General features: G+C 54.9%; 1 protein-coding gene across 1 annotated transcript; it reads right to left on the bottom strand.

The window, feature by feature from the left end:
* Nucleotides 1–1,230: 1,230 nt before the first annotated feature.
* Nucleotides 1,231–103,754, bottom strand: RXRA (retinoid X receptor alpha). The gene is made up of 10 exons (XM_063408923.1): nt 103,350–103,754; nt 34,591–34,856; nt 29,759–29,909; nt 28,851–29,030; nt 18,548–18,717; nt 13,733–13,862; nt 10,510–10,642; nt 8,319–8,410; nt 6,708–6,813; nt 1,231–3,665 (listed from the first exon to the last, which is right to left on the bottom strand). The coding sequence occupies exons 1-10, from the start codon at nt 103,375–103,377 to the stop codon at nt 3,518–3,520; spliced, it is 1,404 nt and encodes a 467-aa protein (XP_063264993.1). The 5' UTR covers nt 103,378–103,754; the 3' UTR covers nt 1,231–3,517.
* Between the last annotated feature and the right edge of the window lie 18,142 nt (nt 103,755–121,896).

Here is a 121,896-nt window from a genome sequence, read left to right as displayed (position 1 = left end):
TTGGGATCAGCCCTGGTGTGGGATCAGCAGCTAAGCCCGGCTTTGGGATCAGCCTCGGTGTGGGATCAGCAGCCCCCAGCCCGGCTTTGGGCTCAGCCCTGGTTTGGGATCAGCCCTGGTTTGGGATCAGCAGCCCCCAGCCCAGCTTTGGGCTCAGCCCTGGTTTGGGCTCAGCCCTGGTTTGGGCTCAGCCCTGGTTTGGGATCAGCAGCCCCCAGCCCGGCTTTGGGCTCAGCCCTGGTTTGGGATCAGTCCTGGTTTGGGATCAGCCCTGGTTTGGGATCAGCAGCCCCCAGCCCGGCTTTGGGCTCAGCCCTGGTTTGGGATCAGCAGCCCCCAGCCCGGCTTTGGGATGCAGAGCCCAGCCCAAGGCTCTCCCTGCACCCTGCAGGGGTCAGCAAGGCCCAGGTTTGTCACATCCCCCTGTCCCTAACTGTCCCCAAAGCCGCTCCTGGGCAGCCCCAGCGCCAAGGGAAGCTCGGCGTGGCCACGGGGAGGGGTGTGGGAGGTGCTGGGGTGGGTGGGACACGCAGTGAGGGGGGTGGAAGGCTGATGTTTGTGCTATCTTTAGAAAATTAAAGATTGTCCCACCAACGGAAAGGAATTAAAACAATCACCACAAGCAGAGCAGATCTTTGCAGGAGCACTGAGAGCTGGTTAAATCCACGTCCAACCTCTCCAGGGAATAATGTGCCTTTAGTTTTCCTTCAGCCAGGCTCACCTCTCCACACTCAGCTTATCATGATGAGGACAACAACAACAACAAAAAGCCCAAAGCGAAAAGAATACAAAGGAAAGACTCAAACTCATGCAAAGCTCCTTGCTTTAAGGCTGTTCCCAACACACAAAAGCTTCTCCTTCCCACGGGAAGGGCTGGGCTGGGATTTGGGGGCTCAGGGAATCCCAGCTGAAATGGGAATTCCCCAGGACAAGGCTCAGCCTTTCCCAAAATCCCCTCAAGCACGGGCATGGATTGAGGCTGTGCTGCTCCAGCAGGGAAACTGAGGCACGGGGATGATCCTGGGGCCTGCAGAGCCTCCCCCTTGGTGCTGTAAGGTCAGATCCTAATGGAGATGGAAATGGGAATGGGAATGGGAATGGGAATGGGGATGGGATGGGATGGGGTGGGATGGGATGGGATGGGATGGGATGGGATGGGATGGGATGGGATGGGATGGGATGGGATGGGATGGGATGGGATGGGATGGGATGGGATGGGATGGGATGGGATGGGATGAAGACTGGATGGGATGGGATGGGATGAAATGGGACAGGATGGGAGAGGTTTGGAATGGGAAGGGGACAGATGGGGAAAAAAGGGGATGGAAGATGGTGGAACATGACAGAATGGAAAGGGATGGGATGAAATGAGATGGGACGGGATGGGATGGGATGGGGTGGGATGGGGTGAGGAGGTTTGGGATGGCCTGGGACAGGGAGGGATGGGATGGGAGCACCCACTGTGCCACCCTGCAGCCACCACAGCACCCAAGAGCCCCCTCCCAGCCATCCACTGGGAGAAAAGTGGCTCCACCCACCAGAGACCAGCGGGTTTATCCTAGTGCAACATCCAAAGCTTTTCCTCTGTGTCCCAGGCTCCTTTCTGCCGGGAGAGCCGGGCTGGGGCTGGGTGGGCTCGGGGCTCTGCCCCTCCCTGCACCCCTGGGGCTGTGCCAGCCTCCCGCTGGCAGGGAACAGCCTGCTCGCGTTTCCTGGCACCCTTGCCAGATTTCATTTTCCCCTGCCTCGTTTTCTTGGCAAATTCTTGCAGGGTGAAGCTGTTTAATAATATTTTCAGCGGCTTGCAGGCTGCTGGGGAAACCGAGCCAAGGCGCTCTGCCTGCCTCTGCCGATTCGCCACTTCGGGCCAGCCCCAAGGGAGGCTCCACCCAAAATCCTCAGTGGGGTTTGATTTTGGGGCTGCAGGGGTGGGGCTGGGGTCTCCAGCTGCCAGGGATGAGGACAGACGGGTGGCAATGCTGTCCCCTCCAAAACAGAGGTGGGAGGGGGGTGGTGGGTGCTGCTCCATCCCCCTGCAGGAACAAGGGAGGGGTTTGCAACCAGCTGCAAACCGTGGGGAGCAAGAAGAGGATGGTTGGGACCTTTCCCTTTGCTTTTTAAAGCACAGGCACACCTCGATCTCAGCTCCCAGCACAGCCCAGTGTCCATCCTGCCCGGGGGGAGAACCCTTCCCAACACCCTCATCATTCCCTGTGCTTTGTTTTTCCTCCAATCCGTGTTTTTGGTGGGGTGCTGGACACACCCGATGAGGTGAAGGGGGATCACTCCCTGCTGACCCCTGGCCACACTCCTGGGGCAATCCCATCCCGTGGGAACATTCCTGGGACCTGCCCCCAATCCCCAAATTCCTGTCCAGCTCCCCGCTGTCACACCAAGACTCAAGGGAAGGGTTGTGCAAAAGCCAAGGTGCTTTTGGTGCTCTCGGAACCCCGGAGAGGACAGGGACGGAGCTGCCACATCCCCCACGGGGAGATCCAGGGGAGGGGGAGCCCTGCTCTTGCTTCACCACTAATTAACAGCTGCAATTAAGCAGCCCGGCCGAGCACTCCCACTAATTGTTGCCTTGCCGTGTTTTGCAGGGCTGAAACAACGGGAGCAGCCTCGTGGGTGAGCCGAAACCCCGGAGCGGGGTCACGGCGGGGCAGCACTGGGAGACACTGGGATGCACTGGGATGCTGTGCTGGGATACACTGAGATGCTGTGCTGAGGGCAGGGGGCCCAGCAAGCCCCCAGGAGCTGGGGAAGGGCCACGGGGAGTCCCTGGCAGCCTTAAAGCAAGCACTGCAGCTGGCTCACGTCCCCACGGGCACCTCTGGGGTGGGCAGCGGTGCCCAAAGGGAATTTCCTGTGCCACTCACGAGGGGGGATTCAGCTCAATCCCAAATCCTCTGCTCTGAAGGGGAAGGAGAAGGCTCTGTGCAGCCACGGGTGACTCACTCACAGGGCACGGCCTCTCCCTCAGCAAAGTAACTACCGAGACTACTAAGAATAGTTAGAAACCAAAAATAGAATTTTTTTTTCCTTTTTTCTTTTTTTTTTTTCTTTTTTTTTTTTGTCTTCTCTTTTTCAAAAAACTCCATCCTCTGAAAATAGCCCGGCTGCAATCCGGCAGAGTCCAACCACTCCCCTGGGCTCGTCCAAACCCCGCTGCCCCAGGGGCTGGCACCGTCCTCGTCCCCAGGGCAGGGCTGGGGGGTGACGCCAGCTCATCCCAAAACCTCATGGCACGGCGGGGACAGGGGTTGGCAAAGCTCTCTCTGCGCTCCCACTTCTCTACAAGTAGCACAGGGAACCAGCGGGCAGCTCTGGAGATGCAGCAGTGACAGCGAACGCACAGGGGGGCAGGCGGCGAGGAGGAGGCCGGGCAGGGCTGCCCCGGGTCTGACGGTGCCTCCGGCGCTGGGGGCAGCGGGGAGGGTCGGGCTGGGGCCGGGGAAGCGGAGGAAGGGCCCCCGAGGGAGCCCGGCCGGGAGAGGGACTGACCCGGCAGAGCTCCCTAAGTCATTTGGTGCGGCGCTTCCAGCATCTCCATCAGGAAGGTGTCGATGGGCGTGTCGCCTATTAGCTTGAAGAAGAAGAGGTGCTCCAGGCATTTCAGGCCGATGGACCGCAGGGCGGGGAGGCGCAGCAGGAGCTTGGCGAACCTGGAGAGGACATGGCAGGGTCAGACAATGCCCAGCTGCAGCCCTGCTCCTGCCCCGGGCCCCTGGGGTTGGGGTCAGACACAGCATCTTGCTACCAAATTGTGAGGATAATCCTAACCCTAATCCTATCCCTATCCCTAACTCTAATCCTCTCCCCAACCCTAACTCTCTCACCCTAACCCTAACCTCTAACTCTGACCCTCACCCTAACCCCTAACTCAAAAACCTAACCTTAATCCTATCCCCATCCCTAAACCCAACACTAACCTGCACCCCAACCCTAACCCTCACTCTAACCCTAACCTCTGACTCTAAACCTAACCCTAACTCAAAAAACTAACCCTAATCCTATCCCTACTCCTCACCCTAACCCTAATCCTATCTCTATCGCTATCCCTAACCCTAACTCTAACCCTAACCCTCTCCCTAACACCTTAACCCTAACCTCTAACTCTAAACCTAACCCTAACCCTTAAACTTAAACCTAGAAATAACCCCAACCCTAAACTCAAACAAAAACCTAAATCCAAGCAAACCCAAAACCTAACCCTAACACTACCCCAAACCTAAACCTAACCATAGCCCTAACCAACCCTAACCCTAACCCTAACACTAACCCTAACCTCTAACTCTAACCCTAACCCTTAAACTTAAACCTAGAAATAACCCTAACCCTAAACTCAAACAAAAACCTAAATCCAAGCAAACCCAGCTCCTGCAAGAGAGCTTTGGAGCACCCCAGGTGTCACCTCCTCACTCTGTGAGTGCTCCCAGCTCAGGGAAAAAGCCCTTTCATGGCCACAGCAGGGTTATCTGCTTTTCCTGCTGCAAAATCAGGGCTTGAACAGCAGCAAAGGGCCAGGGAGAATGGGACCTTGCAGAAAACACACACATGCACAGGCACACAGATACTCTACATGCAGGCACAGCTCACTCTCCCTAGTTTTTTTTAGTTTTCTTTTTTTTCTGCTGAGCTGGCGAGAACAGTGGGAGCAGAGCCAGGAAAAACAAATCAGTCCTACCATCCCATTCAGGAAGTTTCACTTTAAACCAAACCAGATGATGGCTCCAGCCCTGGGATATGTTTAACTGTGAGATAACCAGCCCAGAGCACAGCGTGCCAGGGCTGGGAGGGGAGAGGAGAGCCCTGATTCCTGATTCCCTGCGGCTGCTGGGTGTCACGTAGGCACCCAGCCCTGCCTGTGCAGCAGCAGGGGCTGCAGGGGGGCAGCAGGGCTGGATTTCTCCTCTCTCTGCAGAAAAATTCCCTCTTGGTGTTCACAGGGTGCTCCCAGGCTGCTGCTGGATGAGGATTTGGAGGAAGCCCCGCAGTGAAAAGTTGGGAATTGCAGAAATCCCACTGGGCAGGGAGCAGGGAGCAGGGGAAGGCTCCAGTGGTGGCTGGAGCAGGGCTTTGCTCAGCCACAGGAGGAACTGTTCACAGCCCCAGGCCAGGAGGATGTCCAGAGTTTTGGACAACTTCAGGGAGCTCCTGTGCAACCTTGGCCCCCCAGTCCAGGGTTCCCCCTCGTGAGACACCTGGGATGGTGCCAGCACTGCCCTGCACCACTGAGGGATGCAGGAAGGGCAGCAGGGCCCAGGCACAGCTCCCAGGACATCCCTGCAGAACCCCTCAGGTCACCAAGGATGGGTGTGAGCATCACACAAGAAAGTTCCCAGCCCAAGGTCACTCAAAGCCAGTGAGAGAATAAAATTCCAGAGCCCCTGGTGCAGCTTCTGGACTGGAAACACTCCCTCAAACCCCACTGAGCATCGAGGCAGAGCCCTGGGGAGCTGGTGTGGGCTGGTGGCTCAGTGTCTGTGCTGTCAGGCACGGTGGTTTGGGGGGGTTTGGGGAGCAGGGCTGTCCCTGTGCCACCCCCTGTGTGTGCCAGGGCTGCAGGTCCTGCACGATGTGCAAAGCAGGAGCTCACCCCAGCACGGGAATCATCCAGGAGAGCTGCTGGCCGTGGTTCCCAAGGCAGCTCTGCCAGTGCCAGGAGCAGCTCTTTGCAACACCACAACAGCCAAAGTTTTGCTCCAGAAATGCAATTCAGTAAAGCTTTCTGGGAGAAGAGGCAGCTTGAGTGCACACAAACCCCCTGGGAGAGAGGAGAGGTGCCAGCCCTGCTCTGTGCCCTGCGCTCATCCCTCAAACAAACCAAACACACCCCATGGCACCCTCATCCTCACTGCCTGCCTCAAACCAACCAGGAACATCCCAGAAATCCCTCCACAACACACCTTTCTTCATCTGCCAGCACTCTGGGACCCAGAGTGGGGGAAAAAACAAACCAAACATCACTTCTGAGGGCACGCTCTGCCCGCTGCGCGCACTGCTGTGAAAGCATCCTTTTTATTTAACCATCCACACAAGGCCAGGAATGCAGGTGAGGTGCAAATCCCAGTTGCCTGGGCTGTTTTTCCTCAGCATTCATGCCCCAGTAGCAGCTTCCAGTGCTTTGCTTGGTTTCTCAAGAAGCTGTCAGGAACTTAACTGGCAGTTGCCAGCTCCAGGCTGTAACTGGGAAAATGCGCCCACTCAGCTGCGCAGCAGTCCAGGAACACATTCCTAATTCCCCCTCCCATTCCCAGCTGGATTGGGGGAGGCAGGGAGGGAAGAAAAAGAGCATCAATTGAGGCTTTCACTTCCCAGCAATGATGCTCATCTGCCACTGAAAATTAACTCCATGTGAGTCCTATTTTTGCTGCGGTTTCGCTCGCCGCGGTTTCCAAAAGGGAAATGATACCCCCCCCTTCCCACGTGTGCTCATCCCGCTGCTGGGGCTGTGGGAGCTGGGGCTCCTCAGGTCTGCCCACCTTGCTGGGCTTCCTGAGAGGGAATAAAGAGCTCTGTGCACTGCACAGGGGAGGATTTTTAGGGATACTCACGGCTGGAGCGGGTGGGAAGGAGCGGTTCATCCGCAGGGACAGAGAGCCCAGGGCAGAAGGGACACCCAAGGACACCCTGGGAGCTGCAGCACCCATTGCAGGGGGTTTGCAGGGTGGGAGGTTGCAGGAGGAGGGGCACAGGGAGCTCACCTGCCAGGCTGGTCGGGGTATTTGTGTTTGCAGTAAGCCTCTAGTGACGCGTACACCTTCTCCCGCAGCGCCTCCACCTCCGCCGGGTTCGAGAGGCCCTTGGAGTCTAAAAGGCACCACAAAAACCATCAGCCAAGCACCCCCAGGCCCCCCAGGCAGGCAGGAACCCCTCTGTGCACTCCCTCCATCTCTTCCAGCCCCACCCAAGTGTGGATGCAGGCTCTGAGCTCCAGGGATTTGGGGAGCACTCAAAAGGTTTACCCTGAGACTACGGATTTTTTCCTCGCACCCCAACCCCAAATGTTTTGGCTCACTGCAGTGGTCCCAGCCCCTCATTTAAAAGGGTTTAATTCCCCCTCCAGCACCGTGGTGGGGCTGAAGGAGAAGCCCCTGCTCTGGCAGAGCCCAGGAGCTGTTTTTAGCAGGGTGAAAGGGACAGTGCAGAAATCGATATCCCCAAGCACATGTGCCACGGGAAGCTCTCCAGATTCCCCTTCTCTGACCATATACGGCTAATCCCAAATTACAGACAATAAATTACTGCTGATTACAAGGAGGGGGGGGACTAAAAAAAAAAAAAACACCCAAAAAACTGGTCAAGAAGAAAAACAAACCCAAGAAACTGTAATAAACCCTGCTAGAACAGCCTGGCCTGGCTGTGGTGGGAAAATCCAGCAAGGAGCTGTGCTTGGGCACAGGCTGTGCTCCAGGAGGGCAGGGAAGGGCTGGGGAGGTTTATCCTTGGCTACTTTTGCTCTGGGCTGATCCACTCCAAATCCAGAGGTTCTCTCCAGGTATGTGCAGCCTGGCTCCTGCTGCACAGGGATTTTCTCCCTGGAATCCTGGAGAAAATCCCTGGCATTGAACCTTCCCCTTTCCTTGGGCAGCTGAGGCTGAGGGGGAAAAGGGAGCAAGCAGCATGACCCTCCCAGAGTCTGTGAGACTGTGGTCAAAACCTGAAGGTTCTGTGTATTTTACGAGCACATTTCATGTCTTTCAGCCTCTCCAGGTCTGCAAAGGGCTTTTCCAGAAATGCAGGTAATAAAAGCCCTTGGATGACGAGGCTGGGAAGCAGAGACAATAATCTCCATGCTCTGGTATTGCTCTAATCCATGTTTTTCTCTTCAACAACACCTAAATTCCACTTTGTTCCAAGTCAGGGACAACTCCCTCAAGCACCTGAACTTTCTTTTCACGGCCACTCTGAAAGGGGGAGAGCTGACAGGGCAAGGGGGAAGGGCTGTAAAGTGAAAAAAAGTAGGCTTAGATTGGATTTTGGGGAAAAATTCTTCCCTGTGAGGGTGGGGAGGCCCTGAACAGGGTGCCCAGAGAAGCTGTGACTGCCCCTGGATTTCTGGAAGTGTCCAAGGCAGGTTGGACAGGGATTGGAGCACCCTGGACAGTGGAAGGTGTCCCTGCTCATGGCAGGAGGTTTGGAACAAGATGAGCTTTAAGATCCTTTCCAAACCAAACCAACTTTCACCTCTGCCTCCATTCCTGACCTATCCTCAGCATCTGGGTGCCCTCTGCTATTTATAAAGAGGCTTTTTGGGGAGGAAAAGGACCTAAAAGGACAGGAGAGCAGCCAGGAGAGCAGAGCCAGGCTCGTACCGGGGTTGAAGAGGACAATGGCTCGCAGGCAGCCCAGCTCTGTCTTGTCCATCAGCATGTCCCGCATTTTGGACACCAGCTCTGTCAGTACTCTGCAGAAGGACAGAGAAAACACAGAGTCAGCACGAAGAACAGAGAGGGAATGAAAAGCCCCAGGTGTCAGAGCCTGAGCAAGAAGCTCCGGTCACGTTTAATGAAGTTGGGGATGGTGCTGGCCTGTGCCAGCTGAGGATGTGGCCTCATTTTCCTCCTCCATCAAAAATAGCTCATTAGGAACATCAATAGTTCCTGTGAGATACAACAGGGACCATAAAAACCGCCTTCATCCATTCACCGAGCGGCTCTGGCACCTGAGAAAGCTGCCTAAAAATAAAAAGTAACAATAAAAACCCACCCCAACAGGTATCTAAAAGTAATTTCCTCTGCTGGTAATTTTTATTGCTCCCTTTGCTCTTACTGCAGGTGTCGGTCTTGAAATATTTTCCACTGATTGCCCAGTTTTTCATGTTAGATCCTGCAGGAAAGTCGTGATCTTGCACTTATGACCTCACAGGAACAAATGATGTCACCCAGCCCCGAAGAACAATTTCCTCACAGAGCGGAGCAGCAAAGGTGATTTGGTTCCAACTCAAGATGAGTCTCAGGGAGAGAAATCAGCGTTTCAGCAGCGTCTGGAGCACGCTGTGGGTCAAACACCCTGCTTTAAAACACTTTCCCAAAGCCTGAGATTAAAGAGCCCTGGGGACACGCCCGTGCAACCTGCTGAGCATCGCCAGGGCCCTTCCACCACGCAAATCAAATCGCGCCTTGGGCCAATTAAAGATGAAAAGGAGCACAGGAGTGGCCTCCTCCTAACATCAGAAGGCATCTGGACCCCATGAGAGGGGCTTTGATTCACTCTGGGCAGCCTCCTCCCTGCTCGGGGTGTTTTTGGCAGCTCCCAGAGGAGGGAATGATGTGATTCCATGGGATGGAGTCCCTCACACTGGGCTCCTCTGAGGAACGGGGGCAGTCTGGAGTGGGGGCAAGCCCAGGGATGTGCAGGCAGGGTGGTGTGAGGTTGTCCTGGGTTGAAAAATGTAACCAAAAATGTGTATTCTATTTTCATCTGTTGAAGTCGGTTGGGAGATTTTGTTCTTTATCTCTTGTAACTCTAGGGGTGGAAAGGGGGTGGATGCCCCCTGTTAATGGACACCTGATAACACCAGATAAGGCAGGGCCTCCTTATCTCTTCCTCCTCTGAGGGACATCCCCTGTGAATGGGCCACTGAAGGCTCTCACAGGACTGATAACATCACCTCATTCCACTGTGAGATGCTCCACCCAGCGGGAGCAGCCAAAGCCTTTCCACGGGATAAAACAGCAATCCCAAACACCAAGGGAGCCGTTCCCACTGGATTCCCAGAGCATGACTGGACCCTTTCTTGAGGATCTTGAAGTAACGGAGCCACAATTGTCACTCCAGGAGGATTTACTTCGGGCTGCTTCCAACAACCTGACCAACAGGATGTCAGGTTTGCATTCTGACTCTGTCAGCGGTCCTTCGTACTATCGCATCTGTCTTATTTTATTTTTATTTTATTTTTATTTTTATTTTTATTGTATTTTTATTTTTATTTTTATTTTTATTTTTACTTTTATTTTAATTTAATTTTTATTTTATTTTTATGTTATTTTTATTTTATTTTTATTGTATTTTTATTTTTATTTTATTTTTATTGTATTTTTATTTTTATTTTATTTTTATTTTATTTTTATTTTATTTTTATTTAATTTTAATTTTAATTTTATTTTTATTTTTTATTTTTATTTTTATTTTTATTTTTATTTTTATTTTTATTTTTATTGTATTTTTATTTTTATTTTATTTTTATTGTATTTTTATTTTTATTTTATTTTTATTTTTATTTTATTTTATTTTTATTTTTATTGTACTTTTATTTTTATTTTATTTTTATTTTTATTTTTATTTTATTTTTATTTTATTTTATTTTTTTATTTTAATTTTATTTTTATTTAATTTTTATTTTTATTTTATTTTTATTTTATTTTATTTTATTTTTATTTTTATTTTTTTTAATTTTTTTAAAATTTTTATTTTATTTTTACCTTTCCTGCCGTTCGCTCTCTCTCTATTAAACTGTATTTCTGACCTGCAGCCCCACTGTCTCTGCCTCCAGCCCCAGCCCACCTGTCGAAGATGGCGCCCACGCCGGCGCTGTGGGCGCTGTTGCGGTGCACGTGCAGCCCCGTGGCCAGCAGGATCCCGTCCTTCACGGCGATGGAGCGGTGCGAGAAGGACGCGATCAGCAGCTCGTTCCACCCTGGGGACGGAAAACACACGAGGTCACAGCCTCGGGGGAGTTTGGGGATGGGTGGTGGCAGAGGAGGGGAGCGTCTCCCCCGCTGGATAATGGAGCCAGCTTCTTCTTGGATGTCAGGGCAGGAAAAAGCCATGGAGAACGCAACTCACTAAAAATAAAGCTAATAAAGGCAGCAGTTTCCTCTATAAACCGTGCAGACATTGAGCAAACAGCTGTGCCTGGAGCTCCCCGTGGGTGTGGAGCCCTGAGCTCCCCTCAGCCCCTGTCTCCCAACACTTCCAGCCCTACCAGCTCCTCAAGCTCCTCCTCGGGCCACAAAAGTTCATTCACCTGCCAGAGGGACCATGGAATCTCTGGCTTTCTTTGTGGGTTTGCTGCTCCTGCCATGAAAATACTGGGAGGGGTTGGGTCTGTTCCCTGCACGGTTCCTGTCTGTGACTGCCTCCACGGCTGCTTGGAAAACAGATTTTGGTCTTATTAGCTTTGGGATATAGGAAGGACATCCACAAGCCCAGACCTACAGGGAGGGGGAGATGTGCCCTCCATGTCTTCCAGCTCCCCTTCCCAATCTAACACCTTTTCAATTCCTAAATCCGTCACAGGCTGAGCTCAAGAATTCCTGAAATAAAGCCCCAACGAGAGGAAATGCTGCCAAGCTTGAAGGGTGGAAATCTGGGTGACTTCCAGCCAGGAGCAGCATCTTCAGTAAGACAAGATGGGGTCTTCTGCAACACCCCTGGCCTGAACATGTTCTGGAGTTCCGAAACCTCAGGATATTTGGATTTAGGGATTTTTTTCCCAGGCTGGAAAAGCATCACAACAATATCCTTCACCTCTCCTGCCACAAGAACACCTCTCACTGCCTGGAATAAACACCTGGAATAAACACTTTATTATAAAAATAAAGGCCCATGTGTGCTGTATTTACCTTCTGCTGCAGCCCTGGGCTGTGCCATCAGAAATGTTGACGAGGAATAAAGTTCACTCTTTCCTAAGTGGCCACAGGATGTTTCCACCCCAGCCACGGGAACATTTCTTTGGCTATTTACTGGGTGAGGCCTGGCACTTCCACAGGGATTGCAACACTGAGAAACCCAAGGAGGATGGAGGAGAAGGAGCCTGTTCCCGGGAGGAAGAGGAGCTCCCAGATCCATGGGAATTTGTCCCACAGCAGCTCCAACCAGCAGAAACCAGAGCTGGCTCTCCACACCCAGTCCAAGCTGGGCTTATTCCAGTGAAGGAGCGTTGGCTTCATCAGCATCTTTCACCTGGATTATTCCCACGTAGAGCTGGGATGTTTCAGCTGAAATGGGGAAGATTTTCCCACCTTGGCTTTCACCAGAACATCCCCAAAGAGCCGCCAAGACAGAGGCAAGCAGGAAAAATTCACTATACCCACAGGCAGCAAACTGGAATTGGAGACCAACCAAGCCTGCCTGAGAGTTCTGCACTTCAGCCCGAGCTCTGGGGTGGCAGAGCAGAACTCTGGGACCCCTGTGACTCCTTTGTCACAAACAGGGTGCTCCAGGGATGCTCTGGCTCCTCTGGGATAGGGAAGGCACTTTGGCAGAGCAGTGGCAAATCCAGCTGCCTGCCAAGTTTCCCCACCAGCCCCACCAAACCAGCTGCAGCTGCAGGGATGTAACACTCAGCACCCTTTGCCAGGCTGAGAAAACATCAGGTTATTCCTGTTTCAGCCAGGAAACAAGAAAACCGGTGGAAAACAGGCTTAAAAAGTGAGATTTCCTTCCCTCCCAAACAGCTCAGAGAGGGAGTATTTTTAAATGATTCAGGATTTGAGGGAAGCTGCTGCCAGCCCGTCCAGCACTGCTCCTCCAGAGCTGTGTGCTCCACTTGTTTTGCCTCCCAGGATGCCTGACTGAGGCTCTTAGCTGGATTTTAATGCTTCAATATTTCATGGGCAGCTGTTCTCAGTCACTCAATAATACATCCAGCCGCTGGTTAGAAGACTGGGGAAGGTTATCTGAGGCCCTGGCTTGGATGCTTGGAGCAGGGAGCTCCAGGGAGCTGCTCCAGGTGTTCAGCAGTCCCAGGGCTGGAGCCACCAAGAAATTTGGGATGTGATGGGGTTGCAGTCCCTCTCCTGCTGCCCATGAGTGTGGGGTGAGTCACAAACAGAGAACACAGGTCTGGAATTCTCCAGTTCCAGGTTTAATCAGCTGCCTGCTAAAGAGAGGGGAAAACCTGAGGCTGCCATGGTGGGTTTGGGTTTCACTTCCCAAAAGGAAAAGGCAGAGCTTTGTCTGAATCCAGCTCTTTGCAGAAAGCCCTCAAAGATCCCTACACAGAGGCTTCCCTGCTCATCACTCTCACAAGAGGCTCTAGAAATCCTCTTCAAATCCACATTTTGGATGTTCCAAAGGGCCCAGAGCCAGCTCTGGCAAAATCCATGAACTCCTTCCCCCAGGGGCTGCAGGAGCCATCCTGGAAGGGTGCAGGAGCTGGACAAAAGTGAATTTGGGGGAAATAAAAGGAACTTTAAAGTCCCTGGCTTACAAAGAGCTTCAAGCCTCCAACACATCCTCCCTGAGCTCTGCTCCTGATTTCTTGCCCTCCCTGAGCTTTGTAGAGCAGCAGGAGCTTGAATTCACTCAACAGGGGGAGACCCTTCCTACAGCCAACTGCTTCCCACCTCCCAAATCCTGCTCCTGCAGCCCCCCTGCTGCACAAGGAAATTTAAAATAAGCCCTGAGAGTTCTATTTTCATCTTGGTGGGTGGGAGAAGAAGTGAGATGTACTTTCCTCTCCTTTCTGGTTTTAATTATGATCAAACATTTCAGTTTGATGGCATTTCACGGGGGCCTGAGCCTGCCTGCTCTTTCAAGCCCCAGTTTGGGAGGAAGGCAGAGTTTAACTCCTTTGGTTTAAGTCACCCAGCACCCATCTCTGAGTTTCTCACAGATCAGAAATGAAGCTGGGCCATTTTTCAACTGATTGGCCACATTTTGGACCCAACTCAGCAACACATCCCATGGAAGGCTTTTAAAATCCGAACGATCAGAGTCTGTCAGGAACCAGTTAAAGATTTTTCAAGCTGCCAGGACCCACGTGGGGACAGATGTCACTCACCTGCTCTGAGCAAGATGACCTGGTCATCCAGGGGCAGCTCGGAGAAGTGGGGGATCCTCTTGGCCCACTCCACCAGGGTGAAGAGCTGCTTGTCTGCTGCCTGGCAGATGTTTGTCACCGGGTCATTGGGCTGCCAAAAAAAAACCAAAAAGGAAGGAAAATAAGAGCTGGAAAAGCTTGGAAAAGGCAGAGTGAGGAGCAGAGAGGCTGTTCAGCCTGCCTGCCATGCCTGAGGTGGATGTTATCACTCACAGGCAGAGGAAGGGATCTGGCTGCTCCACCACAAGGGCTGTAATAGTTTTTTAGCAAGCCCCAAAATGGGAACTGGGAGTGCTGAGACTCCATATCCATCACCCTGACTGATGAATCCAAGCAGCTCCAGCCTGGGGAAGGGCAGACTCCAGCATCTCCCAGCTCGATAAACCAGCACCAGAGGGGGCATTACAGAAAAAAAAAAAAGAAAGAGAAAACCCTTTCCTTTGAAATATTATCCAGTAACAGAAACCATCTGCTCCTAAGGAGGACAGTCAGCCTAAACACACCAAATCCCTGTTTAAAGGAACTGCTCACAGCTCAAGTGGATTTGTGATTAGGAACTGGAAGAGCCTGTTTAACCCTGGTCCAAGAGTGTCTGTGGGGTTTACCTCTGTGGACAGGGATGTATGAGCCCTTCCCTTCTCCCACTGTAATCCCTGCTGATATCCAGCAGCCTGGACTGTACAATCAGCTTCTTTCCATGTCCTTAAAAGAGCAGTTTCCAAACTGGAGGAGAAGTGTTTACCTCCCCCCTGGCTTGCAGGGGGCAGGGCTGTGGAGTCAGAGGAAGAGCAGACACGGATGTCAGTGTACACTGACATTTAGGGATTAGCACCCTTGTCTCCCACACAGAATGGGTTAGGAGGGACCTCAAAATCATCTGCCATGGGCAGGGACACCTTCCACCATCCCAGGTTGCTCCAAGCTCCACTCAGCCTGGCCTTGGGCAATTCCAGGGATGGAGCAGCCACAGCTTCTCTGGGCACCCTGTGCCAGGGCCTGCCCACACTCCCAGGGAGGAATTTTTCCCTGGTATCTGCTCTAACCCCACTCTCTTTTAGTTGGAATCCATTCCCCTCTGTCTGTGTGTGTCAGTGAACCCTGAACCCCCTCTCAGGCTGGGCAGCACCGCGCTGCCAAGCCACCCTCAGAGCCGTGCCCACACCCCTGCCCAGGCCCTGGCAGCAGCCCCAAAGCTCTGTGCCTCAGTGGCCAACATCTCCCATCCTCCAGGCTTAAAATAGCCGGGATTTGGCACGCTCAGGGCACCTGCCCTGGAGGTATTTCCACCTGTCGCGTGCAGAGATGGATGGGCACAGGCTGGCACCGCTTCAGGGATGTGCCCCCTGCTCCCACCCCCTCCACAGCTCCCCCAGGGGTGCAAGGGCACTCCCAGGGAGCTGGAGCTCCTCCCTGAGGAAGGGGATGTGAGCAGGGACTGGGCTTTTCCTGGGAGGAGGAGATCGGATGGGATTTCCTCTGGATAAGGGGAAAAGCCAGGAGTGCGTGTGAGGAGTGGCTCTGCAGGGCTCAGTGCTTCACTGGAAGCACAGGGAACGCTGATATTCAGATGCAGGAAGGGGGAGAAGGGGCACCAGAGGCCCTGAACATCCCCAGCCTCAGGTTATCCCAGATTGCTCAGCCAGGTGGAGAATCCTGGCACCCCAGCGAGGTGGGATGGGGATCATGACTTAGAGGAGACCCCCTGCCCCAGCAACAAGTGCCTGCAGAGCCCCAGAAAAGGGGGAATTTAGATCAATTCGATGTTTTTGCCAAAGATTTCATCCAGCTGGCTCCTGGGCAGGCTGTCACCATGTGCAGGGCTCCAGGTGCCCCAGCCCTGGCTGTCCCTCCATGGGCAGCACAAGCTGTCCCCAGCCTCTGGTGCTCCAAAGCCTCCTCCTCATCCTCAGATGGCAATTCCTGGAACCTCCACGGCTCTTCCCGGCAGAACCTGATCACTGGAGAGTGAGAAGCAGCTGGAAGTGTCCAGAGGGCCCTGCCTGGCTCCAGGAGGGGAATGGCAGTGCTGGAAACCCTCCCTGTGCAGGGCAATCAAATCCCCTCCTGCAGTAAATAGCAAGGGCACGGTGCCGGGGTGTGACAGAGCCAAAGGGCACCTGATCTTCCTGGAAAACTGGAGCTTGGAGGAATCTTCCAGAAAATGAGGACTTGAAACCAGACCTTCCAAGGCCAGCTAAGACCTAGTGGGGAGGACAGCTCTCAGTTACAGGCTTTGCCTTTCCGTGGCCAGGAGCCCGGCCCAGGCCCTGCTTACAGGGCAGGAGCACAAATTCCCAAATTCCCAGAGCAAAGCCACCCCTGGGACAGGGACATGGCAGAAGGTGACAGCCACAGACACGAGAGCCTGGAGTGACAGGACAAGGGGGAACGGATTCCAGCCAAAAGAGAGTGGGGTTAGAGCAGACACCAGGGAAAAAGTCCTCTCTGTGAGGGTGGGAGACCCTGGCACAGGGTGCCCAGAGAAGCTGTGGCTGCTCCATCCCTGGAATTGCCCAAGGCCAGGCTGGATGGGGCTTGGAGCAACCTGGGATGGTGGAAGATGTCCCTGCCCATGGAAGGAGATGATTTTAAAGTCCTTTCTAACCCATTCTATGTGAGAGACAAAGGTGCTAATCCCTAAATCACCCTGCCAGCCCCACCCCAGCCTGGCACAGCCAGCAGAGGATGTCCCTGCAGGTCACCAGCAGCTGAGCAGCAGAGACACAAATCAAAGCACCCAACACACCCAACAGCAAACAGCTCGTGTTCCCCCGTGTTTATCAGGGCTGGATTTGCCTTTCCATCACCTGGGCTCTGGGGGAGGGCAGCAGCTCCTGTCTCCCCTCTCCTCATCCTTTGGTGGCCTCGTCACCAGGAGCTGCTGATCTCATCCATCTGCTAAACCTGCTACAAATGTCACCTCGGCGGCTCGACAATAATAGGGCATTTCAACAAGCCTCCTGCTTCTATTTAGATGCAACACACATCCTTGTTCACAGTAATGCGTGTTGAATTATGCAGGAACCGGCTTTCAATTTGCTACAAGAGGCTGAGGAGACGCGGTGCCAGACGAAGCCATTTATTTCAGCTCGCTCTCTGGGGTTTGTTTTCGAGTCAGCACAACGCTGGCTCCAGCTCCCCTGAAGGATTTTTAATCCTGAGAGCAGTCAGAGCCTCTCTGAGCCCCTCACTAACTCCTGGAAAAAAAAAAAAAACCTTTAAAGCTTCGTGGTGATGGGATCCTCCTCTAAAATGCAGGTGAGGCTTTATACCTGATTCTGGACCTGATTCTGGACCTGATTCTGGACCTAATTCTTTCCCTGATTCTAAATCTGGTTCTGGACCTGACTCTATATCTGATCCTGGACCTGATTCTAGACCTGATCTTGGACCTGATTCTGCAGAGTTTCACTGAGGGATTGGCTCTGTCAATACCACAAAGCTTGAATGTCCAGAAGCCACCTAAGAAATCCCAAGAAAATCTATCTTTGCAAAAAGAGCATCCCAAAAACCCAGTTAGACCTCTCCTGACTCCCAGATCCCTCACAGAATTCTGCTGGAAGTGACCCCAAGGATGTTCTATTTCCAACCCCCCCACCATGGGAAGGGATTTCTGACTCAAACCCTCCAAGCCTCACATAAAGAGAGGGATGAAAGTGTTGCTGTAACAGAAAACAAACACTGCAGAGTCCTTGCACTTGCTTGGAATAGCTGCATTTCATCGGCTCAGCCTCGCAGCAGGAATTGCACAGGGATATTTCAGTGCTCGAGCCTGCTCTCTTGGCTCAGCCTGCCCAAATGTTGGCACAGTTCAGCCTCTGAGTCCCTCAAAGGAGTTTGTGGCAACCAGGAGATGCTCCCCAGTGCAGCCTCAGCTGCTGTTTTTCAGAGGAATTCCTCTATTCCCCCTGCTTTCACAGGAAAAAGGAGTTTATAGGAGTGGGGACTGCACCCTGAACACTGCCTGGGCTGCAGAGGGTCTGTCCTAGAAATGGAATTTCAGAGGAGGGTTTGGCTCTCACATTAGGAGGCTGCTGCTTTGCAGGGAGATTCCCTCACTCTCCACAGAATCCCAGGCTGGTTTGGGTTGGAAGGGACCTCCAGACCCTCTCATTCCATGGCAGGGACACCTCCACCAGCCTGCTTTTTTTTTTTTTTTTAATTACTGCATTTACATTTTTAATATTCCCAGTAAAGAACTGTTATTCCTATTCCTATTAAAATATTCCCATATTTTTGCCTGAAAGCTCCTAATTGCAAAATTATAATAACTTGAAGGGAGGATGGGGTTTTACACTCTCCATCCCAAGCGAAACTCCGGTTTTCCCTGACACACACTTGGTCTTACTTGGTCTTTCCCTGGCAGACACTGCATTTACATTTTTGATATTCCTAGCAAAGATCTGTTATTCTTATTCCTATTAAAATATTCCCATCTTTTTTCCAGAAATCTCCTAATTGCAAAATTACAATAACTTGAAGGGAGGATGGGGTTTTACACTCTCCATCCCAAGCAAAACTCCGGTTTTCCCAGACAGACACTTGGTCTTTCTTGGTCTTTCCCTGGCAGACACTGCATTTCCATTTTTAATATTCCTAGTAAAGATCTGTTATTCCTATTCCTATTAAAATACTCCCATATTTTTGCTTGAAAGCTAATTGTAAAATTATAATAACTTGAAGGGAGAGATGGGGTTCTACACTCTCCATCCCAAGCGAAACTCCATTTTTCCCTGACAGATCCCTGTTTTTCCAAACCCAAGGCAGGCTCCTCACCGAGCTGGGTGTCAGGCCCATGTTGGCCTCGATGTAGGTCTCTGTCTTTGGCTCCACGGCCAGCTCAGCCTCCAGGATCTTCTCCACGGGCATGTCCTCGTTGGCGCTGCTCGTGGACTCCACCTCGTTCTCGTTGCGGTCCTTGCCCCGCTGCCTCTCCTCCTGCACGGCTGCGAGGGACAGGCAGGGACGGGGGCAGCGTTGTGGACACGGCACAAAAAGCAAAACAGACTCGGTTAGCACGGCTGGTTTGACAACTGAGACACCACAGCAGGAGCAAACAGGGCTTTGAAGATTACAGAAGATGGGATTAAAACCTGCTTACGAGAGGAGAAGAGATTCAAGCAAAACTTCTGCAAGCAGAAGGTGTGTGAGTTGTCTGTATGGTCTTTAACCTGATTATTGTAGTGGGAAATTATCAACCTTGGTTAATATATGGTATATAAGATGTTAGAAAATCTGAGTAAAATTGAATTCTGATCGCTGAATCAGTCCTCCTGTCTCTCTATCAATTGTCAGTATAGCATCAGTGTCACCACACGGGTGACAAAAACCCCAAATTACCCTGCAGCAACATCACCCCCTCTGTGTCTGCTCCCAGTGTGGCCAGACTGGGATATCCCAGGGAATGTGGGGTTTGGGGAAGGCAGGGAGCAGCTCCAGGCTGGGATATCCCAGGGAATGGGAGGTTTGGGGAAGGCAGGGAGCAGCTCCAGGCTGGGATATCCCAGGGAATGGGAGGTTTGGGGAAGGCAGGGAGCAGCTCCAGGCTGGGATATCCCAGGGAATGGGAGGTTTGGGCAGCTCCAGGCTGGGATATCCCAGGGAATGGGAGGTTTGGGCAGCTCCAGGCTGGGATATCCCAGGGAATGGGAGGTGTGAGCAGCTCCAGGCTGGGATATCCCAGGGAATGGGAGGTTTGGGGAAGGCAGGGAGCAGCTCCAGGCTGGGATATCCCAGGGAATGGGAGGTTTGGGCAGCTCCAGGCTGGGATATCCCAGGGAATGGGAGGTTTGGGCAGCTCCAGGCTGGGATATCCCAGGGAATGGGAGGTTTGAGCAGCTCCAGGCTGGGATATCCCAGGGAATGGGAGGTGTGAGCAGCTCCAGGCTGGAAGATCAGCTCTGTGTGTGCTCCCCAGGAGCAGTGGAACAGCCCCCAGTGCAGGGCTCTATCCAGCAGTCTGGAAGCCCGGGGTTTGCCCCAGAGGGACATCTCACATCCTCTGCACAGGACTTTTTATGGAATCCCAGAACAGTTTGGGCTGGGGCTCTGAGGGTCTCAAGTCTCAGGTGGGGGAGGCACAAAGCTTGTTGGACAGGAGCTCCATGCAAACCTCCATCCTGCCTGAGGCTGGGGCAAGCCCCAGACAGACAGGAGAGACCTGTCCCAAATCCTGTGGGGTGGGAATGTGGGAATGATCTCTCCAGCAGCCTGTCACATGCTGCTGAGTTATATCTGAGCAGCTCAGAGATGAAAAACACTCACTAGATGCTAATAACATTATTATTATTATTATTATTATTATTATTATTATTATTATTATTATTATTAACCTCCCCTGGAAACTGGCACACACTTTTCCTACACCTTGGAAAGCAGTTCTTTGCAGTTTCAATGGGAACTCTCTCTTTCTCCATCACCTTGTCACAGACCCCAAATCCCACACTTTTCCACACACCACTGTTTCCCACAGCACATTTCAGCCCACTCTGCCTGAGAACAGCCCAAGCATCTCTGGCCACAAAACACAACTCTCTGAACTCACCCAGCTCTCTGCTGAGGCACTCCAATAATGTAAAACCTGGTATTTATTGACAATTACCCCAGCACTCCCTCCCTGCTGCATTTGAAGCTGGTTATGGGATGTTCAGGCAGAGCAGCAGGGGCACAGGAATTGTTTGGAGGAAACCAGAGCTGCCTGTAACACAACGAGGCTTTTCAGACCATCAGTGGGACCAGCTCTATGCCAAGCACAAAACCAAACCCTACAACACGAAACTCCAGGAGAATAAAATAAAACAAACCCCAGGAAACTGAGCCACGGGCTGAAGGATCTCTCTGGCTGTTGATCCCATTAACCCACTCCTGGAGCTGATTCCCAGGGCTCCCCCTCCCTTCCCTCAGCGCTGCTGTTTGCTGCACGTCAACACAGCTCAGGCTCCTCCACGTGAAAGCTGTTATGCAAAAAGGCAAGAGGTTCCTTTCTGCAAACTGCTCTGAAGTCACACAGGCTGCAGAGGCTCCCCAGCCCCACCAGCACAGCCAGGTGAACTCACATTTGTGTTGTGGCTTTTGTCCAAGCCTGCTTTAGTTTCACCCCTCCAACCCCACTCCTGCTTCTCCAGTCATCAGAGAGAGGGAAGATTTTGCTTAATGCCAACCCGTCCTCAGCAGCACAGATGCACCAAGATTCCTCTGGGCACACTGGAGGAGATGAAACACCTACTAAATAACACAAAATCCTGAGAGAAAGGCAAACCCTCCACAAAGGGGGTCTTATAAAAAGACTTAAATGCCGAAGTGTTGGTGGAGATTTGCAGCACTCTCAAGGATGAAGGTGCAAAGTTGGGATCACTGGGGTCACTCCACCATGGGGTTAACCCCAAAAACACATCCTCGTGCTGGACACTGGGATTTGTGGCAAAGCACTGCAGAGGTCTGGGCAGACAGGGGCTACTTGAAGCCTTCAATCTGCAAATCTCAACCTCATCAGTGCCACATTCCTGGCCTGAAGAGTCAGACACACTTGAGGGGGTGTAAGAGAGGATCTTACAGGGCACCTTGGCTGTGATGAGGCTGAACCCAGCTGACACAAACAACACAAGAGACAGATGGGCAGACATCAGACACGTAAGGAGTTCTTGCTATTGATCCCAGCTCGGAGCTGCTGCAGCAGAGACTCGGTGCTGCAGCTCCCTGCAGAGCTGCTCAGGGCACAGCTGACTCATCCCAGCTCAGCCCCACGCACAGCCGGCCTGGCTGGCTGACACCCCGGGCACAGCAGATGGCACAGGCCCACCCAGCAGCCAAAGATAAACCCAGCCCTCACCAGGAGCTGTTATCTGCTCTGCTACACCCGCGCTGCCGAGCCCAGCAGCCTCCTCCAACTGCAGGATGAGTGTGGGATCACTTTGGTATCGCCTGCATCCATCCCTCATCCATCCATGGATCCATGAATCCATCCATCATCCATCCATGAATCCATCCATCCATCCATCCCTCCATCCATCCATCCATCCATCCATCCATCCATCCACCCATCCATCCATCCATCCATCCCTCATCCATCCATCCATCCATCCCTCATCCATCCATCCATCCATCCATCCATCCATCCATCCATCCCTCATCCATCCATCCATCCATCCATCCATCCATCCATCCATCCATCCATCCATCCCTCATCCATCCATCCATCCATCCATCCATCCATCCATCCATCCATCCATCATCCATCCATCCATCCATCCATCCATGGATCCATCGATCCATCCATCCATCCCTCCATCCATCCATGGATCCATGGATCCATGGATCCATGGATCCATGGATCCATCCATCCATCCATCCCTCCATCCATCCACCCATCCATCCATCCATCCATCCATCCATCCATCCATCCATCCATCCATCCATCCATCCATCCATCCATCCATCCATCCCTCATCCATCCATCCATCCATCCCTCCATCCATCCATCCCTCATCCATCCATCCATGGATCCATCCCTCATCCATCACCTTGTTCTTCTCAGCTTCCCAACAAGGCTGATTTTCCTGAGGGTTTTGATCGGCAGTTTGGGTCTATCCACCCCAAATGCAGGAGCTGAGGCAGGAATTTGGCCAGAAACCCTCTCCTGCAAGGCAGAGCTCTCCCAAGCCATGGCCACCCCTGTTTCCAGAGCTGAGCTTCCCAGCCCTCTCTTTCGTGCTGATGGCTGTGCCAAAGCTTTTGTTTTCCTTCAAGGAGCCTCGGATGGCTGAGAGCTTTCCCAGGCTGGTTTTCTAAACATAAGGGAAGCATTTGAATCTTGCAATCCACTTGAGGAGAAAAAAAAGATGCAGTTGGAGAGCTCAGAGAGGCAGCCCCACCTCCTCCAGCTATGTCTGAGCCGAGCCAAGGACAGAAGCCTGTGTTTTCCATGGCACCTGATGAAGAGCCTCTCCTGTTATTCTGCCTGATTTGGTCTGTACTTGCCTCAGGCCAGTTGCTGTCATGTTTCACCTTGAGCTTCTCCAGCCCATCTGCACTTCCCCAGGCCATGGCACAGCAAGACATGGAGCCCCTTGTGTCCAAGGCACTCCTTGGTGACCTCTCGTGCCTTTAAAATCCAAAATGTCTCGTCCTGTGGGTTGCAGATGAGCCTCAGCTACCCAAGCCTGAGGGCTGATGTGCCAAAATGCCAGATCCATCCTCTGCAGGTGTCCACATCACGCTGGACACCTTGGCTCTGCTCGTGGGGCAGCATCTGATGGCTAAAAAAGCAGATTTGAGGCCATTGCAAAGTGCCACCCAACCCAGCTCTGGTGCCCACAGCAACCCCTGTGGGCAGCCACGTTCGTGGGCACTGCATTTCCGTGCCACAGGAATGCCAGTGGAGGGAGGGGGAGGCCCAAAGGACAGGATTTTCCACAGGGAAAATCTCAGAAATGGTGTTTGTGAGAGGGCAGGAGCAGCACGGGTTTGTTTATTTGCTGGCAGAGACCTGGAGGCTCCAGCAGCTCCAGTGACACCCACCCAGTGTCAATACAGAGCTTTTTGGGACTTAAACCCATCCCTGCAGGAGCAACAGGGCGGGGTTGTTACTTTCCACAGGGAAAGGATAATTCACTCCCCCCAAAAAATGGGATTTTCTCAGGGAAACAGACCCAGTGTCCCGAGAGCACAGGGGGAAGGCACCAAAGCTCAGCCCAGAGAGCCCCAAACCTGCTCAGGTTTAGTTTTCCCCCAGGTGAGTGGCTGGTTATTTATGAGGTGCAGGGTGGGGGTTCTTGGGATTTCTGTTTCTCCCACACTGGAATTTACTGGGCTCTGCTGCCTTTCATGGAGCCACGTCTTTGCTGTGTATCATCAGCATCTTGAAGCGTTTATGCCCCAGGTACCTGTTCATATCCAAAATGCCAAGACAGCTGAGAAAACAAATTCAGACAGTGTTTCTTCTGCTTTGTTTTCGTGTGTCACCTATTCTTTTTTTTTCCTTTTCAGAGGTGCAGCCTTATGCTACTGTAAACAACCTCAAAAGCTGCGACACATGAAATAAATGTTGGTTTGTTTTTTTTTCCTCCAACATGTTCAACTGAACGCCGTAATTTTTTTAAGGGATGCAAAATACCATCGTGATAATTAAAAAGTGTAACTTCAGAGTGTTAGAAAGTGGGTTGAAACCTTTGCATGCAGTTAGTTCACAAGAGGAACAGCTCTGGAAAACAGCAACAAAAAATCTCTAGCTCACTTCACTCTCTGGACACTGAGGTATAAACAAACAACAACAAAAGGAGAGAAAACCATAAGCCAAACCCATTTTCTCAACCTAAGAGCATCCTTAAAAACAAAACAAGAAAAAAAAAAAACCCAAACCCAGTATCATTTAACCAGCTGGTTTAAAGAGCAGCACTTTAAAAGGATGTAAGAAACAAGCTCATTAAGCTGGAAGACATTTTCCATTCCAAAATTACTCCTAAAAATAACTGTGCTCTTGAACTCTGCTCCTTCCCCAGGCTGTGGCCACTTGCCTGCTTTCACATTCACTTGGAGGGCGGGCTGCAAACCTGAATTCCTGCTCTTTCTCCCCAGATTCCTCGTGCTCCTGAGGGATGGTCCAGGAGCTGGGATGGCCCAAATTTAAATTTGATTTAAATTTGGGGGATGCACAGCCATGGCAGGGGGATCAGGCACAAGTCCTTCAGTCCCTCTGGACTAAGGGACTGAGCAGCTCCCTGCAGACACAGGGAGGTCTCCAGAGATGCTGCAAGTCCAACCCTTCCCAGGCTGAACCCCTCAGCTTGGCAAGAGAGAGGGGGAAAACCAACCCACAAGCATGGGAAGAGGAAGAATTAACTCAGGCTGTGAAGTTTAATGAAGTCCTGAGAGCAGGCACGCAGCTGGGCAGATGTGCTGGATGCTCCCAGCACGGCTCTGGGTCTCGGCACAGCAGCTGCAGCTGTACCTGCACCTGCATTTGGGAATGGCTTTGGGATCAGCCACGCAGGGCTGCAGGTGCTGCAGGGGAACAGCTCTCTGCTCTCCAGATGGGCTCCAGGACACGCCAGCATCCACTTCCCCCATCTGGCACCAAACCCAGCGCGCAGCCTGGCTGGGGAAGCCCTGCTCCCAACCAGGTCCTGCAGAGCGCGCCTGCCTCTCCCCAGGAGCCCCTCACATCCCGGGGAAGGCTCTGGGAGCCTCTTCCCAAGGGCTGCTCCCTGTCAGGCAGCCCAGGGAGCATGGGAAAGGGTTCCTCGCTGCTATTTCCTGCTGCCTGAGCGATCCCCAGGCGCTGCCAGCGCTGCTGGGGCGGCACCTCCTCACACGGGACAGCCCTGTCACCCCTGCTGTCACCCTGCTGTCACCCTGCTGTCACCCTGCTGTCACCCCCTGCCTCACAAGACCCCCCCACCCCAAGCCCCCCACCTCTTGTGCTCACTGCCACCTCTCCACAAGATCTCTGCCTCCCTGATCCCAAGGCAGTTTCTGCTTTTTCCCTTTCTCTCTCCCTTCCCAAGGCTGCTGATGCACGGGCAGCTCAGACCCCAGCGAGGAACAGACCGAGCAGGAGAGAGTTCAACTCCTGGATGCAAACAGCCACCCCCACAATAATAATCCCTGCATTAGTCAAGATCCCTGATGGTAATCTTAATTTTGTTGACTATCCGGTATTTAGTAGGAGACAGAGTACAAAAAAAACCCAAAGCCTCACACAGCTGGAAGAAATTCACAGGGGAAGAAAAACGTTCCCAGTTCTTATTTATCACGGCTGCAGTCAGAGAGAGAGAGGCTCGTGCAGAATGTCAGGATCTCTGTGACGTGTTCCTAACAGGGAACAGCCAGAGGAGACCCACACAGCAGGAGGAATCCTCTGCTCCTGCAGGCTTTCCTCACTTTAAGCCAAGGTTTGTAGCCCTGAAGGGTCCACGCTGCTGCTTCTGCCCTGGCTGGGCACAGGGTCCATCCCTCTGTGTCTGCTCTTGCCATGTTCACCTGGAAACACCTCAGCTCTTGGGATCAAACCCTTCCAAACCTCCATCAGGAAGTCCCAACATTGACTGGGATAAAACCCCTCTGCTGATTTTACTTCTCTAATCCACCTTCTCCCCTGATAACCCCTTTCCTTTCACCCTCTTTACACTGAGCACAGCCTTGGCTCTCCCTCCTCCTCCCAGCATCACCCTGCAGGTCACAGCCCAGCCCTGCCTCTCACTTTAGAGGTTTTTGTTGGGCTTCCACCACATCCCAGTACCTCTGGGCTACAGGAGAGACACTTCCCAGCAGGAATCTGCTGTGCCTTTATGCAGTTATAAATTAGGTCTCCAGAGCAAGATGTTTTTTAGGGAAATGAGGCCCGTAACCCGGGCTCTGTCACTTAAAAGATACAAGAGTTTATGCTAGAGGATAAAAAGCCAGCTGTGTTGTGAGTATTTAGGCAAAAGGAATTAGCAGTGCGGGATTTAGCCCAAAACTCTTCCCCAAAATAGAGGTGGGAGTGATGAGAGGACAATTCCAGTCAGCTGGGCTGGGTGCAGTGAGAAGAGAAAAGAAAATCTTTTTTTGACAGATCAGGTGGACATCAATGTGAAATTCAGGAGCTGCTCAGAACCAGAGCTCAGCGAGATCCAACTTCTGGCTTTCAGCTTTGGGACAACTGAGACATTTCTATGAGACACTGATTTTTTACGTTTATAACGAGAGACAGGGGAGTTATTCCAGCTTTCCCTATGTGGGGATTATGCCTGAATCATCTAATGATGACTGTCAAATCACCAGTTCCTGCCCTTCCCCAACGCTGCCCTCACCAGATCCATCAGCACTGCCTGAGCGCGCTCCTGGAGTCACCAGGATCCCATCTGTCACACTTTCAAATAATTGTCTGATCATTATGAATTCATTTGCTATTCATTGTGATAATGTTAATCAAGATGAATTAATAGAGTCCTCACACTGTACGTGCTCCCTGGGGACTTCCACCACCACTTAGAAATTAATTAATGGACCTGTAATTTTTAGCGGTGCTGCCCATGCAATCAGCGCTAACGCAGGCACGGAGCAGGTACCTGCTCACAGGGTGGCAGAGTTCCAGCGTTCCTGCTGCTCTTCCCAGCCCTACACACCTTGCTCTGGGGGGCTGGAAGGGATCTGGGTCTCCAGCTGCCTGTGGAAGGCTCTGGGTGCAGCGCCAGGGGAAGGGGATGCTCTGTATTTCTCCCCCTGAACACACAGGAGAATTCTTGGCTTCTTTTTGGTCACCTGAGTCCCCCCATGGCTCAGGTTTTGGCTCAGGTTTTGGCTCAGGTTTTGGCTCAGGTTTTGGCTCAGGTTTTGGATCAGGTTTTCCTCATCCCGCTGCACATCTCCCATGGGATCCAGTATTCCCCACTGCTCTGCACCCAGGGCAATGCCAGCCCTCACTCCTGCCCTGCCCTGAACGCCTCAATGCCTCCATTTAATGCTCTCTGGGGCAGGAACATTTGTTTTGAGCACCGAAGGGTTAAGCTCAGCAGGACAGGGGGGTCCCCTGGGTGCCCTGGCAGTGTCCCCACACCTCCAGCACAGACAGCTGTGACACTTGGTGCCTCTGGTGCTTAGGGAACCCCATAAAGTGAGAGTGGCAGGGCTTGCCCAGCACTCAGAGCAGCTCCAGCAGTGCCCCCTTTAATCCACGCTCCAGACAGGGCTGAGAGCTCTTCAAAGGCTCCCAGGCTGGAGCTGCCTTTATCAGCCTGTCAGGGAGGCGAGTGTGGCTCTGGAGATGTAAGGGGAGAAAGCAGCTCAGAACTGGGGTCACCCTCACGTCGTGTCTGCTAAAAGCCTGTTCTGCCAGCAGATCAGAACAGACGCAGCCAGCATTTAAAAAGATCGTTTAAAAGAGGCACTGCCGGGGAAGTTCAGATCCTAAATTTAAATTTCAGCATGGGAAGAGCTGTCTTAAAGAGACTGAATTTCTTTCTTCCCAATGAGAAAAAAAAAATGCAGCACTGGATTAGGTGGTGAGGCCCTGGCACGGGTGGCCCAGAGAAGCTGTGGCTGCCTCATCCCTGGAAGTGTCCAAGGCCAGGCAGGGGTGGGAAGTGTCCCTGCCCATCACCTCAGCACTGCTCTGGACTCAGTGCTGCTCCAGAGAACACAGGAGGCTCTGGAGGCCACAGGATGCTCAGGCTGTGATGCAAAAGCGAAATACAAACAGAGATTGGAGCCCTTGGCCAGGCTGACACCCCCTCTTGGTGCCCACCTGTGGGAAGTGGATTTGTAGAGGATTCTTAAAATCTGACACAAAGCTCACATGGTCTTGTGCATCACTCTGAGACAAAGCATGCTGACTTAGAAAGGCCATGGAATAGGACAGACATTGTTGAGAGAGAAACTGAACGAGGAACAAGTTCCAAATGATGACCTTGCAAACAGATTATGTATTTTAGAGAAATACAACTATGAAAGATGTATTGTGGCAAGACCAGTGGGGTATTTTAACACATGATTGGTTTAGAAACGTTGGCAGCATTATGTGGCAAAAGCTGATAGGACAGAATGTACTGGAATTAGCAAACAATTTTGCTCCTGATTTTGATGGTGTGAGTTGTAACATCTGTACCTGCTGGGATTCTGAAAACTTAGATCTTAAGCTTTCAGTAATTTATACGGGGCAAGATGGAGACTTCAGGGTGAAGGTTAGTTGTTCTTTTTTCACCTTCTTCCTTCTTCTTCATGGTTTTGGGTGGTTTTTCCTTACTGGGTGAAAGTGTCTTGGGTGGTCAGTTATTGTGTTAAAAGTATAAATAATACAGGTGTCACCCCGTTATTGGGCAATTATCGCCTAAATAACCTTGGAAAGAGCCAGAGGCAGCCATGTCATCTCCATTTCCCACTTTGTCAGCTACAACTCACAACTCAAGTGACTCTACTTTAGGTAAGAATTAATAAATACCTGAGTCAGAACATGAAAACGACGCTCCACACATTAACCAAGGAAAATCCTCACACATACCACCCCACCACACTGAAACACCCCATCTCCGGGTCAGAACAACAGGTTTTTCTGACACCCACCGAGGTCCCTGCAGCACCCCTGGGTGCCCTGGGCAGGCCCTACCTTCTCTCTTCATGCCCATGGCCAGACACTTCTGGTAGCGGCAGTACTGGCAGCGGTTGCGCTGGCGCTTGTCGATCAGGCAGTCCTTGTTGTCCCGGCACGTGTAGGTCAGGTCCTTCCTCACCGTGCGCTTGAAGAAGCCCTTGCAGCCCTCGCAGCTGTAAACCCCATAATGTTTACCTGTGGGAGAGGTAAAACTCAGGTTTAAAGGTGGTCCAAGCCTCTTTCTTTGCCAGCAGGTTCCTCTCAGGGGATGCGTTTTGGGGTGTGGGGAGCAGAGGGTTTTTGGAGATGGAGAAGGGTTGGTTGGTTTGCACCCACCCATGGGTGACATCCCGCCCTCCATCCAGGGAATTTCCTGCCATCCAGGCCATTCCTGGGCCGTGCAGCAGGGCTGGGGCAGTGCAGCAGTGGAACAAGGAGCCCTGTGCCCCCGGGAGCTCTCAGAACCCCCACAGCAGGCACACAGCCCAGCCTGCTCTGCCCCGTGTTCCCACCCTCCACTTCCAGCCTGGAGCATGGGAGGGGTCCCAAAGGGCTCACAAACCAGGCAGCCAGAGCTCTTCTGGAGCAGGAGGCTTTTAGAAAAGTAGAATAAAGGGAATTAGCACACCCTGATCTCCCAGGAGTGAGAAACTCCATGTCAGGAGCATCTTTCCCTGTGGCACTGTGACAGTACCAGTGTGGATCACAGCATGGGAGAGGGAGGACACACCTGATGATTTGTTTGCCACTAGGGTGAGGATGTGACCCCACTGCTGAACAGGGACCTGGCGTCTGCTGGCTCAGCTCCTCACCCCCTGCTGTAAGGCACAGGCATGTCCCTGTCCCAAAGGAGAGCTCCTGGAGCCAAGGGACAATGCCAGGGGGCACCCACCCCCCCCAGCCTGCTGCCCCAAGCCCCTCACCCGAAGATCTGTCCCCGCAGATGGCACATATGTGCTTGGTGAAGGAGGCCATCGTTCCTGAGGGATGTGCTGGCACTTTGAGGACCCCGTTGAGCCCCAGGGGTGGTTTGATGTCTTCTGTGCTGGTGACGGAGTTCATGGGCGAGTTGAGCTGTGGAGGGACAAGCACAGGGCTCAGCTGGGGACAGGGGGACACGGGGCTGTGTCACTCAGACACAGGACAGCAGGGACAAGCAGGGGACAGGCTTCCAGTGGGGACCAGCATGGCTGAACCAAGAGGATTTGGGCACAACGGCCCTCAGCCCAAAGGCACAGCCCTCATCTGCCCTGGCACAGGAGGTGGGGTGGCTCTGAGCTGGCAGCAGGGTGACACAAGGGCAGGACATGGCCTTGCCCACCCAAGAAAGATGTTTGTCCACGATTTAATTGGAAAGCAAGTTCCTCCTGCACTGCCCCAGCACAGCCCCCACAGCCAGGGGTCAGCAGCCACCCCAGTTTCACACCAGCATGGGACCCAGGGAAGAGGATCTGCAGAGGGAGAGCTGCTGGCTGAGCCCTTGCGTGGGTGATGAAAGGCAGGACACTCTCGTTTAGCTCTGCAATTTATAGATATCCCTTTGGCATTATCTCCCCAAAGGAAAGCTTCACGGCAAATAAACACATCCCAGATGCGACAGGGCCTGGATTCCAGAGCTGGAGTGGGTGGGACACGTCCCTACAACTCCCAAATGTCTCTCCTTCCTTTCCTTGGCCCCCAACGAGCAGAGAATTGGGTGGAACTGGTGCTGGCACCATGGCACTGCTGTGGAGTGAAGGGCTCCTGGGCTGAATGCGCTGTTACACCCCTGTGTAAAAGAGAAACTGAGGCACAGACCTGTGGGATCTTGGTAAGGGGACAAGCTCACCCTGTCCAGGAGGGTCTGGGGGTGATGGGGGACCTGGACTCGGCCAGCTCTGGAGGCAGAGCTGGCTGGGATCACTGTGGGTATCCCCAGGGATTGTCACAGAGCCACCATCCCTGCCAGCCTCTCAACCCAGGATGGATACACAGACCCGTGCCTCAGTTTGTTGCCTTCCTCTGCTCTAACAGAGATCCTCAGCAATTGCACTTGGCATAAATTAATTCAGGGAAGTCCCAGTGCTTGTGATCTGTCAATTAGAGCAGCGCAGCCGCTCCTCTGGCTTTCAAGTCTGCAGGCTGGTGGGGAATATTTGGCAGGCAGAAGACTGACAGCCACACAACAGAGCCAGGCAAACCCACCCTGGAGAAACGGGGTGGATCTGCCTCCCTCTGCTGCCCGTGCCAGCTGATGGATCAAAGGCAGCTGGCACCTGGTGCCACCCAGGGGTGCACTCCTGGCTTCAGCTGCAGTTTGGCAGAGCAGAGAGGGGAGGGAGGAGCAGGTCCCCAGGCAGGAGCATCTCTTTTGGAGTCCCACACGATCTCTGCGCTCCCCTGAGGGCAGGGGTTGCCATGTCAGGGTGACCTGCCCCAGGAATTCCTCCCAGAGCCCTTTCTGGGAAGTGGAGCCAGTTCCCAGGTGCAGCTGGTGGCGATGGCTCGTGTCACGCTGCCTCCCTGGCCGTGGGAGTGAGGATGAAGATGAAGCCCTTCAGCACCACTTCCCCCAGCCCCAGCAGCCCACAGAGCCCCCCCAAGCAGCCCCTGAAAACACTGGGGGGATGCTGGGCAGAGCAAGACCCACCCAGGAGGGTGGGGGTCCCACCAGCCTCCTCAGCCCAGAGAATCAGCTGCTCAGAGCTGAGTCAGCCCCGGGCAGGGGAGGGGAAAGTCATGGGTTCCTCTCCCAGCACTGGCCCCAAACCTCAGCAGAGCCAGCCCGGGGTTCCCACACCGCCCTGGCGCCTGCCCCGGGAGCACGTGCAGGGAGGGGACAGAGCAGGGGACAGCAGCCCCTGGCCTTGGCACAGCACTTCTGCTCCGGGCCAGCACGGCTCCAGCTCAGCAACAAGCCCAGACACAGGAGGAACCAGGGCTCTGCTTCCCCAGTGACACCTCTGGGCTCCCTCCCTTCCCTCTCCAGCTCACTGCACTGAATCCTGGCCCTTCTGGCAAGCTGAGCTTTATTCCTCCTCCTCCTCCTCCCATCCCAAAAAACATCCCAGCCCTTCCCCAGTCCCCCAGGCACCCCTACAAAGAGCACAGTGCAAAGGCAGACGGTGCTCTGGAAAAGCCTAATCCCAGTCTGATCTCTCCCCACTCGCCCCCGGGCATCCCGAGCTGCTGCCAGCGATGCCTGAGGCTGCTGCTCCACACAGCCCTGCAAACTGCACGGGAAGTCCTTCCCTCGCAGCTCCCGCTGAAAATCCTGCCCTTTTTCCCTGTTTTCCCATCATTTTTTAGGTAAGAGGGTTTAAGCAGCGTGTTAAATCCTGGAGCTGCTGGTCCAGCCCCCCAGTCTGGCTGGGACCCTGCTCACCACTGCGAGCTCCCCTCACTCCTGGGCTCAGCACCAGCATCCCTCTCCCAAGGGTGCTGGGATCCCGTGGCAGGGATCTCCTGATTTTGGGGCTGTGTCTGCAAACCCTGCAAGACCCTGGGAAACTGGGAGGATCCCCCAGCACTGCCACCAAGGGCTGCAGGGCCCTCCCCTCTGCAGAACCAGACAGGGCAGGGTGAGCCCCCTGTTTTTGGGGAGCCTGGCAGCTCCCTCCCATCCCGGCGGGGCTGGGGCGGAGGGGACCACCCTGGGGACCTCGCACACCGCGTGCCCTTCTGCTCTGCTGCCTCTCCAGAGGCGACGAGGCGTGGCCTGATGGCAAGTGGCATCTGCCATCTGATGCAAACCACCTTCCATCAGTGCCAGCCCTGCCCGGCGACGGGGGCCACACGCCTCATTACCCCGCCACAGCCAGGGCAGGGGGCTGTGCTCCTCCTCCTCATCCTCATCCTCCCCCTCCTCCTCATCCTTCTCTTCCCCCTCCTCATCATCCTCCTTTTCCCCCTCCTCCTCCCAGGTAGGCGCCTCTGCCCGCTGCAGGGACAGGGACAGGGACCTAATGTGGCCAGACAGGGAACAGATGGCAGGAGCCATTAGGCTGAAGCCTTCTGAAGTGTCACCTCGAGGAAAAACACTTAAGACAAGTCCCTGAACAAAGGACGGGCACTCCGAGGGCTGGCGCCAAGGGCTGGAGCCACCAAGGGCTGGAGCCACCAGGGCTGGAGCCACCAGGGCTGGAGCCACCAAGAGCTGGAGCCACCAGGGCTGGAGCTACCAAGGGTTGAAGCCACCAGGGTTGGAGCCATCAAGGCTGGAGCCACCACGGCTGGAGCCACCAGGGCTACAGCCACCAACAGCTGGAACTACCAGGGTTGGAGCCACCAAGAGTTGAAGCCACCAAGAGCTGGAGCCACCAAGGATTGAAGCCACCAGGGTTGAAGCCACCAAGGTTGGAGCCACCAGGGTTGGAGCCATCAAGGTTGGAGCCACCAGGGCTGGAGCCACCAGGGCTGGAGCCAGCTCTCTCCCAGCACCATCCCACCACACTCTCACTTCCCCTTCTGCCCTGGAGCTCTGCTTCGTTCCTCTTCCCCCGCTGGCCGCTCCCAAACTGCACCTCACCATCGCCCCTTCCCCGCCGTCCCCCCGGCCCGTGGCTCCCCCCAGGGTTGCCTCACATCCCCCTTCCCACTCCTTCCCCACCATTCTGGCGCTGGGGCTGCTGGTTTCGCTCTGGCTCCCGTTCCCAGGGGCGGTTTCAGTTCCTCTTCCCTGGGATGGGAGGGGAGGAGACGTGTCCACCCCGCTGCTCCCCCACAGTGGGAAGCAGGGTGCAGGTCCCTGCACATCTGAGGGGGTCACAGGCTGAATCCTGCACGGGGAAAGCTCATCCAGAGGCAAATCTTATTCCTGACCAGCACAGGGATGCTGGATCCTGGGGAAGCTGCCTGCAGGTCACAGCAGTCAGCACAGCCCCACGTAGTAAAAAGCTCTGTTATCTCTGGGAATAAATCGGGCCAATATTTAAAAATAAAGGTGCTGGCAGGTGCTTGAGTCCCAGAGAGGGCCTGGAATAAATAAACTTGCAACGAGTGGCAGGTGGTGGCCAATTCCTTAATCTGCCCTTTTACTAAACATATCCCGTGCGAGCAGCCTGCAACAGGTGGCAGGGGCTGGCCAGCACCCCGAGCTGGCTATTTTTAAAAAGAGCTTATCTCGCCCTGCTTGGAGATTTTACATAATCTTCACCATTGAAGGCCAGTCCTGGCCCTGGGAAGAGAAAGGGGCAGTGGGCAGAGGACCCCGGGATTGGAGAAGTGACAGGAAAAGGGGAAATGGCCTCAAGCTGTGCCAGCAGAGGTTGAGATTGGCTGTTTGGGGTAATTCCTTCATTGAAAGGGTTGTCAGGCTGTCCAGGGAAGTGATGGAATCCCCATCCCCAGAAGTGTTAAAGGTGTGTGGGTGTGGCACTTGGGACATGGCTTTGTGGTGGACTCAGATGATCTTAAGAGGGTTTTTCCAACCAAAACAACTCCACGATTCCATGGGGTCCGCAGGCTGGCCCTGGAGGGGATGTGCTGCTTCCCAGGAAGGAGGGGAATCCCAGACAGCCCTAGGGTGGCTCTGGCTCCTGCCACAGCTTCAGCAGCCCCCAGGTGACCCAGGTGTGGTCACTACTCCCGTGACAACAGCTGATGGACAGCCAGGCTGGTCTCTCACATCCCACCCAGGGCAGCCCCCAAAGAAGCAGGATGCCTCCAGCTTGGTTTCCCCCTTCTGCTTCTGCTTTTTGCCTCCCCTTGGTGCCCATCTGGACGAGGAACCCTCGCAGAGGTGGCAGCAGTGACCCCCTGAGCGGTGTCCCCTTACCTGTGGGCTGCTGGTGCCGAAGCCCAGGCTGGGCGTGGAGGGGACAGACATCGAGTGTGGGCCCATGGGGGAGCTGATGACGGAGAAGGGGGGCCCCATGCCGTTGATGGGCGAGCTGAGGGTGCTGATGGGCGAGTGCAGCTGGCCCGGCGAGCCCAGCGAGGAGCCGATGCCCGGCCCGATGGACGGGTGCAGGGACGGCGTGGCCATGGGCCCCCGGCCCGTGGGGGAGTTCAGGGACGTGGAATTCACCTGGTTGGAGAAATCTGCAAGAGAAGGAGCAGAGGAAAGGGGTTGAGTCACCCATGGGTGGGACAGAGCCTTGAGCTGCAGGCCCCCTGCTCGTCCCCCCGAAATTCCCAGTGCAGCCCCATCTCTCCAGACTTTCTTCTGGAATATCTGTGCAGGCATTAAGTACTGAGAGCATTTCCACCTCCTTAAGAGCTTTTCCACCTCAAGGCAGGCATCATTGCCCTCCTCCACCTCCTTGACACAGCCCTGAGCTCTGCCAGACGCTCTGCACGGCTGCTCCAGCTGATTTCCAGGATAATTTGGATTTATCATGGGCCAGGGAGAGCAGCCCCCACTCGCTGTGGAGGTGGCTCAGTCTGTGCATGGCTCATGTGAGGTGTGTGTGTCCATCCACAAGGAATGCTGCGTGCTCAGAGGTTGGATTTGGGGATTTTGGAGGTCTTTTCCAAGCTGAATGACTCCATGATTCTGGAGCACTCTGCAGGCAGCAGGAGGGGCTGTGTCTGCCTGTCCCGGTGGAGCAGAGCAGGGGGGCGGGAAGGGGGGCTTATAAATAGACTCCAGTTCTCCCAGGAGGAGACATGGAGCCATTCCTGGCACATTTCCTCCTCATCCTGTCACGCTGCTTGCAAAACAATCCCCAGCGAGGAAGGGGCTGGCTCTGGCCCCCAGGGAGGGGCGGGAGGAAGACAGCAGGGACAGGGGGGCAGCAGGGGCAGAGTTCCCCCAAAAACCCACCCAGGGTCCCCCCAGCTCACACCAGGGATCCAGAGACAGGGAAGCACCAGCACGGCCACTTGGGCTAACCCAAAGTGAACTAAAGCCTGGGAAATTCTGTCTCCAGTCGCCTGCACCCGTCAGGATCAGCTGTGTCCCCAGGACTGTGGAGCAGTCAGCACATGGATGTCACACAGCGGGAAACGCTGAACCCACAGCAGCACAGCCCCAGGAGCCTTCCCTGGAGATCCCTGATCCTGGTGGGGAAACCCCAGGAGGAGGAGGAGGAGATGTGGGACCCCAGCAAAGATGTGGGACCAGCATTCCACTGCTGCTGCCACAGCCCCATCACTGCCCCCAGCATCCCACTGCTGCTTCCAGAACCCCAGTGCTGCATCCAGGGTCTCATTTATGCAACCAGAACCCATCTGCTGCCTCCAGAATCCCATTGCTGCCTCCAGAATCTCTTTGCTGCCTCCAGAATCTCTTTGCTGCCTCCTGAGTCCCATCACTGCATCCAGAGTCCCATTTAAGCCTCCAGAATCCCAGTGCTGCCCTTAGAATCCCATCACTGGCCCCAGAATCCCACTGCTGCCTCCAGAACTCCACTGCTACATCCAGAATCCTATTACTGTCCCCAGCACCTCACCGCTGCCCCCAAAACCCCGTCACTGTCCCCAGAATCCCACTGCTGTCCCCAGAATCCCATCACTGACTCCAGAGCCCCAGTGCTGCCCCCAGCACCCCAGTGCTGCCCCCAGCATCCCCAGTATCCCCCGTGTGACCCCAAAGGCCCCCCTGGGCCGTGCTGCTGTCCCCAGGGCTGGCCTGGCCCCAGGATGTTGACACAGAGCAAGCTCCGGGTGACGCGAGGGAGGCACAACAGGAACCCCAGGAAATTCCTGCAGGATTCCAGGGCTGCTCCCGGGGTTCGGGACAGCGCTTCCCAGAGCTCCGGGTTTGGTGTCTTTAAAGGGCTGGGAGAGCCCCCAGTGCCATCCAGGAGCTCACAGACAGCCTGGAGGGATGCAGGGATGCCCTCAGGGATCAGCAGATCCAAGGGAAGCAGGCCCTTGACCCGTGCAGAGGGAAGGCAGCAGAGCAGAGTCCTTCCCTAGAAAAGATCCGGAATATCGAAGGCAGGAGAGGTCACAGGAGGGTCACTGGCGGCGCCCGCGCCTGCCGGAGCACGTCAGAGAGAAAAGCACGTGTGGGACAGGCACCTCTCCCCAAATCCCAAACCCTGGGGGCTCCCTGAACGTCCCACGTCACCTCAGCAGCTCCACTCAGCCACAAAAATGGGATAACCAGCACCCAGCAAGGTCCTGGCAGGGAAAAACAGCGAGAGGAGAGGAGAGGAGAGGAGAGGAGAGGAGAGGAGAGGAGAGGAGAGGAGAGGAGAGGAGAGGAGAGGAGAGGAGAGGAGAGGAGAGGAGAGGAGAGGAGAGGAGAGGAGAGGAGAGGAGAGGAGAGGAGAGGAGAGGAGAGGAGAGGAGAGGAGAGGAGAGGAGAGGAGAGGAGAGGAGAGGAGAGGAGAGGAGAGGAGAGGAGAGGAGAGGAGAGGAGAGGAGAGGAGAGGAGAGGAGAGGAGAGGAGAGGAGAGGAGAGGAGAGGAGAGGAGAGGAGAGGAGAGGAGAGGAGAGGAGAGGAGAGAGGATAATGGTGTGGAACAGGGAGATGTGGGGAGGCACAGCCACATTTGGATGTGTTTATACCCAAACCCCTCGGCCACACACTGGGAAATCTAAACCAGACCAGAACTTTTGCAGAGCATCAGGACTCAAAAGTTCCAATGAACTTCTTGGACACTGGGAGGTTTCCACTCCTCATCCAAACGCTCCCTGCTCCAAAACCCTGCTGGGACAGCAGCAGCAATGGCAAACATTTACATCCAGCAAGCAAATACGGTTTTTAAACTTAGCAAAAAATGTCCACTTGAGGAAACTCAGCCCAGGGCTGGAGGGAATTGGAGTTTGGGGAAAATATAACTTGAGGTGGAGAGATGGGCATCAGGAGTGGGATATAGGGAGTCTGCCCAATTCCCCATCACAAGGACCCTAAAGGATCTTGACTGCAGAAATAATGCTACAGAAAAAAGATCAATTTAAAAAAGAAAAAAGCCTAGATTGAGGAAACATCCTTAACAGACACAAATAAATTCCCAAACTGATGAGCACCACTTGGAGTGCAGCAAACAGAGGAGGCATCTCCCCAAAGGCATTTTCAGCTGGAGCAGTGTGAGACTGCTCCTTCTCCTCGAGGAGTTCTGCCATTTAAAGCTGCTGTGTGTGACCATCTCTTGACCAAAATAAACTCTCTGCCTGTTTCTAAATTAAAAAAAAAAAAAATAGGGAAAAAAAAAAGTTCTGAAAGCATTTCCCCTCTGTCACACCCATCAACTGCAGCTATTTGCTGTGTGTGTCCTTTGTTTTAGCACAACGACCTCTGTCTGTCCCCAAAGATGCCCCATGGCAGTCGGGAGATCAGAAACCAGAGCTCGTCAGCAGCTGAAGAATTTGCAGTGAAGCTCTTTTTCTTCCTCCAAACTACGAGCCCGCCAGCCACAGAGTTTGGATGGGGATTTTTTTCCCAAGGAATATGACATTTAGGGCAGAGCCACATGATCCATGTGCAAGGGATGGCTGCAAGGAGCCCTGTGAGGGCTCCCACACCAGGAGCCATCCCCTGGGCACCAGACCCAGCAGAGGAGCCTGAGTTTTGTGTTTCTGGTGCTCATCCCTTTCCCTCAGTCTTTCCAAGATCTCTTTGGGATGGATTCCTACCTCCTAGAGGTTTTTAGCAGCAGCCCCAAAAGCAGACAGTGATGGCACAAGAAGGGCACAGACTGATGTCACCTTCACCCAAGTCACACAGCAAACCAGAGCCAAAGCTGGGAACAGATCCTGCCAGTTCCAAAATCCAGGGCAGATCTCAGCTGCTGGATCACCCCTCCCTCAGCCAGCACTCTTCTGCCATTATCACAACCATGATAATAATTAGAATATTATCGATAATTTTCAATAAGGGGCAAAAAAATCGTGGTAAAACATTTGTACCTAACACCTGTGGGCACCTCCCCTGCTCTTTTCCATCCCCTTGGCATTCAGCACAAAATTCCAGCTTGGATCCATGGCTGGATGCCCCCCAGGTGGGCAGGCCAGAACCTCCAGGACACCTGGAATGCCACCAGCCCTTCCCTGTGGCATTTTGTCACCCAGTGTCACTCCGAGTCCTGCTGCCTGCCCAGGGCACGTCTGCAGCAGCTGAAGCAGCTTTTGCTGATCCAGCACTATCACCAAGGGCTGTGATTTTAACATTTCTAAACCACAAAATGTCCCAGAGCAGAAACAATTCCAACGTGCAGAGGAGCTTTTTTTTCCCCAGGATAGCTCATTTGTATTGGAATAAAGTGTACCAGCATAAGCTTTCGCCAGAATAATCTTCATTTATGCCTAAGAGGCTTTGCCAGTAAAACTACAGTGACCTAGCTGTGCTGGAAAACCTTTTCTGGCATATCCTGGGAGTTTACTCAGCAGCTCGGTGGCTCAGCACTCACATCTGAGCGAGGGCAAGTTAAAAGAAACATATTTCAAGGCACAAACAGAGTCCCTGAGCTTTGTTTTTCTGCAGCTGAGGAGAGCTGCTCACCTAGGACACAACCCACAGCCAATCCACTGGGATCAGAGGGGTTTGCACCAGGAGATGCCACTGCAGGACCAGCCCAAGAGCCTGGCCCTGACACCAGCTCAGATTTGGGAAGTCACTCACAATCCCCTGCTTCTGCTTTTCTTTATTTTTTTGGGGTTTTTTTTCCCTCAGCACCTTTTCCTCCTTAATCAGAAAGCAAATCGACTCTGGGTATTAAACAGCAGGAAGTTCTAAATTTGGGTTGCCACTCCCTTCCTTAAGTCAGCTCTTGGTGTTACAGGGCTTTGCAGGGCCAGGCTGGGAGGGGAGCAGGACCAGCAGCAGGATCAGAATTCTGCCAACATCCTCCTCCTCCTCTTCCTCCTCCTCCTCCTCCTTCTCCTCCTCCGCTCTCCAGCATCACTTTGGGGGTGCCCAGGTTCCAAATCCTCACCCCAAATGCACGTGGGTGGGGTAAAGGCAGCGCCCCACGTTCCTCCTTGGGTGACCCCACACCAAAATGAACTCGGCAGTGGAAACTCGCGTCCTTCTGCTTTCATTCCTCAAAAGCAGCTCGGGAATCTCACGTGCTTTCCAGGCAAGGAACCCCAAATAATGGAGGCTTCCCTTTTCCTCTTCTCTCTCTTCCCCACAGCAACCCAGGGGATGAGTGGTAAATAACAGAACAACAGGACCTGGCAGGACTGTGGTTTCCACGTGAAAATGGCCATGGTAATGCTGTGACCACAAGAGGTCAGGTCCTCACTTTTGTCCTGATCACAAACTCGGGGAGGAATTTAAACAGCCCCTGGCCTACAATCTTGAGTAAGTTTGCTCTCAATTCACAGCGGCACAGCTGAGAACTGACGGGGGATGGAGCAAGAGCTGCCTCTCCTCCTTCCAGCAGGGGCTGCTGCCCTGGAGCTGGCAGTGCCCGAGCTGGGCACACGCAGGGATGTGACCAAAAACTCATCCATGGATCCAAGGAATAAACAGCAGCCTGTGGCAAATCCAAGCAAATTAAATTGCATTTAAAGCACTTTGCCCAGTGAGGACAGGTAACTGATCCTCTCACACTTCCTTTGTTCCGAGCACACCGGGAATCCCTGGGAATGGGCACCCCAAGGTGTCACAAGATGCAGCTGTTTCATCCATAAATCCCTTCTGAGTGTCTTTTCCACAGCTACAGGCAAAGGGATGTAGGAGCATGGGAATGCAGACTGCTGAGCAGCTCTGATTTCACCAAAAACTGGAATTGATTTTTCTTTTTACATTTCTGGACTCAAGTACAAAGACAAACCCCAGAACATCCCTCTGAGACCCCCCCCAAACCCTGCACATGGGGCAGAAATCTCTTCCTGCAGGCATTTCAAAACCACCACGTGCAGTTTTCTCTTCGGGAATCTGCTCTGAGATTTGGGAGAGTTTCTCCAGCCACACTCAGAACCTTCCCCAGGTGATGCCGTGGTGGTTCAAGCTGCTGGAGGGCAGTGAGAAACTCAGTTTCAGCTGCAATCTGCACAGGGTGGGTTCCTCCTCCCAGCAGGTTTCACTTTGACCAAACTAAAACCTCAAAGCCACAGAGCTTCTCACCTCTGGCTCCGAGCTCTCCCCGAAACCTTCCCGCAGCGCCGCTCGGCACCTCCGCCGAGCCCAGCCAGCAGCAGAGCTGCTTTTTGGGGTTCCAGTGCAGCAGCAGGGCCTTCCCTGGGCTGGAGGAATTCCACAGCTTCCCTCTGCGTGCTGCCAGGCAGTGGTGCTGCCTCCTGCCAGCGTTTCACTGCCAGCTTGACGGGCCCTGGCGTGAGGTTCCGGCACCCACGAGCGGCTTTTCCACCGCGCTCCGCACGCCAGCCTCTCCCTCCCCGGCCAGAATTCCTGCTCAGCACTCAGGAAACCTCTGCTCTCTGCCCACAGGGAGAAGGGGGAGTGCAAAAGCATCCCACTGCTCAGCCACGGGGGCTCCTCCAAGTGGGAGCCACCCCAAAGCTGCCAGCAGCATCCCTGTCCCCCCTGGGTCGCCTCTGTCCCTGCAGCTCCAGTGTCTGTTCTTCCTCTCTATCCTGTTTTATTCTCTTCTCTGGAGAAAATCCCACTTTTTTGGCAATCTGGATCACAGCACCATGTGGTGCTTTTGGGAGACCCTCACCCCTGACTCACCCCATCACCTGCTGGACCCCTGGTGCACAGGGGGGCTGGAGATCCCACAGCACAGGATCTCCCAAAAATGAGATAGCTGCTCCTGATGCTTCAGAGCTGCCATGGAGGAGGGGGCACACAGCCCCCATGGGCTGAACAAGTGTGCCCAGCATCAGCACAGGGGCTTATTTTGGATTTTTTCCCTTACAAACCCCCCCCCACCCTCTCAGGAACCCGCTAAAATCACACCCTGCCCCTGGAGCAGCGGCAGAGCTGGAAGCCTGCAGGGGCCACCCCATCTCCGAGGGGGAAGGATTGAAAAGGGGAATTTTACAGCAGCTGCTGTCCCCACGAGCTGCCCTGGCACTGGAGGAAACGTCCCTTCCTCCTGCACTCCTGGCTTCCTGCCCTGCAAGGACCCCATCCCAAACCACGGACCCCACCCCAAACCATGGACCCCATCCCAAACCACAGACCCCATCCCAAACCAGAGACCCCATCCCAAACCATGGACCCCATCCCAAACCACGGACCCCATCCCAAACCACGGACCCCATCCCAAACCATGGACCCCATCCCAAACCATGGACCGCATCCCAAACCACCTTCCCACCACATGGAGGACCCCCACCCCTGCCCCAGGCAGACAGGGCAGCCTCCAGGGGCAAGGCAGAGAAGGGAAAAGCAGGAAGGGTGAGGAGCAGGCCATATGGGAAGTGTGAGAGAGCAGGGAAGCCCAGGGGGAGGGGAGCGGGCAGCTCTCCCCCACCCTGGCAGCGCTGGGTGGAAGGGGGAGGGTGCACCCAGGCAAACAAGGATTCTGCTGATAAAGCAAATGTGACTCAATCACACGCTTGTGCAAAGATGTCACAACAGTGCTGAGAAATTACAGGCTCCTATTTCATCCCTCAAGGGCCGGCGCTGGCCCTGCTCTCACAATGCTCTCTGTTCTGCAGTCACTGCCCCTAATTTACTGGCTGGGAACCCGCGGCAGGGCCAGCCCATAATAGGGGCAGTGTAGTGCTGCTGCCAGGGCTGCCAGGGGCTGGCTCAGCAAGGGATTGACGTGGCAGCTCTTCAGAGCCCTCTGCAGAAGCAGCTCGGAGCAGGGCTGGCCCCTCCCTGGGGCAGGGGAGTGATGCCCCCAACCCAGCCAGAATTCCAGCCCAGCTCTCTGTCCCAAATCTGGCAGGGCTGGGATTTCCCAGGCAAACCCTGCTGGGGGTTGCATCTCTCCAGCTCCTTGGGTGTCCTCAGGCACCCTAAAAGGGAGGTTTGGGGGACTCCACTGCCAAGGACAAGGGTTCAGCCACCACTGCTGCAACTGTCCCCTGTCCCCAACCTTCCCAAACACAGCCTGGAGCAGGCCATGCCGAGAGGTGACCGGACCTGCCCGTCCCTTCCCAGCTTCCAAACTGCACCAGTGCAGCCAAACTTGCAGGAGAAGATGCTCCCTCTGCTCCACAAAAACAGAGGGTGCTCCCAGGGATTCTTCCCTGAGGGGCATCACCAGTGTGGGGATGGTGGCACCCCGGTGTCACCAAAGCCTGCCCGTGCTGCCCAGGGAGCTCCTCATCCTCCCTGCAGCCCCGCTGGCTCCATCCCGGGCCCCGAAAAGAGCACGGTGAGAGCCCAAGCACAGCGGTCCCACAGGTTGCTGGAGCTCATTATGGCCTTTTAATTACATTCAATGGCAGTTTTATGGGCTCACGGGCAAATTGGAAGTGATCTAATTGCCCTTGAGGGGGTGCTGGGCTCCGAGCTATGGAAATCCAAGCAGGATCCAGCGAGACTCGTGGGGAGCTCGGAAGCTTCAGGCTCATTCCAGCAGGAAGAGGAGAAGCTTCCACTCACACTGGAGATCCCCCAGGCCACCCCAGGAACGAGCCACACACGGGGCATGTGCCCATCAGAGAGCCCAGATCAGGCACTGCCCCAGTTCACCCCAACCACGGTCCCCAACACTTGGGGACAGCCCCACGCTGGGCTCCAGGGAGGAGGGACAGGGAGAGTGGATGGGGCTTTGGAGCCAAGCTCTCTGCTCCTGTGGAACCTGCTCCCTTCAGCTCTAGAATATCCCTCTGCAAAGCACAAAGCAGCCAGAAGGATGCTGAGTGCTCTGGGAAACAGGAGCTCCCAACCCTCAGCTTCCTGTGCTCTCCCTCTGGCACATCTGGGATGAGCCAAATCCTAAAGACCAAGAGTGCAGCAGCCCAGCAGCTCTCCCAGCCACTGGCTTTGAGATCCACGGGCTAAAATGAGTTGTTCACTTGTTAAAGAGTCCTGGAGGTGCAGGATGTGCTGCATCCACCCTCGCTCTGCTGATTTTGGGGACTGGCAGCACCTCCCCATCACCTCTGCTCCCACCTGAGCTCAGCACTGAGAGCCCACACAGCTTTTAGAGATCCCACAGGATGGGCCAAGCTCCATGCTCGGGTCTGAGCCAGCAGAAGGAGGTGAGAGGAGGAGGAAGAGGAGGAGGAGGAGGAAGACACAGCCATAAACTGTGGATCCCTGCCTCCTCCTGGCTCCTAGGAACAACGGCCCACAAAGCAAGCAAGCAGGCAGGCGGATTGCATTACGGTGCTGTGCGTGCACATTAATCCAGATTTGAGATAATTACAGTCATTCACTTGGCATAATGGGCTTTAATTGATCCAGCGGGGCCTGGGCTGGTGCTCACCACCAGCGTGCAGCTGGCAGCCCAAGACACCAAAGCTGCAAAGACACTGACCAGCAGAACCAAGGCTGCTTACTGGTTTTCCAGAAAGCCAGCTCTGGTGCTTTTCCTTAGGGGGTGCTGGAGGATGGCAAGGCCACGTGGATTTTTCCATCCCTCAGTTGAGACCCAGCAAGCCTGGCATGGGCACGAAGGTGTCATCTGCCCAGGGGACATCTCATGAGCATCCAAGTGGGATTATCCACCCGTCCAGAGGGGTTCACTGCTGGGAACTGGGGGAGCAGCCCATGGGAATGCTGTTTTCCACCTCTCAGAACCATGCCTGGTGGGAAGCTGGTCAACAGACCCCCAGAAATCCCTTCCCAGTAGCATTTTTGCATTTTAATGGTCACAGAGCTGGAAACCCCAATGGGGGAAGCAACCCAGGGTCCCAAAACAGCCATCCCTTCCCACCTCAGCTCCTCCTCCACGTCTCCACTGATGACTGGAGCACCCTCTGGAGTGGCCAGTTCTCTCAGGAACAAAGCACCCACCCTGTGACCCTCAGCTGCAGTCCAGGAGGAAGAAGGAGCCTGAGAACGGGGTGCTACACAGGAAGGTGTGTGACAAGACAGTGAAGGCAGAGTCAGATCCCCTCCCAAAAAACCAAGTTCCTTCTGGAAACAAGATGCCATGCACTTCTTTCCAAGAGGAAGAAGCCGCCTTTGGTTTTATGTGACCTGCTGGGGATCAGCAACACGTTTTGGACACGAGGGGAGGTTTGAGCCCCCTCAGCTCCAGCTGTGTGGCCGGAAGGATGGGCAGGCAGGCTGGGTGGGTTGTTCTCCCTTCCCAGGCCAGAGAGAGGAGGCTTGGGAAAGCTTTTCCCTCCCTCAGGCAGGCAGCAGCAAGGGATGGGCTGCCTGCAAGCTGCCTTTGGGTTTAAGTTTCTGGTTCGAGTCCAAAGCTAATTAGGCTGCACCAAGTCCAATCAGATAGCCTCAGCTAATTGAGCTCGGCACGGACGGGTCAATGTCCAGCGGGGCTCGGCGTTCCAGGAGTTCTGGCAGCCCACAGATAACTGCCAGGGCCTGGGAAGGGGAAGGACCCCTCACGAAAATGTTCCCTTCATGAAATGTTCCCTTCCTTTCCCCAGCGTTCCCCTGCCAGAGCTGAGCACAGCCCCGGGTTAACCCCTCGGGCACCGCCAGCAACATCGTCCCACCCCAATGGATGAGAGGCCCCAAAGGCAAGGCTGGGCAGGGAAAAAAGGGACTGAAATAGGGTGACTGCACCAGGGATAAAAGGGACTGAGTGGGGCAAGAAATAGGGTGGCTTCACCAGGCTTTGGTGTCACCTCTCCTGGTGTCACCCCAACAACAGGCACTTGGTGAGCCAGGGCACAGACCCCACAACACAGAGCAGAGCCCCCACAGACAGGGCAAACCATGTGAGCTCCTGGAAATGTGACACTAAGGGCCCTGGAGCTGGGTGCTCCATGCTCTCCCCACGGCTCCCAGTGCTCCTCCAAAGCTGGGTGAGATGTGTCTGCAGCAGGCTGCAGCCCCCAGGCTGGGACAGAGGGGTTGTCCAAGCTCTGGGGGACAGCAGGGCTGTGGGACGGGGTCAGCAGCACCTCCCAGCTGTGCCTGGGCATTGCAGCAGCCAGGGGAGGGGGACTGCAGGGCAGCCAAGCACTGGAACCAGGGGGAGCATGAGGAAGATGAGGGACTTGGAGGCAGGCTCCACCAAGCCCTTCCTCGGGCGGCTCTCAGCCCTGCCGAGCAGCTCCCCCAGCTCCTGAGTCCTAGGGCACATTCCAGCCAGGAAAACAACAACATCCAGCCTCCCAGAAACCACAGACTTCCCCTAATCCTGCCTGGACCTCCAGGCTGAGCAGCAGGGCAGGAAGATGGCAGCATCAATCCTTGCACCGGGAACACCGAGAGAATCCCCACGCCCGCCCCCTCCAGCTGCTGGGAAAGGCTGCTCCTCTGCAGCTGACAAATGGATGAGACGTTTCATTAATAAACCCCAGCTTCTCCTCACACTTCTGATTACAATCTCTCTGTTTGGATCCCTGCTCATGTTACACGTTCGTCTCAATTATATATTCCCTTCTCCTTAAATCCCCACTTATCTCCTTTGCTGCATAAATCACGGAGTGGCCTCTGGTTTGGTTGGGGTTTTTTTTTTTTGCCTGCCTAACTTTCCCTGCCTCCAACAGCACTTAAAAAATAAACAGGAATTTAAACTGCAGCATGTCCTGGTAGAATCTGAGCTCATCTTCCAGCAAACCCATCCAAGGAGAGTGACACTGCCACCACTTGCTTCCAGCCCCATCATGTTCACAAAGCACTTTTTTTTTTTTTTTATTTATTTATTTTTGGCCCAGCCAAATCCTTACTGGGGCATCCCTGGGACTATCTTCCCCCCACAAATCCCTTGTTCCAGCTGGAGCAGAACATGAGGCACTGACCAAAGCAGCAGCACAGGGCCAGCCCAGCCTGGCTCCCCCTGCACTGCCCCACATCCCTCTGGCAATTAAGGCAATTGCTTGCATGGAAACCTAATTATATTAGGGAAGTAGTTAGTAATTTTTAACTGTTGGGCTGGTGCCTCAGCTCCCTCCCCCTCCCACATTCCAGCAGCGCTGGGCAGGAGCTGCAGCACTGGATTCTCCCCCTCTTCCACCACTGCTTTAAAGAGAGAGGAAGAGGAGCAAGGTGGTGTGATGGGCTCTCCTGGTGGCCCTGGAGACCCTGGATGAGCTGGAGAGTCTCCAGCAGCTTGCCTGTGAGGTTTGCATGGGATGGCTGGGAAAGCCCAGCCCTGACACGTGGTGGCCTCTTGGTGCCACCGTGACAAAGATGCTCCAAGGTCCCCTGCCACAGCACCCTGCTGGCCCCAGACAGGGGCTCAGCCACCTCTGACACAGATTCAACACTCCAACCACAAGGTTTTGGGTGCCCTGGATCTGTCTCCATCCTCCACTCGTGTGCACGAAACTTGGGTAGGTGAGAGCAGAGCAGAGGCACCACTACACCACACCCTGCCAGATACCCAAAAATACCAGTCTCAGGAGCACCTTGGACCTGTTTGTCCACGGGCAGAGGAGCAGGAGCCCACCATGGACTGAGTTCCATGATGGATTGAGTTCCATGATGGACTGAGTTCCACCATGGACTGAGTTCCATGATGGATTGAGTTCCATGATGGATTGAGTTCCACCATGGACTGAGTTCCATGATGGATTGAGCTCTACCATGGACTGAGTTCCACCATGGACTGAGTTCCATGATGGATTGAGCTCTACCATGGACTGAGTTCCACCATGGACTGAGTTCCATGATGGATTGAGCTCTACCATGGACTGAGTTCCACCATGGACTGAGTTCCATGATGGACTGAGTTCCACCATGGATTGAGTGCACCATGGATTAAAATCCACCATGGACTGAGTGCACCATGGATTGAGTTCCACCATGGATTGAGTGCACCATGGATTAAAATCCGCCATGGACTGAGTGCACCATGGATTAAAATCCACCATGGACTGAGTGCACCATGGACTGAGTTCCACCATGGACTGAGTTCCATGATGGACTGAGTTCCACCATGGATTGAGTGCACCATGGATTAAAATCCGCCATGGACTGAGTGCACCATGGATTAAAATCCGCCATGGACTGAGTGCACCATGGATTGAGTTCCATGATGGATTGAGTGCACCATGGATTAAAATCCACCATGGATTAAATTCCACCATGGACTGAGTGCACCATGGATTAAAATTCACCATAGATTGAGTGCACCATGGATTGAGAGCACCATGGATTGAGTTCCATGATGGATTGAGTGCACCATGGATTAAAATCCACCATGGACTGAGTGCACCATGGCGAGCTGTGCACCACGGAGAGCATCACAGGGCCCTCACGCCGGATCATCTCCATGGGCACACCCAGCTCACTCAGGGAGGACCATGAGGCTCCCCCAGTCCAGCCCTGACCCCCCAGCTCCCCATTCCCAGCCCTGGAAAGGCGGGCGGTGCCTTTAAGAGGCCGGAGGGGAATGTGATGGCCGCTTTTCCAAAGGCCCATTAATTTGCCAGCGTCACATGCTCCGCAGCTGCAGCCTGGCAGTGATTTATACTCCTCTGAAGTTCATCAGAGGGAAAAGTACTTCCCAGGCACAGCCTATCCCCCTTCCCTTCTCTGCTCCTCTCTGCCCGTGTCCAGAGCCCAGCGAAAATCCCGCGGCCCCATCCATCACCCCGAGTGTCACCCCCTGCCCTGGCCACCCAGCCCAGGCACTCCCCTTCTCCCCGGCATCTGCCAGCAAAAGAAAACTTCCTCTGCCTTCCTCGCCTCCGTGACCCACCGATGAGAAAGTCATTAATTAATAAGGGGCAGCGCTGCTCCGGCTCCTCTGCGGCCTGCAGAGCCCCCTCCTCCCCATCCCCAGGCCCTGTAGCCAAAATAAACGTCAGGGAGGAGGCGGGCGTCCCCTCCTCCTGCCGTCCTCCGGGGAGGTTCAAAAGTTCAAGATTTTCACATTTCCCTAACGTTATTTCAGGAAATTGCTGGAGAAAGGAAAGCCGGCGCTGCCGAAAAAGCGATCCGCGGGTGGATCCAATAACGCACAGAATCCAGAGGCAGGGCTGGGTGTGTGCCAGGCGTGGCTCAGGGGGAGCCCCATCCCCACCCCGACATTTGTTTTTTGGAGCATCTTTGCACACCACTGGCTTTCATTGGGTTTTTCTTAAAGCAAACCCACAGCCACTCCAAAGGAGCCCCAGAGGTGACAGACACTGGGATAAGCTGCCACAAGGTCCTTGGGTGGCTCCCCAGAGCCAGGGTGCTCAGAGCACCAGCACTTATCAAATTCTAGCACTGGTTTGGGGGGTGATGCTGCCAAGCTGGTTCAAAGCATCCCCAAGAGCACCCCTCAGTGTGGAGAACAGGGGTGCCACAGTCCTGGGTCCCCAAGGAATGACAGCTTGGCCCTAGATGTGAGCAGGACTCACTGCAAGCACAACCCTGACGTGTTGTTTGGGTTCCCTCCTTCCTTCCTCTCAAAACCCTTCAGATTTCACATCTGCACAAACCTCAAACGCGACCCGAGTCGCGCCCGGGTTTGCATCAAAACAGGCTCAACGACAGCTCTGACTGCAGGTTCGTGGGAAAGGTTTGTAAAACTACTGAGACTCCTGGCAGACCTGAATTCGGGGTTACAATGAAACACGAAACTCGGCTGCTTTCATGTGGTTTGGGGTTTTCTGTTGCAAAACATTCAGCGCGGCAGCTCCGGGGCGAGAGCGCGACAGCCGAGCGCACCGCAGCGTGTCCGCAGAGCGAGGGACCCGGGTACAGCCCGCACAGCTCCCTGGAAAATGATTAACTGGGACTGGGAGCCACCTCATTAGCCTGGGGGCTGGACCAGTGCCACCAGCACTGGGCAGAGCTCTCGGCACTGGCAGGGACCCAAGGCAGGGAGGCTGCCTTGCACCGGCGTGGCTCCAATGGATCCGTGGTTGTGGAAGAGCCTGGATGTGCCATAGGAGGTGGGATTGTGCCTCAGGCAGGTGCTGGCAGTGGGATTGTGCCTCAGGCAGGTCCTGGCAGCTGCCTGTGGGAGCAAGAGATCCCAGCACGGTGTTCCTGAGGACCATCCCATCCCAGCAGGACACTGCACACCTTGTCCCTGCCCAGCTGATGGCAAAGAGGGGCTGGGAATGCTTCACTCCCCGGTCTTGCTTCACTCCATCCAGGCAGTGAGGGGGTGGGATTGGTTTGCTCTGGGATTTTTTAAGTTTGGGGGGTTTGTGGGGTGTTTGGAGTGGGAGCTTCTGGTTTGAGCCCACTTGGTCCAACTGGCCCCACCAATTCCAACTGGAAAGTGGTGATGGAGACAACGCCTTAAAAATGAGCAGTGTGAGCATCCCAGAGCACTGATTTCCTTAGTAATTCTTCCCAGGTATTCATCTCCCCTCCAGCCTCCATTAACCCCTTGCTCTCCAACAGCTCCTCAAGGTCTGGGTGTCACCCAGCCCACCACAGGCGGGGAAGAACCACAATGGATCAAGATCTGCATTTTGCCACCCATCCCTGAGGCTCCTCGTGGCTGTGACAGAGCTCCAGGCACCAGGCACTGCCTCCCAGAGAAACCACATCCCAAAGGAGGGCGTGGGACGCCCAGCCAGCTCAACCAGAACCCAGGGCTGATTAAGGAAGTTCATATTAATTAGAGAAATGTGTTAATACCCTGGGAAAGCCACCAACCCTGGAACGCTGTGCAGACACCTCCTGCTCCCCTGGAGCAGCTCAGTCTCTTGTCATCCCAGCCTTCCCCACTCCCTGCCTGCACTGACCTCTGCCAGGTATCACCCCCTCACTCCCACCTCTTATTTTACACCCCTGGGCCACTTTTTTCCCCTCCTTTACACATTTTAAGGCTGCCCACCTTAAAGCACTGCTGCAAATTCCCAAGACATCCCAAATTAGCTGCACAAAACCCAGGTGACACCAGGGCCAAGAAGCAGCACTGGGATGTTGGGTCATTTTCTGAACCCAGCCCAGGCTAGGAAGGGATTAAGCTCATTCATATCTACACTATAAATAATAATAATCATAATAATGTCATTTTTGCAGCGTGGTTCTTTCAATAGGGGATGATGAATGTATTTGTAACGAGCGGTGGTAAAGATTTTCAAGCCATCTAATTAGGAGGCCGCTTCCTTTCCAGACATGCCCAAGTCCCTTTGGAAAAGGAAACGTGGCCTCCAGTGCTCCCTCTCTGCTGTGGGAATGCTCCCCTGTATCCTGAAGATTAAGCAGAAACTCAGCTTCACTGGGGGCACCGTTTGGAATCCCCAATTCCCGACATCCCGTGCTGAAGGAGCACCCAGAGGGAGCTGGAATTGCACCAGCTCTGCCCCAAGAGGAACCAAAAACCCCAGGGAGGTGCTGGTGTGCACAACCTTCCCACTGTGGATGGTGCCAGGGGGCTCAGAGATGATGGGGAGGAGAAAGGGACAATACAAGGGACAGGGCAGCTCATCCCAGCACCCGCCACCCACACTGATGTATTTTTCCGTTCGTGCCCAGCATTCCCAGAAAACACTAACTTCATTATTGATTCCTGCTCGTTTGTCATTTTTATAACCTGGCCAGCTCTTCTCCTGAGGGCTGTGACTAATTCCACTTCCCCAGGCTGGAAGGGGCGAGAGCCTTTAACTCTTTCGGGATGGGCACGCACACAAATCCCAAATGTTCAGTACTTTATCCGAGGCTCTGGGGACACCTGCCCTGCCCAGCTGAGCCACCAGACTGGGAAAAAAACCCCAGTGCTGGGAATGCTGATGGAACCAGCAATCCTTCCCTCCTTCCAGGCACTTCCCAGCAAAGCCTCGGGATGGAACTCCCAGAGGAGAAGGTCCATTGAGTTAAAGGCAGCAGATGCTGCTTCCGACGGGTGGGATACGGGGAGCACCGACCACGGCATCTGCAATTATGGAAAGCCAGATAAAGAAAATCAAATCTCATGCTTCAGGGCATGGGCTGATGAGCCCAAGGGTCAGGAAGGAATTTCTCTGCCCTTACACAGCAGTGCACAATTGGGTCAGTGCATTACCGGGTGCCACAAGTCTGGGATTGTTTTTTCCTCTCCTTTTGGAAGCCCTTGGCACAAGAGCTGTGTCTGGGGGAGATGATGCCTCTCCCATCACCCACATTCCTAAAGCTCAGAATTCCTATTCCCAGGTGAAAGATAGCACAAGGACCTCGCTCCAGGCCACCCTTCTGCTCTGTGGTGCTCCCTGCCCCTCTCAGCCTTGATTATTTCTACCACAATCACCTAAATTAGCACAGTTCCCTTTGTCAGAAAGGTCCTTTTCTTCCCCAGTGTTTCAAAAACGCTGTGTACACCTCTGGTGCTATTTAAACAATGAGCAGGAATAATAAAAGCAGCAATGTTGGCTTAGGAAATAATGCACTGGAAAAGGGGATGAATGGAGAGGATGGAGAAAAAAAAAAAACCCGATGGTTTTGTTCCCAGAGGTTGGGAAGTGTTTGTGGTGACAGCGGTTGCTCTCACTTCACGCCTCATCCAGCATCCTTTCCCTTCCTCCAGCAACTTCCCTGTGCTAAAACTTGCTTAGCCGGGAGGGTCTAACCACAGGGAAGAGGTTTCAGCTTGAAATTAAAACAAAGCGAGCAAACAAACACAGATTTGGTCTGGGAACACGCGTCTATCTGCCTCGGCCCTTGCTAAGCCAGGCTTTGCCAAGCCACGCGCTTCCTAATCCTGACAAACAGTTGCTGGCCTTTCCCACTGCCAGGCAGCATCTCAGCAGTGGTTCCCTGTCACCCAGGGTGGCATTTCCCAGCCTGATCTGCACTGGTGCCACTCGACACCTGCCAGAGCCAGCGGCTCTGCCCACACCCTGTGAAACCACACAGCACAAATCCTGCCAGAGGGGGCTGATGGGGCTTTTATCAACCAGGACCTGTGATTAGAGCAATCTGAAGGGTGAAATTCATGCACCCGGCTGTGACAGGGAATCTGGGGGATCTGAAGCTCCAGGCTGGGGCAGGAACCAAGGGATGAGCCCTGCAACAGGAGCCTGAGCCCCTGGCCAGCATCACCCGACTCTGTCAAGCTCATTTTGGAACTCAGTGCAAGATGAGCTGTCCCAGGAAGGTGTAAATCAGCCAGAGGGTGGGTGCTGAGCTCCAAACCCACCCCACTCACAGCACATCCACGGGCAGGGAGTCACGTCTGCACAGGGGAGGCTGGAGAGCTGGAATCAAAGGTATGAAATGGGAATGAAAGGGATTTGGCGTGCCCAGACCTGGTCCCTACAGCCCAGACACCCAGCCAAGACCAGAAAGCAGGAGCAGAAGGGGATGGGGCAGTGGGAGTGGGAGAATAGTTTGCAGGGGAATGTCTGAAAGAGCCTGCGGTGGCTTGTTTGGGGAAAAGGGCAAAAAAAAATAAAAGAGGAATGAAACAAAAGAAAGAAAATGAGAGAAAAGAAGCTGTGGAAGAGGCTGGGGCTGAGGACTGCGTGTGGGAGCATCAGCAGCACGGAGAGCGTTCCCTCCCCACTGAGCAGGGCTGGACGCGTGGCCAAGGCTTGGAAAACCAAACCAAGGGAAGCAGGGCACGGTGCCAGGAGCCAGCAGAGGGCAAGGATGGGTGCAGAACACCAGCACAGAGCTGGGCACAGTCCTGCAGCCAAGGGGAGAGGAGGGGGCTGCACTGGGAGCTGCTCTCTGTCCTCAGCTCTGCCATTTCAGTGCCCCAGGGGATGGAGACACAAAGCCTCACCCTGCATCCATCTCCCCATCCCAGGACTCAGCAAAGCTCCAGGAATGCCCAAAACACCCAAGTCACACCAAGACAGGAAATTCTGGCCACCATGGAGACATCCTCCCCCAAAACCATCGTGTCCCAGAGCTCGTGTGAGAGCAGAGAGGAGGAAACATCCCTTCCCCTCCGGCCCCATCCAGAACAGCTTGGAGCAGGCTGGGAATATCACCCATGCTGGGAACAAAGCACTGGCTGTATCCTGGGCACTGGGAGAGCTGGGAGAGGAGTTTCTTTTTTTTTAAGTAGAAGGGCTTCGGGGGGTTGTTTTTCCCTTTTTTTTTTTTTTTTTTTTTTTTTTTTTTTTTTTTTTTTGTGGGTTTGGTTATTTTCTGTGTTAACCAAAAATGTCAATGAAACCAGGATTGTTCCCAGAAAAGGGACTTACACAGATGAATTGATTTCATGCTTGGGGGAAGTAACAATGGAAATTCTCAAAAGATCCCATGTCAACAGCTGTTTTTAAGAAAAAAAACCAAGTTTTGTATTGAAACAATTTTTGTTTCTGCTCCTTTGTATTGATGTGAAATTCTGCAAAGGCTGAAATCAAACGAAACAGATTTGGAACAGATCTTGAGAGAACTTCATTAAACCCATCCAACACCTTCCCAGCCCCTCTCAGGCCTGGGTTCCCAGTAAGGGTTTGGTTCAATAGGACAGGGATTGGACAGGGATGGGGTGACACATCCCCATGTCCCAGCAGGGCCACCTCAGGGGCAGGACCTGGCTCTAGCACCCCAAATCCGAGTGAGCCCAAAACATATCCTGACCCAAAAGGTGACACTGGATTGCTGAGCCCCAGAACATTAAAAAAGTCCCCCAAAAGAGCAGGAAGAAGCAGAGGCTGAGTCACGAGTCAGGGCTGCAGCACCCTGAGGAGGTGTCCAGGTCAGCCCGTGAGGATTTGGCTCCGGGGCTCCACCCAGCATGGCAGGAATGGTGTTTCCCTTCATTCCCCATCCCGGGTCCTGCAGAACCCTCAGATCTGCTCAATCTGCTTCAAATTACCCACAACAATGCTGGGCCCCGAGTGGACACAGCCAAGTGTCTCAAATTCATCCAAGTGTCTCGAACTCGTTGTCGTTTTAAGCCGTCCCTAACACTGCGCAGACATTGCTGGAATATTTCCTCCTCCTTTAAGACCCTGCGATGACTCTGCAAGGCAGAGAGGGACAGGCAGCAGGAGATGAGTGGAGCCAGCTGCTTCTCTGGCCGTGCTGGGGGCATGGGAAGGGAGCACTGGGGGTCCCCGAGGTGATGCTGAGCTCGGGGCAATGTCCCCAGGGCCGTGCAGTGACCGACGGGGCCGAGCGGGCGCTGAACCCTCCTGCTCCAGGGAGGAACAGCCCGGGCCAGAGGGGCTGTGCCTGGGGCAGGACCACCCTGCACAGCCCTCCAAGGGCAGCCCCTGGCTGTGCCTCAGCTCCCTGCACGGAGCTGGCTTTTCCCAGGGCAGGAACTGGGATGTGCCGGGGTGGCTGTGTAGGCGGGGTGACATCCCTGCCACCAGCATCTGCTGCTCTCCACATTAAAGGATCTGGTTTGGGTTGGGAGGAAACTTAAAGTTCATCCAGTCCCACCTCCTCCATGGGCAGGGAACACTCTCCACTATCCCAGGTTTGCTCCAAGCCTCGTCCAACCTGGCCTTGGACACCTCCAGGGATGGAGCAGCCACAGCTTTTCTGGGCGACCTGTGCCCATCAAACTCTGAGTAAAGAATTCCTTCCTCCTATCTCCTCTAAACCTCTTCTCCTTCAGCCTCAAGCCATCCCAGGCAGCGTCCCTGCTGGCAGCACCCGCTGCTCCCTGCATCCCTGCAGGCACCCCTGCATCCCTGCAGGCACCCCTGCATCCCTGCTGGCACCCCTGCTGGCACCCCTGCATCCCTGCTGGCACCCCTGCATCCCTGCTGGCACCCCTGCAGCCAGGCAGGCACCCCTGCATCCCTGCTGGCATCCCTGCATCCCTGCTGGCACCTCTGCATCCCTGCTGACACCCCTGCAGCCAGGCAGGCACCCCTGCATCCCTGCTGGCACCCCTGCATCCCTGCTGGCATCCCTGCAGCCCGGCAGGCATCCCTGCATCCCTGCTGGCACCCCTGCATCCCTGCAGGCACCCCTGCATCCCTGCAGGCATCCCTGCATCCCTGCTGGCACCCCTGCATCCCTGCTGGCATCCCTGCTGGCATCCCTGCAGGCACCCCTGCATCCCTGCAGGCACCCCTGCATCCCTGCTGGCACCCCTGCAGCCAGGCAGGCACCCCTGCATCCCTGCTGGCACCCCTGCATCCCTGCTGGCATCCCTGCAGGCACCCCTGCATCCCTGCTGGCACCCCTGCATCCCTGCAGGCATCCCTGCATCCCTGCTGGCACCCCTGCAGCCAGGCAGGCACTGAGCCTCTGGCTGCAGTCAGCCTAACGCTGTCACACAAATGGCACCTGGGAAACTGTTACAAGAATTAATTGATCATATAAGTACAGTAATTGGAACTTGCAAAGCATAGATAATTACCTTTTATTAGTTCCTGTAGATAATCCATTATGCACTGATTAGGCCTCAGTAAGGATCTTACAGCTCTGGTTTGATTAATGGCAGATTATGGATATTAAACCCAAGCTGGAATAGATAAGTTACTATTTTCTTTCTTGCCTTAGGAGTACATCACCCTATGAGTTATGGCCAGGAGTTTTTTGAGGTGCTGGGGAAGTCAGGCATGTCTGAAATTCCCCCCTGACCTGACCATGCTCCCTATGTTAGGTACCAGCTCCCAACTTCTCCCAGTGGCTCAAGATTCCCAATCCACATTTATCAACCTGCTCTTCCCACTGCCAGCCACGTGTCCTGCAAGGCCTGAGCAGCTCCAAACCTGGAGCAATAACTGCCATCATTTTTAACCCAAACCTCACCCCCATCTCAGATGCTCCCATTTCCATTTTCCACAATCCTCTGCCCAGGACAGAATATTGATCTGCATTTCCTGCTTGGCTGCAGGTCCTTCCTGCCCCACTGGCACATTCAGTGGGGCTGTCCCCACCCCAAACCCTTTTCCCTGCGAGGGGATCCTCAGTGGGATCAGCTGCAGGAGCAGGGCTCTGCTCCAAGGACATCACACCCTGTCTGCAGAGTAAGGAGCACAGGACGGGGGCAACTGCACAAAATCTGCCTGCAGGCTACAGGAGGCTTTATTTAAGAGGAATAAATAAAAAATAAGGCTGTGATTATCTCGGGCCACTCTCCAGCTGCCACCCAGGGACAGAATAGGGAGGGGGGGAGCGTTTCTCAAATGAATAAACAAACGCGAGCGGATGTGACATGCCGAGCACAGGGACGGATTCCTCCTCTCTTCCTGGCCAGATAACCCCGTTATCAGCACGGTGCTGGGGATTAGGGGTGAGGGGGAAAGGAGGAAAACAGCAAATGTGGGAAAAGGGGGGAAAAACTCCCCTTGGAGAAGCCACGGGAGCGAGGAGGCTGCGTCCAGCGCCAGCCTATTCATCCCGCACGCTCCGCACTGCCAGGGCTGGGGATGAATGGGATTTACTGCCCATTAAAATAAAGCCCTTTCTGTAGTTTATAAACAATGTCGCTGCTCGGTGGGAGGTTGGACATTTTAGTTCATTAAGCAGCAAATAATCTCTGTCACTTTTTATTTTTAAGTTTATTTACATGTAGGGTTGGGCTTTTTTATCCTTTCCTCCTCCTCCTCTTCCTCCTCCCCTCAGCCAGGAGCTGAAACCTTCTCCAGGGCCTGAGCTTGTTCCTCCTGTGGCTGCTGGCCAAGCCACAGAAATAATCCTGCTTATGTATCAAAAATGTTCCTTATAGAAAAAAGAAATTTGTATCTGCCCAAACCCCAGGCGTGGGTGAGGTGGGTGCCGGGGCAGGGCAGCGCTGCTGGGCACAGAGGGACGCTCAGCAGCCACCCTGGGAACAGAACTGAGCCCTGGGGGAAAGCCAGAGACAGCAGAGACTGCCAGGTGCCAGCAGGGCCTGGGACACCGACAGGGACAGGGACACCATGGCCAGAGCCACTGTGGCAGGCAGGAATGTGAACAGACCCTTCCCTTGGCACCACAGGAACACCGCCTGCAAATGCCACCCTGTCTGGGAGCCCTACCCTGTGTGCAGGGGGACACCTTGCAGGGAGGGGAGGGTGACAGGGTGACACAGCCCCAGTGTGGCACCTCCAGCCTGCCAGCGCTGGCCCTTTTCCAGGTCCAGAACTCCCCAGCCCCTGGCTCCACACCAAGGCTCTGCCAGCAAACTCCTCCGGCAGCAGAGGGAACCTGCAGGACGCTGGGGATGCTGACACCAGCTGCTCCTGGGATGGCACCGCGGAGCAGCCAGGAGCTGGCTGAGGGTCCCTGGTGCCCTCTCCACCTCCTGCACAAGGCACAACAAGCCCATGTGAAGATCTCCAGCAGCTGTGAAGATGCTCTGACGGATTTCACAAGGGGATGTGACCTCCCTTCCCAGCCCGGGTCAGGGATGCCCTCCTGAGCCGTGTTCCCACCACGGGGCTAAGTGGCTCCCGCATCCTCCCCTGCCTCTGTCCCCCGCAGTGACTCAGCCCTGCTCCCTGACGGGCAGGAGGGATCCCTGCTCGCTTATCTCGGTCCTGAAGCACTTGAGCAGACGGCAACCGTGCGAGCCATTATATCATTCATGCACTATCAAAAGCTCACACAGTGGCACTTAATTACAGCCCCGGAAGCGCAGGCTTCCTTAATAAATCAAAGAAATAAAGTCAGAGATGATGCACTGAACAGAGGGGGTGGGGTGGGGGGAATAAAGAGCTTACAGTCTCCCTCTCTGTGTCCCCTTTAGATAACAGATGCTCTCTTCTTAACCTCTCACTTCATCAGATCAGCTCCAGCTGTGTTTGGATCAAGTGTGCAGCCTGGCCCGCGTCCAGCCCGCCTGCTGCCCTGCCCCACTGCCAGCTCCATCCCTGCTCCAATACCAGCTCCATCCCTGCCCCAGTGCCAGCTCCATCCCTGCTCCAATGCCGGCTCCATCCCTGCCCCAGTGTCAGCTCCATCCCTGCCCCACTGCCAGCTCCATCCCTGCTCCAATGCCGGCTCCATCCCTGCCCCAGTGTCAGCTCCATCCCTGCCCCAATACCAGCTCCATCCCTGCCCCAATACCAGCTCCATCCCTGCCCCAGTGCCAGCTCCATCCCTGCCCCAATACCAGCTCCATCCCTGCCCCAGTGCCAGCTCCATCCCTGCCCCAATACCAGCTCCAGCTCTGCCCCAATACCAGCTCCATCCCTGCCCCAGTTCCAGCTCCATCCCTGCCCCAGTCCCAGCTCCATCCCTGCCCCAGTGCCAGCTCCATCCCCGTGGCTCTGGGGCTGGCTGCACGGGGGTGGCAGCAGGAGGGGAGCCCCGCCGAGCCAGGCCCCATCTCATTAAACACATTTTCCTCCATTCCTGCTCTCAGTCACCCAACCCCTTCACCAGAGCATCCCTGGCGGGGCTGAACGCCAGCTCCATCAGCATCCCGAGGGTGTCCCTGGCCGGGCTCCCGGGAAGGGCGGGGGCAGCCCGGGAGCCGCTCGTGTCACCGCAGCGACACTCGGGGCATGTTTGTCCTTGCAGCCCCCACGCCAGCCCACGCCAGCGTGACAGCGAACAGCTTCCAGAGGCTGAGCCGAGAGCTCCGTGCTGTCCCGGCCATAAACGACGGGAGAAGCCTCCCGGGACGCCCCCGGCTCCCGCCCCTGAGCGCACCACCCACCTCTCCCTGTTTATTTGGAAGTGTCGCCTGCTGGCTGTGATGGATGGGGCAGGACATCCCTCCCTGCACAGCCTCTGCACCAGCAGCCCCCCGTGCCGGGTTCCCCGTGCCCGCAGCCCCGGGAATGGGGATGCCCAGTGTCAGGAATGCCCGGTGCCGGGAATGCCTGGTGCCGGGAATGCCCAGTGCCGGGAATGCCCAGTGCCGGGAATGTTCAGGTGCTGGGAATGCCCAGGTGCCGGGAATGCCCAGTGCCGGGAATGCCCAGGTGCCGGGAATGCCCAGTGCCGGGAATGCCCGGTGCCGGGAATGCCCAGGTGCCAGGAATGCCCAAGTGCCGGGAATGCCCGGTGCCGGGAATGCCCAGGTGCTAGGAATGCCCAGGTGCCAGGAATGCCCAAGTGCCGGGAATGCCCGGTGCCAGGAATGCCCAGGTGCTGGGAGTGCCTGGTGCCGGGAATGCCCGGTGCCGGGAATGCCCAGGTGCCGGGAATGCCCAGTGCCAGGAATGCCCAGGTGCTGGGAATGCCTGGTGCCGGGAATGCCCGGTGCCAGGAATGCCCAGGTGCCGGGAATGCCCAGTGCCGGGAATGCCCGGTGCTGGGAATGCCCAGTGCCGGGAATGCCCAGTGCCGGGAATGCCCAGGTGCCGGGAATGCCCAGGTGCTAGGAATGCCCAGTGCCAGGAATGCCCAGGTGCCGGGAATGCCCGGTGCCAGGAATGCCCAGGTGCCGGGAATGCCCAGGTGCTGGGAATGCCCGGTGCCAGGAATGCCCAGGTGCCGGGAATGTCCAGGTGCCGGGAATGCCCAGGTGCTAGGAATGCCCAGGTGCCGGGAATGCCCGGTGCCGGGAATGCCCAGGTGCCAGGAATGCCCAGTGCCGGGAATGCCCAGGTGCTGGGAATGCCCGGTGCCAGGAATGCCCAGGTGCTCCAGCCCACCCGCAAACGTGCAGTACAGCCTGGGAGCTGAGCGGAGATAAAGCCGCTGAGAAATCCCGCTGCTCCTAATCCCCCAACAGCACAAAAATAATGGGGCATTATCTCATCAGGCTTTAACACACTAATTACCCCGGGGATGGCTTAATAAGGAAGGGACACCCACCTGCCAGAGGCAGCCTAAGCCTGTCTGCTGGCCAGTTACACAACAGCACGTTGGGCATCCTTCACCCTCCCAGACCAACCCACGCTGGGACAGGGAAGCAGGAACAGCCCTGTTCCCAACCTGGGGGATGTCTAAGGGAGCCCAAACACCCACAAGACACAACTGCTTCCCCAGAGCACAAATGTCACTGCCCTGAACATCCCCGTGGACACAGACAGGAGGAGGCAAGACAAAACAGACTTTTTGTCTGCTCCCAAACTCCCCAAAACAGCCCCAAAATCTCACTGGCTTGCTGGAGGAAAGCTCTTGCTCGCAGGTTCTTCACACCACCCTCCCCTCCAGCTCAGCTGAAATCACCCCACATCCCCCTTGGGCGCATCCCGATGCTCCAAGGGGCAGTGCAGGGAGCAGGCTCCCAGATGGGTTTAAACCCTGTCCTGGCAGCTCGACCTGCAGGTACCAGGGGCTGCTCCTACCCCTCTGCAAGGCCAACATCTCCTCACCACAAGAGCCCAAATCACGAGCAGCTTCAGCAAATCTTAGCCAGGGCTCCCTGTAAGCCCACGTGTCCCGCTGGGTGAACGGAGCTGGAGCGTGAAAAGCGAGCTGGGCGGAGGGGAGCGCTTGGGTTACAGCCGGGAGCAGCCACGGCGGGGCTGGAGAGGGCTCTGGCAGCTCCTGGCTGCTCCCTGGGCAGCGATATCTCCAGATCTCTTACAAATAAATATCATTGCTCATTATCTCGGCATTAAAGTTACATGCTGGGCGAGATGGGCACTGAGCTTTCTCTCGCTAATCTAAAACGGATGCCAGCGCTTCCATTATTAATCTCTCAGGTCCCTGCTGCTCCGGTGCTGCCAGCTCTGCCACTGCCACGCCACGTCCCCACAGGACAGGGGACAGTGGAGCAGCCTCTCTGCTCACACGTGGCCTGGCAGCTTCACACCCCAGCTCCTGGGAGGGGAAAAGCCTCCTGCAGTGCCAGGGCTTGGAGTTTCCTGAGCTTTGGCTTTGCTGAACCCATCTCCCCACAATAAATTGAGCACAGGGCAGTGGAGGTTCCCCACTCCAGGTCAGCACAGGGTGCAAGGATGCACAAGAGCATCCAGGAGAGCTCTCCTCAAACCTTCAGCTTGACAAGGCTGGTGCCTGCACACCTGCTAAGTGTGGAGCCCCAGGGATGAGCCCTGCAAGAAAGAAAACCTCCTGGCACAAACAAAACCCAGACCAAAACCCCTCGGTGGCTGTGCTCACCCCAGGGGCCACAGACCGGGTCACGAGCTGGGAGCACGTGCCTTGCAAGGTTTGACACCCACACCCTGCTCTGTCCCGGGCTCCTGCTCCAGCCTGGCACGGAGCTGAGCTGCTGCAGGATGTGGCAGGGCACTGCCCTGCTGCCCACGCACATCAGTGTGGCAGCAGCCGCTTCCTGCGACGCCAGAGGCCGGTGAGTCACCGGCACGGAGCTGCACAACTCGTCCTGGCCCTCTGCAGCTGCAGGGGCACCGCTGCAACCCTGCACAGCAGCAGCTCCAGGGCAGGGATGGATGGCACAGCCACGGGAGGTGGGCTTGTCCCTGCTGCTGGAGATGCCCAGACAGCTCAAACTGGACTGCTAAATGGGTCTGATGCAGAGAGAATGCCCCAAAGTCTCAATACAGGAAGTTTCCCTTCCCCTGACCACACACAGATGGATCAGGCATGAAAGAGAAGCAGCTTTTCCCATTTCCCCAGGGTTAGTGCCCGAGGCATCCACCCAGTCCCCGCTCCCAGCACCACGAAATCACCTCCCAGAGCCCCAAGCCACAACGAGGTGACAGCACCCATCACCCTGGCTGCTCCCTTCATTTCTCCTTTCTAAGAGAACAATCCAACCTCAGCCCTTTCATTGTTCATACCAGACCCTGACCTGGCATCCTCCTGCCTCCTTCCCGTCACATCTTACCCCAGCCACGCTCCCACCGTCCCCAGGGGATGAGGGTTCCTTGTGCCAAGCCCTCTCTGGCCCAGGGGGACGTTTCCTGCCTGCCCTGACGTCAGGCAGCCGCGTCAGGGAAATGAACGTGGATTTCAACATCCTCTGCTTCATCAGCTGCTCCTTTCGACATCCCCACCGTAAACCCCCCAAAAAAGCACACCCCGTCACTCCCCCGCAATCCTCCTTCTGCTCACTTGGCTTCGTCCAGGACAGTGTTTGTCACCTCCAAATAAATATTTATTAAGCGAGCTGCAGGTGTCTGGGGTTCCCACCTCCTCTTCTCTCAGCTGCGCTGACACCGGCGCTGTGCCGAGCTCCCAGATGTCAGCTGGGAGCAGCTCCGGGAGCGTTCCTGCCGCCTGCTCCCAGCCCAGAGCTGCTCCAACCTTCCCACCAAGCCCAGCAGGAATGCCTTGGATAACAGAGCGGCAGCACGAGGGGATCCAGGGGGTGAGGGATGAAAAGGTGGTGGTGGGAAGGAGCCTTCCTTGGGCTTTTCCTCCTGGCAAAGTCACGGACAGAGTGAGGAATGCAAAGTCCGAAGGCAAGGGTCACTCGTGCAGCTGTGGGATAAAGACTTTCTGAGCAACAGAGGAATGGGAGAAAAATGAGGGAAAAAGAGGAGAGAGTCCCAAACAAACTGCCTGCAGCACAGGGAGGCTCAGATGTGGGAATGGAAACCTTCCCAAGCCACATCCCTGGGCACCCCTGACCCCCAAGGGACAGCAGGAGCCACAGGAGAAGGGAAAGCAGGAACACAAGATTTGTGGAGATCTCCACCACAATGGGGGAGATGCTTATGCCAAGGACAGCGTGTGGAAGGGACACAGGGGTTCCTGTCGTCCTTGGGGACAATCCAAGGCCACCACGCCGCCCTTGACGCACAAAGCAAAGGGATTTGGGCACCTCCAACGCCCTTGGGGACACCGCTGGGCTCCTGTCCAGCACAGCCTCCCGCCCAGGGCGACGATAAACCCGAGATTGGGAAACGCTCAGACGCTGCCGCAGACACATTTTCACAGCCTGGCCTCGCCCCCTGCATCCCCTGTCACCGCTGTCACCGCGTCCCCTTGCTCCCTCCCACCCCTTCCGAATTAGCAGCCATCGACCTCCTCCCCCTGCGGAGCTGACATTAATCCGGCGATGTTTGTTTAACAACAGCTCCCATTGATCTGCAGCCTGATCCTCCCAGTCAATACAGCCTTTTGCCAGGGTCTGGAGTGCAGGATCTGGCTCTGGAGTGGCCCGACAAGAGCAAAGCTGTGCAGGCTGATAGGATCAGATGCTGTCAGTGCTGCTCTGGGACCCATTAGCTTTAATTAGCTGATGATGCTGTAGAGGCCACATAAAACAATGAAGGGGATTGATCCCTCGTGTAACACTATTGACAGTGGAGCTGCATCTGGGATCAGTTTGGTGCCGGATGCATCTGTAGGGTCTATAAAACCAAGGCCTGTTTTCTTTTTCTGGTTTAGGGGGGGGGGGTTATTTATTTATTTTTAGCTTTAATTTTAAAATCCCATCATGGTAAGGCTGCCAGGTTAAAAGCAAGGGAGGAAAAAAATAAAAAAGGGAAAAAAGCCAGGGAGCAGATGAGCCCTCCCTGGTTAGGGCAGTCTAAGCACTTCCACATCCCTCCCTGCCAAAGACCCTCCGTGGGTTGCACACGTCGGTCATTAGGTCATTAAGGCACTGCTCCAGGTCACTGTCATTATCCCATCTGGAAAACAAGCCAGCAGCTCTCCATGTCCTCTGCTCTGAGGGCACAACAGCCCCTGAACCACCTGCATTCTGCAAAGCTTTTCCCTCTGTGCAGTGTCCACCATCATACCTGCAAAGCCCTTTTCCCTCTGCAGTGTCACCCACACCTGCAGACAGGAATCAACATCTCCCAAGGACCACAGAGGGAACCCTAAAATTCCTCCCTTCCCTCCCTTCGCAGGGAGCTCTTCCATTTTCAACTGCCCTGCTGCAATCAGAGACACTGAGGTGGGAAAAGACCTCAAGATCATCCAGCTGGGCATCTCCATGTGCCCATAGCACGTGGGGATTTCTCCTGGGGGCCTGAGGTGCTGGCAGCCAAATGTCTTTATGCCCCAGGTACTCCCTAACAAACGAAGAAATCCCAGTGGGGTGAGCCCACAGGCGTTACAGGCAAGCAGAGAGCAGTGAGAACCTCCCCAGACACCTCCCAGAGCACCGGGGAATCACAGAGGTTTCACCTCCCACAAACTCCACCCTCCAGCCTCCAGCAGATGCAGCAGCACATCCCTGCCCAGCTGCAGCTCGGGGATGCCAGCCCAGAAACAGATCCAGGAGATGAAAACTCCCCTGGGCGGGCAGCGAGCTCTCCAAAAGGGTGCCAAGAGGAGGATTTGCACAGGGAGCACCGGGGGACCACAGCAGAGCTGGGGACCACAGGAAAACATCCCTGACCACAGGGAAGCATCCCTGATCACAGGAAAGCATTCCTGACCACAGGGAAGCACCCCTGACCACAGGGAAGCATATCTGATCACAGGAAAGCATCCCTGATAACAGGGAAGCACCCCTGACCACAGGAAAGCATTCCTGATCAAAGCAGAGCATCCCTGACCACAGGAAAGTATCCCTGACCACAGGGAAGCACCCCTGATAACAGGGAAGCACCCCGACCAGAGGACAGCATTCCTGACCACAGGAAAGCATTCCTGACCACAGGAAAGCATATCTGATCACAGGAAAGCATCCCTGATCAAAGCAGAGCATCCCTGACCACAGGAGAGCATCCCTGATCACAGCAGAGCATCCCTGATCACAGGAAAGCATTCCTGATCACAGGGAAGCATCCCTGACCACAGGGAAGCATATCTGATCACAAGAGAGCATCCCTGATCACAGGAAAACATCCCTGATCACAGGAAAGCATCCCTGATCACAGCAGAGCATCCCTGACAACAGGGAAGCATCCCTGACCACAGGGAAGCATATCTGATCACAGGAGAGCATCCCTGGCCACAGCAGAGCATCCCTGAGCACAGGAGAGCATCCCAGACCACAGCAGAGCATCCCAGCAGAGGTCAATCCCTGAAGGTCCCAGGAGCCCTCTCTCCCCAGAGCAGCTACTAAAACTCCCTCAAAACTCTCTGAGAAGGGGAGGCACAGAAAACCCATGGCCTCAGCCCTCCGGGACAGGCAGTTTGAAGCCTGAGTGCAGTGTCAGGGCATGGAATGCCTGGGCAGGCACGGCACGGAGCGGGCAGGGCGTCGGAGCCAGCGTGCCGTGCCGGGGGGAGCGCATGCCAGCCAGCCCTGCCCGCCGACACCCCGGCCTAACACTTTCCAGATGTGGCTGCAGGAAGACAGAAGCAGAGCTGTTCCCTGCTGAGGAAGCTGGAAACGCTCAGAGATAATGTGGAATTCCTGAACGGGAGCCAGCGGCGGGCCGGGGCTGGGGCGCAGGGACAGGCAGGGAGAGGCAGCGCGCCGGGGCCGGCACAGAACTCCTCTCTCTTTTGTGTGTGTGTGTGTGTTTTATTTCGGGAACTCTGCATGTAAAAGCCCTTAATTTATACGCTGTGTGGGTTGCCGGCTGTACCCAACAAATGGAACATTTTCTCCATCCCCTTGTGAGTGTGATAAACAGCCGCTGCGCAGAGAGGGAACAGAGCCTTTTTCTTCCCCGTGATAAATGCGCTCCCAGCAGCTCCCAGCCTCTTGGCTTGCAGATTATTATTTTTCCCTTTCTGGCCAGGTAGCCAGCCCAGCAGCAGGCAGGAGAGCAGTGGGTGCTGCCTGCACTGCCTGGCTCACCTTGTGACCTCTCCCTCCCCGGCAGTGATGAAGGTGACACAACCCTGTGAGCCAACCCCGCCAGCAGACACCTACAGGGACCAGGGAGCAGAGATGGGCACCCATCCACGGCTGCCCGCTGGAGCTCCCTCTCCTGAGTGGCACTCCATGCCAGGGTGTTGGCACAGCCACGCCAAGCAGCTTTTTCAGGAGCACTCATTCCGTGCCCAAACTCTGCCCAGATCCTGGCTGAAAGAAATTTCAGAGAGCTGAAGCCCAGGAGAAGTAAACTTTCTCCAAAAATCAGGGGGTTTTGCCATTTTTGACTGAGGCAGATATCGTGGACAAACAGCATTTCCTGTGGTATCTCAACACTTTTTCCAAATCAGTCTCTTCTTAGAGAAAGCAATCTCTTTTTTGGTTCCAGGATGGATTCCAGGAGCATGGATGGCCTTTGGAGCAGGCCCAGGAGGAGAACAAGCACAGGAATCAGGAGGGTCTCTTGGAGCATCACTCAGGTTCAGGTCAGCTGGCAGCAGGGGACACAACAGGGCTGGCACAGGCACGGGTGACACAGCAGCAGAGCACTGATGGATTCAGCCAGGACCCCCACACGTCTCCACACTGGCAGCCCGTGGAAATTGGGGTACCGAAATTGGGGTGATGGTTCCTCTCATTTGTAATCCAGCTGATGGGGAGCTCAGTCCATTGTTCTGGCAGCTTGGTTTCCAAAAAAATAATCGGGGTGTTGCTTCACTTTAGGTGCAGCACTGCAGATCTTGGCATTGTGGTTTTGCCACCCATTTCCTGACAGCATTCCCTGGGCATCAGTGACAACAGGATGGCTCAAGGACCATGCACAGGCTGGGGCAACGTCAGCTCAAAGGAGGCTCTGGGATCCTCCACACAGGCAGCAGGCAAAGCTCTGGTCCAAAACTCCTCCAGTGACCCTGGGTGACAGCTCCTGTGACTCCAAGATGACATTTCTGAGTGCTCCCCCCAGCCTGCCCTCCAGTGTGGCAGAAAGTCATGACAAAATAGGTTAAAGAAGGCAATTCCCCCCCAAAACAGTCCCTTGGTGACCAGGAAGGGGCTTCAGTCAGTAACACCAAAACACCCCCAGGAGCCCTCTGGAGAGAGGGAGCTGAGGCAGAGGGGACACCCTGAGGAGCAGTCTGGGAACAGGGACCATCCCCTGCCCTTCCCACACGAGCACCCAGGGATCTTCACACTGACACCTACAGGGATCCTGACCCCATCACCCAAGGCTGAGCAGCACCCAATGCCCAGACACCCCCAGCTCCTCCAGGGATGCCAATTCCAGATGGATTTTCCACACCAGTTACATCTTTATTTCCTCCAGGGACAGTCCCTGGGGAATGGCTGCTCCTCAGCTCCCACCCTCCCCTTGGCACCGTGGCTGGGCAGGGGTGAGGGGAGCTCAAGGAGCACAGGTTCCCATCAATGACATTCCAAACAGATCCCACGGCTCCCCTTTTTAGCGAGCCAAAATCCTTGAATTATCCCCCCCAGAGCACCCCCACCTCCCTACGGCTCTGCTGAGCCCCCAGAGCCCCCCTGGGAAGGACTGCCCAGCCCTGCCAGCTTCCCTGGACGTGGACAGGCAGCAGAGCTGATGCTGATGGGCATGAAGGTCAGTGGAGAGGCAAGGTCAGCTCCAGCAGCCCAGGGGGCAGCAGCGTCTGCTCCCTGCCCTGCCCTGCCCTGCCCACGCCGCCCCTTCCCAAACCCACCCTGGGGGGCTCCGAGGGCACAGCTCCAATAAAAACCTGGGAATTGCATCGCTGGGGGAACGGGAGAGGAAAGCAAAGCCTGGCTGTGCTCACTGCAAGCAGCACTGCTGGTGCCACCACTCTGCTGCCACTGTGAAAGCCACATGCCTTGGCTGGAGCTGCTCCCCCACCGCCCTCCAGGGAACGGCTCTGGAAAACTCCTGGAGCAACGGGATGATCCAGGATGCTGTTTGCCACACCAGGGTGTGGTTCACAATCATTTGATGTATCCAGCACGGGCAGTGCTTCCCCACATCCAACCAGCCACTGCTGTCCCACTCTGTATTTCCCCCACTCACTGCTGGGGGAAACTGAGGCACAGAGGGACCCCCAAGCAGGGACAACAACTCACTCTGCCCATTCCCCCCAGCAATCCCACCCCTGCCCTCCAGGGAATGGCTCTGGCAAGCTCCTGGAGCAATGGGATGATCCAGGATGCTGTTTGCCATGGCAGGGTGTGACTCACAACCAATGGATGCATCCAGCATGGGCAGTGACCTTCCAGCCAGCTACTGCTGTCCCATTCTGTATTTCCCCCACTCACTGCTGGGGGAAACTGAGGCACAGATAAAAACCCACACTGCCCATTCCCCCCCACCAGAAACCCCTCCCTCAGCAGCAGCACCCAGCGAGAACAGCCACGTCCCCAGTGCTGTGCCCCAGAGCTGTGCCCAGGTGTCTCCTGTGCTCTCCCTCGTGTTCCTGCCAGTGCAGAGAGGGTGCCAGGCCCAGCAGTGCCCCACAGCCCCCAGCCCTGCCTGGCTGCACGTGTGCACACACGCGTGCAAAAAAGCCGCCCGTAATCCCCCTTGCATCTGCTCCTCCCCGCAGAGCCACCAAACACGGAAATTCCTCAGCTCCTCACGCAGCAAAACGTGGGCTGCACACATTTCCACAGGGCGTGACTCCTTCCCAGCCCAGCTCCAGGATTCCCAGCACCCGTGGGGTTTGCAGAGAAGAAAACACAAGGGCCAGGTCGGACCTGGAGGAGAGGAAAACCACACATCCACCCACAGAGGTGGGAAGGAGCCTGCATCCAGGCGGGGTGAAAATCCCAGCCTTACTGCTCTACCCTTCCACCTCCCCACCTTTAAAGGTGGATTCAGCTGCTCCCCTGTCTCTGGAAGGAAAACACAGCCCTGAGGAGAAGGACAAAGCCACCACGTGTCCCATCCCTGCTCCAACACCTCCTCCCGGCCGGGGGCTCCAGCCCAGGCTGTCGCCTGTGATTTGTGGTGTTAATATTCCAGGGGAGGGGCACCCAGGGGTGACAACAGCAGGGACAGCCAGCTCTTGGAGGGTCACAGCTGAAAGCAAAGCAGCAACGTTGATGGATCCCAGGATCCGGGGTGGCAGAGGGTGGAAGAAGACGAGAGGAGAGAAGAAAGCAGGCGAGGAAGGCTGGCTAACAGTTTAAATTGTATTTACTCTGTCTTTCCAGCCTTAAATGAATCAGCATGTTGCATTTTTTCCTGGCATATAGAATTTATAGTTTTATAATAGAAAGAGCACCCAATTTTATCACGGTCTTGGAAGAAAACATTCAGTAAACTTCTTATAATTGCACAGCAAAAGTTGTGGCTGCTTGTGGGCCCCTGTACAATGAAGATTTGTCTGTGTAGTGCAGAGGAATTTTTTTCCAAGTGTAAATGTATCTACCCTAGATAAGATAGCCATACTGCAGTAATATGGTCCTCTGTTACTGATGAGTTTTGTTAGCATTCTTCATCATCATCATCATCATCAGTTATTAAAACCCTGCATTCCCATGGGGTTGTTACAGTTCAGGGGTGGAGCATCAGCACCTCAGAGAGGGACCAGAAGAGCCAGGCAGCACCGGGAAGAGGCGACAGGCCTGGCTGCTCCCGAAGGATTTACAGATCTGTAAGGATCCCTGGGTGCTCAGGTGGTCCCTGTTCCCAGACTGCTCCTCAAGGTCTCCCTGCTGGCTCAGCTCCCTCTCTCCAGCGGGCTCTGGGGGTGTTTTGGTGTTACTGACCGAAGCCCCTGCCAGGTCACCCAGGAATGCTCCCTAACACCGGGAGCATTTCCCCGGCAGCAGCCGCCAAAGCCGCCCTGATCCAGCCTGAGCACAGGCATCACCTGCTGAGCCTGTCCTGGCTGCTCCCACCCCGCTAATGCCCCGCCAGCCCAGCCCCAGCCGACAGCCGGAGCCCTTTTTAAGACCTGCAACCCTTGAGAGGCTTAAAGACAAGAATATCTCGATTATCCGTGCCCGCAGCCCTCGAGCAGCCGCAGCTTAAAGGCTGGGAATTACCGGCGGGGGCACCCGGGACCCCTTGGCTGGCATTCCCCTCTGCTTCCAGGGGATGACAAATCTCCACAAAGCCCCCCAGTAATCACCACCCCATCCCCTGCCCGGCGCTTTTCACACCTCCCATCAGCAGCCAGGCATGTGTGCCTGGCAGCCAGCCACAGCCCGGAGCCCAGACCGTAACATTTTGCTGGGAAAAAGGGCAATTTAATTATGCTGTTCCTCTGTTTCACGACAACACAGGAACACGCTGCTCAGACACGGAAAGTGCCGTGCGGGCAAACAGCAATCCTGCCTGTGGCTTCCCAGAAAGGGCTCCTGGCTGCCCGCTGGCCAAGGCCAGCACGGAAATGATGGGGTTAAAACAACACCCCAAACCTCCAGGTTTTTCAAGGAAGAAGCAGGGAAAAATGGTGGTTTTTTGTTGTCCAGCTGCAACGTTTCTTCTGAGCTCAAAGCGAGCTCATCTGGGGGCTGTTTGGCCACGCCGGTCTATTTTTACAGGGGAAGGTTGAGCAGAAGAGGTATTAAAAATACTGCAGCCCTCTGTGGGGAGATCAAACTTCACTGAATTCAGCCAGGCTTCACAAACCATGTCTGACCTTCCACAGCACCACTTAGCAGAAAATTCACTAGTAAAATATATTAAATAATAGAAAATATACTCGAAACCACCCCTCAAACTCAGCCTTAGCCACGGGCGAGGGGTGAAGACTGGAGTCTGTTGCAGTGAGGGGTTTGTAGCTAGGACCATGCAGAGAGGCAGTGCTGGCCCTGTTCTGTCCCCAACAAGGGACACAGGGACAGGGGATGGTGGCAGGAGCAGGTCCTGTCCCACGGTGTGGGCAGGAGGATCCCGGGATCCCGGCTGGGCTGGGCGAGGAGCAGCACACGCGCCCTGTGTTTGTTGTGACAGCAGCTCCATTAGCACCCAGGAGCCAAGCTGCCTTCCCAAGGACACGGCACAGACACTCTAATTAGTGCCTTAACCCTAATTAGTGCGTTAATGGAACTCGCTGGCTGGGAGGGAGCAGGTGTGAGGGGATGGAGGGGGAGCTGCAGTGTCCCCTGGCTGAGCCAGGTCTGTCCCAGCTCTGTCACAAGAGCTGCAGGGACAGCACATCAGTGGGAGGAGGAATAAAGGGACTCCTCAGGTAAGAAAGTCACACAAGGACAAACAAGTTGGTGTGGGGCACACCACGGTGCCAGCTCAGTCCCAACAGCCACCCAGGAGCCTGGCACTAGTGAGTTCCCACGCCCCAGTGAAACTCAGTGACAATCCCAGCCATGAGCTGGCATGTCCTGGGCACAGGAGATCACCTGGCTCACAAACAGGTGACAAACAGCGAGCTCTCTGCCCACCCAGGAGGGCTGGCAGTGGCATTTTGGGGACACCAGCCGGCGGGCTGTGCCGCAGAGCCGCAGCAATGAGGAGGAGCCCCAGGAGCTTCCCTCCAGGGTTCTCTTAAAAATCAATTTACACTCTCACAGGTCCTCTGGTTTAATCTTCCCTCTCTTTCCCCCCTCCAGGAGCAGAAGGCTCAGAGGCTGCCATCCCTGCAGGTCAGGAGCAATGTCAGTGCCCGATGTGACAGAGGACGCCCCGTGGCACACGCCTGACACCAGGCTGGGTGACAAAAGGCATTTCTCTGCTTGGAGAAATCTGTCCCCCGCGCCTGCTGGGGAGCAGCCAGAGCTCTGCTCCTTGCAGGGCCAGCCAGCCGTGTGTCAGCAGCTCCATCCAGCCTCTCCCATCCTCCTGCTGCCGGGGAAGGACGGGTTAAGCTGTCCCTGCACTGCCCCGGCCCCAGGCAGGTGCTCAGCGGGGCAGCCACGGGAGACAGGGGCAGGTCAGCCCCCAGTGCTGGGCTGGCTGGGGCAGAGCTCACGTTAACCAGCTCTGATGGACGCTGGAAGAGCTCTGATGGATGCTCAGGACATAGCTCTGATGGATGCTGGAACAGCTCTGACGGATGCTCAGGACAGCTCTGACAGATGCTCAGGACAGCCACAGCAGGGAATGCCCTGCCTGGCACACCTGCCCTCGCTGTGACAGTGGGGGAGCACAGGGGGACAGGCCCTGTGACCGCCAGTTGACCCCCCTGAGCTGGCCCGGGGTCACGGTGACCCCACACCTGAGCTGGTGGCCGGGGGCGCTGGCAGTGCAGCTGCACCTGCTCCCTGCCCTGCATCCACTGGAGCCTTCCCTGGCCTCCCCACGGCTCAGCAGAGCCACCCCCACGCACAGGCTGAAGCAAAACCACTCCAAAGTGCACCTCCCACCCCTCCACCTCCTCTCCCTCAGTTTACAGATGGGTTTTACTCATCCCCCAAGCCGGAGCTGGCTCCAGCTCTGCTGTACAACCATGGCCACGCTGGTCCCTGCGAGTGTCTGAATGGGAAATGAGCAACAGGAGTCCCGACTTCAAGGCTGGCGGCTTTAGATGTCATTTGTGTTGGTTTTTTTTCCCTTAATCAGCTCCATTGTCAACCCGCAAAAATGTGCCTGTGCCACGCTGGGGATGCGTATTCCTGACGCTGTCTTGGGAGCAGCAGAAATGCAGATGATTCAGCTCCAAAATTATCAGCAGTGGGATGCAAGCCTCCCAGCAGATCCCTGGCTATTCCTGGGCAAAAGCTCAAAGCCGCCCTTGCATCTCTCTCTCCTCCTCTTGAAATCACAGCAGAGAATGTCATTCCGTGTTCCCTTATTTTTTGCTGTGAATACATCCTGGTCTCTCCCAGCCCTGCAGAAGAAGAACAGAGCTGGAGCTGCAGGCTGCCCCACTGCTGGCTCATGGCTTTGCTGGCTGGCATCCCTGCGTGCCAGCAGTGCCAGGAAGGACAAACACCACCCCAAACATGACCCTGTTGGCCTTTCCCATCTGCCAGGAGGGTTTGTCCCGGCTCATGCTGGGCTCAGGCGACGGCGCGGTGCTGCCACTGCTATTTTCTCCTTGTTTTCCTAGACATTGACACTTCCTCCCTGCACCCACAGGATGATTTTCAGGCTTCAATTCTCTTCCCTATGGCAACAAAAACCCAGCCAGGAAACCTCAACCCACTGGCTCAGCTCTCTGGCAGGGGAGGGAGGTGGGGCAAGCTCCAGCCCCTCTGGGCTGGTCACTCCAACTTGACACAAAACTATTTGAAAGCAAAATTTTGGTGACAATTACAAAGCAAACTTGTCACAGGTGTGGCTCACCCGGGTCCAAGGTGCCCAGGAGTGTCACCAAACCCCAGGCAAGCAGGGGGACAGCAGGGGATGGATGGGATTTGCAGAAATCCCTGTTGCACATCCATCCCAGCGCAGATTCTCTGAGATTTTGCAGCACTGGACTGGTGCAGCCTCCAAGAGCACGCCAGGGATGCTGCTCCATGCACACACTGCTCCTAAAGTACCCAAATTCCTCGTCAGGGAAAGGCCAGAGAAAGGAGTGGGTGCTGAAGAGGAAACAGGGAGGAAGGATGAGAGAGCAAATAAATCCTATCAACTCAAATCAAAGCAGGCCACGGAAATGATTACACTTAAGCTTTTCACGCCTGGGTAATATTTTTATTATTCAAACAAATTCCTCTTTTTGTTTTCCCTCCTTGAAGGAAGAAGCAGAGGGGAGAGAGCTCCTCCAGCAACCCCAGAAAATAACCTCTGGGAAAAAAAGTCTTCCTGATCTAACAATGGGAGACAACCAGCACAAGCTGAGGTGCAGGAGCATCTTTAACCTATCCTGTCTTGTCAAAACAAAAATACAAACACTTTGTGGGGAAAAGGGCTGAGATTAGGGCTTTATTTGGGGTGGGAAGGCCACACACCCCAGCACTGCATCATGCACTTCGCAAAAGGCATTTTGGGATCCCCAGGCCAGGGATGGGATCCAAGGATGCCCAGCAGGTCTGAGCAGTGAGGACACCCAGCAGCAGGCAGGATGTGACCCTGGGGTGGCCGCTGGGCTCACAGCCCCACTCCCATCTCTATTTTCAGTCCTGTCTCTGCTCAGGACTTTGGTGTCTTTGCTTTTTCCCAGTGCTCCCGTGCAGGTCCCACCAGCCTTAGGAGGATTTTCTCCCTCCAGGACAATTCCTCAAGGCCAACAGAGGGGTGAAGCCCTTCCAAACCCACCAAGCAGCAGCTGAAAGGATTTTCCAGCTGCTGAGCCCGAGGAGGAGCAGCCTCTCCCCCTCTCCAGGCGCTGCTCCTTTAACTGCGCCGTCAGAAAACACCCGCGCTGCAAATCCAACTGTGCGTCATTCAGCTCTCATTTTGATTGTTAAAAATTCATTAATGAGAGCAGATTGGTATTATATCGCTGCCTTAATTAAAGAGGGCTACGGAACAGCATTTTAAATAGCAATGTCATTTTCTAATTGACACAGCTACATTATAAAGAAAAATACTTAAACAGAACTTGAAACCGAGCCGGTTTCTTCTGATGGCAGAGCTCATTTTGGCTTCAATTTTTAATCTGCTCGTAAAATATTTACGGGCAGGGGAAGGGATAATGTTTCTCCAGGTGTACAGTTCCCCTCTCCGGCCCAGGCCCCCGCGAGGCTGGCAAGGGAGGAAGGCTCCAGCATCCCTTGGGAAGCTGCTCCTCCCTCCTCCTCATGCAGGATCCCATGGCTGCATCCTTTCCTAAGCCCCAGGAGATTGGGAGACCCCAAGCCCTGCTCCACCTGCACCCTTGCAGTTAAATCCCACTGGAGTTGAGTGGAAAATGTGCTTTTTCTGCTGCTTTTCCTGGGCCCAGCATATCTTCCCCACCAAGGGCAGAGGGATGAGAGGGATGAGCACATCAGGGCCTGAGGCAGGTTCCAGAACTGGCTGGGTCCCTGTGGGCTTGCTGGGGAGGCACAGGGATGTGGGATGGGGATCCAGGACAGCTCAGGCCAAAAGCATCCCATGTGCAGACACTGGATCTCCCCTTCTCACACGCAGACATTCAACACCTTTCTCCCCTTTTTAAAGTGTTTCATACACAAACTTGCTACGGCCAACAGCATTTAAGAGCACAGATTCCTCCTTGGTTTCCTTTTAGGAAAAAAAAATCTGGTCATCACTTCAAGCACATCAGGGGAGCAGGCAGCTCCATGCTCCTGGACATGAATTCCTCCTCTCCCCACCCCGCAGGCAGCAGGCTGGGAAAGCAGCCCCTGCTCACACCAGCAGGAGATTTTTCCACCAGCATTAGTGGAAATTCGTGGCGTTAGTCCACGCCCGTGTCTCGCCAGCCGGGCGCAGTGAGCTCACGGCAGAGCCCGCGGAGAGCGGCAGCACCGCGCCTTGGCCACCGCGCTCAGAGCGAGCACCAGGGCAGGGTGAGCCAGAGGACAGGTTGCTCACAGGCTTAAACTCTGGATCTAACTCTCACTAGCATTCCAGATGACCTTCCAGATCCTAGAGGCGCCCTCCGCCCTGCCTCAGTTTCCCTTCCTGCCCGCTCCCTTTTTCCAGGTGCAGCATCCCCAGCCTGAGGGGTGCAGGGATGGGGGGGATGCTCCACCCAGCCCCGGGGGTTTGGAGCATCCCTCACCCTCTGCCTGTTCACAACAACTTCCAAAAGCAAAACACCAGCAGCCCACAGGGCGGCTTGGCACGGTTGTGCTGCTTTTCCAAGATCTGGAAAACCAACAAGGGGGGAAACATCAACCTCCTCTCTCTCCAAGGGAGGGCTGCTCACCTCCACGCCCCATGGATGCCCACGGGAAGCAAAGAGCAGGAGCTGGCACCACACAGGACGGGCCCAGGGAGGTGCAACACACCTACCCTGCTGCTGGAGGGTCCAGTCCATTCCCTTCCCCACCCAAGCCTCCTTCTGCCACCATCCTTCCCATGTCCCCAGCTCCCGTGGCTTCCCCTCCTGTGGCAAGAGGGTGAGGCTGTCCAGCTGGCTGGTGGAGGATCTGGCCAGGCTGTTTAATCAGGGAGAGTGATTCGGCCGTAATTTCTTCTGATAAAGTATTACAGATGCTACGTTTCGAGCCATCTGGCAGCAGCCCACGTTTCCTGCCTCTGCTTCTCGCGCTCTTGGGAGGAGAGGGGAGAGAGGGATCAAAAATTAAAGGCAGAACGGCAGGGAGGGGAGCAGGAAGGAATTCCCAACTCCCGTTTCTCCCAAAACCACCACACAGGTGGTGCTCAGCAAAGGATGGACAAGGGAAGAGCATATCAGTGTCCCTAGGAAAAGCAGAGCAAGTGGGGCTGGAGCTGCTAAAAGCCAGGGCAGGGACAGAGCCTTCAACCCACCCTCCTCAGCTGGAAAACCCTCCTGGAAGGGTGAAAGCCCCTTCTCCCTGCCTGCCCCACACTCCAGCCCCAACACAGGCACCATGAGCATCCCCAAACCCTTGACTCCGGTCACAACATCAGGAAAATCATCTGCACCAGAGCAAGGCAAGCCCAAAACCAAACAGCTCCGAGTGCCTGCAGCCTCCCAGCAGTGAGTAATTTACCCTGAGCCGAGCAATCCGGCGGCGCAGGGGGAGGCTCTGCAAACAAGAGGCAGCTCCCTCGGATTTAGCCGAGCCTGAGCAGAACCACATTAAAAATAACTGAAGGCAAGGGCTCGCACTTCATTACTCTCGACAGAACTGGGTCTTGGTCACGCCAAGGAGCTGCTGGGGAGCCCTCACGGCCCCTCCTTGCGTCGCTCAGGTGTGAGGGCAAAGTGATGGGAGCAGGGGGATGCAGGATTCCCGCTCTCCCCTCACCAAAATGTGCAAATCCCCTGCGGCTGGATGCTCCCTGCATCCCTGCACCGCACCCCGGGGAGATGGGGATGGTGCTCCAGCAGCACACAGAGGCAGCAGGGGTGATCCTGGCTGGCAAAAACACAGGAGATGCCTTGGCAGAGAGCTCCTGGGATGTTGGCAGAGAGCTCCTGGGATGTGTGGGATCAAAGCCCCGAAGTTTCTTTGCGAACCACAGAGAGTTAAAGGCTCCGCAGCACGAGCTTTATGCATATGTAGCCAATGTAATACAATTATATATTAATCTATAACTAACGGCCACGGTAATACAACATTACAGTAGGTAGATTATCCCATCTCCTGTCATTTATTATTGTTATTTGTAATCCATTAGTGTCCAGAGCTGGACTGGGGTCAGAGTGCAGCATCCTGGCACGCTTTCACCCGCCCTGGAAGGAGCAGGAGGATGGAAGACCCTCCTGTTATCGGCCAAATCCTGCCCCACAATGAGTCCTGGGCAGAGATTTGCCTCCCTGCTGGCACCAGGACACTTTTCAGGGCTTGAGTTCCCAATGGGACACATCCACCAACACTGCATAAAGCCACCATGGCTTTGCCCACCATTCCCTGTCCCCAAATGCTGGAGCCAAACAGGGTGAGGGGCTCAGCAGGAATCTGGGAGCCCAGGGGTCAGACCACCACCACGCCATCACCATAGAACCATTCCAGCTGCCTTTGAGGAGAGGGAACAAAGCCCAGCTGGTTCCACACAGCCACCAAATCATCTTGATCGACACCACCCTCCGGAGTGAGTCATCCACCTGAAGCCAATTTACATTTTTATTAAATCACACAGGAAAATTAGGAGCGTTATTACTTCTCTGCAATCCAACACGAGTTCTGTGTTCCCCCAGCGCTCACCGTGTGGGAAAACATCCCGGCCTCTCCGGTTTAACCATTCCTTCCCGGCACTCCCCATCCCAAAGCAGCCCTTTCTGCATAGCCTGGAACTAAATCTGGCTGGTCTATACGGCAGGGAAACCAGATCCCCCGAGGGAAACTGTGACAGCTGGAGATGCTGCTGCACAGGGAAGGAGCACTGGGCGCATTCCTGGACACCCAGTGAGTGCCACAGGCAGCACCAGCGATCCTGGAGGGACCCCCGGGGTTCAGGCAGCTCTGTTTGTGTCACTCGTGTCACCAGCACGGAGCTGCATCCACCCCAGGAAGTTCCCTGGGAGGGAAAGGCAGAGCCATGTGCAGGCAGCAGCCGGGATCAATGCACATTTCTGTCCGTCCTTTACGCCCATCCCATCCTGCCGCGTCTGCTGCACGCAGGATTATCTCATCCTCGCTGCTGCAACACAGGCAGCTGAATTCCACAGCCTTTTATTTATGGTTCCCACATGATGCAAGCGGATCTGCGGGACAGCAGGGAGGGGATCTTTGCAGAAGGGATAAAACCCAGCGTGTGCACAAGCCAGACCAAAGGGCTTCCCCCAGAGCAGCTCCGAATCCCGTGGCTGTTCAGTGGGCTAAAACAAGAGGAAGGGTCTCCTGACACTGCCTGAATTAATATTTGCTTGAAGGGAAAGCCCAAAAGCTCCCACTGGGATCACGGCTCCATCCTGCCGGGGACTGGGATGGAGAGTGCTTGCTCAGAAGAGCACTTAATGTGACTGGGTCAGAAAATTATTTCCCAAGGATGAATGCTCCTATGATGGAATATTTCCCAAGGATGAATGCTGATTGTTTGCAAAGTCTGATCAATTTGGGCCATATTTCCTGTGGAAGGAGCGAGAGGAAGGAGAGGAATTTCCATCTTGCAATTAAATTCCAAAAATCCTGTCTTTTTCTCCCAAACCAGCACAAAAGCACGGTTTGAAATCTCTGCGCTTCCTGCCAGCGGGGAAGACTCCAAGTTTCAACCACACTCTTTGCAATTCAATTAGCTGCATCCTAGGCAAGGGCTGAAATCCCAAAATCCAAGCAATGTGCTCAGGGATACTTGTGGCACAGAGATATGATGGCACAGGGATCTTGTGACACAGGGATCTCATGGCACGGGGATCTCATGCCACAGGGATCTCATGGCACGGGGATCTCATGCCACAGGGATGTCACAGCACAGGGATGCCATGGAAAAGGAATGCCATAGCACAGGGATTTCATGGCACAGGGATGTCACAGCACAGGATTTCATGGCACAGGGATGTCACAGCACAGGGATTTCATGGCACAGGGATGTCACAGCACAGGGATGCCATGGCACAGGGATGTCATGGCACAGGGACGGCACAGCAAAGGGATGCTGGTGGTACAAGGATGCTCTGAGCCAGCACAGCCCTTTGGGATCACACTGCTGAACCCAAATCCCCAGCACAGCCCTTTGGGATCCCACTGCTGCTGAGCCCCAATCCCCAGCACAGCCCTTTGGGATCCCACTGCTGCTGAGCCCCAATCCCCAGCACAGCCCTTTGGGATCACACTGCTGCTGAGCCCCAATCCCCAGCACAGCCCTTTGGGATCACACTGCTGCTGAGCCCCAGCCCCAGCACAGCCCTATGGGATCACACTGCTGAGCCCCAATGCCCAGCACAGCCCTTTGGGATCACACTGCTGAGCCCCAGCCCCAGCACAGCCCTTTGGGATCACACTGCTGCTGAGCCCCAATGCCCAGCACAGCCCTTTGGGATCACACTGCTGAGCCCCAATGCCCAGCACAGCCCTTTGGGATCACACTGCTGCTGAGCCCCAATGCCCAGCACAGCCCTATGGGATCACACTGCTGAGCCCCAATGCCCAGCACAGCCCTTTGGGATCACACTGTCCCCAGCACAGCCCTCTCCTCCTCTCCCCATCCCCTCTGCAGATCTGCTGGCTCAGCACGGCTGCTCCCCGGCTGATGGAGCCCCGAGCAGAGGCAGGCAGGAGAGGGAATCCCCTCTGCATCCCCCTCCCCTTCCCGGCAGCGCGCTCCTCCTCGGGGGGCAGCCACGATGCAATTTCGGATTTCCCAGGCTGCCTGCAAAGGGCCTTTCGCGCATTCCTGCCGTGCCTGCAGCGCTTCTGAAGTCCTGTTTTTCCACTCCAGCAGCCCCCCCTTCCTTGTTTTCCTTCTCCGGCTGCTGACCCAGATTTCATAATGAATGAATCCATGCAGCGCTCTTCAGACTTTAATTATTTTTTCACTTTTTCTCATCATACATTATGCATCAATAATAAAAAAAAAAGGAAGAAATTCACAAAAAAAGCCCCCAACGCACCCCAGCAGAATTAATTTCAGGCTGAATGGTTCCCTCCTGCCTATCGCTAATCGCAAACGGGCCTGGAAATTGCAGCGCTGATTTCAGACCTCGTGTTAATGTCAGAATGAAAACAAACAGGTTTTAGGAGGCTGTGGCGCCTTATTCAGCAATGCCAACCCGTGGATTTCTTCAGAAAAGAACCAAGCATAAAAAACCAACCACAAAAAAATGGGGATTTAGCATATTTACCGTGAGAACTCACCACGTAGCTGCCTCTTCTTCCCCTGGCCCTGACCACAAGTGAGAACTGCACGGTTCAGGCAGGAGGGCAGCAAGGTGCAGGAGGGAAATGGGAACCAGGAGAGAAATGGGAATCAGGAGAGAAATGGGAATCAGGAAAGAAATGGAAACCAGGAGGGCAGCAGGGTGCAGGAGGGAAATGGGAATCAGGAGAGAAATGGGAATCAGGAGGGAAATGGGAATCAGGAGAGAAATGGGAATCAGGAGAAAAATGCGAATCAGGAGAAAAATGGGAATCAGGAGAGAAATGGGAACCAGGAGGGCAGTGGGATCAGGATGGCAGCGGGATGAAGGAGAGGAAAGAGATGCAGAATAGCAATGGGATGAAGGATGGCATGCAGGAGGAAGTGGAATGCAGGAGGAACATGAGATACAGGAGGGAAATGGGATGCAGGACAGCAATGGGGGCCAGGATGGCAATGAGACACAGGAGGGGAAAGGGATGCAGGAGGGGAAAGGGATGCAGGAGGGCAGTGGGATGCAGGAGGGCAGTGGGATGCAGGAGGGCAGTGGGATGCAGGATCCCATGCAACAGGAACGCCCAGGGCTGTGGGGATGCTCCTGTCCTGCAGACACGGAGCTGATTAACACCCCAACGCCACAACAGCTGATTTCTGGCACACACAGAGCCATCTCCTCTGGGCAAAGAGGTCCCAGCAGATGAGGCACTAAACCACAAACCTAACTCCTGCTCTCCTCCCTGCTCCTCACGCCTGCTGCCAGCAGAAGGCTGGATTTCCCTGTGCCTCCTCTCCCTCCTGGCTGTTCCTGCCAGCCCAGAGTGCTGCTGCCTCCAGTGAGCAGCTGCCCAGGGGACCCAGAGCTGGAAATGACACCAGTGCCTGGTTCATTGGAACATAGAAAACCGAGGGGGTGGCACAGAAGGAGCACAGGGCAGTCACAGCACAAGCAGGACCAGAGGAAGCTCCCATGGGATGCACCTGGAGCTTGGGTGATGCTGGGTGAGGGAGCACCCCACCAGTTTATCCCAGCACTGCTGGGGCAATGGGGTGGCAACAGCAAAGTCTCCCCAGGACTGCAGGGGCTTTGGTGGGAACCTCCCAGCTCACAACCAGCACGGTGACGTTGCTTTTCTCAAGGGATAAAATTTTAATCCCTCCAACTCCTGGGCCTCAGAGCAGTCCCTGAGCCAACCCTCCCTCAGGGTGGGCTCAGGGAAACACCACAGGCTCAGGGGCTCTGCCAGCTCTGCCCACACCTCTCCCTTCCAGGCAGAGCCAGAAAGATATCCCTGGCTGAAAACCAGCCCTGGACCAGTTGTGACCTTTCCAGCTGAAATTCCAGCCCTGCCACAGGCACAGGCAGCGCTGTCCTGATTTACGGATGGTCAGGATCTGCCCAGCTATGCGCCTACGCAAGTCCCTTCAGAAAAAAAACCCAACAAACCAACACAGGCAAACACAAAAGGCCCTAATTTGATCGTATTCCTCTGAACCAAAAGCACCTTTGACCTAAATTTCCACCACGGGTTGGAATTCACCCTGAGCTGGCAGTGGATTAGGGGAGAGCAGAGCCTGTGTGCACGGGGAGCTGCAGGATCCTGCTGCCAGCCAGCCCCGGGGCTCTGCCTCCCCTCCCAGCAGAGGGGAAGGAGGGCAGGAACCCTCAGCGTGCCCTACCCAGGCCTAGAAGCGCCTGGGTGTCTCAATTTATGTAAAGTGGAGCTAATTTCACATTATCATATGATATTAGAGCAGCCTACCTCTCCCTTGCAGCCCATGTGCAAAATCCGCGAGCGGAGCTGTGAGGAGCATATGGAAAAACATCTCCAAGCACAAACATCCACCTACAGTGTGAGCTGTCGAAAGTCACTGAGCCATCCAAGAGAGGGGGATCACAAAGGAGGTTTCGAGCAAAAGCAAACAGTCTTGTGTATGTTTTTTTTTTCCTCCCGAAAAACACCCAGAGACTGAAGTTTTCCCTAAACACATGCCTTGCATTTTTGCTCCTGCTGGCAGTTTGAAGGCAGCTCGTGGAGTTTGCTGGTTTTGCTATCAAGGTAACAGCCAGAATTATTCCTGCAGTGTCAGTAGGAGCAGGTTTCCATCCCCTCCAAGCCAGCCAGGCTGCCAGAGGTGAGGAGAGGCTCTGACAGAGGCAGGAGGGTTTGGTGGATGCTCGGGGAGACAGAGCTGACCACGAGCTGCCCCTGCATCCTCTGACTTTGTCAACACCTTTGCAAGAAATTTCCTGGAGAGGAGGGAGAAAGGAGATTACAAAGTGCTGACAAGCTCATGGGATGTTTCTGAGATCTGATGAGCCTCCTGCAGGGGCTGCAGGGAGAGCAGGGATCCCATGGCACAGCCCCTGCCGGGTGCAGGGACGAGACCATCATGTCACACCGGACTGAACCTCCCCGTTCTCATCAATCATTCTGGCACGAGGAACAAGTAATCCTCAGGGAAAGCTGTTTTTGGAGGCTGCTGAATTGTTCTTGGCACTGCTTGGGAGAGCTTCGATTCGCTAGAAAATCCCAAGCATTTTAATATCACCAGAATATTTGCTCACAGGATGACGAGTCCTGCCACAAAACGGGACCTGACCTCTGTGTCCCCCCCATCACAGGGACATTTCCTCTCTACCTTTGTCCTGTCGGTGGGGAAGGATGCTGGGAGCAGCCAGGGTCACCTGCACAGGGTGATGTGGCCATGGGGGCTGTGGGCACAAGATCCACCTTGCCTGGCCAGGAACTCCATCAGGAGCTGGACCAGCCCTGAGCCATCAGGGTGGGATGAGCAACCATGCCCACCTCGCTGTGGGTCCCCACCCTGGCCAAGCACCAAAATACCCGGGTGCCATCAGAGCAGGGGGCTGATCCTCACCTTGTGCCCACACCTCTCTGCTGTGCCCTTTCCCGGTGCCATCAGACCAGGGGGTTAATCCTCACCTTGTCCCCACACCACCGTGCTGTGCCCTTTCCTGGTGCCAGCCAGGAGCAGCTCCAGCCGCCTCCCAAAGTGTTGACATTGGCTGTAGGCAGCCACATCTCTTCCTTGGGGCCACCTCACAGCCTGTTTTCCCTTGGCCCAGGGAAAAACGCCTAATTACTGCTCTTTTTTTTGCCTCTCCTTTCTTCTATTTTAAGATCACAGGCCTAAAATTAGATCTGCTCGCACAATGGAGCTCTGAGATTTAATCCCTTCCCCAGAAGCTGACAAAATAAGTCAACGTTTGAGTCACTTCTACAAACTCCTCAGCCGCCAAAAAGTAAATAAACAAACAAACAGAAAGTGCACAGGGGCCAAACCACTCTGTCCAGAGGGATTTAAAAATAGCTGCACCTGCACCAAAGCATCTCCTGCACCCAGCGAGGAGCCTGAGCTCTGGAGGGCTCCTCTCTCTCTGCAAACCCTCCACCGTGCTGTGGGTACCACAGACGCTGCTCAGATGCTGCTGCAGCTTCTGGGGAGCTCAGGGAAGAGCCAGCAGACACAGGACTGCCTGCGTGGGTGGTGGTTACCAGGAACATCGTGGCTTCAGCTGCCTGCCCCTAAAACGCTCCCGGGGACGGGAGCAGGCAGAGAGATGCTCAGGCTCTGAAGTCTGTGGGTGCAGAGAAAAACCTGGAAAAACAGGGAGGGATCTACGGTGGGGTCTGATCCTGAGTGCCTGCAGCCTTCTCACCACACCAAGAGGAGCAGAATTAGCCGTGGCTCGAGTCACAGCCCTGCTGGTGACACACCTGGAGCGCGGGTGTGAAGCTCCTCCACACCCCAGCCTGGCGGGTGGGGTAACCGCACACACCGCGCTCACAGCAGAACAATTAGTTAATATCTGCAAAGTGCCCCGTAGTTAATTAATTGCCATTAACTCATTAGCCAGATTTTGACCTCCTAAGCCTAGCTTTAAGCCGGGCCCCACTAGGCAAGGGCTGGTGTGCTCGGTGCGTGCAGAGCCCGTGCCCAGCTGGCTGCCCCAGTGCCCGGGCAGCAGCACCAGTGCCCAGGCAGCAGCACCAGTGCCCCTGGGGGTGCTCCTGCTGGGCTGCACGAGGCCATGCAGCCGTGCCACCCTCCCAGGGGTGGCTTTGGGGCCACCACACCGAGCGCTGCCTGGCTGTGCGTGCGGGAGCTGCGCCGGGGGCCGCGGGAGCCAATTCCCATCTGGCGCTGGATTACCTGCCATATGCTTCCCACGGGAACGTGTCTGCCTGCAGCTCGGCACCAGGGGGGTGCTCACCTTCCTCTGCACCCCAGCCAGCCCTCCCTGCCCGGCCTCGCTGTGCTGGTACCCGCCCGAAAGGAGCAGGGTGAAAATTGGACAATTCTACATCCGTGTCCCCTCCCTGGGCGCACAGACCCGTGGGCATATCCCTCTCCCCAGCCAGAGATCACCTTCAGCATCACCTGAGGCTGCACGAACACTGCTGGGTGGGTGCAACACCCCAGGGCTGCAGCAGCATCCCTTCCACGTCCCCTTCTCCACCCTCAGGACAACACTGGCCCAAAGCCCTGGGTGGGAGTCTGGAGCCAGAGCTGCTCCCTCCCAGAGCCCACAGGTCCATCCTGCCAGGTGCTGTGGCACTTCCAGGGCCCTGCAGTTCTCTCAGGGATGCTGCAGGCAACAAAAACCAGCACATGATGCTGGTGCCTCTTGGAAAATCACCTGCCACCCCTCTGCAGGAAAGCCCCAAGATTTCACCCCAAACAGATCCCTGCTGTGCCAGCAGCAAGTCCCACAAGCAGCAAAAACCTTTCCCTTCACAAAGGCGCCACGCTCACTGCTGTGCACAGTCACCCTTCCCAACTGGCTCTCCATGGATAATCCCAGATGGGCCATGGAGCAGGAGCCACAGCAGCAAGGGGGGCAGAGCCCAGGCCTCACTGCCCCACACCAGATCCCAGGGATGCCCAGGATGGGCAAAACCCAGCTCTGGCCACCCCACACCAGCTCCCAGGGATGCCCATGGACAGAGCCCAGCCCTGGCCACCCCATGCCAGCCATGCCAGCTCCCAGGGATGCCCACACTGGACAGAGCCCAGCTCTGGCCACCCCACGCCAGCTCCTAGGGATGCCCAGGATGGGCAAAGTCCAGCCCTGGCCACCCCATGCCAGCTCCCAGGGATGCCCAGGATGGGCAAAGTCCAGCCCTGGCCACCCCATGCCAGCTCCCAGGGATGTCCACACTGGACAGAGCCCAGCCCTGGCCACCCCACTCCAGCTCCTAGGGATGCCCGTGGACAAAGTCCATCCCTGGCCACCCCACGCCAGCTCTCCAGGATGCCCACACTGGACAGAGCCCAGCCCTGGCCACCCCATGCCAGCTCTCCAGGATGCCCACACTGGACAGAGCCCAGCCCTGGCCACCCCATGCCAGCTCTCCAGGATGCCCACACTGGACAGAGCCCAGCCCTGGCCACCCCATGCCAGCTCTCCAGGATGCCCACGATGGACAGAGCCCAGCCCTGGCCACCCCACGCCAGCTCCCAGGGATGCCCATGGACAAAGTCCATCCCTGGCCACCCCATGCCAGCTCTCCAGGCCGCCCGCTGCGGGCCGGCAGCAGCCCCGGCACGCGAGACCGCGGCCTCGGGAGCAGCCAACAACAACAAACTCGTGTGTGAGCCACAAAGGGAAAAACTCGGCGAGGAAACAATATTCAGCTTGACTCTTCCCGAGCCCGTACTGTAAATAAGGCCGTGCATGGGTTTGTTTTATTTGTTTTAATTACGAACACACAGCCCGGATTGTCCCGCTGGCTTGGGCAGGCTCTGTCCCCAAGCAGGGGAAGTGAGTGACACCCTGCAGAGCCACTGTGGCCAGCAACCCTACAATAAACAACGGGCCCACCGCCCTGCCCTGCAGAGCCCTGAGCTGAGCACAGCCCTCAGCAGAGCCTTATCAGCCTGCCAGGCTGAGCCCAGCCCGTGGCCCAGGGCCAGCCCGGGTGGCACGCACGGGCCAGCGGTGCCAGCGTCCTGCAACAGCTCCGCAGCTGGAGGGAGGGAAAGGAGCCCCCAGGGACAGGAATGTTGCACACTTCAGTGGCTGTTTCCAAGGCAATGGTGTCTGGGTCCATCAGTCCTGCATGCTGGGGCTACAGGCCTTTCCCAGACACCCATCCCTTCCTTGTTTTCCACAGCTATCTCAGCGGCAGATTGTCTCGCCCATGTCTCCATCACTGCTGCCATTGTCCCATTGCTCCACACTTCTCCTGGGTGATTGGACCAAGCAGGAGGAACCTTCTGAAACGCTTTTCTTTGCGTCAGAGCAAACCTTTCCTCCTCTTGCTTCCTCCTCCTGGTCCAGCCGGGGATGGAGGGTCCTCACCTCCCACCACATCCATCTCACTGCCCTGCCAGGACAGGAGAAAGCCAAGCAGCCCGAAGCCGAGACAAGCTCCAGACACAACCAAGTTAAAAATACCTATTTTTCAGACCAAAGTTCAGTCCCCAAACGGTAAGAGAATCCAGGAAAAATGCGGCAGGCCCTGCTGGTGGCCGGCTTCCAGCACCAGCACCTCCCTTCGGAGGAATCCAGCAAGGAGTCTCGACTAATCCACCCAGGACACACCAACATTTCTTCCTCATATTATTGGGTAGGGTGTTGGGTCTTTTTTTTTTCCTCTTTTTGGTTTTTCCATCTGCTCAGCAGATTTGGTGTTTGCTGGGAAGGCACCACAGGGACAGAGCTGGGGTGTTGTGTCCAGGGGGATGCAGGACATCTGGGTCTCCCCCCTAGATCACCCCACTGCTGCCTCCACAACCTGCTTCTGCCCCTGCTCCCAAACTGCAATTCCCAAACCACACCCCAAAACCCCCTCACCTCCTTCTCTCCCCAGCCCTGCCCCTGGTAAGGTCCCACACGTTTCCCAGGAGGGTTTTTGCAGATCCACCACCCCACTGAGCATGGGGCACCCTCCTGCAGCCCTTGTGCTGCCTGGAGCTGCACGGTGGGGACAGGACACACACAGCCCTGCCATCCACATCAGCTCCTACTGTTGGGAAGGAGAGGAGCTGGGGGCTCACATCAGCTCCTGGGGGCTCAGCACCAGCCTCTCCCCAGCCCCTGACCCGGCAGGAGCAGGCGCTGCTGCTCTCCCTCCCGGTGAGATGCCCCCTGAGGAATTTGCACCTCATTCCTTGACACCCGCTTTAATTATAGGTATCAAGCCAGCTTTTGTCTTTCACAAGAGCTGTGAGGTAATTTCCTGCTCCCCTTTCTCTGAGAGGGGTTGGTGACTCACTGGATCCCTCCTTACACAAGCAGAGGGTGGTGGGCTCTGCCAAAGCCCCCCAAAAAGCTGGAGCAGACGCTCCCTGAAGCTGTCTGCTGTGACATCCCAGGATGATCTGCAGAATTTCTGCCCTGGTTTCCTGCTGCCACCAAGAAGAGCAGCAGTGACACTGAGACGTGCTAGGTGTTGTCTCTAAAGCCATGTGGCTCAGGAGGCTGCACACAAGGATGCTCCATGCTGGTCCCACCAGCCAGCAGGAGCAAAACGCTGATGGGTGTCTCCAAAATCCTTCCCCAGCAGCACATCCCGATGCTGCAGCACCCCTGTGACTGCCACTGCCCACCAGGCTCTGCAGGGAGCAGGCACACCCCAATGCCAGCTTGGTTTTCCTCCCCAGCTGCTCCCTGGCACCACTGCCCCATCCTCCCATCCCTTCCTGATGGAGTTCCCTTTGCAGGGTTGTGGGTTTGAGTGCTGCTGTTGCTGTATTTTGAAACATAAACTCATTAATTTCAGCCTAATGAGGGCTTTATTAGCCGGGGATTACCATTATTCAGCCCAAGGAGATACAAATAAACATTCACAAGCTCTACAGTCCGTGAAAGGATCCTGATCCTACTGACAGCTCCCACTCAGCACCCACCTCTCCATCCCTCGTGGCCACACAGCTCATTCCACTGCCATCCACCTTTTCCCTCCCATTCCTGGATTTCCCTGTCCCAGTCCACAGGCTGGGAACCCCACAGGGCTCGGGGAAGGGACCCTGGGCTCACAGCAGCCACACCACAGCACTCTGCTCTGTTTGCTTTAATTTTTAATCGAGTCACAAGACGGGGCGGATGCTGCTGGAAATAAATCATCAACCACAACAGCAATAAAAGCACCGTGGTGGCCTCGGCTCGAACGTGGTGAGCACAGGACCAGTGGCCAAGCCACCACTGTCCCATCACTGACAGGGTGACAGAGCAGCTCCTGTGCCAAGCCTGGACACTGCAGCTGTCACCAAAGAAATGGTGACAGGGTTGGAGCAGGAAAGGAAAGTCAGAAGGTGCCACAGCCAGTCAGGCCAGCTGCACAGCCCCGTATCACGGGAAAAAGGGATCCAGGATTGCAGCAGGCCCTGGGATACCTGCCCTGGGGACACACATCCCTCCTCGCTCGGGGCTGCAGCTCCCCTTTCCAGCCTCCTCCAGTCCCGGGGCCAAGGGGAAAAGGGGAAAGAGAACCTGTGCAAGTCTCTCCCACGCAGGGTGCCAGCAGCAGAGCTGCTCTGCAGGGATTGAGCAACGTGGGGATGAGCCAGCAGCATCTCCCCAGCCCTCACCCTGCACCACAGCCAGCCCCCAGCAGCTCCTCCAAGCCCACCCAAATGGATCCCAGGAAATAAAACTTCTCCCTGCTCCGGCCCAGAGGATTCCTCTGCAGCAGGCAGGATCTGGCCAGGCAGGAGCTCTGAGTTGTTGCCTCCACACCGGGGTCCCTCCAGCCCCCGCCCAGCTCGCAGCAGAGGGATGTTCTCCCTTTCTTCTCTGTGAGGATTAGACACACTTCTTTTCTCTCACTGCTTTTCAAAAGAGAGCCTTTTTATCACTGCTGATCCCTGGGGGAAATCTTTTTCTCTCTCTCTCTCTCTTGCTCTCTCATGCTTTTATAGCTGGGACAGCAGGAAAGGAAGTTTTCCTTCATCTCAATCTCTGTGCTGACAGGCACGGGCACAGCGCAGCCCCCCGGGACCCTGCGTGCCCCCAGCATTGCCCCGACCCTGCCGGGGCTCCCCAGCACCTCCCAGCACCAGGAGAACGCCCAGCAAGAGCCCTCTCAGAGCCATTTCGAAACTCTGGCTTGCGAAATCCTCGTAAAAACCCCGGGCAGAGCCCGCCGGCAAGCCCAGCTCAAGGCAGCACAGGTGCTCTGCCCTCGCCTACCTGCTCCCTGGAGCCTCCCATCACATTCTCCAGTGAGAACATCCATTCTTAAATGGATTTTTATTTATTTCTTCCCCCCCTCCCTGTTCCTGACTGCTGTGGAACAGATCGAGCCAAGGAGAGGAAACCTCTCTGGCAGGGGTTTGGACACGCACGGCGCTGCTAATGGAGCGGATGGGGAGAACATGCCCGAGTGTGCCTGGGATCACGGCTCCACAGCCAAACAAGCAAAGCCAGCCATCCCTGAAGTGCTGTCAAAAGCTCCAAGTACCCAAAAAGAACTCATGTTTTTTTTCCTACCCTCCGAGCTCTCTCCGTTACCAAAATCAGGGCCCAAGCCAGTCACAGACAAGGCGTTTTTTTAATTATCGACCATGTTGCAACGTTGTCTCTTTTATTTTTAGGAGGCCCTCTAAAACTATAGAGGAAATTATCCAAAAGAAGTTTGTTCAAACGGCCTGTCAGTTTGAGGAAGTGAAATTAAACCAGAAAAAAAAAAAAAAAAGAAACCCCAGCCCTGAATCCTAATAAATCACACATCCACACACACAAAATTGGAGAAGGCTGGGCTTGCCTCCAAAGCCAAGTAAATGGATGATAAACAAAACAAACCTAGTTCTGCCCGGTAATAAAGGTTTCCACAGCGGGGATTTCTCACTTGGGAATCACATCCACTGAGGGCACAGCTGGTGGCACATGGGGGCTTCCCCACTGCCCCACTGAGCTGTGCCTGCAGGGACAGCCAGCGATGCCACCCCACGCTGAGCTGCTCTCCACGGACAAAAATCCTACACTGCATGAATTTCCCTCTGTAAATCCCTCTGGGAGCACGCCTGGCCCTCTCCCCAGTGAGAATGGATCGATCACCCCACGACACAGAGAGGTGGCTGCTTGTTTGTGCTGCTGTCACCAGCTGGGCTGGCAGTGGGGACCTGCTCAGGGCTCACAGACCCACCCACAGCAAACAAGACTCACACCTTGGAAGGGGAAAAAAAAAAGCTGCAAAACAAAAACAAGGGAAAGGGCAAATGGGAGAAGGATGAAGATGCTGAAATAAATCCCTCCAGATGCTCAGGTGGCTAAAGCAGGAGGAAAAATCAGAGTGTGGGACAGCAAAAATGGCAGTGCCAAGGCCCCTTTCAACCTCCAGATGCAGCTTCCCATAGATGAGGATGCTGCAGAGTGATGCCCATCCCTGCCCGTCCACAGGGTTCATCCTTTGAGGCCACACAGCAGCGGGGAGAGCAGGGCAGGGACACGGGCTGTGTCCTGAGGAGCACAGTCCTGTGAGCCCTGAGCAGCCCCTCATGCCCAAAGCAGCATTCTGGGAGACCACAGCCAGGCCAAGAGCTGAGGCTATGACAGCAAAACCAGTGGAGGGGTGGGGACACGCAATGGTGACCCCAGGAGCAGCTGGCCCTGCCCCCACGACCACCGTGGTCGAGCAAGCCCTCACTGCCCAAGCTGGGCAGCCCATCCTCTCCTCCATTCTCTCTTTACCTTCCAGCAGAGATTGCCACGAAACAGTTAAAGCTTTCTAAGCTGGGCTCTCCAGAGGACTCCAGTTAAAAGTCCACCAGGCATTTTCCCATGGTGGACTTTACCCCGGCGCGCGGCCGCGATAACGCACCCGGAGGTGCCAGCCCCAGAGGGACCAGCCACCAGCCCTGGCACAGCAGGGAGAGGTGGCACCGAGGTGGGCGAGCCCTGAGAAACCTGCACAGGGCAGGAATCTCCAAAGCAGCCCCCAGAGCAGCACTCTGGGGTTTGGCAGTGTGGGGCTGCTCCGGGAGCAGCGCTGGGCTATCCCACCTCACGTGGGAATGATGTGCCTGCCCCTAAGGAGACCATTCCAGCACGTCCAGAACAGACTCAAATTCCCACCTGGCACAGCCCAGAGATTTCTCTCCCTGTTCCTGAGGGAGAGGCAGAAACAAGTGGCACTGCTGTCCCTGCTGGGAACAGCCACCTGGCTCTCCTCTCCAAGGTTGTCTGCAAATCCTCTCTCACTAGGACGACACACACCATTTTTTAAAAGCTGGGTGATGTAACCAACCCGTATTTATAATGCTGAAAACATCCCAAAGCTCCATCTCTTCCAGCTCCCAAGCACATAGTGTTCTCTTAATAAAATAATTGCAATGATGAATAGCTCCTTATAACGTTCTTCTTCTGCAGCTACTGACAGGGCCAAGAGCTGGGATGGAAAGTCCTCCTCAATGAACCCTCAAGGTACATTCAGGATTTTACCTCCTCAAAGCAAAAAGGGCTGAAAAATTGGGGTAGTGCTGCCAGTGCTGTTCCAAGTCATCCCACCAGGCAGAGAACACTGAAATCCCTCTCCCCCAGCTCGGCCCCATCATTGTCTTAATAATAAAGTCAGCAAATCACTGCGGGTCAATCCCAGTCCTTGGTTAAGCTGACGCAATCTTGAAGCCACTCGATGAAATCAATGCTGAGCTCCAGATCCTGCCACAGGGTCCACAAAAACCCACCCTGACAAAAAGCCCTCTGCCCAAAGGTTCATAGGAACCCCAAAATCAGCACTGGGAGCTCGTTTCCTGCTCTTTGGAAATCAGGCTGTGGATTTAATCCCTCGCTGCAAGTCCTCATGTGCCCGTGATTTCCACACTGACTATTACAGGGCAGCTCAATGCATTGGGGCTGGCTTTTTTTAAATTTTTTTGCAAGAGTCACTTCTACCTTATTCACTTGTAAAGGTGCTTTAAATTTGGAGTGCACTGGCTCTGCCTTCCCTTCCCACGCAGAGCTGGCTTTTTCTCCCAGCCAGGGCCAGGCTCTCGGTGTTTTACCAGAGCCTGTGCTCTCAAAGACTTAAAACTGAGCAGCCAAGGAAGAGCCCTTGGAAGTGGTGGCAGAGAGGGACCAGGGACCTCATCCCGGCCTCGACTGCAGCTTGAGGGACTTCCCAGAGCCTGGGAGAACTGGCAGGACTGGCTGCTCCCACCCTGCGGGCACATCCCAGCACCAGCTCCAGGCTCACCCCTTCCTACCCAGCACTCTTCCACCCCAGTGCATCCTGTCCTCCCTCCACAGGGCTGCTCTGGGGTCCCCGGATTTTGGGCAGGATTGGAGCATCTCTCTGCTCTCAGGGATGAGCCAGGATGAGCTCCACCCTCCCTGGCATTGCTACCCAGGCTGTATCCTAAGGTTTGCCTGCTTGGGAAAGCCCTGAGTGTTGGGGTTCCCCCACCACCATCCCTGGGGTGCTGCTGACCTCCACCAAGCTGTGTCCCCAAGCTGTGTCCCCAGGGCATGGTGCTGCACCTTCCAGCATCTGAGGGCAAATTCAGCTGCTCCAAGAAAGAGACCTGGAGCATTCCTGGACCAGCCCCACATCCCCTGAGCTGCCCCAGGGTTTCGGGAAGGCGCCGGCAGAGGAGGAGCCTCCCCTGGTGTGCGTGGGTGAGGGCTCCAGATGGGCACCTTGCTGTTTGTTACCTGCCACCCAGGGCCTGCTGCAAGAAATCCCTGCCCTGCAACATTTCCTGCACACACCTAGAGGCCGTGAAACCTCGCCAGACGTGGTTTTTCCTCGCCTGCCCAGCCTCAGCTCCCATGGCTCAACACCGGGACAACCGGAGGAACGGCCGGGTGCCCGCAGGGAGCGGCGCCCAGCACCCCTCGGCCATCCCAGGCAGAAAAACACGGGGGAAAAAGGGAGAGCCGCAGCCTAACAAAGCCTGATGGCCTCTGATTCCCACAGAACAAACCTGCCCCACAGGCCAGGCATGAAGAGGGAGCAACCTGCCAGAAGGGAATTGCTGGTTTTCCCCCTCTCGGAGAGGAGGGTGACGCTCCAAGGCAAAGCACCAGGGCACGGCAGCACCGCTACTAAAACACAGCTCCAAACACTGCCAAAACCCCCTCAGCCAATAAAATCTGTGTCTCCCAAGTTTATAAACAGCAGAGGAATGTGCTGGCAGGGTGTAACTCGGGGTGCCAGCAGCAGCCACCCCAAATTGCCCTCTGGGGGTCCTGCTCCCAGCAAGTCCCGGCTCTGAAGCGCTGTTTAAAGTCTCCCACATTTGCACACAACAGGTACCCGCTGGCCTGGGGCCAGGCTATCTCCAGCTGGGATCAGCTAAGCCTTCCTAAGTGCTTAAATAGGGGCCTGCAGGTAATTGTCCCAGGAGCCTTAACTCTTCCTGGAGCCCCTCTGATGTCAGGGCCCTGATGAGGAGCACGGTGTGGAAAACCAGCAAGGCTGGCAGTGGAGAGGACGCGGATTTAGGGCAGCACAGGTCACTGCATCCTGCCCTCCCAGCCCTACTCCCCACTGCAGAGCTTCCCAGCATCTGCCTGGGCATCCTATAAATAAATCCCACGGCTGGGGCTGGGGAGAGCAGCCTGTAAAGCACAAGGCATTAACACCTAGGCTGGCACGGCTGGCTCGCAGCGTGCCCAAGCAGCCAGCCACGATTTGCTTAGGGGTGCAGAAAGTTTTGGTTTGCCCCGGCAGGAAGGGAGCCTGGGTGGCCTCTGTAGGTACAGGAAACCCCTTTTTATCACGCACATCGCTCTGCTTCCTCTGGATTTCTTTAACCTTTCACTCTTGGCCTGATTTATGCTCTCACACTGATTTTTGCACGCGTGCATTTCCCTCCTCCTCCTCGCCGCTCCGGTGCTGCGGAACCACACCAGCAAAAAAAGCTGGCAGGGCTTTGGCATCCGGCTGCCCAGAGCCAGAATAATCCCTGCAGGGAAACCTCCTGCTCTGCCTCACTCCAGAGGAGCTGGGTTTGTGCAGGAGGAGGGGAAAACGCCGTGTCCTGTGTTGTTGTGCTCCGGGGCTGAGCGCACCCATGGGATCCACGCTGGGCTGCGTGTGATGGGCAGGCACTGGAGCAGCTAATCTGGGACCCCAGGGACACAGCACAGCAAAGCCAGAGATGGAGGTTCTGCTGCAGAGGCGCTGGGTGGTGAGCCCCAGGCTCCAGCACAGCCCAGGGCTGATTTTTCCTTGCAGACACGGAAAAGAATCCATGAGCAGCTCAGTTCTGAGCACTCCAAAGCATCCAGGCAGCATCCAGCAGGCAAATCCCGTCCACAAAGGGCATCCCCGGCACCACAAGCACGTGGAGAAATGCCCAGCAATGCCATCAGAGGCAGGAGGACATGAGGACAGCGGGGACACAGCCTTCATGTCACCTAAAGGGCCTCTTGGGTGGGAAGAGGAGCGGCTTGTTCCCAGTCTCCACAGGGATCCTGGCACAAAATGAGCAAAACATTGGACTGTGCTGGAAGCATCAGTGTCCTGGGAGTGCATGGGGAAGCTGAGGCCAGCAGGAGCAGGGACAGCAGCACAGAGCCCAGGGAAAGCCTGGGGAGGAATCACAGCTGAACCAACTCTCCAGGCCCAAACTGGGAGCATTTTAACCCACTCAGTGGGATAAATAAAGAGTGTGGGAGCAGGTGGCCCTGGTGTCACCAGCCATCACCGGGGGGAAGGGATGACACAGCCAGTGCACCAACGTGGAGTTCCATCCCTGCTGTGCTGTCCTAAACCCCACATGACAGCCTGCTCAGTCCCATCCTTACAGGAAAAAGGAGAAAACTCCAAAGGGAGAGCAAACCAGGAAAGCATCCCTCAGCCCATTTGCGTGGGACATGGGAGGCCACCCTGAGAGCCACCAGCTCACAGGGCTCCCTCAGTCTGGCACGGCCAGCAGAAAGGAAATGAAGTCGCAAAGGTTATCGCTTTGGTGTTTGACTGAGCATAAAAATCCCGCTCTGAAAACAAAAACAAGGAGAGGGAGACGTGGAGAGTGCAGGGGAGGAGAGGGGCAGGGAGAGGGGCAAGGAGAGGGGCAGGGATGTACAACCCCAAAAAACAGGAGGCAGTGCAGGGGCTCACCCCACATCAACACACATCTCCACGGCAGGAGAGTTTCCCGGGAAAATAAATGCAAAGTCTGTTATAAAAGTTTATCAGCGAGGAAGAGCGAGCGCGCCTGACGACAGGATAGAGATGTCATTATTTTCATGCATCTGCCTTACCCAATTTTATTTAGTTGCTTTCTGCACCATTTCATGCTCATTCTGCTGCTGAGCTAGACAATTGCTTTATAACTCTAGGGTGCAATTTCACTGTCTGTGAGCCACACGCACGCACGCGGGGGCTGCGCCGGGATGGAGCGGGGAGCTGCACCTCCCTCCCTTCTCCCCACACCCCCAGCTTTGGGAGCTGGCCTGGAGAGGAGTTTCCTTCCCACATTTGAGGGGAAAAAAAATTAAATTAAAACGCTAAGCCACTGTTTTTAATATATTCCAGGGGGGAGGAGGCCCAGTAAGCGGCGGCTCCCCATTAAGGCTGAGCAGGATGAACTGGAGGGCAATCTGCTCTCTCACGCTACGTGAATGAGGAGAGACAGAGCCCGGCAGGCTGCAGGGCAGGAACGCTGTGAATCACGCTGGATTTTTATGATCAATTGAAAGTCACACTTGAACAAGTGCAGGTCAGCAGGGAGGGTTGGTCACGCAGGTGCAGAGCTCCGAGGCAGCGGCTTTCAACTCGCTCGAGTCACCTGGTCCCTCACAGGCCTTGGGGACCCTCCTTGGTACCCCCATAAACATCACCCCCAGGGCTGCTGTGGGGTCTGAGGGGTCTCCAGAAGCAGCCCCAGCACTGATGGGATGCAGTGTGGGATCATGGATTTCCCCACCACAGTGTGCTCGAGCATCCCCACCTGCTCCACACTGTCACCTCAGCTCCTCCACTGCGGGCACAGCCACGGCTCCCCAGGCCTGGTAGAATCCCTCCTCTCCCACAAATGGGGCAGAAAAAAGAAGGGGTGGGGGCAGAAGGGGAGCCCAGTTTGGTCTGGTAAGGATGACCAGTGCAGAAAGGGTATTTTGCATTCTTTCATCTCCCTTTTCCAAGAGCCACATCTGGTCCTTGGGAGCAGGGCAGGGGAGCTGCAGCACTGGCAAACCACTCTCACCCATCCTTCCCATCCCCAGGAGCAGCCAAACAGCTCCCCCAGCTCCATGTGACACCTCTGCTCCTGCCTCTGATCCAACTCTTCTCTGCCACCACTCACCCGCTCAGCTCCTCCATCCCCTCCCATCCCAACCCATGCCTCCTCCGTGTCTCAGGGTGGATTTTGGCTGGAAGCTCACTCCTTCTCCTCCATCTCCGTGCCTCGGGCTGGATTTGGGCTGGAAGCTCATCCCCTCCTGCACTTCTCCTTCCTCTCTTGCCTCACCACTGCCATTGCCTCACTGTGACTCCGGAACGGGCACGTAGGAGACGCGCTGCCCACAACAAAATTGTCTCGCAGCAGCCCACAGAGTTCACAGCAAAGAAAAAAAATAAAAAGAAGGAAAGAGAGAAAGAAAACAACTCTCCTCCAGCACTCACTTGTCAGCCAGAAATGGAAAAACAATAATCAAATGTTTCTGCCTTCCCGCCCAGCAGAAACGAGACGGGGCATCCCTCCCTAATCGGCTGCTGGCAGCACAAAGGATCTGCTCCCCGAGCTGAGGGGGCTGTAAATCTCAGGAGGCTCCCTCAGCTTCCCCTCCCTGGGCTTTTTTCCTTTTTTTTCCCATGTCTGTAAAGCTGAAGAAAGCCAAAAAGAGGAGCCCATGAGAAGTAACAACCAGCTGGGAATCCCATTACCATTTTATTGGTCCCCAATCCCGCTATTGCCCCTTTTATCTCTTGGCTCTGCAGCCATCCCGCAGCTGATGGGATCCAGGGAAAGGCAAGACCCAACCCCAAATACACCAACCTCCACTCATGGGCCATCCAAAAAAACAAATCTTTGACCAAAAAATCAAATCTTTGACCAAAAAATCAAATCTTTGACCAAAAAATCAAATCCCCCAGGGCATGGGAGAAGGAGCAAGGACCACAGTGCGAGGGATTATCTCCTGCTAGAGCAGAAGGGGATGCCAGCCCTCATCCTGCTGCCAAATTACCCCAATCTTTAGGGTGTTTGTTCCTTGCCCTGTGCTTTGGGAGCACCTGGCTCGCCCACAAACCCCACCTGGGAGCTTTTCTTTGCTCCTGGGCCAAAAAGCAGCTTTGGGGGGAGGTGTTTTTTGGACCCTGCAAAGCCCAGGAGAGCTGTGTGGAGCTGCCACCCCAGAGGGATCAGCCTGGCCCAGCCGAGGTTTCACAACCACCCCACGCCCTCGCTCCGGGCCCCGTTCCCAGCTCAGACGTGCCTCAGTTTCCCACCCTGCATCGGTCTCATCTGGGCAGACAGAGGAATTTTTGAAGGCCACATCCATCCCCTCCTGATGTGCAGAGGCAGGGGCTGGCACAGGAACAGCTGCGACCAGAATTACAGCCCCAAGGTGTAACCTTGGAACTTTTATTGTGGATCACAGTCAGAGAAAAGGGAAAGAGAAGAGGGGGGATAAAAAAAGCCCAAGCATTTCGTGCTTACGAATGGTCTGTTTGAACAGGATTATTTTTTAACTCCACGTCAAACAAAATTTCAAAGGAGAGGAGCTGCATTTGGGCTTAATTTGAGCCCTTTCTTCCCTTTCTCACAAGGGAATTGTTCCCTGTTTATCTCAGAAAACACCCTCCATTTTGAAAAGCTCCCTCCCCTCTAAATAAAAACTCAGGTTGTTTCCTTGACTTTGCTTTGCTTTTTCTAAGCCAAACCTTGTCAGAAAAGGCAAGTTCTCCCAGCCAGTTTCCATCTCAACAATAGAGCATTTTCCCAGGCTAAATTGCTTGTGTCTGAAAATCTTCTGGCAGTTTGAGCTGGCTGGCATGTGTGGGGATCCTTCTGTAGGGTTTTTTAAATCCTTATTTGCAATATTATTTCATCTGCTTCGCGCTGCCTTGATGTTTGAGCAGCCTTTGGAGAGACACAGCCGCTCCTCCCTCCTCCTCCTCTGTCCTCCCTCCAGGCACACGCTTCCCTTTGAGGAGGAGGAGAGGGGAGAAATAAAATAAAAGACAAGCAAAGAGGAAAATGTCAGAAAGCTGCTTTTTGTGTGCGTGTCAAACGTTCAAAGTTATTCCAGAGTCTAGTCTTTAAATGTAATAAAATACAGCAACTCCTGACAAAATCAATTAAAATAAAACCACCCAGGCTGCCTCCCCTGTTGCTTTGTAGCTCGACTGACTCGGAGAGCCCACCTGGGCTTTTTAGGGAGCAATTAGAGAAGTGCTGGGATGGATCCTGTGTTGGCTGCGTGCGCATCCCTCTGGTGCTGGGCATCCCTGCACGGTGCTGGGCATCCCTGGAGGTACCCATCAGATACTCCTGAGCATCTCTGATACTCCTGAGCATCTCTGATACTCCTGAGCATCCCTCCAGAGTGCCCAGCTCCTTCCAAAGCCCCCAGCACCCCTCTGAAATCCCTCCACACCACAGGTCAGAGCGAGGAGAGCCCCAGCTCCTTCCCGGGAGGTGCTGATGGCTCTGACACGGGGATCGGAGCCAGAGGAAGATTAATTAGAGCCCAATTAGGTTGCCCAGCTCGCAGAGAAGCTCCCTGCAGCACTTGGCCAGCAGGGGTTTGAGGGATCCCAGCTTTGGCTCAGTGGAGGAGGCACAGGGACCCCTCAGTGTCCCCACACCAGCACCACCCCCCTGCTAAGCCCCTTGCCAAGGGCCACCAGCTCTTGCTGTCTCACTGCTGGGATATTTATAGCAGGAATGATTCGGGGATTTCAGGCAGCTGGGAGCTCGGGGAATACTCTGAGCACACACAATCCCCAGGAAAAGGCACCAGGATGCTCACAGGAACACACAGCCCACGGACAAGGCAGGACCTAAGCACACCCCAAAGCCCTGCAGCACCCACAGCTCCTCTGTTTGTTTCTTCCCTTAACCATCCCCCCAAAAAAACTAAAAAAATCCAAAATTCAGCCTGGTGGCATATGGGAACCCACCCCTGCTCCCAGAAAACAATACTAAACAAAAAGGGTTTTAACCCATTTCTTAATAAATATTTATTTTCGCCTTGAAGATGTGGGTGGGACAAAGCCAGGGTGTATTTTCCAGTGAAATGTTTTGATTCCCCCCTTGTTGGTTTTTTTTTCCCCCCTCAAAAGGAGCAAAACGCCAATAATAATATTTGCAATGAATAACTCAAATTCTGTGGCTTTCTCCCCCGCTCTCTTTTAAATAAATAAAATGCCCTAAATTTGAGAAACACAAACGCTCCCTCCAACACAGCAGGACGACGTGGAATAAACTCAGGGACGCTCTCGGGATTTATGTCACTGTCACAGCCCAGATTCTGGAAAAGGCAGGAATTCCTTCCCGGCTCGTTTTGCATATGTCAGCGAGGAGAGGTCGAGCCCTACACGAGGCTCCAGCAGGAGAGACCAGGACACAACCAGACTCCATCTCCTGCTCCTGCCAGGCCCTGCTCCAGCCCAGCAGCCCCAGGGAGACAACCACAAGTGGGGCAGAGGATCCCTCCTTCCTCACTGGGATGCTCAGACTCTTCCTACACCTCTCCAAAGTTCTCCTCCCTGCAGATTGTCCCATCGGCTGTCAGGTTCTAATATAAAGAGATATTCTGGTATAAAGAGCAGGACTGAGCACGCTGGTGAGGGCTCAACACAGGGTCCCACCCAGGAGCTCCAATCCAGGCTCATCCCAGCCCCACGCCCAGGGATGCAGGATGAGGGCGCCTGAAGGATGCTCACGCTCCCACACGAGGCAGCCCCCAGCCCCTGGGCTGTCCCAGCTGGGCACACGGGGGTTGTTTTGCTGTTTTCCTCGGAGGTGTTCCTGCTCCAGGCACGGCCAGTCCTCAGTCCACATCCTGAGCAGCTGCAGCCGGCCCTGGCACGGCTGCAGGGCTGGGAACAGGGACACACAGAGGTGACAACCGCTGCAGTGACCTCCGGAGGGAAGCGCTGACACCCATTAACTGTTTGTTCCCCCACAAAGCTGAGCCTCCAGGGAGAGCTCCTCAAGTCCACCACCCCTCTTTTCCTCCCCAGAGATACCCAGAGAATGGGCAAAGGGGCAAAAAAAGCACTAAGAGGATCGTAGAAGCTGGAGAAGAAGCAGCCACCTGAAGAACGGAGTCCTTGGTCTGCACATCAGTGCCCTGTGAATGCCTGGCCTCAACCCATGCACCCCATCAGAGGTGATCCCCACAGCCTCAAAAGAACTTGCACCACAGATTTTTGCTAAATTTTCCTCCTCCTGGAGACCTGGCACAACACAGAGGAGCAAAAGCTGAACAGCCCCGAGCAAGCTAAGCCTAGTAAAGGCAGGACTGTAACTCCAGATGGCTCTAAGGCAGCATCTGCTGCACCCCGAGGTGTTTTAAGCCTCACCAGGGCTGTGGAGGTACCTGTGCCCACAGGCTGCAGGTTGTCCTGGCAGTGGGATGGCAGCCTGGTGACAGCAGCCAGCCTGGGAGATGCCCAGGGACGTGCTGTCCTCACGGGGAGCCTCTGGCTGGCATCTGCCAGCAGCTCTCCAGAGAAGCAGGAAAATGAGATACTACTATTAAAAGTGCCCAGTGCTGGCCACACTTCCAGCCATGACATCAGCGGGGTTATCTTAGTCTAACCACGGGCAGGACTTGGCCAGGAACCACCACCAGGTTTGGCCTTGTTGGGCCAAACTGAGCTGAGATTTTGATGGGGATGGAACAGAGTCGGATTTTGGCCGTGCTGCTGCTGTTGCCCAGCTCAGGCCTGTCCTGGTGTGCAGGGAAGCAAACCCCACAAGCTGGGCTGTTTTTCTCTCCTTGGTTTTTCCAAAATGACATGAGGTAGGGTTGGTGAAACACCCTGGGACTCTGCAAAGTTGGGACCTGGTGGGTTTTGGACCATCCTACCTCGAAAGAGGCCCCATGGCTCATCCAGCTCCGCTCTGGTTTCACTGGGAAGGTCTCAGTTCACATTCCCCTCAATCCCTCAAACTGCTCACAAGCTTTTAGACACAACCTGCCTGCAGTGCCCAGAGCAGGACCAAGATCTCCCCCTCCAAAACCTGCACCAACCACTGCCCTTGCAGCCAAAGGGATTTTTCTTGACAATCGGTGCCCGAAACACCAGCGGAGAAAGTTTGGGAGTCTCACCTGCAGCAGCACAATCCCACACCACACACCCCAAACAGCTCCCACAGACAGATGGATTTCCTCCTGAGACAAGGATGAGAAGTTTTACGCTCCCCCAGGATGGCTGTCCTGTTTTCCCCGGGGATGCTCCTGGTGTGCAGCACGGTGTGTGGCACAGCCCCGCCACGCACACATTTCTAAAGGAGCAGATAAATCAGTTGTTTTCCACTTGCACCAGCGTGAAAACCTTTCCCCCAGCCAGCAGTCACACAGACTCTCACCCTCCTACCCCCTCAAATCAACCTGACTAATAACACAAGGGATTTTTTTAGCATTTATAGGGTAACAGCAGAGTTCAGGACTGATAGAAAACACAGTTAACATGCACAGAGGCCTGAGCCTGCCTGGATCAACAGAGACAATTTGGATTGTCTTTCAAAAGAGCACCCAAGGAAATGTGAATCCCCCAAACAGCCACCCCTCACTCCAGCAAGGCACCCTCTGCTGGGATGAGCCCCAACAGCTGCACTGGACCCTACCAAAAGGCACTGGTTTGATTTGGAATCAGGACCCAGTGCAGGTGAGATGCTTTTGGCCCCAGCAGCATCTCCCAGCCAACGAGGGGCTGAAATCCCGTGAAACTGGGATTTTTGAGGGCACAGAGATGCCACCTCCAGCTCTGCCAGCCCACAGGGCCAGGGTCTCCCTGCCAAAACCCCCAGACCACCACAGCCCTGGAAACCCTCTCAGCGAGCTGGGCTTGCAGGAGACCTTGTGACGGTTGTTTGTGTTTATCCTGCTCTTTGAAAGGAACAACTGAAATTGCAATTTGTAAACAAAACAAGCAAAAAAAAAAATTAAAGGAAAAAAAGAAAAGAAACAAACAAAACACAGCCCCGCAGGCTGGAGAGGCTGAGCACAGATTTAAAGCCCAGAGAAGCCAGAAGGGATGGTCTCGCTGGCCATGGCTCGCTCGGCCGGAGGCTGGGAGCCACAGGGCTCAGCAGGGACAGGGATGGCAGCATTGGCCCCTCTTCCCCCTCGCCCGGACTTGGCGCCAGGCGACTTCGCTCAAACTTTTCTTCCCCCCACCCCGAGCACTGAGCTCTGCAATATCACTTCTCCTGGAAGCGAGACGCAGGAGGCATTTCGCCTTTACAAGCCAGGACTTGACTCAAGTCACCGAAACGATGGCAAACTCCGGCTGGAAATAGGTTTTAAAACGCAGCTAAAAGGAGAAGGGAGGGGGGGAAAAAAAACCCCTAAGAACAAAAAGGCAGGAGGGTCCCAGCGGCGGCGGGTCTGGCAGCCGGCGATGCGAGCGGAGGGGCCGGCGCGGGGTCCCCGCGGGCGCTGCCTCCCCCTGCCCGGCTGCGCGCCCCGGAAAAAAAAGAAAAAAAACAGAGGAGAAAAGTCAAAAATTAAAGAAGAAATAAATAAATAAATAAATAAACCGAGAGGGAAGGCAAGAGGGGGAAGCGCAGGCTGCCGAGCCCCGAGCAGAGCGGGCCCCCGGCAGGGAGGGGGCTCTGCCGGCTGCCGCTGCCCCGTTCCAAAGCGCCTCTGGGGCCGCTGCCCCGCCGGGGCTCGGTCCGGCCCAGCCCGGCTCGGCTCGGCTCGGCTCCTCGCCCGCGGCCCGCCGTCCCTAAGGCTGCGGCACGACAGGGGAAAAAAAAAACCAACAGCAAACCAAAACAAAAATAACCAACTCCGAGGCAGGGGCCGGGGGCAGGGGCAGGGGCCGGGGCCGGCCCGCGCTCGCCGCGGCGCTCCCCGGGGAAGGGGCGAGCGCATCCCCCGCCCGCCGCCCCCCGGTGCGCGCTGCTGGAGGGGGCAGCGGAGCCGGGCCGGGGGGGAAGGCGGCAGGACAGGCGGTGATTTTCTCGTCCCGAAGCACCCCCCACCCCCCGCGGCAGGAACGGAGAATCTCTCGGAACAGAACTCACCCAGCGGCAGGAAGTGTTTGGTGTCCATGGCTGGTGCTTAACTCATGCCAAGGGGCTCGGCGAGAGCGGCGGCGAAAACACACAGGCAGGGCGGGCGGAGGGGAGGGAAATCAGCGCGGGGGGAGAGGAGGGGAGGAGGGGAGGAAAAAAAAAACACCCACGGGGAGGAGGAGGAGGAGGAGGAGGGAGGAAGGGAGGGAGGAGGAGGAGGAGGAGGAGGCAGCGGGGAAGCGGCGGCCCCGCAGCGGCGGCCCCGCGCAGCCGAGGCGGCGGAGTTGTGGCAAACTCCAACAATGTAACTCCGCCGGGCGCGCCCGGCTCCGCGCCGGGGCCCGCGCAGGGGAGCGGGAGCGCCCGCCGGAGCCCGGCCCAGCCGAGCCGAGCCGTGCCTGAGCCGAGCCGAGCCGTGCCTGAGCCGAGCCGAGCCAAGCCAGGCCGAGCCGAGCCGAGCCGAGCCGAGCCGAGCAGCGCCGCCCCGCGCCCGCCCCGCCGGCCCGCGGAGAGCGCTGCGCTGCTGGTTGGCGGTGTCGTGGTGTTTGATGGTTTTGTTTGGTTGGGTTGTTTTTTCTTCTTTTTTTTTTTTTTTTTTTTTTTGGTTGGTTTGTTGGGGTTTTTTTTAAAATTTAGAGTGATGAGGAAAGGGGAGGAAAATAGAGTGGGGAGAGAGAGGGGAAAAAATAAAAGGAAAAAACGAAAGGGATGAGGAAAAGGAAAAAAAGAGGGGGCTAGGAGGCGAAATTAGAGATGGGGAGAAAGGGGAGAGGGGGAAGAGAAGGAAAGGAGGGGAAAAAAGGAGAGGGAAGAGAGAAGGAAAGAAGAGCAGAAATAGAAGGAAAAGAAGAGAGGGAAAAGAGAAGGAAAAAGAGAGGATAAAAGATGGGGAAAGAGCATAAAAGAGGGGAAAAGGAAGGGGGGGAAGAGGAGGAAGGTGAAAAGGGTGAGACAAGAAGGGGAAAAGATAAAAAAGAGGGGAAGAGAGAAAAAACCGATGCGTGGTGCTGCAGTGGCAGCCTCGGGAGGGAAGAGGGGGGTTCCTCGAGTGATGCTGAGCAATGCCAGCTGTGCCCAACCCCGGAGCAGCCAGCCAGCCCCTGAGCTGTGTCACACGGCGGGCAGCGCTCACAGCACCATTTATTTCATTTCCCATCCGTGAGGCACGACAAAAAACTCTCCGCAAATTCTCACCTCCTCCTCGGCACCGCCGGTACCACCCCGGCAGCACCGCTGGCAGCTCGGCAGAGCCCCGGCCCCCCTTGGCAGGCAGGCCTCCAGGTTTAATAAATGATACTCAGCCCTGTAAGAATGTGTATTAGTGGCTTGATGGACCAGAGCGACTCCGCTATGCATGAAGCATATTAAACGTGGTATCGACCCTGGCTTTCCGCGGCGGTAACATGCATAACAAACAGGCTGGGGCCACGCTGCAGCTGCTCACACACGCTGGGGAGCCAGGCTGGGCACTCAGCGAGGCAGGGGTGACACCAGGGACAGCTGCTGGCGGAGGTTCTGCCCGCACAGGTAGAGCCCAGCTCTCCTGTAGAGAGTGGACTGGGGGCGATGGGGACAATCAGGGTTGTCCCAGGCGCTGTGCCATCACCTCCCGGTGTGGTAGGTGCGTGGAACGCTCCCCAGCTTTATCTGCTCTGATTTATTCTTTAATTGGCAAAGCGTCTCGTGCCATGAATATTAGTGAGTGAGCAGCTCCTCCCGGAAGAGTGAGGCCTCTTCTATCCCTGCGTGCCCTCATCGTGCCGTGTCGCTGTGGGATCCCCAGCACACGGGAGAGGCTCTGGAAAGGCCCCAACACCTGCATTTCTCCTACAACTCTTCTGTTGTAGAACACCAGACCCTGCCCTTCCTGCAGGGCAGATCCACGTGGGGATGGCTGGATGAGGGGGACACAGCTGGCAACACCCCAGGATCCCACTTTGGGGCCTCTTCACCAAATCCCATCTGCTTTAGAACAAAAAATCCATTGCAGTCCACCTGAAGAATTAAAAACACCAAAAAGGACCCGTCTTGTGTGAGGCAGGCGGCTGCAAACTGACACTCAGGTGGAGCTGCAGAAGTTAAAACAAAGTAAAGCGTCTTGGATCCTTTTAATCCTCTGCTCCTGTAATTTCAGCATGTCCAAACAGATTTTGGTGTGTGTGTTTATAACTGGTAACTTCATTTGCTCCCGGGCTGGGACCTTAAATGCCAAGTTTCATCTCCAAGTCAGTTTTTAAGAGTGAGTTGCATCAACTCCTGTGAGAAAAAAAAGGAAATACGCAAGGATATAAAGGAAAGTTGGGGGTTGTCAGAAAATGCAGGTTCAAAGTATCTAAGAGTGCAAAAATCACAGATTTCGTGGGTATCTGTGTAGAGACTGACAGCTCAAAGGCAGAAATCAGTTTCCTGAAGACAAACTAAAGCTCATCTGTCTGATAAGGGCAAACACAGCTCGGGGCAGAGCTGGGCTCTCACCCACCTGTCCCCACCCCGCTGGGTGCCCAAGGCCTGCAGGGCTTTGGATGTGTCCATCACCAACACATGGGGTGGGGATCTGGCCCCAAACCCCCACCCCAGAGCAGGCTCAGCTCTGTGGCTGCAGCACATCCCGGGGTGACCAGAGCCAGGGCTGCAAATCCACCTTTGCAGACTCCCAACACATGAAATTACCATAACCAGGACATTTCACGCTCCTCTCCCATCAAGCTGTTTAGAGCAAATTAAATTTCTCCCTAACCAGGCTGTAACAGTTCATGTTAGATGTGGATCTAAATGTTAATTGCAGTGACAATAACAGGTCTGATCCTGCAATCCTTATTTGAGTAAAACCTCCCACAGAAGCCAAAGGAATTTTGCCCCAGAGAAGGCAGCTGGACGCAGTCCCACATTTCCAGTCTCCTGAAGATGCCAGAAGGTAAGCCAGGATATTTCTGTGATGTTACAACCCTTCTCTTTCCCTTTCCCCTCCCTTCCACCTCCCCTGAGTTCTTTAATGCACTATTAATTTAATAAGCTGCCTAATGCTGTGCTCACCTTCAGCCTCGCACTTCCCAGGAAGGACTTCAATCATCACGGGGGGGACACATTCGGGTAATTTTGGCAGCTCGTTGCCTTGTACATCTGGTTGATGCAGGGATGCTTGAAGGTCCTGTGCTGGCTGGGAGAGCCGGCTTGGCAAACTGCTGCTCTTGTCCTCTGCACCCTTGGGTGATGCAAACGCCCTTTACCTGGGCTCCTGAGGAAGGCATGCTGATAAAATGGGGTCATCTGAGGGGTTTCTGAGCAGCTCTCAGTGCCAGTGCTCAGTTCTGGCTGAATTTGGCACAGAGAGATGCTGTGTTCACCAAATAAACAATCAGGCAAAGGCTTCTCCTTCCATCCATGCTGCCACCCTGTTGCCATCCCTTTGGGCCAGAGGGATCCAGGTTTCCCTGGGCCTCAGCAGGAGACAGCACTGAGATGTTTTGGGAGCTGGGACCTCATTCAGAACTGGGCACTCGGGCCCAGTGTGTGAATTTGGAAATCACAGCCTCTATGATTTTTTCTAAGTGGTTCCAGCTTTTCTTGCCCATAACCCTGAGTTATCTGAGGGGACACAAAAGCAAAACCTGCTGTGCTTCCCCTACTGTTTTATGTCCTCCTACAGAGTTGGAAAAAACAAAAATCTATTTTCCTGCCTGGCTGCATTTTGTTACAAATGAAAGAAGGAATAAATGCAAAATCTGAATGAGAAAGAACAGAAGAAGCTCATGGGCAGTGCCTGGGCTCCATCTCCACCTGCACATGGAGCCTGTGACAGGCGGCCAGAGGTGCCAGGATATGGGAGGAAGGGTGGCTGTGGCCACTGGCCTGGGGCTTGTGGCCACAGAATCCCTCCCTGAGCAGGCAGCGTGGGACTGCAGTGATGTGAGAACCAAATCCAGCCAAGGAAAGGCACCTTCCACTCATGCAGAGTCTGTGGGACTGTCCCAGGCTGGTCCTCACCTCCATAAACTGCTCTCCCACAGTCACTGCAGGTGCCAGGAGCAGGATCTGTATTCCCTGAGTCTCCCAGCAGAATTACAGGAGAAAAGTCCCTCCAGTGTGCAGCGTCCTGCCTGGCTCTGGAGCTGTTCAGGACAGCACCTGCCTTGTGTTCTTCGGGCCAAGAGGAGCTCACAGGTTGCTTTTCTTCCCACTAGGAAGGAGAGAGAGACACAACAAGATTTTGGGGGACAGTTCAGAGATCCTGGAGCCCAAAAGTGGAGTTAGTCCCTGAACAGAGCCTTGCCAAGACTCTCAGCATCCCTCAGACACATCCACACCCATCCAGCTGCTGAGGGGGTCCTGCTCCGAGGGGAGACACTGCACAGACCAGCAAACTCCAGGACAGGCCACTCCTGTCAGTGCTGCAGATTCAAACTGCCTTGTTTGGTTTCCCAGCAGCATTTAACAGGCTGATGATGTTTGTTTATGAAGTGAGATGCACATGATTTATTTGGTTTGCTGGAGAGCCGCATTCCCACGCCAAGGACGGAGACTCTGCATCCTCCCCTCTTTTGGGGACTGCTCAGATCAAATCCTCTCTTGCACAGGCAGAGCTGCAAGAACTGGAGAGTCTCAGAACTGGACATGAAATGCTTATTAGTGACCTCCAAACGCCAAGCCATGAAGCTGCATTTGTTCTTGTCTGTCTCTGCATATAGAACAAGCGTTAATAGAGTGTTCAGGCTCTAAAAACAGGTTTGGGGAAAAGGTCTCAGGGCACCTGGGCTCTGGTCTGGATCCAGCTTGAATAATCCTAAGGGAGGTTTCATCCTCTCCCCGTGCTTTTCTGGTGGATTGGGTTTGGCATGTCTCACCTGGCTTGCAGGGACAGTGGTTTAATGAACTGCTTAGCAAAATGGCTTTACAAATGGAGAGTCTACTCCTGCCTTTTTGAACACCTTTATCCTTAAGATCTCTTTATTCCAGCTCATCACCCAGAGCGGGGCCTGGCTGCCAAAGAAGCCAGCAAAGAAAGCATTAAGGGATGGGAGATGAAACGCAGCACACGGGCTGGGAGATTTACAGCTGTGGGTGGAAAGCACAGGGAGCATCACCCACCCTGCCAGGGGACAGGAGCCAAAACCTCACCTGGAGGGAGCCAGCAGCAGCTCAGGAACCCGGGCAGTGCCCAGGCAGCAGCTGGAGCTCACCCCAAACTGCTCACCCTGGCACAGATCCACACCAGGGCCTGAGGATGTGCCTCAGTCACTCCGAGGCAGCTCCTCTGCTGGCCTTCCCCTGGTCCCTGCATACAAAACACTTTGCAAATGAAGTGTGAAGATAATATGCTTTATCATGGGCATTTATTACCCGTGATTGTCGTATAAATCTCCCTCCATTCACATACATATACATAAGGTGTGTATAAATATGCAGTATCCGGCAGTACCCAGAGCCTTTTTGATGATGTCAATGTAGCCCCCATAAAGATAGTGGGAAATGATTCATAATATTTATATGACAGACATGATATGAACTGTAATAGCCTGTTGGGATCGAGAATATCCATAGGTCTCTGTCAGCCACAAATGTGATTTAAATATTATATATGTGGCAACTGTAGCATTAGTAATATGATAGCTGTTATTGATAGTGGTCATAAAATGCAGTAGTTTTGCACTGAAGAATGTGAAAAATAATCTAGTGGTTTTCCTAATGGTCTTCCCAGCAATGCACTGAAAGGAAGTGTACTTTCAATGCCTCCTTTTTTCAATGCCTCCTCCTCTCCTCCCCCCACCCCAAATTACCATCACATTCTCTCAGATTACTGCCAGGGCCATATTTTACTCTGCTGATGTCAGGCTGTGGCATCTCATCCCCCTGGGGCTATCTGGGGAGGGCAAAGGGTCCCTGCAGAGCCCTGGGCTGTTGTCGAGGCTGTGTGTGCTGGGAGGGTGGTGTTGGTTCTTCCACAGAGCAGGAGGAAGGCAAAAAGCAGCAAGAGAGGGGCTCAGGGTTGTGGTGCCACTCTGGGTGTGAAGTTGGAACCGTGGCAAAGGTCAGAATTCCAAAAATTTCAAAATTTCAAAATTCTCAGCCAGAATAAATCAGCACAGCCCTGCAAAAAAAGATGCAGCCACACTGATTTATGCTCACTGGGCTTCCCCAAAGGGGGTTCTGGCACTCAGAAACAGGAGTGGGGCATCTGGATCCTCCTCCTTTCCCTTCCTGGCCCTCCACACCCAAGGTCTGCCCAGCCAGGGGTCTGCTGGAGCACTGGAACAGCAGCAGGAGGGTGGATAAAGGCACCTCGAACCAGCTCCCAGCCTGCCTTGATCTCCCCATCTCTGTCCCTAGAGCAAAAATAGAGGGAAAACCTCCTAAAATCCATGGTAAACCACTGGCTGCCACAGCCATAAATCACACCAGCCCCTGGATTTTCTCCATGAGCAGAACCAAGGGAGGGTGAGACTTGTCAGGGTGGGCAGCCCAGCTCAGGTCCCTTGGATGCCACAGCCTGGTCTCACCCAGCAGGGTTTGGGGGGGATTCAGAGGCCCAGATCACACCCAGAAATGATGTCTGGTGTCCATCTAGGGACCTGCTTTTAAAGGGAGCCTCTACCAGGGATCAGGCATTGCTCAGAGGAGTTAACTCAGGGTGCTGCACCTGTCAAGGGGCAGGAGCAGGTATTGGGATGCTGGCTCCATCCTTCCACACCACAGGGAATAAATCAAGGCAGTGATATGTGCTCCAAACACAGCAGACCTCAGGGCGAAGCATTGATCAGCTCCCTCGTGTGCAGCCTTAAAAAATAAATTAATTAGAGTTGTGTTAAGGGGGCTGTGCGGAGGGCCCCGCGTGTGCTCGGCACTAACGAGGGGTGCAGGGCTGCAGGCTGACCTCTCCCACCCCTCCCCGAAGGGATTTCATTCCTCAGGATTACATTTAAATGTTTTAAAGCTAACAGGATGCACACATTTTAATTTAATCCAAAGCACCAGGCTCCCAGTGGACAGAGCTGGGAGCAGGGAAGGGTTTGTGCACAAAAGGATGAAACTGGGGCAAGGAAGGGGGGATGATTTTACCCCAAAAATAGAGGGGAACAACCCACCCTCCATCAACCACCTGTCCAGCCCTCCCTTTCCTATGATCTCTTCCCATGCCTTCTTAACTCTGACAATACAGAACATTTTATAAAAGAAAGCGAAAGTCTGTTTGAAAGTAAGATTCCAGGTGTAATTTAATGTCAGTTTTCCCCATCATTTGCATTGCAAGGGACCTGATCTTCCTCTTCCCCACCCTGGTGTGAGCCAGGCACTGCTCCAGGGAAAACCATGGGCCTGCTTCTGCTGTCATTGCCACGAACATAAATCAGGTATTTACTCAGCTGAAATAAGTGGAGCTGCACCAGTGTAAAACCAGTGTGAGCTCAGAGTTACAGTGCTATAAAAGCAGTGTGAGGTTAGAATCAGCCTCGGTATTTATGGAGATGGTTTGAGGAAAGCCTGAGGAAATTAGCAAAATTGGGAACAAACAAAGAGAGAAGAAAAAAAAAAAAAAGGCATGTGATTTCCTGATGATTTGGCAAATCAAATCCTCAAGGCCAGCACTCATATCCCTTCCTCTGCTGCTCTGTGAGCACTTCTGCCAGAAGAGCCTTGCTCTATTATTCCTCTTCTGGGTGACGCAGCTGCGAGATGCTCGCTATGGAAATGCCGTATAAAAATAAATTGAATCGAATTAGGGGAAACAACTAAAGTAATTTCTTCTCTGTCCTCACATTAATCCATTTAGGTTGATTCTCTGGGTGCTCCAAAGGGGATTTGCATTACTATCCTGTCAGCAGCCACAGTCCCTTCCTCTCCGCTCAAACAAGCCTCGGCACCTCCTAATTCGATGTCTTTTTATTATTCTCCCCCTCTGCCTGCCCCTGCACGGAGACTTCAAGGAGATTTTTTTCCAGGGTGATTGGCTTCCCTGGCAGGTTGGATTAAGGCACAATTTGCTCTCAGTTGCCACGTTTTAATGAGATTCATTTTTTGAGGGGCGGGGAAGGGGGACACACACACGAATTAAGAGAAAGGCAAAACAAAAACCATCCTGTAAATGAAATACTGATGTGTGAGGCCCCAGATCTAATGAGAAGCCTATCAGTGGCAATCAGAGCTGCTAATGGAGCCTGTGCATTGATATCTGCTCTGAGGCAGCCACGGCAATTCTGGACACGGCAGAGGCTGGGCCAGCATCCCCATCCCCATCCTCATCCCATCCCCATCCCCACCCAGCACGGATTTCTGCTGCCCTAAAATTACACGTTGTGTTTCCGGGAGGATGAATCCCGGGAAGTCCCAGGGCCCGGGCTGTAAGTAGGTCAGGCGAGATGTTCATCGCCACGCTCTCGCACGGCCTCGCGGTCTCCGTGCCCCGCGGCCAGGATGCAGAGCAAGCAGAAAACAGCACAGGGCCGGGGGAAAAGGGCTCTGTGCTCCTGCCAGGCTGGGCACAGAGACCTGGGAATGTCCCCAGGGGTGTCCCCAGGGCTGCTCCTCGTGTCCCACATGCTGGTGTGGCACTCGCTCCACTGAGGGATGTCCTGGTCCATCCCTGCTTCGGCTCTGTCAAGGTGCCCTTGGGTATTCCCACAAGGAGGAAAAAGGAGCTGCCTCTGCGAAATATTCCCTGCAAAATTATCCCAGGAAAATCACCGGCACTGCCACGAGGCGTAAGTAATGCAGCCCTTGTGGGGGTGAGGAGCCCTGCTCGTCTGAGCTCAGGGACAGCGCTGCAGCACAGCCACCCCTCACGTCACTGCAGGGGAAATGCTGAGCTTTTTCCTGTTCTCAGCTGGTAAAGAACCCCAGGATCTGACATGAAAAGTATGAGGAGCATCCTCTCTGCCTGCCCACCAGAATCACCCTCAAACCGGGATGGTCCCCAAGGTAGCAGATCTTGAACTTGGCTCTGTCTCACCAGCCCAAGCCCTGACCTCTGCACTGCACAATCCCCCATTTCTTCCTCCTCCAGAGCCCAGGAGGGTTTCTCTGCTCTGTTATTTCAGCCCTTTGGAATTTCCCTGCGAAATTGAAAGTCCACCAGAAAAATTCCCTCTTGGCTGTGTCACACACCAGGAGGGGCAGTCCCGGGGCGCTGTGGCTGCCCAGGATGCTGTGAGTGGATCTGGGGGCACAATCCCTGCCCCGACAGCCCAAATCCTGTAAACACCTCCAAAAGTGCCAGAACCACTTTGGAAAAGCAGTGCCTGGATGATTCCCCTCTCGTGCCTCCCTCTCCCAGCACTGTGATTTCCAGGATGCATCCCGGGATCCTGCTGCCAGCTGCTGACGCCGCACGTTCCGGGGAGAGAGACCCAGCTCAGGGATTTCCAGTGTAAATCGTGGGACAATCCAACATAAATATTTCAAAAGAGATGGTAGGAGGGGGGATGGAGAGCAGCCTTGTGGGGGGCAGATTCTGCTGCCATTTACACCATGGGAAGTCAGACGTCACTTCCCAGCCTGCAGTGACCTTGGCTGATTCTCCCAGTTTCACTCGGATTTTGATTGAGAGCTGGGTCTGACCCCTGAGGTCTTGCTTAGTTAGCAAGGTTGGAATTCCAAGAGTCTTTTCCTGAAATTTCTTGAATCTCTTGGTTTCCTCCCCCAGCACTGACCTCAGCTCCCAGGGGTTTGTGCCCCCTGGCACAACTCTGCTCCACAGACACAATAAATCCCAGCTCAGCCTCAAAGAGTTTGGCACAGCCTGACAATGAAATGCCCTGGCCATGGATGGGCAAGGCAGGTAACAATTCCTGTGGCTCTTTGGGTTTGCTGCAGCTCCAAGCAGTTTTCAATCCTGCTGGTGGGTGCATCACTGCAACACAGTTTGGTCTACCATGCTCTAGGGAGCATTATCATCCTAAAGAAATTCCAAAAATCCATCCCAGAGGGGCACATAGGATCCTGCTGCCTGGCAGAACAGGAATCCTCCACTTCCAGACCCCAATTCAGCATCAGCCACAGGAGATGTGCTCGAGGCAGGAACCACTGGCCTGTCCTTGCTGAAGGTTTTCAGCATTGATGGGCAACATGGAAGGCAAGGACCAGGACAGTTTTATTTCCTATGTCTGTTTTTTCTCAGGGATCAGTGATTCCAGGTTTTTTTGCCAGATGAACCCGGGTTAAGTGAGTGTATCTTGGCTTTGAAAGGCTCACTCAGGGCTGAGGACTGGCTCTTGCTCAGCATCTCAGCAGGCACAGAGTTTGAAGCTGGGTTAGATGTGGTTCTGCCCTTTGTATCCCTCTCGAGTGGGCTGGCCTTAACAACTTCGTTTTGGCTTTCTGAGTGTGTGATCATCCCCTAATTCAGCCTGAACACCTTCCCTGTGTGGAAAGCAAGGCTCAGCAGTGTGCCAGTGCCACGGGTGCCACCCCAGAGCGCTGCGTGCCCTGCTCCGGGCAGGGATCCATCCCCAGCCCTGCCAGATGTGCTGCCTTTGGGGCCAGGCAAGCACAGTCCTGCTGCTCCAGGCTGCTCCCAAACAATCCCTGGTTCTGCAGCCACAGCTCAGTTTTATCCAGAATTTTGTGGGTGGCCAGGTTTCTCTATAGGGTGCTGCAGCATCAGCAGGGACATGACAGAAACCATCAAAGTCTGAGGAGAAAAATGGGGAGAAAGGTGTCCAGGCCTGTGTGGACAAGGGGATGTCCCTGTCCCTGTCCCTGTCCCTGTCCCTGTCCCTGTCCCTGCCCACACCAGCAGCCCTTCCAGACCCTCCCCAGGCAATTACCAGAGCTCAGATCACCTCAGTACACCCATGGGTACCTGCCCTGTTATCACCATGGCTCCACAACATTTAAACCTCTTTAGTTTTCAGTCCTGACAGGGGTTTTTAACAACCTGATGAGGGTGCAGCCGGGCTTTGACGTGTCCAAGGCAGGGTAATCAGAGATTCTGGGTCTGCCACGGAAGCAAAATGCAAACTAAAACATCATCACAAATAATAATAACAGCGTTTGTGAGCTGCATGATGCCGGAGCTCGGTGTTGGGGTTGTTGCTTGGTTCCAGAGTGCTCTCCTGCTAAATCTTTTCTGATATTAAAGCTGGCTCGATAGGGTCCTGCTCCCTGGTTGAAACATCAATATTACTAATAAATAGAAATAACAAGTGAGGTAAAGGGCCAGACCAGCCTGACCTGCTTTATGAATTAATGTAGTGAAAACTGGCCCTTTTCCTCCAGCCTTTATGTACTGCAGGCACATATATGAACATTGTACACATTTATTGGACACCAGAGCTTGGGAATACAGCTGGAACCTAATTACTGTGCCAGGGAAAAAGTGGGAAAGGCCCACTGCACATCCCCCTTTGGCTTTCAGGACTGCTATGAATGAAATCACCTCTCCCAGCCAGGATTTTCTGTCCAGGGTGGATCCCCTCCAGCCCCAGAGCTGAGGAGGTTTCAGTGGGATCTAGTTTGCAGGGATTTTAGCTGGAGTTTGTGGGTCCTGTGGCAAGGCCATGTTTGGTTTGGAGCTGGGGCATTTGGGAGACGGCTGCCAACAGGAGCTGGGCAACCTGAGCCCTCCACCCTGTGCTATATATATCCATATATCCATATTTCCCTGGCTATATATATCCATATATCCACATTTCCCTGGCTATGTATACCCCTATCCATGGGGACAGAGGTGCTGGACACTGCTCTGCTCCCCTGTGACTCTGCCCTGCCATTCCTCCCTGCTGGGGGATGGTTTCAGGGAGGTGTGAGGCAGACGTGACCGAGCTTTGGGATGTGAGCTGATCCCGGCAATGTTCTATCCCAAATCCAGCTCCCAGGAATGCCAGCACGGCTTTAACACCACGCAGCAGCAATCTGGGGCCGGCCCTCGCTCCCAGACACAGACACCGGGTGGTGTCCATAATTTATAAGCTATTCAAAATTTATCGCCGAGAACAAACTCCGGCTGCGGAAGGGTTTTAAAGCCTTGTTAAGTATTAAAGTGGAAATATCCGTGTTGGTGGGGATGGGGATGCGGATGGGGATGGGGATGGGGATGGGGATGGGGATGGGGATGGGGATGGGGATGGGGATGGGGATGGGGATGGGGATGGGGATGGGGATGGGGATGGGGATGGGGATGAGGAGCATCGTCTCTGCCTGCCCACCAGCTCAGCCTGTCCCATGCAGACCTGGGAGGGCTCAGGTTATATTTCTACCTCTTATTTTTGCTTTTCCCCCCCCATTTTCCCCCTCTGTGCTGCCCCTCCATCGCTGTGTTTCTCCAGCCACAGCAGCCCCCGGGTCAGGGGTAGGTCGGGGCTGGCCGTGCCCCCCTCCACTGCCCCCAGCCCCCTCCCCGGGGGGACCCTTGGCTTTGCTGCAGGGGGCCCAGGCCGGGCTGCAAGGGGCTGACAGAGCCATACAAGCACTTGTCACCCCGGCGGTGACAAATCAGCCTCGGCTGACAAGAATGGATGGAGCTGTGTTCCCGGGCTGATGCAGGGCAAGAGCAGGGCTGGGGATGCTCTGGGGGGATGCAGGAGAGGTGCTGGAGGTGGGAGGTGAGGTGGGACTCAGGTGGCCGAGCTGGGGCAGCCTCATGCTGGGGATGGGGTTTGGGGTCTGGGTTGGGGCAAATTTAATAAGTCCTACGGCGGCCTCCTCGCAGAGCTTGGCTTAATGGGATGCCAGAGACGACAGGATTGCCTCGATCTGCTCATTCCCTGGGCCTGGGGAACCATCCATCTTGTTCTAACCCTATTTTAAAAAAATATAAAAGGAAAGAAAAGGAGGGGGTGGGGGAGAAAGAAAAATGATAAATCTGTTCAGGGCTTTTGTTTGCCTGCGATTCCTGTAAAGGACAAAAAAATGAAATAAAAGCCAGGCCCATTTTTTCCCTGCTTGGTGTTGCCATGGGATAGAAAACCCCCCGTTCTCAAGAGTGCAGTGCCTTTGGGGAGGGGAAAACCCCTCCTTAACGTTATGAGTTGCATCTGTTCCCCGGGTCCGGGTCACTTCCAGCTCTCCAGCTCTCCCTTGCCTGCCTCCCCCACCCCCTCACATTCCCATTGCTAATTTATTTGGCTATCCGTGCCCTCAGAAATCAAAGGGGAGATCCTGGCTCCCAGCTTGGGCTCTGAGACAATGATTACCATGCTGAGAGCATCCCAGAGCTGAGAGCATCCCAGAGCTGAGAGCATCCCAGAGCTGAGAGCGTCCCAGAGCTGAGAGCATCCTGGCTCTGGGAGCATCCCAGCTCCAACCAGGTGCAGAGTCAGAGTACAGAGCAAGGTCTTGGGGTGCAATGCCTCCTCATCCCTCTGGAAAACAGAAATCATAATCCCAGGTCATCCTGCAAGAGGCAGAGGAGGGAATTCCCCCTTGGATAATGCTGTGGGCAGGGAGGGTTTGGGGCAGCATGGCAGGACATTGATCCTCCACTCCTCCTTCTGCTGGAACCTCTGACCTGCCAGGCCTGAGCCCTTGAGGAACCAGATGAGCAAAGCTCCCTTCCCTGCTCCTGCTTGGCTCTCCAGCTCTTTCCCTGCTCAGGGAATGCATGTGATCGGGACCCAGCGCTATTTACCACATCTAGGAGGGTGAGGAGGCGTAAAAAAAGATCTTTGATGTAACACACTGCCATAAAAACATGTCTGTGCAGTGGAGCAGAGGCTCTCCAGGACTCTGCAGGGTGAGGGAATTGGCTGGAGATTTCCAGTGGCATTGAACAAGGAAGGCACTGGCCACTGCCCATACTGGAGCTCCCAGGTGAAGAGCAGGAGTTGGCACAGGGCTGGGAGCCATAAAGCAAAGAGCTTCACAGTGAGAGACAAAACAGCCAGAACCAGTGCAGGGAGAGGAGGATTTTCTTACCCAGCCATGGCTCCTATCTGCTCGGATCCCATTTCCAGGCTATTTATAACCCAGGTGCTGGCAGAAGGCTGTGAGCACGGAGCCCCCAGCACCCCGTGGCTGCCTGCACCACGTTGCCAAATGTGCCTGGATCTCTGGAGATCCGGCTCCAAGAGCAGAGGGGAGCAGCAGCCCCAGCACCTGGGTCTGCTCTGCACCAGGAACACCCCCAGGGAGTTTGGGGGGCTGCAGAGAGGGGAGGATGGTGATTGCAGCTGGTGTAAAACAGAGGTTTGGTGCCTGATGTGCCAATGGGGACCAAAATACGGCTGTGCAGGGCTGGGGCTCCAGGTGGGAACATGTCCTGAATGGGATGAGCAGCAGGGCTGTGCCAAAATATGCCATGAGGAGCCCTGCCAAGCCACGCTGTGCCAGCTGCACCATGCCAGGCCATGCCACCCAGGCTGGGGACACGCTCATGCATCCCAGGCTGGCACCACAGCTTGGCAGAGCCTCACAGCCAGGCAGAGGCATCCTCACAGCACTGCTGGTGCTGGCCAGAGCCTGGCATCACTGCCTGGAAGGAAGCCTGGCAGTTGTGCCTGGAAGCCAAAGAGAAGCACAAAATCTCTCTGGGTCCTTGGGTAACTCGCAGGTATGGGTTTGCTGGATTGTGCGTAAAAGGCTTCACAGTCCTTATTATAAACACTATAAATAGGTCTGTGGTTCTTCTTTGAGCTTAAGAACAAAAGGCTGTTTCATTATCATTAAACTTGCGTTTGAGTTGCTCTGTGACTGAGTGTCTGGCCTTTTATTGCAAGCCAGGGCTTTCAAAAGCTCCTTAAATGTTAATGTCACCTTTAAAACAACAGTGGCGAGGCCTTTGATCAGCAGCGCCGGTCACTTGGTGCAGCTGAAATCAGAACCAGCCACTGATCTTGGGGTTTTAATATTTCCCTCTTCCCCCTGTGGGTGCCTGGCAGCAGGAGAGCAGCCAGGCTTTGATCACACCTGGGTTTTCAGGCATCTCAAAGACCTCCAGCTCAAAGGAGATGTTCAGCACTGGATTTCCAAGGCTCGGTGCGATGGAGGAGAGCAGGGAATGGCCAGGCTGATCCTGCAAGAGTGACCCGGCCACGCTGCCCTGCCTGGCTTTGGGGACAGGAGAGAGGCCCTTCCCCACTGCTTTGCCATGGACCTGTAGGACTGCCCAGCTTTTGGGGCCACCAGCTGCACCCCCTTGTCTTTGCCACCGGTGCATCCCTGCAGTTTGGAGGCTGGCAGGGAGCAGGATCATCTCAAAACCTTTCCCTTCTCACAGCTCCAGCTCTGTCCTTCACCAGAACCTCCCAGAAGACCACAGTGCCACAATTCCTGCCCGTGCTCAGTCACTGCATCCCACTCACACACCCAAGCACACGGTCAGCAGCTCAGGGTGACACCTCCCTCCCTCCCTGAGCAGGCAGCAGCCAAACGCCGCGGGAAAGGCACATTTCAGGTCCAATTAATGCCATCCACGGCTGTGCTGGTGCTGGGCTGGGTACAAGGATATGTTTGCAGAGATAAGTGTGAGTGTAACCTGATGACACAAGTTGCCTGCTTCCAAATGTCAGGCAAAGTTCACCCAACCCATGTGAAACGAGTTAAAATTTAACAGAAATCTGCAAAGTGTTGCGTTGGAATTGAATCCGCGATGTGGACGGGAAGCATGTTCAGACACATCCCAAATTTGCCTGAACCATAATATTCTTCTGGAAAAAAAAAGGAAAAAAAAAAAAAAAAAAAGAAAAAAAGGTCGATTTAGAGGAGGCGGCTGCTGCTAAATATGCACGCGCCCCCTCCTTCCCCTGCTGCAAGGAGAAAGTTCTGTCTGAAAACTTCTGAGTCATCCTGCATCGGTTTTGATGTGTCAAAATGGGTTTAAAAATTCACAGCTGAAGCAGCAGCGGGGAGAGCTGAGCCCAGGCACAGGCAGATGAATGCAAAGCTCTGCAGAGCTGAACCGCATCGGCTCCGCATCCGCAACCAGAGCCGGACCCGGGCGTTAAGGAGGAAAAAGGCTTTTTGGCTTCTTGACACTGTGATGTGGCTTTGTGTTGTTTTTCTCTTTGCTGGCTGCTAATTCTCCCTTTGTCCCGGCATGGCAGGGTGCAAACCCCTTCAAGCTTTAGAAATGGAAAGTTGTTTTGTTGGTTTTGTGCTCCCTTTCTATAGCGAGTTCAGCCCCCAAGGCCTCCCTGCCGTGGTCTTTGGGCAGCAGTGGCCAGATGTGACCAGCACAGCCCCACGTGGGCTGGAACAACCTCTCCACGCCTGAGGTTGCACAGAGCCATCCCAGTACCCTTTTTCCTCCCCTTTCCACGTTCTCCAGGCTGAATCCTGCCCAGGTCCTTCATCCCAAGCCTCAGCTGCCAGAAGAGCCCTGTCACAGTAAGGAGGAGGAAGCAGGAGAAATGAGCTCTGTGCTCTGGCTCACTCCGAGGTTTTTGTCTCTATCTTTTCCATTTAGGGAATTTATTACACTAAGTGATGGATGGAATGGATTAAAAAAAGAAGAGGATGGCCGTGGCAGTTTGGAGTAACTGAAGACAGCCCCCCTGCCTGGGCCAGCTCTGCACACAGCATCCCCAAGGGTGGATCTGGGGCTGGCTCTGGGTTATCCCTGCCCCTTGGCAGCAGATTCACCCTGTGATCCTAAAGGTCGGTGCTCCTGGCTGCTCTCCCCTGGACACAGCAGGAGTGGAGGAAAACTGCGAGGGATGACTGAGACCCTTGTGTGCTTTTACTCCGCAAGGGCTTTTCATAGGGGAGCTAAAAACAAATTTAGCACTTAATGCTCTGAAGAGTAAACACTTAAATACCCTATCATCTGCCCAAGTGCTTTGTTTATTATTCAGAGAAGCCAAACTGAAGCAGTTTTCCATGGAGATGTAGTACCTCCTTCAGATTAGCCAGCTTAATTAGATCCTGGTTGCAGCGCACGCTGCTCCGTGCTGATGAGGGAAAGTCAAACAGCCCAAGCCTGGGCTGCAGCTCCACCAGGCACAGGGCAGGATTTTGGGAAGACAGTGGCAAAGCTGGACATTTCAAGCTCTGGTTCAAGGCTGATCAGTGCAGGTGACAGGGACAAATCCAGCGCTGGTGCTGGATGTGGAGAGCAGCCACTGTTTGTTCCCAGTCACACCAGTCTGCCCCAGCTTCCATCTCCAAATCCCAGCAGGGACAAACCTGACCTCTGGTAAGGATTGACAACCTTAAACAAGCTATTTTTCCCTTTTTTTTTTGAAAGAAAGTTGGATGAAAATGCCAGTTTAGGTACTAAGTACTGGCAAAGGCCATTCCTGAATAGCGGCTGCCATGACTGGTACTCCCTGAAGCATAAAATCTCCAGTCTCCCATTTACAAGCTATTAAAGCTGTTACATCCCATAATGGAGTTCCTCAGGTGAAGAAGACAAACAAGGGAAAATGCTGAAACACCACTGCAAGGCCTGACACAATAACAGACACGGCACAAGAAGGATGTGACACGGGGACACAAACAGGAGCGAAATTTATGTCACTGGAGATTACAAGGGCATCGTATATCAGCCATGGAGATGGGCTCTGAACAAGGCTGGTCTAACCTTTCAGGGAAAAAACTTGGAGCAACCACTCCAGCCAAGAGAAAAAGCAGAGCTGGGGCTCTCTAGCAGCATCCTGTGCTCAGGGAGTTTGGTGGGAAGGAGAGGGAGAGGCCAAAAATGACACAGTGGCCACGTGGCTGATGGGACAGCTGAAGGTGTTGCTCAGTTATTAATGATACAAAGCTGGGAAATGAGTGCAGAGATTAGAGATACCTGTGCCATGCTCTGAGGGGCTTTCAGTGGCATCACTTTGGGCATCAGTGTCTAATCCTGCTGTTTGAGCTGGTGGGGCTGCTCTGATCCCCTCCTGAGCCCTGCCCATCACACCCCACCACCCCTCGAGCAGCAATCTGGAAAAAGCTGTGGGGAAGGGGAAACCAAAAGCTGGGCAGAGCCCAGACTGCAACATCCCACAGGATGGAGGGGAATTCTGTCCTCCCTGAGGCCAGAGATCAGGAGCAACCTTCTACCATTGTGAATGGCTTTAATAACATCACTGAACCAGTGTGCAGGGGAGATTTCACCCACAGCTTATGGGATTTGGCCATTCCTATATCAACTTGCTCATGTTCATCCCAAAACCTGTAAATAGCCATGAAAACTCAGGAACAGGAGAAGGGTGTTGCCCTTTGGTTGGATTTGGTGTAATGTGAGCACTTTGGACTTTGTTTTTCACTCAGATGAATTATTGGCTCCTCGTCCTTCAGCTCAGAACCTCCTTTTCTTGCTTTAAGTTGTTTTATTTGCCAGCATGTGATGTGTGCCCTGTCAGAGCACAGTCCCCACTCTGCACCTTGCAACTGCTCTTGGAAGTGTCAGAAATGATTAGGAGAGGCTGGATCTGGCCACTGCTGTTTCCCAGAGCATCCCAGGTTGGAAAGGATCCATAAGGATCATCAAGTCCAACTCCAGGACTGATCCATATGACCAAGAGCATCCTCTGGATGCTCACTGAACTGTGCTGTGACCACTTCCCTGTTCCAGTGACACATCATACGCTGGGAAAGGGAGAAATCCAAAGCAATTTTTCCCATGGTCACAAAATCAACCCATGACCACAGTGTGACCTGAATATTGGGAATATCTGTGTCATTTCCAACTGGTTTTGGT

The sequence above is a fragment of the Prinia subflava genome, chromosome 12, assembly GCF_021018805.1.
Source record: "Prinia subflava isolate CZ2003 ecotype Zambia chromosome 12, Cam_Psub_1.2, whole genome shotgun sequence".
In the NCBI taxonomy this organism is placed as follows: Eukaryota; Metazoa; Chordata; class Aves; order Passeriformes; family Cisticolidae; genus Prinia; species Prinia subflava.
Note: the sequence above shows the minus strand (reverse complement) of the source record. Positions and strands in the feature narration are given on the sequence as shown.

Excerpts from the sequence above, each read along its gene's own strand:
- RXRA (XM_063408923.1), bottom strand. The coding sequence starts at position 103,377 with ATGGACACCAAACACTTCCTGCCGCTGG. Across the intron at positions 6,814-8,318 it reads CATTGTCCTCTTCAACCCCG|ACTCCAAGGGCCTCTCGAAC; the intron begins GTACGAGCCTGG and ends GGTGCCTTTTAG. Across the intron at positions 3,666-6,707 it reads TACCCCGACCAGCCTGGCAG|GTTCGCCAAGCTCCTGCTGC; the intron begins GTGAGCTCCCTG and ends TGTCCTCTCCAG.